General features: G+C 48.1%; 1 protein-coding gene, 1 long non-coding RNA gene and 2 pseudogenes across 13 annotated transcripts, besides 11 other annotated features; 1 reads left to right on the top strand and 3 right to left on the bottom strand.

Moving 5' to 3' along the window:
• Positions 31,598-32,323: an enhancer, noted in NCBI's record as "H3K4me1 hESC enhancer chr5:175156005-175156730 (GRCh37/hg19 assembly coordinates)". NCBI's record gives its function as "activates a minimal SCP1, AML or CMV promoter by ChIP-STARR-seq in primed H9 embryonic stem cells {active_cell/tissue: H9 hESC(primed)}" and the evidence as "EXISTENCE:reporter gene assay evidence [ECO:0000049][PMID:30033119]".
• HRH2 (histamine receptor H2) lies at positions 50,569-103,254 on the bottom strand. Of its 8 annotated transcripts, none has more exons than NM_001393461.1 (5): positions 103,170-103,254; positions 101,183-101,319; positions 100,634-100,725; positions 77,016-78,616; positions 50,569-53,546 (listed from the first exon to the last, which is right to left on the bottom strand). In NM_001393461.1, exons 4-5 carry the CDS (start codon positions 78,089-78,091, stop codon positions 53,354-53,356), a joined length of 1,269 nt encoding a protein of 422 aa, NP_001380390.1. In that variant the 5' UTR covers positions 78,092-78,616; positions 100,634-100,725; positions 101,183-101,319; positions 103,170-103,254; the 3' UTR covers positions 50,569-53,353. The 8 variants fall into 8 exon arrangements, 6 of the variants coding, with proteins under 6 accessions (NP_001380390.1, XP_011532851.1, NP_001380389.1 ...); XM_011534549.4 differs by having other exon boundaries at positions 101,183-101,269; NR_160284.1 differs by lacking the exons at positions 100,634-100,725; positions 101,183-101,319 and adding an exon at positions 69,966-70,101.
• Positions 57,321-57,427, bottom strand: RNU6-226P (RNA, U6 small nuclear 226, pseudogene; annotated as a pseudogene).
• Positions 61,910-62,807: an enhancer, noted in NCBI's record as "H3K27ac-H3K4me1 hESC enhancer chr5:175125521-175126418 (GRCh37/hg19 assembly coordinates)". NCBI's record gives its function as "activates a minimal SCP1, AML or CMV promoter by ChIP-STARR-seq in primed H9 embryonic stem cells {active_cell/tissue: H9 hESC(primed)}" and the evidence as "EXISTENCE:reporter gene assay evidence [ECO:0000049][PMID:30033119]".
• On the top strand, positions 63,436-68,749 carry LOC105377743 (uncharacterized). 5 transcript variants are annotated; one of them, XR_007059064.1, is made up of 4 exons: positions 63,436-66,305; positions 66,703-66,740; positions 67,278-67,421; positions 67,692-67,892. It is a non-coding gene; the product is annotated as an uncharacterized LOC105377743 (long non-coding RNA). The 5 variants fall into 5 exon arrangements; XR_007059062.1 differs by having other exon boundaries at positions 64,772-64,879; positions 65,993-66,140; positions 67,278-68,749; XR_941267.3 differs by having other exon boundaries at positions 63,436-66,140; positions 67,278-68,749.
• Positions 64,445-64,739: an enhancer, noted in NCBI's record as "tiled region #12912; HepG2 Activating non-DNase unmatched - State 13:Ctcf, and K562 Activating DNase matched - State 8:EnhW". NCBI's record gives its function as "activates a minimal TATA promoter and a strong SV40 promoter by Sharpr-MPRA in HepG2 and K562 cells {active_cell/tissue: HepG2 | K562}" and the evidence as "EXISTENCE:reporter gene assay evidence [ECO:0000049][PMID:27701403]".
• Positions 70,160-70,661: an enhancer, noted in NCBI's record as "H3K4me1 hESC enhancer chr5:175117667-175118168 (GRCh37/hg19 assembly coordinates)". NCBI's record gives its function as "activates a minimal SCP1, AML or CMV promoter by ChIP-STARR-seq in naive H9 embryonic stem cells {active_cell/tissue: H9 hESC(naive)}" and the evidence as "EXISTENCE:reporter gene assay evidence [ECO:0000049][PMID:30033119]".
• Positions 71,888-72,607: an enhancer, noted in NCBI's record as "H3K4me1 hESC enhancer chr5:175115721-175116440 (GRCh37/hg19 assembly coordinates)". NCBI's record gives its function as "activates a minimal SCP1, AML or CMV promoter by ChIP-STARR-seq in naive H9 embryonic stem cells {active_cell/tissue: H9 hESC(naive)}" and the evidence as "EXISTENCE:reporter gene assay evidence [ECO:0000049][PMID:30033119]".
• Positions 72,608-73,327: an enhancer, noted in NCBI's record as "H3K4me1 hESC enhancer chr5:175115001-175115720 (GRCh37/hg19 assembly coordinates)". NCBI's record gives its function as "activates a minimal SCP1, AML or CMV promoter by ChIP-STARR-seq in primed H9 embryonic stem cells {active_cell/tissue: H9 hESC(primed)}" and the evidence as "EXISTENCE:reporter gene assay evidence [ECO:0000049][PMID:30033119]".
• Positions 73,328-74,047: an enhancer, noted in NCBI's record as "H3K27ac-H3K4me1 hESC enhancer chr5:175114281-175115000 (GRCh37/hg19 assembly coordinates)". NCBI's record gives its function as "activates a minimal SCP1, AML or CMV promoter by ChIP-STARR-seq in primed H9 embryonic stem cells {active_cell/tissue: H9 hESC(primed)}" and the evidence as "EXISTENCE:reporter gene assay evidence [ECO:0000049][PMID:30033119]".
• Positions 74,048-74,768: an enhancer, noted in NCBI's record as "H3K27ac-H3K4me1 hESC enhancer chr5:175113560-175114280 (GRCh37/hg19 assembly coordinates)". NCBI's record gives its function as "activates a minimal SCP1, AML or CMV promoter by ChIP-STARR-seq in naive H9 embryonic stem cells {active_cell/tissue: H9 hESC(naive)}" and the evidence as "EXISTENCE:reporter gene assay evidence [ECO:0000049][PMID:30033119]".
• Positions 96,798-97,376: an enhancer, noted in NCBI's record as "H3K27ac-H3K4me1 hESC enhancer chr5:175090952-175091530 (GRCh37/hg19 assembly coordinates)". NCBI's record gives its function as "activates a minimal SCP1, AML or CMV promoter by ChIP-STARR-seq in primed H9 embryonic stem cells {active_cell/tissue: H9 hESC(primed)}" and the evidence as "EXISTENCE:reporter gene assay evidence [ECO:0000049][PMID:30033119]".
• Positions 110,808-111,332: an enhancer, noted in NCBI's record as "NANOG hESC enhancer chr5:175076996-175077520 (GRCh37/hg19 assembly coordinates)". NCBI's record gives its function as "activates a minimal SCP1, AML or CMV promoter by ChIP-STARR-seq in primed H9 embryonic stem cells {active_cell/tissue: H9 hESC(primed)}" and the evidence as "EXISTENCE:reporter gene assay evidence [ECO:0000049][PMID:30033119]".
• Positions 122,322-122,515: a silencer, noted in NCBI's record as "fragment chr5:175065813-175066006 (GRCh37/hg19 assembly coordinates)". NCBI's record gives its function as "represses an EF-1alpha promoter that drives an FKBP-Casp9 reporter gene in an ReSE screen in phorbol 12-myristate 13-acetate-treated (for megakaryocytic differentiation) K562 erythroleukemia cells {active_cell/tissue: K562(+PMA)}" and the evidence as "EXISTENCE:reporter gene assay evidence [ECO:0000049][PMID:32094911]".
• On the bottom strand, positions 132,902-133,136 carry RN7SKP148 (RN7SK pseudogene 148; annotated as a pseudogene).

Genomic DNA, 133,468 nt, shown 5'->3' with positions numbered 1-133,468 from the left:
CAAACTTCTGCCTGGACATCCAGCAATTTCCATACATCCTCTGAAATCTAAGTGGAGGTTCCCAAACCTCAGTTCTTGACTGCTGTGCCCTCGCAGGCTCAACACCACGTGGAAGCTGCCAAGACTTGGGGCTTGCACCCTCTGAAGTCATGGCCTGAGCTGTACCTTGGCCCCTTTTAGCCACAGCTGGAGCAGCTGGAATGCAGAGTACCGTGTTCTGAGGCTGCACACAGTAGAGGGGGGGCCTGGCCCTGGCCCATGAAACAATTTTTTCCTCCTATGCCTCCAAGCCTGTGATGGGAGGAGCTGCTGCAAAGGTCTCTGACATGCCCTGGAGACATTTTCCCCATTGTCTTGGTGGTTAACATTGGGCTCCTCATTACTTATGCAAATTTCTGCAGCCAGCTTAAATTTCTCCCCAGAAAATGGGTTTTTCTTTTCTATTGAATCATCAGGCTGCAAAGCTTCTAAACTTTTATGCTCCGATTCCTCTTGAACACTTTGCTACTTAGAAATTTCTTTCACCAGATACCCTAAATCATCGCTCTCAAGTTCAAAGTTCCATAGATCTCTAGGGCAGGAGCAAAATTTTGCCAACCTGTTTGCTAAAGCATAACAAGAGTCACCTTTGCTCTAGTTCCCAACAAGTTTCTCATCTGCATCTAAGACCTCCTCAGCCTGGACTTCATTGTCCATATCACCATCACCATTTTGGTCAAAGCCATTCAACAAGTTCCTAGGAAGTTCCAAACTTTCCCACATTTTCCTGTCTTCTGAGCCCCCTAAGTATCTAAGAAGTTCAAAACTTTCCCACATTTTCTTGTCTTCTGAGCTCTCCAAACTGTTCAACCTCTGCCTGTTACCCAGTTCCAAAGTCACTTCCACATTTTCAGGTACCCTTACAGCACCACCTCACTCTCTGTAGTACCAATTTACTGTATTAGTCTGTTCTCATGCTGCTAATAAAGACGTACCTGAGACTGGGTAATTTTTAAAGAAAAGAGGTTTAATTGACTCAGTTCAGCATGGATGGGATGCCTCAGGAAACTTACAATCATGGCAGAAAAGGAAGCAAAGTTGTCCTTCTTCATTGCATCAGGAAGGAGAAGTGTGAGCAAAGTCAGGGGAAATCCCCTTATAAAACCATCAGATTTCATGAGAACTCACTCACTATCACAAGAACAGCATGAGGGTAACCACCCCCATGATTCAATTACCTCCCAACAGGTCCCTCCCATGACACATGGAGATTATGGGAACTACATTTCAAAATGAGATTTGGGTGGGGACACAGCCAAACCATTTCACACCATTTTAGTTGTGCCCCAAATTTTGATATGCTGTGTTTCCATTTTTATTCAGCTGAGTGTATTTTTAAAAATATCTCATATATCCTTTTATGACAAAGGCTACCTCTTTGATCCATCAATAGAAGTGTGTGATTTAATTTTTAAGTGTTCGAAGATTTTCCTATTATCTTTCTGTTATTGATGTTTCATTTTATTCCATTGTGTTTGAAAAACATACTCTGTGGGATTTTAACTATTTTAAATCTGTTAAGGTTTTTTTTTTTTAATGTTGTTTGTTTAGTTTTGTTTTAAATGGCCCGGGATATGGTCTACCTTACTATATGTTCTGTGGGAAACTGAAAAGAATGTGTATTCTGCTGTTGTTGGGTAGAGCATTCTATAAATGTCAACTGGATCCTGTTTGTTTGTGGTGTTAAGTTCTTCAATATCCATGCTGGTTTTCTGTCTAGTTGTTCTATCTATTTTTCAGAGGGTGTGTTAAAACCTCCAAATATAATTGTGGATTTTTTTTCTTTTTAGTTCTATTAGTTTTTGCCTCATGTATTTTGTAGTTGTATTATGTTTTAGCACATATACATTTAAAATTGCTGTTTTCTTGGGAGATTGAACCTCTTATCACTATATGATGTGCTTCTCTGTCTCTGGTAATTTCCTTTGTTCTGAAGTCAGTTTATCTGATATTAATATCACCACTTCTGCTTTTTATTATTAGTGTTGGCATGATATATTTTTTCTACACTTTTTCTTTCAACGTGCCTATGGCATTATATTTGAAGTGAATTTCTTGTAGACAGAATATAGTTGGGTCATGTTTTGTAGTTTACTCTCCCACTTTCACCATTGTCTTTTAATTGGTGTAGGCAATTTACATTTAATGTAATTATTAATATGATATGGCTTAAATCTGACTTTTTTGTTTTGTTTACTAGATTTTTGGTGTACCTATTTTCTTTTTCCTTCCTTCTTGGGGGTTACTTGAATATTCCTTAAAATTCCATTTTGATTTACCCATTTACTCATGGTATTTTTGAATGTATCTTCTTGTATAGCTCTTCTGGTGGTTGCTCTAGGTCTTACATTATATATACTTGTATATAACTTGTTACAGCCTACTGGTATTATCATTTTACCAGTTCACGAAGGATCTTATGTCCCTTTACCCTCTCCCATTTGTAACATAATTTTCTTAAATGTTTTCTTTGCATACATTTAGAACCACATCAGATAGTGTTATAATTTTTGTTTTGACCAGCAAACATAAGTTAGGAAACTCAAGGGGAGAAGAAAAATGTATTATATTTCCTCATATTTTTGTTTTCCATGTTCTTCCTTTTTGATGTCCCAAGATTTCTTCTTTTATTTCTGTTTAGAGAACTTCCTTTGGTCATTCTTTTAGGGTAGTTGTGTTGGTGGCAATTACCCTTAATTTTCCTTCATCTGAATGTCTTGTTTTTTTTTCTTCATTCCTGGAGAATATTTTCAATGAGTTCTTTTCTTTCAGAGCTTGAAAATTGTTTTGCTACTTTCTTCTGTCACTTGTGGATTCTGATGAAAAATTTGCTGTCATTCAAATGTTCTTCCTCTATAGGTAAAGTACCATTCCTCTCTATCTGCTTTCAAGACTTTTTTTTCTTTGTCTTTAGTTTTTAGAAGTTTGTCTATGACGTACGTTAGTGTGGATTTCTTAGTGTATGTCATGTTTGGAATTTGGTCAGCTTCATGAACCTGTAGGTTTATTTCTCTTGCCAAACTTGGGAAGGTTTCAGCTATTATTTCTTTGAATATTTTTTAAACCACACCCCCTTTCTCCTCTTCTTTGACTCCAGTGACATGGATGTTAGATCTTTGTTACAGCCTCATGAGTTCCTGACGCTCCATTAGTTATTTTTCTGTTTTCTCTCTGTTGTTCAGATTGGGTAATGTCTATTGTTTTATTTTCAAGTTCTCAGATTCTTTCCTCTGTTTTCTCCATTCTACTGCTGAGCCCATCCATTGGGTTTTAATTTCAGTTATTGTTTGTGTTTGTTTGTGTGTTTTTAAGAGACAGAGCCTCGCTCTGTCTCCCAGGCTGGAGTGCAGCGGCGCGATCTCGGCTCACTGCAAGCTCCGCCTCCCAGATTCATACCATTCTCCTGCCTCAGCCTCCCGAGTAGCTGGGACGACGGGCGCCTGCCACCACGCCCGGCTAATTTTTGTATTTTTAGCAGAGACAGGGTTTCACCGTGTTAGCCAGAATGGTCTCAATCTCCTGACCTTGTGAACCACCCGCCTCGGCCTCCCAAAGTGCTGGGATTATAGGCGTGAGCCACCGCGCCCGGCCCAGTTACTGTATTTTTTAATTCTAAAACTTCCATCGGATTCTTCTTTATATTTTTCTATCTCTTTGCTGAGGCTTTCTATTTCTTTACTCAACTTTCTATTTTTCATTTGCTTCAAACATGATTATGACTGCTTGTTGAAGCATTTTTATGACAGTTGCTTTAAAATTCTTTCAGATAATTCTAACAACTGTGTGGTGTTAGTGTTGACAACTGTTGACCCTCTTTTCTCATTCGGTTTCAGATCTTCCTGGTTCATGTTATAACAAGCAATTTGATTGAAAGTGGACATTTTGGGTATTATGTTGCAAGACTCTGCATCTTATTTACTTTATTTATTGATTTATTTATTATTTATTTATTTATTTTTGAGACAGAGTCTCAATCTGTTGCCCAGGCTGGAGTGCGGTGGCACAATCTTGGCTCACTGCAACCTCTGCTTCCTGGGTTCAGGTGATTCTCCTGCCTCAGCCTCCCATGCCCAGCTAATTTTTGTATTTTTAGTAGAGACGGGGTTTCACCACGTTGGCCAGGCTGGTCTCAAACTCCTGACCTCAAGTGATCTGCACACATTGGCCTCCAAAGTGCCGGGATTACAGGCTTGGGCCACCACACCCAGCCTCTGCTTCTTATTTAAACCTTCTGTTTTAGTAGGCTTCTTCTTGTAACTGCTCTGGTAAAGGAAGAAGGGTGCTGCCATGTTAGTGCTAGATGGGGTGAAAATCATAGGTTCCTGACCTGGCCTCCTTGACATCCAAGGTGGGGGATACTCTTCATTGACTGCTGGGTGGGTATGGGAGTTTCAGCTCCTCACTAGGTCCCCATTTATGCCTCCCTGGTTGGGAGGGGTGGGAGTGCCTCGTTAGTGCTTCCCATATGGTCTCCACTGACACCATAGGTGGGGCACTTACTACCTGCTTGGCCTCCTTTGACTCCACCTGGAGGGTGTGGGCACCTTGTTATAGACCTGTGAGAATGGAGATTTAGGCTCCCCACTTGGCCTTTGCTGGTGTGGGTGAGAGTAGAACTGAAGATTTTCTAGAGTGGAGCAGTTATTGTCTAATAGTGTTCTGTCTTTCCAGATTGCACATTTCCTAGTCCTTTGGCCAGAAAGAGCAGGCTTTTGTTGGATCTTTTTCATTTTTTTTTAACTTCACAATGGAATCTTCCTTTTATATACATACATGCTAGAATTGTTTTCTGTAGAGAGGGAGGAAAACAAGTCTTCTTTTCTGAAAATTTTTTTTTGTATTTTGTATCTTTAAAGGAGTTATTCTTTTTAATTATTATGGGTACATAATAGTTGTATGTATTTATGGGATGCATGTGATACTTTGATATAGGCATACAATGTGTAATGATTGGGGTAATTGGGGTATCCATCATCTCAAACATTTATCATTTCTTTGTATTATGTCGGACCTTTTGTTATTTGTACCTGTTGGCTTTTCTTGATTGCTGGTTTATTCAGCTCCAAGTCTGAGATATATGAGGCTAAAAGAAAACCCAGGGAACTGAACACTGTGTTGTTCCTTGGGTCATGAGATCCCTACCCAGTCTGCCTTCTTCTCTCTATTTTTCAGTCTTTTCATGTTTGTTTTGTGTGTAATGCCCAGGGTTTTTTGTTGTTCTTACAGGAAGAGGAGGGGAAAGTACAACTACGCTACCTTCCTGATGGTGCAAGTCATCTTTCATTTACTTGGTTTTGTTGTTGTTGTTGTTGTTTTGTTTTGTTTTGGAGATGGAGTTTCACTCTGTTACCCAGGCTGGAGTGCAGTGGTGCGATCTTGGTTCCCTGCAGCCTCTGCTTCCCAGGTTCAAGCAATTCTTGTGCCTCAGCCTCCCAAGTAGCTGGGGTTACAGGCATGCACCACCACAAATGGCTAATTTTGGTATTTTTAGTAGAGACAGGGTTTCACCATGTTGACCAGGCTGGTCTCGAACTCCAGGTGATTCGCCCACCTCGGCCTCACAGAGTGCTGAGATTACAGGCATGAGCCACCGTGCCCCATTGATTTACTTGTTTTTACACATCCCTCCTTGTGCAAATGTGGGGATGCTACTGTGGCGTAGATATTGAGGAGTAGCATGGCTTGGCCATAGGCTGTGTGTATTTGAAGTTTTGAATTACACTCCTAGTTGCATCAGTTATAACTTCCCCACTAGCAGGATATGAGTGTACTCCTTTTCTTCCCATACTCTTGTAATATGTGTCATTGTCACACTTTTAGAAGTTTACCACTGGATGGAAAATGATATCTCGTTTTACTTTGAGATTTCTTTGATTACTAGTGTGGACAAATATCTTTTTCGTAGACATATTGACTGATTAGATGGATGTTATATTCTAGTGAGGGAGAGAAACGAAAAGCAAGTGAAAAAATTAACTAGATAATTTCAGAGAGTGAAAAGTGTAGGAAGAAAATAAAACAGGGTAATGGATACAGTATAGGGGGTTCAAAGGCTCTGGGGACTGATCAAGGACAAAGACATGATCGCAAGAGGGAGTAACATGCAAGGGTCTTTATTGGGCAATGCTCCGACAGGGTTGCAGGAGAAGGCAAATCCCTGGCAGCATGAGTCTGCCTGGAGGCTTGCACTGAGGGGGCTGCCATTTAGAAGGGGTGGAAGGCAAGGGAACTCCTGGCGGGTGCTGGAGATGGGACTTATATATCTTGGCGATGGCGCTCCACATCATGGTGGGGTCTTTTTGGGTTAGATTGTTCCGATGGGCAGAAATAGCCTGGAGTCTTATAACCACAAGGCTCCACTTTACCAGTGGTCAGCAGACGTGGGGTGTAGTTTTGTGGAGTATGCAAAGCTGGTGCATCCTAAGCTACTAAAAAATCCGCGGGTTTGGGCTATTTTTAAAACAAGAGGATGTGTGAAAATTTGAGTTTGGTGCTCACTGAGCTTTAGAGCTAACTGGTCTCAGCCTCCTGGGAAGAAATAAGCTAGGGACCAATGTATGGGGTGTATTTGGCTCATTTATATAACAGAGAGTAATGGAGAGAGAAAACTACTTTAGATGGAGAGGTCAGGGAGAGCCTCTCTGAAGAGGTGACACCCAAGGAATGAGAAGGAAGCAGCTGTGAGAAGATAGAGGCCTTGGAAGTAGGAAAAGGCCTGGTGTGTGTGTTCAAGAGACAGAAAGGTGACCAGAAGGCTGGAGTGGCCTGAGCAAAGATGGGACAATGATGGATGAGATGAGATTGGAGGACAGGCAGGGAATAGATGGTGCTGCTATGAGGGATAAGGAGTGACTTTCTATTCTAAGCCCAATGCAATGCCTTTGGAGGGGCTCAATTAATATTTTAACCATTCCACTTTATATTTGGAAAAACTCAGGCTGTCAAGTGGAGGGAGGAGGAGGGGTAGAGGCGAAGCGAGGAGCCCAGTGAGAAGCTCCAGGCAAGAGGAGACGGCAGCTTGAATTGGGAGGGGGCGAGGAAAGGAGAGAAGCAGGCAGATGGTGGGGGTGGGATGGAGCCAGCAGCCTTGGTGAGGGATGGGATGGGGAGATGAGGCAAACAGAGATAATGAGGGAGGATTCCAGGGGGATCGTGTTCCATTTCCTGACTTGGAGTAGCCCAGGGAGAAGTAAGTTTGGAGGAAGTCGAGTTGCCTGTGCGAGGTTCATCCTCTCTGCAGGGTGATGAGCAAGAGGATCCTGAGTTGGGCACGCGGCGCTGGAGATGACTTATTCCTGTTTGTAGATTTAACTGGGGCCTCCTGACCGTATGCAGGAGACTCCAGGGGACTCTGTGTATCCAACCAAGAAAATGAGAAACCAGATCTTAAACTGTCATTTAATCAAGAAGCAAAAATAAATTCTTAATTAGCCTCTGTCGACTGCTTATTAATTACAGTTGCATTTAAATGGCTTCTTCCTAAATGCAGGGGGTGAGGTGGTTGGGATTGGGGAGAGAGGAGGAAGTAAAAGTAAGGGCTGCTATGCACCATGCGCCGTGCCGTGAGGGGTGGCCCCTCATCTTCATCCTCCCAACCACCCCCTCGGGAAGGGCCGGTTGTCCTTGTTTCACAGATGAAGAAACAGAGTGTCAGGGAGGTGAAGGGACTCGTCCAGGGTTTCACAGCTCATAAGCGGCAGAACCAGGATTAGAACCCTGCTCTCTGGACCCCAGAGCCTCCTGCTTTGTTTTGCCTCCCTCTCATGTGCCCGCCATTATCTATTTCTTTATTTTCTTTAAATCAGCTTAAAATCCAAACCCCCATCTCGCCTGACAGACCAGAAAGTCAGTGTGAGTCATCATGGGAACAGCCCTCCCCCGGCTTAGGGCAAAGGTTATGCATTCTTAGACCTTGCCGAAGCCTCTGAGAGGCCCCCTCTGGCACTGGGCATAGGTGCCCGTGGGCCACCATGGAGACATTCCCAGTCCCGGCTCCCACAACCTTCTTACACAGTGGAAATGGTGGTTCTATGGCTTTTCTACTGCTCTCGGGACTTGAGGAGCTTTGCCAAAGAGGGACCCATCCAAACCTGGAGAAACCTCTTCCACTCCTCTTTTCAACCTCAGTAATATTCTCCCTTCTTTTCAATGGAGACTCAAGCAGCTTTTACTTTCGGCCCTGCCTCCTCCTCCTCCCTGGAAGTCAGGGAGCAAAAATCAGCCAAGCTGTTTGAGGTGGAGGAAGAGAAAAAACACAGGAAGCACAAACTCAAATTATCATCTCCATCAATTATTCTGGTACACTTGTTTCATCTCCCTCTGGCTGAGCCTGTCTCAGGCTCTAGACGTAGCGTGTTGAAACATGTCAGAGCAGCTTACACTGATAGTAGGCCAGAATTTTCATTTTTATTTTTTAACATTTTCTTGTGGAAATTTTAAACTTTTACAGAAGTAGAGAAATAGGGTAATAAACCCTCATGTGTCCATCACCCAAGTTTCAAAGCTCCTGGCCAATTTTGTTAATTTATACCCCCACCTCCTCTCCCCCTTCCATATTATTTTGAAGCAAATCCCAGACATCATACTGTTTCATCCATACGTATTTCAGTCTGTATCTATAAGAAGTGGAGAAAGATATATTTTTAAAGGAAGAAGATTTTCTCACCTGAAATCCTTGCTTATTGGAAAATGAAAGACAGTGATTCCCTGCAATGAGGGATGAGAGATTCTAAGCTCTCCCTGGCCCCACTGCAGTGCACATCAATCAAATCCTGCCCACTCACTGCTTCCCTTTCCTCACCAGCAAAATACAAATAAGAGTCCCTGCTTCACAGATGAAGAAACTGAGGGCCAGAGAGGGAACAGCGTTTGCTCACGGTCACAAGATGTGATAGTACTCGAGATGGCTGGAAACCAGTGGGTTACTTAAGCAGGCTAATACTTTGGATCTCTTCCAATCAATACTTTCTAAATACTTGGTCAATGTTTCTCTAGAGGTGAGGTCGGGTGCTGCACCAGGAAGGGTGGAGAATGGGTGCACTGATGGTGGACTCAGTCTACCCTCTACTGTAGCAATTCCTTTCTGGTCTCAACTTGCATAACCCACCCAGCAAAACTAAAACCCTACAGTTAACCTTCCCACTCTCCTTTGAAGGCAGTTTAGCAATCATCTGTTGTTATTCAGTTTGCCTTGGGAATCCAATCCTCACCTCCAAGCAGTCTCTTCAGTGATTCCTTCCAAACTCACAGGGTTTCCTCCTTGAAATGAGTTGGGATGAAACCACCAGGACTATTTCAAGTGCAAATGGCAGAAAACCCAGCTCAATTATCTCAGCAAAAAGGGAAAAATATATTGGTTGATATAAGTTCAGTGGCCTCTGCTTCAAGATTAGTTGGACCTAGAGGGAAAAGTCTGTTGTACTCTCCTTCCTGGCCTTGCTTTTCCCCATGGTCGCTCCCATCTCAGGCAGGCTGTACCTCGTGGTGACAAGGGGGTAGCCTAATTCTGGCCTGTGTTCTCTCCTGTTAGTAACCCAGCAGAAGGGAGAGATTCTCTTTCCTGACTCCCATTGGTTTGTTTGGGGTCATGTGCCTATGCCTGAGCCAATCACCATGACCAGGGGTCAAGATATACTAGTTGGATTATATCTGGGTCATCTGGGAATTGGATTAGGTCTGGGTCATCCCTTGATGGGCCAGCCTTGTGCAAACCCCGATGGAGTGAGACGAGAGACGTTTGATTGTCCGGAGGAGAATCAGTAGGCTGCCACCATTGAAGAAGGGACAGATGCTGAACAGGCAGGTGACAGATTTCCACTCTCCCTCTGGTTACATTCCCAGGGATATTTAGGTGTCTTTAAAGATGTGTGCCCTGGGCACTGGCCAGCTGCTCTGTCCCTTACGGCAGCCTTGGTAGTATCAGATCTGTAATGAGAACCTGGAACTCCCTGCGCTCAGTCCTTTCCTTCCCACTTTCTGCCGTTGCGGGCAACAGAAAACTGTCCTGTGCTTACCTGAGCACATTCACTCTGGGGTAGGCCTGCCTCTGATCTTGGCAACAGTGAACCCCACCCCCCCCCACCCCCCCACATCCGCCAGCCTCTTAGCCAGAAGATCAGGGAGTTTTTCCTCCTGGAGTTACCCTCTGGCTTTCCTGTGACCTTGAGCAGGTTCTCCATGTCTCTGAGCATCAGTTTTATATTTTGGAACATCTGTACAATGGAGCGAATGGCAATGCTCACCTCCCAGAGCTGGGAGAAGCAGACATGAGCTTGTGAATTGTAAATGATGGTAAAAATGGAAAGAGTAACTGTTACTATTGCTACCTGCTTCTTCCTCTCAGGAAATGCTCTTTCTCGGCTCTCCCCTTTTTTTCTCTCATCCCCCCAGGGGAGCATGGGCTCACTCAGGGCTTTGATGGAAATGAGTTTTGATGGCTTGGATGCTTTCAGAGCCGCCCACTCTTCCTCCTCCCACCCCGCTGAGCTGACAATTTCACATGACATCAATTCCTCTGACAGCCGTGTAAACAGATGGTGGTCCCTGCCGCCCGGGGTGCTGGGGAGCGGTACCATGGTAACCTGCTAAACGGTGACAGGTGCCAGGACGGTGGGAAATCCGGGACCTTCAGACGCACATGCACCTGGCTCAAGCGGCAGGCCTTGGGCTGTGGGTTCTTCCCAGATACAGTGGGCCAGGGCTGGTGGCATCACAGCAAGGGTGCGGGCTTGTATACAGACCCTGCCCCTTCCTAGCCAAGCGACTGTGGCTGAACCCCTTCCTCTCTCTGGGCTCAGGAAAGTAATCAGCCCCATACCAGAAGGCAAGGATTTTGGACTTGAAAGTACCTGCTTAAGGTTGGGTACATAGCTGGGGTCCAATAAATGTTTGTTGAATGAATAAACAAACACATCAAGGAAACTGAGGACCTACTCCTTGGAATCTGGTTGGCAACTGGGCCCCTTGCAGGTTCTGGTTGGAAGAAGGCAGAGTGTGCAAGTGGGTTCTGAGAGTACAGGAGGCTGAGGCAGCCACCACAGCTCCCTCTTGGAATAATGGGAGCCTAATGTTTTTCAAGCGGCAGAAATCTCCATCCCCAAGTTCCTCTGGACAGGGAGGGTGAATTAATGAACACTCACAGCTAGGAAACTGATGAGTGGGCTTCAGGGGCTCTGCACTTATGGAATCTCAGTTCTTTTCTAACTACTTGCCTCAGTTTCCCAAATTATTCTCTTATCCTTGCTGGGCTTAGAGCTCTGCTTTAAACCATGACCTACCCCAAACTCAAGAGGGCAGTGCCTTGACCAAGGCCACACTGCTGGCCATACACACCACCTGAGTGTGGGCAGCCTCCCCATTCTGCAGCCAGGCCCTGTGGCTTGAAAAGCCTTCCTTTCAGCCCTGTGACCTCTGCTCTTTCACGGGCTGCCCAGTCCACCCCTGCACTCCCTTCTTCTCACTGTCCTCCTCTTGCTGACTCACACACCTTACAGCTGGGCTTGCCCCTGCCTGAATAGGGAATACGGCAAAGACATGGAGCACAGCCAGGCTGGCTCTGCCACTGAACCGCAGTGGCCTCAGGCACGCTTTGGAAGCCATTTCCTTCATAGGTCAAATGGGAAAGAGGATGTGGATGCATTAAATAGATGACATCTGTAAAGTGCACAGAAGAGTGCCTGGCATGTAGCACATTTTTAATAAACAGTAGTGATTTGTGTTATTATGCATAAGACCCCTACGCCCTCACCTCACCCAATGTTGCTTTTTATAAATGGGATTAACTTCAAGTAGTATAGAGAGGTAAATCACAGGTGTGGGGAACAGCTGGACATAGGTCTAGCTGTGTGACCTTGGACAAGCTACTTACCTTCTCTGAGCATCTGTAAAATGGGGCTAATGCTCCCCACCTTGCTGTGGTGAGGATTGAATGGCCCTCTGGAGCAGGTCCTGGCTGAACAGGCGCTCGGTACATGACTTGATGTTGATTGCAAGAAGTTCTCCAGGAACATGGGTGAATTCGATGCTATTGGGTGCCAGAAGTCACCTAAGACCGGGATTTCTCATACTGCATTCCTAGGAGGTGGCAGTTTGCCCTCTGCCTGCAAACCTCTGGTGACAAGAAACTCATTCCTACCTAGTTGGGCAGCTCTGTTTGTAGCTGATCTTCTATGGAGTTAAAACTTACCTCCATGCTGCTTCTTCTCCGGGGTCTCTAGTTCTGTCTTCAAGGCCACCAGGACCAGATTCCCTCTACTTTTTAGGGGCATAGTGGCTTGCTTGAGCCAATGGGAACCAGAGTGGAATAGGTGATAGTCACATCTGCCCCACGACACCCTTTCCTTGCTCCTGAAGAGCTCTTGACCTTGTTGGCCAGGCTGGAAAGTTTGAGAGCTGGCAATCAAGCACAGAAGATTGTCCTTGGGCAGGCTAAGTGGGCCATCTGTCCTGGCCGAGTCCCAGGGCTGGGCCCATGGTGGAGGACCAGGACATGGCTGGACCCAGCATGGAGACAAGAGTGTGAGCTGTACAGTCTCACAGGCCCAGGATTGAGTCCAGCTCCCCATTATGGCTGAAGGTGAGGGCAGGGGCGAGTGTGGAGGACATGACAACAATTCATACCTCAAAGGGTTCTTCTAAGAATTAAATGGTCAGAGATGCTTTAATGTCTAACATGTTCTTGGAATCTGCTAATAATTTTTTTTCCCAAATACATAATCAGTAAATGGGTTAATCTGCTGGCAGAGAGAAGCTTCAAACAAGCCAAGCTTTTAAACATTTATTACTCTTTCAGCTTCAAGGTTTTTCAAAAATTATTTTATGCTTCTTTTAAAATTCATCAGCTTGGGGCAAGCTGGCTGCCTTAATAACAGCACTAAGAAAATGTTGATAAGGTTCTGCCAATAACAGATACTTCTCCAGCAGGGGAACAGCATCAGAATAATCTCTGGAGACTCCCAGTCGGTCTCCTCTTTGGTCTTTGAGCAAGAGCAGACACCTCTAGACCCTCTTCCATGGTTGTATCAGCCACCTTGATGTCACATGGATCCCACCTTCCCTACAGGAGACAGGGGAGTTGAATGAAGTTAAGCAAGGACCCTGAAGACAGAAGGAATAGGCCAGAAACCCACCCTGCTCGTGCTCCAGATTTTGGGTATAGTTTTGGGGATTAGATGATGAACTTTTCTCACTTTTCCCTCATGATCGTCATGCGTTATTCTATTCTCAGGCATCACAGAGACAGAGCCAGGAGAATGCAGAGAGGGGAAGGAGAGGGCAGGACTCCCCTGCCCTTCCCTTTCATTCTGGTCTTGAACAGGTCATGGAATCCTGAACTTGGAAGAGAATGAGAGGTTGTTCAACTGAGCTTGCTGCCCAGGAAGGGGATCCTTGCCTGAGGGGTCTCCTGAAGGAAGTGCCCTCCAGGAGGTCATCCAGGGCCCCTGAACACTTCCTCGGTGGTGGAGCTCATTACCTTGTAAAAGGACTCAAGATAGGGAAAAGACCAGTGAGTGAGCAAAGAGAAGTGTGAGTTCCTGTTTTGCCTTTGTGGCAAAGTGGCTACGTGGCTTTGGACAAGGTGCTTCCCCTCTCTGGGCTTCCATTTCTTCACGTGTCAAAGCAGAGGGTGGGATTAGCCAATGGTGATAATCTAGAAGTCATCATTACTAGGATGCTTTTTTATGCACTAGATTCTGAGTTAAGTGCATCACATAAGTCATCTGTTTAACTCTCCTAACAACTCTAAGTTTCTCTGGAGAACCTGAGTGTCAATAAAGATCACATTAAATCTTAGGTATTTTGTGCATCTCAAAGTTATCCTAGCCACACTTTCACATATTTGCAGACATCAGACTCTTGATAAAGAACAAGGAATTTCCAATTAGATAGAGTATCAGTTAGGATTAGGTTTTGCTGTATGTGACAGAAATCGCAAAGTAGCAGTGGCTTAAACACAAAAGGGGTCACTTTATTGCATAAAAGTAGTCAGGGAGCTGGCAGTCAGCCACAGGCATTCATCAAGGACCCAAGCTCCTTCCTTCTTTATGCTCTGCTGCATAGGACTCACAGTCACCACATGGTCCAGGAAGACTCCTGGGACTTCAACTGTCACAGCTCCACTCCAGGCAGAAGGAAGAGAAAGAGAGGAAGGACAGAAAGCAGTGTACTTCTGGCTGAGTCCAACCCCTTTAAGTTGTCTTCCTGGAATTTCCACAACTCACTTCCATTTGTACATCATTGGCCAGGATACAGTCATGTGGGCACGCCTTGCTGCTAGGGAAGGATGGGAAATGTAGTCTTTTAACTGCGCACACTTCCACCCTCAATAAAATCTGGGCTTTGTTCCTAGGGAACAAGAGAGGAAGGAATACTGGCCAGCAAATGGGAGTCCTCCCTGCTACAGATGTCTACATACAAAGGACTGTCTGTATAACAATAGCCTGACTAAGTAGACAATTTTGTAGAAGGCTTATGTAGCTATATGAACCTAGAACATAAGGGACCAATATCTGTACCAGTTAGAATTCTTTCCATTTCAAGTAACAGAAGCCTCATCTCCAACTGGTTTAAACAGGGACATTTATCAGTCCACACACTTCACTCCCAGAGGTAGAGGTGGCTCCAGGGTTGCTTGATTCAGCAGCCTAGCAACATCATCCAGCCTGGGCTCTGTTTATCTACCTGTTCTCTTGTGCTCGGTGTTGGCTTCTTCCCCAGGCTAGAGGCAAATGGCAAACTTGTTTCTAGGAATCACATCCAAACTCAATCATATCCAGGCCAAGAAAAGAGAATATTATTGCCAGTGGCTCTTAGGAGCTAGACATGTTCTCAAGAGTTTCTTGTGCCTCAGTGGCACTGGATCATACATCTACTCTCAGACAAACTGCTAGCAAGGGCAAGGGCAAGTAGACTACTTCCTGGGCTGGGATCAGCTTTCCTGAAGCTCATGGCTATGTCAGGGAGTAGTGGATACCTGAAAAAAATTGGGGTTCTGTGCGTATGGGACAGAAGAGCAAACATAGCGGCAGGCAACCAGCAGTATACACTACAGCCTGGAAGGCGGGGTTAGCATCTCCATTTTGCAGCAAAGGGATTGAGGTTCAGAGAGGTAAAGTAATTTGTTCAAGGTTACACAGCCAGGAAGTGGCAGAGATAGTGCCAGGATCAGGGAGTGTCATCCCAGATCTAAGAAGCTTAGCATTGCACTCTGCAGCCATAAAAGGGAGAGGGTCTCAGCTGTCATCTCTATCCATGTTTCCCAAACTTCAGCCATTTGTTCACTACCTTTGTGACTTTTTTCTACATTTACTTTCATCTGCACAATGACTTACTCAATATTTTATTGAAGTAATATCACCATTTTATTGTTGCTAAAGTAAATTCACAATTTTTATGTAAAGAATTGCATTTGTAAAGGAAACTAAAATACTGTCATAGACAGAAAACTAGTGATGCTTGCCAGAAATAGAAGGTACATTATAAAAATATATACAATAAAACAAGCACTCATTCTGTTCTAGAGGGATACCATTACCCGATGAGCTCAAGGTCTGCTCTGTTTGTTCTCAAGGAGTGAGGAGAGCATTAAAGACTTGCCAGGACCAAGCTGAGGCTTCCCCTTTGATAAAATGAGAAGGAACTAATGAGAGTGGGAAAGAGCCCTGCTTTCTATGCTTTTCAATGTCATTTGGGGCTTCTCACCTGAACTCATTCCATGTAGCATTCTTTGAGAAACGTTAACTGCACCCTGAACAGTTAGCTACTGCGGCATTACACACACACCACTGACTCGGGAGCATACAACAATAACCCCTCATTCCTAGAGAGCTGCAGGTCAGCTGATGCTCTGCTGATCCAGGCTGGAATTGATTGGGTGACTCTTCTGTCTAGGGTAGAACAGGGTTGGCAAACTTTTTCTGTAAAAGGTCAGAAAGTAAACATTAGGCATTGTAGACCACACAGTCTCTGTCACAATGACTCAACCCTGCTGTTGTAGTGTGAAAGCTGACACAGACAGACCAGACATAAATGAATAATCATGGCTGAATTTTGATAAAACTTTATTTATGAACCCTTAAATTTGAATAAAACATAATTTTTGCATGTCATGAAATAGTATTCTTCCTTAGATTTTCTTCCAACCATTTAAAAATGTAAAAACCATTCTTTGCTTTAGGGCCACACAAAAGCAGGCAGTAGACAAAACTGCACTTGAAGACCATAGTTTGCTGACCCTTGGTCTAAAATAAAAGCTGTCATTTCCTCTACCAGGGCTGGCTTTATGGGTGTGGGACGTGTGTAGTCGCTCAGAGTCTTGCACAAAGAAGGACCCACACTTGGTTGAATGCTGTGCAGTAGCTCTCTTGAAATTTTTAATAATTTTTGAACAGGAGACCCTGCGTTTTCATTTTGCAGTGGGACTTGCAAATTATATAGCCATTCCTGGCCTCTGTTCACAAGATATGTAGAGACAGGAAGAATGATCTCCCAACAGCTGTCTCACTGGTGCATGCTTTCCTCATGGAGAGGGCAGAGGTGCGAGGAGGCCAGTGGAAACACCTCTGCCTCTTAAGGTCTAAGCCTGGAACGGACCCACTATGTCGTCTGACCACATTCTCTTGGCCAAGGCAAGTCAAATGGTCATGGCTAAGGTCAAGGAAGGGGGAAATACACTCTGTTCCTTCAGTGGGAAGGACTCCAAAGGCACATAACAAAGGGCTTGAATATAGGGAGAGGTGAAAAACTGGGGCTGATAACGCAACCTACCACCAACTGTATAAGAGTGTGTTGGCCCAGTGTGGTGTTTCATGCCTGTAATTCCAACACTTTGGGAAGCAGAGGTGGGATGATTGCATGAGGCCATGGGTTCGAGACCAGCCTGGGCAACATAGTGAGACCACATCTTTACAAAAAAAAATTTTTTTAATAGCTTGGTGTAGTGGCACTTGTTTGTAGTCCCAGTGACTTAAAAGGATGAGGTGGAAAGATTGCTTGAGTCCAGGAGTTTGAGGTTGCAGTGAGTTAGAATTGTCCCACTGCACTCCAGCCTATGCGACAGAGTGAGACCTGGCCTCTAAAAATAAATGTGTTAATCATTCTGGCTATTTGGACAAGGGGAAATGTCAAAGAACTAATTTCCTGGTGCTCTTATCCATGAGTTTTATCAGTCCCTTGTTCATCAGACCAGGCAGAGTCAAGACAAAAGACTGTGTGTGTCCTGAGGTTGGTTTCAGGTGGTACCAGTACATGCATTATCTTTCTTTCTATGGGAGCAGGGAGACAGCACAGGACTGATTCCACTTGTGCAGATGCAAGGGAAGGGAACTAGGTGGCATTTCAAATGGAGGAGCCAGCATGCCAGTCTCCTCCCACAGTACTCAGCCTGCTTCCTTTCCTGGAAGAGCCCTCTGGGGGGATCTCAGTACCTTGGATAGCACCTTCAGGCTGCAAAACTGGAAAAGAAAAATGTCTGGCTCACACTCTACTTGGGAATTCTTTCTAGGTTTTAAACACATTTGAATAAACAGAGTGAGTCCATACACATACATCTGAGTATACCACTGCCCTGCTTAGTATCCTTTCCTGACTCCCGAGGCCCATGTTTGGCTTCACATTGTGGCCCTGTATGACCCAACCACAGTCCATTCAGAGTGAGCACCTCACCCTTCCTGGACACACCAGCCGTCTTCCCCATAGAGGTCTTTGTAGCCACCATCACAGCTGTAGAGGCCACACGTGTGATAAGCCAACTCGAATACTTTTAAATAAAAATGGAAAATTACTGGCTTTCGTAACTTATATAGATTGGATATTTTCCCTGCCCAAATCTCATATTGAAATGTAATCCCCAGTGTTGGAGGCGGGGCCTGGTGGGAGGTGACTGGATCATGAGGGTGGAAGTTTCATGAATGCTTTAGCACTGTCCCCTTGATGCCATCCTTGTGACACTGAGTTCTCTCGAGGTTTCATTGTTTAAAAGTGTTAAAAGAGACACTCCCGTGTCTCTTTTTCTCCTGCTTTCCCCAGATCATGCCTGCTTATCCTTTGCCTTCCACCATGATTAGAAGCTTCCTGAGGCCTCCCCAGAAGCAGAAGCCAGCACCATGCTTCCTGTACAGCCTGCAGAACCATGAGCCAATTAAACCTCTTTTCTTTATAAGTTACCCAGCCTCAGATATTTCTTTATAGCAATTTGAAGATGGACTAATATAGTAACTGAACATCTAGTGGAGGGAGCTTCAGACATGCAAAGTGCTTAAAGATTGCCTCTAAGAATATGCTTTCTTCTGTGTTGGCTCCATTCTCAGGCAGGCACACCCTTATGGTGGCCACTAGCCTCTCCTGGAGAAAGAGAAAGCCTCTTTCTTAAGTATTCCGACAAAGGTCCCAAGGCAGACTCTCACTGGCTGATTTGGGTCATGTGTCCATCAGTAAACCAATGGCTGTGGGGCATGGAGTGTACCGATTGGCCAAGCCTGGATTATAAACCCACTCCTGCAGCTTGGAGGATGGGGTAAGCACCACAAAAACCACAGACATCTAGAGTTGGGGGTCCCAGAGGAAAATCACGGTGTGGTTACCAAATACAGCAAGGAACGGAGGCCGAGAAGCCACAACAATAGACATCCCCCACCCTTGGGACTCTCTGTCTGAAAGGCTTCCCTTTCTCCTCCTCCTAGCTTGGTCTCCAGTGTCACCCCCTCTTTAAGACCCCTCACGCCACCCCAGAGCAAGTCACTTCTTTCTCTCCATGTTCACACCATGCTCCACTGCCAGGTGTCTCTTGGGGCCACCTGTCTCCGGAAGATGCGGGTGAACGTGGCTGAATGCCTCAGTGTCAGAGCCTGTGCTTCCCTGGGGGCTGCGTGCTCCTGGCCTGCCTCCCCTGTGGTCCTCAGCTCCCACACCTGTGGGTGTCAGCTCAGGTTGGCCTCTTGACTACTGGTGTGCACACCTTGGTATCCTTCCATCACCACTGAAAAACATCATCATACTTGGGACTTTGTGAGTTTAATAGCTTTACTGAAGACCTGAAGGAACAGAGGGAGCACATGGCTCACAACAGAGCTTTCCGCCATGAAGCTGCCTCCTCACTTTTCCCCCACACCCTTCTTCTTCTTTTTTTTTTTTTTTTTTTTTCTGAGACAGAGTCTTGCTCTGTCATCCAGGCAGTGGCGTGATCTCAGCTCACTGCAACCTCTGCCTCCTGGGTTCAAGCAATTCTCCTGCCTCAGCCTCTTGAGTAGCTGGAATTATAGGTTCATGCCACCACACCCAGCTAAGTTTTGTATTTTTAGTAGAGACAAGGTTTCACCATGTTGGTCAGGCTAGTCTCAAACTCCTGACCTCGTGATCTACCCTCCCTAGCCTCCCAAAGTGCTAGGATTACAGGCATGAGCCACCATGCCTGGCCTCCTCCACCCCCTTCTAAGAACACTTTCTCCTCAGGGCAGCCTCCCGCTGGGCTTAGCCTTGGGGAAGTGGAGTTCTGCTCTCTCCCTCCCTTGTCTCCTCCTGCTCCCCTTGCAAGGCACAGACCCACCAGGCCAGTCTGCACTTCCCCATCACCCTTCCCGCCTTGCCTGCTTCCTTAACTCTGGTGACTCATTTACTTGTGGCAGTCTAAGGGTCTGTTGAGTCTCTCTCTTCCCTAAGTAGGGTCTGAGCTCCTTGAGGGCAGAGCTTCATCCAGGTAATCTCTGTGTCTCCATTGCCTTAGACTAGGAACTGAGCACTGAATTTCAAAACCAGTTTCAACAAAAGGCTGCATTTAAAAAAATCAGCAAGAATTTCTTTGGCTCTGCAGAAAGCACAAAGAGTGTGGGTGAGTGATGATTTCAGCAGAAATGCCATAGGACGCATGGGTTCTCAATTATTTATGGGCCTGAGGAGACTGTTCCCAGAGCATTGCAGTGCATTCTGAGGATGTCAGGGGAGAATGTGAGTGACTTTGTTCCTTGGAGTCCCTGCACCCCTACTCTGCAGATACGAGGGAAGGGGCTTTGAGCTTCTTTTTGCAGCAATGAAGAACTGAAGAACTCAGTTCTGCTCTTTCCTGGTTACTGTTTCTCAGTGTGCTGGCAAGAGTGACAAGAGGAGGTAGGATGGCCTCTGGAGACAGAGGGGTCTGGGTTCAAGTCCTCCTCTGCCCTGGGTCACTCTGTGCTGGCCATTTTCTGAGCTGCCATTTTCTCATCTGTTTGATGGAGATGGGCACCACCCCCTGACGGGGTCCCTGGGCCATTCAGGGAGGCAGAAACCTATGTGGACTCACAGCTCCCCACTGGGTGCACACAATAGGTGCTCACATGGTGGCAGTGGCAGTCCCACTCTCGGGTCTGGCTAAGCTGGGTCCAGCTTGACTCTGTGTGGTTCTGAATTCTTGGAGTCTCTCAAGTGCAGAGTTTCTCAGTGGAATTTTCAAGAAGATTTACAAAGGATTTGCTTTTCACTTGAACCAGAGGATAGAAGTTGTATAATTATCTGCAAGGGATTTCTTCCCGTTTATGTAAGGAAGAGTTGAAAGGTTTTCAGGCAAAACTGTTGATGCTTTTCTCAAGAGCAGAGGCTGCATCAGTGCCAAGGACAGGGATTGTGCTGGTGGCCAGAGACAATGGATGTGCTTTTTTTTCAGGGCCAGAGGTTGTGCTGGTCCTGGGAGGCAGAGAGTGTGCTGGTCCTGGGATAGAGGGTGTGCTGGTTCAGTAAGACATACACGGCTGCCATAGTCAGAGGTCTTGAGCTTTCACCTTGTGCTTGGAGACCCCAGAAGTAGTTGGGGATGGAGGCAGCCTCTGGAGTCTGGTGTCCCAGGTTGCTGGCCTTGATTTTCACCACTGATTTCCTCCTTTGGATTCCTTCTAGGATGTTTGCATGATGACCACAGAGCCATCCCAGTGTCTGGTAGTACATAAGTCCTTAATAAATGATTGTTGAATGAATTATGTGATGAGGAAATAGTCTTGGACTTGGGGCGAGATGAAGCCTGATGCAGATTTTATGTGTGCATGGCTGAGTGTCTATTCCTTCTGAACATCAATTTCCTCACTGGTGACAGTGGGTGTAACACCACCAGCAGTGCTGGGTGTTTGAGGCGTAAACAATCACAGTTGAGCAAGCACCTAGCACGCGCTGGCACTCGATCCATGGTGATGTCTTCTCTGAGTGCCCAGCTGCCTTCTTCAGATTTCTGGAAGTCTTCATTTTCTTTCTTATTTTGTTTTCCCCTAGTTCAGTGGGTTTTTTTCAGGTTTAAAAAAAAATCATGGCAGGAACACTTACCATGAGATCCACCCTCTTAACAGATTTGTACATGTACAATACAGTATTGTTGTCTGCAGGCACGGTGTTGTACGGCAGGTCCCTAGAACCTCTTCATCCTGCACAAGTGAACCTTTCTGCCCATTGAACAGCCCCCTCTTCCCCCCTCCTCAGCTCCTAGCAACCACTATCTACTCTGCTTCTATGCAGCTGACTATTCCTTATTCTTCCCAAAATGAATAATGTTCCCCTTAAGTACTGCCTTCTAGATAAGTAAAATGCTCTTATTTAATTTGATTGTTTTCCTGTTTGTTTAATTACTACGATTAAAATGTTAATGCTTTTTTGTATTTTCTCATGGCAAATGGGATATTTTAGTTCCATTTTGGGTTACTGTATTTGTCAAGTCTCTGATGTTGCAAGTGTCAGAAACCTGATTCAAATTGGCTTAAGAATAAAGGGAAATTTATTGGTTTCTGTAACTAAATATTCCAGGGGGATTGCTTCAGCCAAAGTGGAGGCTGTGTCCAGACAATCCAAGGATGGCGTCAGGACCCCTGTCTACCTCCCGGCTCTCCACCGTGTGGCTCTCGCTCGTGACACAGTGGTCTTTCGCCCCATCATCTCCTCTCTACAGCTCCACTGAAAGAGCCCTTCCCCTTCATTACAGACACTCAGAGTCCCAGGACTTAGATCCAAACCCTGCTGAGGGATGGTAACACGCTGGCTAGCCCTGCTGGGTCCATGCCTGGAGCTGGGGTGGGGCTTATTCCCTTCCGGACCTCATGGGCTCGGAGAGGCAAGTGATGGGTCTCTGAATGAAATCAGTGCTGGGTTCATGGACACGGAAGGGAGGGTTGTTGTTACTTCTGTTTTACTGGTGAAGAAAACACCCGTGTTCACTACTGTCCTATTGGCAGCGAATTTGAACACCTGTGATAAGCTTATTTCCTCTGAAAAATGGGACCTGGGCATTAAACTATCAACTCCTAAAGCCCTTATGGAATCGGGTGCTTGTGTTGACTTCTGGGCCTGTCCAGGGGCCTGTGTGGGGCCGTCTGTGCAGGTGCTTGGGCGGGAGTGGGCAGAGAGCATCAGGGAAGGCTGAAGTTGGCCCTGTCCTGGCTGTGCCCCAGGCGCCCTTGAGGATCTAGTGCTGGTCAAGACCTGCCCTGGATCTTCACTCCCTCATTGTGAAATGGAAGCAAATAACTCCACCCTCCCAGAGATGTGGGGAGGATCAAACGAGGGATGAGCGCTTAGTAAGCGCCCAGTGAATGCAGAGTTGGCTCAGAACCCACGTGAACTCGGGCAGGTCATGTTAGCTCTCTGAGCCCAAGCAGCTTCAGCTGTAAAATGAGATGATGATGCTGCGTCTCAGGTGGGTCGGGTACGAGGTGCTCACTATGCCTTTGGAGACTGAGGGAAGAGGAGACTTCGAGAGCCATGAATCCCCCCAGTGCCGGGCGTCCCCCCTCCCGCAGGTGTGCACTTGCTGAGACTCCCACTATTGAAGTGAGGAAATGGATGCCCAGAGAGGCAAACTTATTCCCTCAAGTTCATGTAATCACACAGCGAAGGGGCAGAACCAGGCTCAGTTCCAGCTGCTTCCCCAGGAACTGGGACAGCACTCCTTGTATAGTCCTAGCTACTCAAGACCTGGCTGAGAGCTGGCCTCTCATGAGGTCTCCCCAGGGCCCGAGGCTGAGTGAGGGGCTCTCCTCTGTTCCCGCCAGCTCCCTGGGCTCTCCAACCAGTTCTCACTACCTGGAATAGCAATTGTCTATCTATGTGTTTGTCTCCCTCGCTGGATGGAGGATCAGGTCTGATGTACCCTAGAGCCCCTGACCCTTGATGTGCTGCTGGGGGTGAAAATGATGCTGGGCAAACAGAAACAATGACATGGTAAAGAGAGCTTCTGGTATCACCCCGAGCTCTCTCCACTGGACCTTGAGCAGGGTCTTGCCCTGCTTTTGCCTCAGTCTTCTCATCTGTGGAATGGGAATAAGAGCACCTCCCTAGCTGTGTTGTTGTCAGGATTAGAAACAGTCTAATAGTAATATAGTCATAACAGCGCTGGCATTAAGTGAGGGCTTACTCATTTATTTCTTCCCACAAACTTTTAAGGCAAACACCAGAGTCTCTCATATTTTACAGATAAGAGACTGAGGCTGAGAAAGAACTGCTTTGCCCAGAGTTGCACAGCTGGAACCTACCGCATACACAGAGGGAAGTTGATAAGTGGTGTCTGGAATAATAAAGAATGTTCCTGGGGTAACTGAATGAACGTGCCCCTGACCGCATGGCCTCCTCTCCCCTGCCGTCACAGGCCCTTGAGCCCTTGTTAAGCAGCAGGCTTGGCCAGGCAGTGCCCAGGTGAGTTACTGAGGGAAGGCCAGCCTGCATAGGGGTGCATGAGCGTGCAGGTCTGAGGTAGCCTCTGGAAGGAGGGGGATTTGGAGTGGAGCAGAAGCCTTGCCAGGGAGTCCTGAGAAGCAACCGGGCTCATAAAGTCTGGCGTTTTGATCTGAAGAAATTGCTGCATCCCCTCCTGGACCCTGGCTTTTCGTTGCATCCCTCTCTCAGCAGCAACCCCTTCGTCCTGTGGGAAAAAGCTGCATAGCCGTCGGGCACCCTTCAGCAGCAGCCTTGGGCTGCAGTGGAGCATTCACAGTGCGCTCCAGTGCAGGAAGGAAAGACGGATGCAGGCATAGTGTGGGGCGGCTTAGCATCAAATAGGCTGGGCTCAAGTCCCTGCTCTGATGTTCACTGGCTGGGATACCCTGTCTGAGCCAGGGTCCCTCTCTGAAAATGGGGACAGCCACCCTGGTCTTGAGGGGCGGAGTGAATTAGTGTCAGTAAAAGGCGCTGGCACTCGTTGGTGCTCAGAAATGCTTTCTCCTCTTCCTCCCACCCCTTCCCTTCCTCAGGCGTTTACTGAGAGCCTTCTGGGTCCAGATGTAGCCCAGGGGTCACAGAGTCTTGGAAGCTCTGAAGAGCTGGGGTGTTTGGGGTTGGATATGAGGGTCATTGCTGATTCCAATATGAGGCCACCTCCGCCAGGCTCAGTGGCATTGTCTGGGCATAAGAGTGAGCTCCCATGCCAGGAAATGCACTGTCCTGGCCTCCCCCAGCCTGGAGGCACCAGGGCGAGTGACCTGTGGGGAGGTATGGGTGCCTGGCCTGACCACAGTGCCCACGTGCGCCTCTCCACCCAGCACCACAGCCTGGGCTGAGCTCAGGGACCCTGGAGGTGGAGGCCTGAGTGTGGGGGTGCTCTGCTCCCCTCCCTCCTGGGGCATGGCTGTGGTCTTGTGCTTAGCCAGGGTGAAACTGAGAACTCTGGGGCACCTAGAATCTTGTTTTCTGCTCTTAGAGCTCTTAGGAATCACTCAGGGTTTCCTCAGGGAGCAGATGGAAATACTTAGAGTATGAGAGAGGGGCCCTGCAGAAATGTAAGCGGGGGCAGCAGGGTGGGGGATGCGACAGACAGTCCCACTGCACAGCCAGGGAATAATATTGGGCTGGGAGCCATGCTGGGGAGTGGGTTATGGAAGGTACCTAGCCAGGCATTCTTGGAGGGACAGAGGAAAGGCAAATTTAGGGGGTAGACCTGGACTCACTGTCCAGCAAGAGAATGATTTGCCAGAGAGGTGATGATCACCCTGTCTCTGGAGGCATTCAAGTTGATGCTCATGAACGTTGGGCAGAGACATGGAAGAGCTAAGGCACCAGGACAGTTCTTCTGTTGAGAGTGACCTTGGCCTTGCAGAGAAGAAGGTGAGAAGCCCCACTCTGGCTTTGGGGGCCCTGTTGAGAACAGGGCACAGCAACTTCTGGGGAGGCCCAATCATGCTTGTCTTCCCTGGATCTCAGATGGCAGCTGTTGACTCTCCCACAGGTCAGCATCTGGTTCTGACAGAGCCATGGAAGGTCTCGTTCCTGGGGCTGCAAGTGACCAGAGAAGACGAGCAGCCCATTACCCAAGAGGTGAAAGACAGGGGGGCTGTGAGGGGCACCCTGGGCCAGGCAGCCACCCTGAGAGGCTGGGACCCTAAGGTAGGGCCAGGCCAACCTGGAAACGGGAGAATCCGAGCCAGCGATGGCTTCCTTAGGAAGGTGGCGTTGAGCACAGCCTTGAAGGATGGGGAGAAGCTGGGTGGGCGGGCGGTGGGGAGAGAAGAGACACAGCAGGCAGCCTCAAAACCTGAGACCAGTGCCGGGGGCTGGATTCGTCAATACTTATGCGGTTGCAACAGCTAGAAATGGGATTAAGCTGATTTCTTCTTCTTTTTTTGGTTCACATAATTGAGAAATCTAGAGTTGGCTTTCTGCATAGCTAGATGCAGTTTTCCAAACGCTGTCATCATCTCTTTTCATCACTCAAGTCCGCTCTCCCCCTGTAGAATCTCAGAGGGGCTCTCTCAAAGCAGCCCCCAGCACCAATGTCTTCCCCAATAGCTCCAGAGTAAGTTCCAAGAAAGGTCTCTCTGCCCTGGCTTGGGCCACGCCCACCCCTGAGGGATGGGGGATGAAAGGCTCTGGTTGGCTTTGATGGGGTCACGGGCTGATCCTTGGGTTAAGAATGTTCAGAAGTATTTCCGTTAGGAAACCTGAGGTGCAGTTACCAGAAGAGAGAGAATGGATTTAGGGCAGGCAAAAACGATGTCCATGGCAGGGCCTGGTCCTGCTGTAATGCTTCCTGCTGCCGGCTGCCACTATCATTCCTTTTTTTTTTGAGACGGAGTCTCGCTCTGTTGCCCAGGCTGGAGTGCAGTGATGTGATCTGGGCTCACTGCAAGCTCCACCTCCCGGGTTCACACCGTTCTCCTGCCTCAGCCTCCCGAGTAGCTGGGACTACAGGCACCGGCCACCTCGCCCGGCTAATTTTTTGTATTTTTAGTAGAGACGGGATTTCACCATGTTAGCCAGGATGGTCTCGATCTCCTGACCTCATGATCTGCCTGCCTCAGCCTCCCAAAGTGCTGGGATTACAGGCATGAGCCATGGCGCCTGGCCATTTTTTTTTTTTTTTTTTTGAGACAGGGTCTCACTCTGTCCTCCAGGCTGCAGTGCAGTGGTGTGGCTACAGATCACTGCAACCTCAACCTTCTGGGCTCGAGCTATCCTTCCACCTCAACCTCCTCCGTAGCTGGAACTGCAGGTGCACACCACCATGTCCAGCTAATTTTTGTATTTTTTATAGAGATGGGGGTCTCACTATGTTACCCAGGCTGTTTTGAGCTCCTGAGCTCAAGCAATCCTGCCACCTCAGCCTCCCAAGGTGCGGTGAAACAGGAAAGGTTCCCTTGCCGCCGTCGCAGGGCGTGCAATGTGGGTGTGGCTCGCTTCTTCAGTGCCCCGATGCTCAAACCTCTAGGGAAGCAAACAGATGGGCAGGCTGTGGGGCTCTGACCCCACGGCAGTGTATAGGGTGAATGTTTACAGCTCCTGAAGCCCCAGTGGGCGTGTGTTACAGGGTGCTCTCTTAGTTTGCCATCTATAGGTGGCTTGTGTTAACCAGTTCCATTAGACCCTCTACCTGTTCCAAGGTCAGAGGTGTTTCTGTATCCCGGGTTCTCGTCTTGCTGTACCGGAAGAATGGGATCACACGTGGGCTTGGAGAATGAGTGCAAGGTTTTATTGAGTGGAAGCAGCTCTCAACAGATGGGGGAGACAGAAGGGAGATGGTTTTCCCCTGAAGTCTGGCTGCTGGGCAGCCTGACTCTTCTCCGATCTCTCTTTCCTAACTCCGTGTTGTGCCGCTGGTCGCTGGCTTGCCGGCCTGCCGTTGCCTGTCGACGTGCTCTCCCGCCAGTGTGCTCTCGATGACCAGCTGCTTCTGTCTTCTTCCACCGATGTGTTCCTCACGATGTCTAGCCACTTGTGTCTCTGCCTTGCTAGGGTCTCAGGTTTTTATAGGCCCAGAATGGGGGCGTGGTGGGCCAGGGTGGTCTTGACAAATGCAACACTTGTGTGCAAAGGCAGAAGTGCCTGTCCTTACCTAGCTCCGTGGGGGTGGAGCCCTACCAGGGACCACACCCTCCTTTCCCAGTACTCCCGGATCACTGGCATTACAGGCCAGAGCCAGCACGCCCAGCCCACCTTTCCTTCAGACGTGAGAGCTCTGGGCTTCCCTGTCCCTGTCCTCTGGCTCTCTGCACAGATGCTCCTCATCTTCTCTGAGCTCTCTCTTGGTGACTGCTGGCATGAACGACCAGCTGTGGCAGGCTGAAGAATGGCCCCGGAAGATGTTCACGTCCTAGTCCTTGGAACCTGTGAATGTGTTTCCTTACGTGACAAAAGTGGCTTTGCGGATGTGATTAAGACTCACAGGCTGGGAAGGTGACCCTGACTTACCTGGTGGCCCTGATGTAATCACGAGGGTCTGTCCTTATAAGCAGAGTCAGAGAAGGGGAAGGCATGACGAGCAGAGGTGGGAGGGATGCAGCTGCTGGCTGGGGCCACGAGCCAAGGAATGCAGGCAGCCTCCAGACACTGGGAAAGGAAGGGCAATGGATTTTCCCTTGGAGCCTGCAGAAGGAACACAGCCCAATTGCACCTCGATTTTACCCTGTGAGACCCATTTTCGACTTCTGGTCTACAGTACTTTCTGTGTCCTACATCTGTGTTGTTTGAAGCAATTAAGTTTGTGATCTGTTATAGCCACAGTAGATCAAAAACTTAATGGCTTTATACCTGACATCTTACTTTCTGGAGATCTTGCTTCACACTGGCCCCTGCTTTGTCACCCACAGATGGAGCCACCTCTCCCGGCTCGCAGCTGTCGGCTGGATTCAGGTCTCCCCTCCAATAACCCCACTCCACCTGCTGGCTGACCTGCCACTGTCTGGGACCTACCCTCCACCTTCCTCCTCCACGGGGACAACTCCCACACCTCTCAGCTCCAATGCCATCTCCCCTGAGAAGTTGGGCACGTGCCCCTTCAACACCTTCTGAGCACCCTTTTCTGTCCAGTCCCGCTGGGGTGGAATCACATGTTTCTCTGGTCTCTCCATTAGGCAGTGAACTCATTGGATACAGATGATGGCTGATTCATCGCTGTTACTGGTTCTCACCCTGGGGCCTGCACATATCAGAAGCTAAGTCAAAAATTGCTGACTTGGATGGGCCACTAGCCATGAGGGGTGGGCCAGCGAGAAACCCCCAAAGAAAAGCGTGGGGCCTCCCTCTTGATGGCTGGCTGCTCACCCTGAATCTGTTTTCTTTTCTTCCTGGTTTGTGCCTCCCTTGGGCTGTGGGCTGAGTTCTGTGTTCTGGCCCATAAACTGTGGGCAGAAGTGATGGGTTCCCTTTTGGAGCTGAAGCTTTTAAGGAGCAAGTGTGTCCCTTATTTTCTTCCCTTCCTGAGTCTGGAAGAGATGCAAACAAGGCCCCTGTGCTCAAGGGGAGGTGGCTCCCAGGGGTGGAAGCCTGGTGTCTGGCTTACTGTGAAGAGAACCCTCCCACCACCCACGGCTGCAACCGCAGGCTCAAGACCATCAAGTGAAGAAGAAACCAAATTCTGATGTGTTGAGTCCTTATTCATTTTGCAGCTTGCATTACTCTAATCAATACAGGAATTGGCACCTTGAAGCAAGGGTGTTGCCATAACAACCTTAAATACGTGGCATGGCCCCAGGGGGTGGACAGTGAGTAGCGAAGACTGGAGATCCCAGGTGGAAACTGGGGGGACTTGTGTGATGCAGCCACAGTGCATCTGATGAGCCATTCATTGCCTAAAATAATTTGGAAGGAAGACAAAGGCCAGGGAACTGGCAGCTCCAGGGGAAGAGGTAAAAATCCTGACAGCTAGTGTGTGTTTCTGCCCATAGAAACACACACTAGCTTTTGCTGCATTTTGCTGCTTATAGCAAGGTCTTACAAGAAAGACATGAACTCAGGTAAGATTTGTGCAGTCTGCAAGCAAAAATGAAAGAAAATAGTCAGAAAGGTGGGGCCTCTCTGGGTTGGTTGGATTTTTCCAGATTTGGACTATTGCATTGCATGAGCAAGTAATAGACTTCTATTGAGTTTGAGTGTGCATATGCCTCTGGGTCTATTTTTCCGGCAGCTAGCATTGCCCTAACATAGGTGGCTTTGGTAAGTGCCACCTTTGGGTACGGCTAGTACTCTTCACATCCACTTTGGCTCAGTCTCCCATGGCAGGGAGGGGCCACACTGAGCCACCACTCCCTGGATGGCCTGCCCTGGAATCTATGTCATCACTTGCAAGCAGAAGGCTGGGGTCAGAGGGCTGCAGGGTTCCAAATAAGCCCAGGGTCACACAGCTGATGAGCTGGGGGAGCCAACCCATGGCAAGCTTCCCTGGCTCTAGAAACGTGCTATTTAGTCACGTGAGATGTGTAGGGGCCTCCTTTTCACTGGGGCCTGGTGAGTGTGAGTGTGTGCCTGTGTGTGTGTATGGTGGTGGGTGGCAATTGAGTCCTCAGTGACCCCAGTGTTGAGATTCTTTGTAAGTAAAGCACTGCTGGACAGAGGGACTGCAGAGAACAGGTATGCTTGCCCAGAAAAGTCTTTACTGATGGTAAAACTGGGGCTCAGAGAAACAAGGACCTGCTGGAGGTTGCACAGCAGGTGGCTGGCAAGCTGTGATGAACAGCCAGGACTTTGCCCATCTGCAAGGAGGGCCTCCCTCCTTTACTCTTGCTCATTCTGCTCTGTCCTCCCTGAGCCTCGCCTCCCCCAGTGGCTTTCACACACTCTGACGGCAGAATCTTGCCTGCTCCTTCTCATGTCTGTACCTTTCTGAGCTCCATGCTGCAGGGCGGGGCCCAGGGACCAGAACAGGAACCAATGTCATGGGAACTGGAGTCCCAGCCTGGATTTGGTGTATTGAACTGTCATGAATTTGGCTGATCTTTGGCCATCCGGCCTCTCTGCCCACTTCACTGGGGGGACTTGCCCTTCTGAGTTGCATGTGACATTGTCCTAGGGTGTCCATCAAGCTGTCCTGTGCTCTCCAGGCCAGGCCAGGGGATGGCCTGATTGCAGGGGCTCTGCATCATAGAGAGACCACCAGAAGTCATTCATCACAGTAGTGGCAACTTGGCAGAGAGGAAAAGCGCTCTCGGTGTCCTGGTCCCCAGAGCTGCTCTGTTGTTCGCTGAGCTCAGACCTCCAGCTTTCCTTCATTTTTTCTGAGCTACCTGACATCTTTCCCATAAAGTTCACACAAGTCAGTGTTCAGAGCTTGCACCCAAAGACCCCAGATGATGCAGACAGAAACCCAAAAGAATAGTGGAAAAGAATTTCCCGAAGCCATCCTCAAGGCAATGCAGTGTGCAGTTTTTGATCACCTACTGTGAGCTAGCCAGTGAGGTTGCAGAGAGGCAGCAGTCTTTACAGCCTGGAAAAGCTCACATATTGAGGGCAGGGAAAAGAGACACTGGACGAATGGGGGACAGTGCCCAGTGGCCAGGAGTCGAGGCTTGGGGCTCTGCTGTGCCCACTGTCTCCCGTATCATAAACTTTTAACTATGAATTTAATTGGCACCCAAAAAGGTTTGCTCCTATTTCCTCTCATTCCCCTTAAAAAATAAAATCAATAAACCATTCAGGATGTCTTTAATAGAGACTAAATCAGAGTTTTTCATAACCTTGTTATGGGGTTGGCATTTGCAACATTTTACCCCTAAAGCTAAAGTTGGGTTAATATAGCATCATTTGGAAATCAGACAGTGGACTGAATTAACCAATAACCAACCTATGTCTGGCAGTTTATCATTTTCAGGGAACCCTCGCAGGCATCATAGAAGCCCTGCAGGTTAGAGAGTTTGGCTCAAAGAGGGGAGGGAACATGCCTACATTCACACAGCCAGGGTGGAAATGGTAGAGCGGGGCTTGATCCTGGATCTGCCTGACTCCTCAGCTCCACTTTTCTTCTGTTTAATTGAAAGGGGTAGTTGAAACTCTGGAAGCCTAGGAATGCTGGCGCTAGGGGGAGACGATTTCTGCAGGGTTTAGGGAGGGCAGTTTACGCGCAGGTGCTGGCTGGATAGGCATTTGTGGTCCTGCACTGCCCCCTGGTGGATTCCCCGTGCCTGGGCTTCCCCTGGTTTGGAGACTAGCTGGGAGTTGAAGGCTGCTGGCTGTGGGCGGGTTGGAGACCTTCCTGGTGCAAGCAGCTCCTGCTTTGGGACAGCTGAATGTTTAAGCCTGCGAGATCACCTAACAGATGTTCATGTGTTTGCTTATTTGTGGGAAAAGTGTTCATTCATTAATTCACTTCCCTGTATTCTGCAGGTCGCAATGCTGATACTCGGCACTGCCCTGGCCCCCAGCCTCACGGGAGGATCAGATCCACAGAGAGACGCCTACTATGCAGGGAGATAGGATATCCTAAGCTAAGCGCAGGGCGTCCTGGGGAAGAACCCAACCCGGGCAGGAGTGGGGAGCGGTGGGCGGGGCTGGGGAAAGGCTGCCCCGGGAAGGTAAGGGAGGGGAGATGGGACCAGATGGGGGAGGGGAGGCAAATCTGCTTTAAGGCCAATGGCCCGAAGCTTCAGGGACCCTCGTTTTCTAGGACTCTGGACTTCATTGTCCCATTTATCCTTTTGTACTCTTTTTCTTCGGGAGATACACTCCAGCTCATGTAAGCTTCAGGGCTCTACCAAGCCTGGCTCTGCCGCCGGACAGACGGGGATGCATGCGGAGGACGCTGGGCAAGTGCTCCACGGAACCTGCAGGGAGCAGCAGGGGATCAAAAGACAGAGGCAGAGGGCGGGCTGGCGCGGAGGAGACCAGTGGCCTCTGTCCTGAGGGCAGTGGGTCCCACTGGAAGGTTTTGAGCAGGGGTGTGGCCAGGCCCTGTGAGTGAGATAGGTCTCTATAGAACAGGAGCTCGCCCACAGGGGCCCTGGCCTTCCTCCGCCGAACAGTCGTAACGTCTAATTCCAGGGTCTGCAGGGAACTTGCCCGGCCCCAGTTTGTAGAGGAGGGACCACGCTGGCGGTGTAGTGCCCGAGGATGGCTGGTTTTGGGGGCTGTGCGGAGGGAGTAGAGGGGCCTAATGGAGGGCATAGGCAGTGTTGTCAGCCGGGGGCCTCCCCCAGTCCACCCTCATCTTTTCCACCATTACTTAGGAGAACCTGAGTTGTGCACTCTGCAGCTCACCCAGGGCCAGACCAGGCTGGGCTTCCTGGGCCAGAGGTGCTGGGGAGGCCCAAGAGGTGGGAGTGGGCGGGTCCTGCGGGCAGGTTGTGGGATCTAGAGGCTGGAAGTGAACATAGGAATGTAGGGGTGCTCTGAGAGGAGGACTGGCCATTAAGGGGGACCCAGCCCTAGGGTGACAGTGCCCAGTGCAGAGACAGTGCCTGGGGCAGGAAAGGGCAGGGAGAGGGCCAGGACCCAGATGCCAGGGCCGAGGAGCCCATGGCTCATAATGTGGTAATTGCTGGCCCTTAGTAGCCCGGGAGTGAGCCAGGTGGCTTACGAATCTACGGCCAGGGCAGAAATCCAATGGGAGGGGCCATTCTCGGGGCTGGGAAGCTTTATCGCCGGGAGGAGGACTGGTCTATCTCTGACAATCTGGTCTCGGGGACATAGGCCAGACCTCTTGTTCTCTCAAGAACAGGATTCCCACCCTGTCTGCAGCCCCCAGGAGGCAGCAGGAGGCCCCGAAAGGCGGGGAGGAAGCGCGTCTCTGGCCCAGCCTGGTGATTAGGTCCCTCAGTTGCAATTACTTTTGCAATTAGCTCAGCTGGTAATTGGAGCGGGAAGTGGTAATTTCTGTCCTTCATGGAAGCTTCCTTTGAATTGGGCTCTGCTCATCTGTCCAGGATGCAGGGTTGTGATCCTGGAGCACTGTCTCTCAGTGGGAGCTCTGAGTTCACAGCCCTGGGCTTGGCAGGTGATGCATCTGGATTCTGCTAGAGCCCCTGGGGTGGGACATTTTATTTATGGCAAGGAGGTGCTTTGTGGGCTTCACAGGAAAAAGCAAGGCTGCTCTTAAGATTTGTGGAGCTTGGGAGGACCGTATCTCACATATCTAAATACTTACAAGTCAAAAATCAAACAAGCTGTGACAGGCAGCCCCTAAGATGGCCCTAGTGATTTCCACCTCCTGATGTTCCTGCCCTTGTATGACCACCTCCCCTTGAGGGTGGGCTGGCTGGAGACTTGCTTCTAACCAGTAGAATATGACAAAGGTGATCGGGTGTCACTTCCATGAGTAGGTTATAAAAAGTAGTAACTTCTGTTACAATCTTATGATGCCTCTTGGCATGCATGCCTTGATGAACCAAGATTCCTTCTGGCAAGGAACTGAGGCCAGACTGGCTGACAGACAGCCACTGACTGAGTTCAGCCACCAACCCTGCCCTAGCTGGGCCTTCAGATGAGATTGTAGACCCTGGGCTAAGACTTGATTATAGTCTCCCAAGACACTGTGAAGCAGAAAACCCAGCTAAGCAGTTTCCAGACTCCTGATCAGACAAATCGTGAGACAATACATATGTGTCATTTTAAGCTACTAAGTTTTGGGGTCGTTTGTTACACAGCAATAGGTAACTGGTACATAGACACATTATTAAATTAAATAGCTTCTATTTTTTGATCTTGAGAAAGTACACTTTTCAAACTACCTAGAAGGTCAGGTTAATCTGGAAGCTTTGGACTCCTTGGAGTTCCACACCAGAACATGGTATGGGGAGGAGAGCTGAACCTTGGCAGAAGGCCACCCTGCTCTGTCTCTTCCCACCTGGGCTCCATCCCATACACCCCACATCTTCTACATGCCCAAGGGTCAAAACTCCATTCATATCCCCCCATAAGTAGCCACCCTTGGGCCTAGCCATGTTCATGTTCCACCCCTGAGAGGTTGGACGTGGGGACAGGCCTGCACAGGCCCAAGAATTGGGTTTTAGCACCATTTGGCCAAGGAAATCTAGGGCCCCAATTCCTGCAAGTGTGATTTAGAAGGGGGCCGGGGTTGGCTCCAGGTGGCCACATCCTTTCAGCCCCATAGACCCTTGACCCCGTGGGGACCACTGGAGAGACAGGGCCAGGTCTTCCAAAGCAGGGTCCTTCTTGCCTGGGTCTGAGGGGGGTCCTGGGAGGGCTCCTTGTTCTAATCTTCTCAGACAGAGATGAGGTGTCCCCAGGGATATACCAGAAAAGAGGGAGATTCAATAATACTCAGCCCAGGGGCAGGGCTGGGGCCCACATCTCCTCCCTCCTCCCTGTCTTCCACCTTCATTGGGGCCTGATCTGTGCTAAGCACTTGCTAGCAAAGCAGCTGATGGACACAGCCTCTGGCTTCCCAGTTAGTAAGGAAGACATACCTTAGAGCAGAGCCAGTCCTTCTCCCCAAGCAGATTCATTTAATTAGAATGCATTGAACACATATTACAGGCCAGGAGCTGGGTATTAAGCAGGGAGAGATTTATTAGCATAGGTTATTAGAAAGCTCACAGATTGACAGCAGAGCTGGCCTGGCTGGGAGCTGGGGCTGCCCTTGGAAGCCTGTGCACCGGGGTGAGCCAGCTACTGCCAGAGCCCACTGCATTCTGTCCTGCTCGGAGGAGCTTCTTCCTCCCTCCCTTTTTAAAATTGATTTATAATAGATGTACACATTTATGGGGTACATGTGATATTTTGATACATAGGTACAATGTGTGATAATCAAATCAGGGTAACTGAGTATCCATCGCCTCAAATATTTATCTTTTCTTTATGTTGGGAACATTCAAATTCTTCTCTTTTAGTTATTTTGAAATATGCAATACCTTATTGTTAACTCTAGCCACCTTACTAAGTTATCAAACACTAGATCTTCTTCCTCCTGTCAGACTGTATTTTTGTACCCATTAATTAACTTATCTTCATCCTCCCTTCCCCTCCCATTCCCAGCCTCCAGTAACCATCGTTCTACTCTCTGTCTCCATGAGATCCACTTTTTAAGCTCCCATATATGAGTGAGAACATGTGATTTTTGTCTTTCTGTGCCTGGCTTGTTTCACTTGACATGATGACCTCTAGTTCCATTCATATTACAGCAATTTCACTCTTTTTTGTGGCTGAATAATATTCCTTCATGTATTGATATGGTTTGGCTGTGTCCCCACCCAAATCTCATCTTGAATTGTAGCTCCCATAATCTCCACCTATCATGGGAGGGACCCAGTGGGAGGTGATTGAATCATGGGGGTGGGTTTTTCCCATGCTGTTCTCATGATAGTGAGTAAGTCTTATGAGATCTGATGGTTTTATAAAGGGCAGCTCCCCTGCACAGACTCTCTTGCCTGTGACTATGTAAGATGTGACTTTGCTCCTCCTTCGCCTTCCACCATGATGGTGAGGCCTTCCCAACCATGTGGAACTGTGAGTCCATTAAACCTCTTTTTCTTTATAAATTATCCAGTCTTTGGTATTTCTTCATCGCAGTATGAAAATGGACATATATATATATATATATATATATATATATATATATATGACATTTTCTTTATCCATTTATCTGTTGATAGACTCAAACAACTCAATAGCAAAAAGCCCAAAGTATTTGTCTAAAAATGGGCAAAATATTTGAATAAGCATTTCTCAAAAGAATACATACAAATAACCAACAGGTATATGAAAAAATGCTCAATGTCTATCATCAGGGAAATCCACATTGGAACTGAGGAGAGTGGAAATCACCTGGTGACCACTGGATGGGTCCCGGAGACAAAAACTCCTTATCTGAGGAGTTTAGAAGCCAGCAGCGACCACCTGGTGACCATCGAACAGGCCCTCCGGAGGCAAAACTCCCTACATCTGGAGAAAATCAAAAGTAATTAGACTTCCCTAGTATCTAAAGTCAGCGTCTGGTTCCAGGCCTCTTTCAACTTTTATAAGTAACTAAAATTTCTATCCATCTCCGGAATGCCACGCCAAAACTCATTTTACAACCCTAAGCTCCTGCCTTAGGTCCATAAATACCCCTAAGGAAAAATCCACTGTGGCATGCTCAGTCCTCTTGCTGAGGGGCCCCGCTGCACGCTTTTGCAGCATTCTTCCTAAGAAACTTTCCTTTTTCAAACTTATACTATTGTTGGTACTTTTTTTTTTTTTTTTTTTTACAAACCCACGAGTCGATCACTTCCCAGTGCTGGGACTCTGACCTTGCCTGGCAGAAACCACAAGGAGATACCATCTCATCCCAGTCTCAACAAAAAGGCAAAAAATAACGGGTGCTGGTGAGGATGCAGAGAAAAGGGAACGCTTGCACGTTGTTGGTAAGAGTGTAGATTAGTACAGCCACAGTGGAAAATGGTATGGAGGTTCCTCAAAGAACTAAAAATAGGACTATCATATGATCCTGCAATCCCACTGCTCGGAGGAGCTTATTTCTAAATCAAAGTTGCTGGAGTCTTTGATCGGGATATTCTGTCATATGTCTGCACCCTAGGGGTAAAGAAGGCTGAGCAAGGCAGAGGTTTGCATTCTACACTGGGCAGGAGGGCTTTTCAGAATAGAGGAACGGATTTAAACGTGAGAGGGTGTTTCCCCACTAGGGCAGCCCTGATTGACAGCTGCTTGCCATGGCAATAAATACAGGGAATAACAAGGTAGCAGGAATCACCCAGCAGCAATGTACAAAAATGAAACATTTACATTTTCTTCTAATAACATGTCACTTTTGTTTCCTGAGACCACTGGTATGGAAGAATAATGATGGATCTGATCTTGCCAAATAAAGGATTTTTAATCCCTTCCATTTTTAAAAGTCATGTTCTATTAAAATTTGGGGTAAATGTTTAAACAATCCCCAGAAAGACCTCCACGGCCCTTGCTGCTGTTTATAATCTCCAGCCCAGGACTTCCTCCCCCTTCTTACTGGTTTGTCACCTTCCAGTCCTCTAGCTTGCTTTTTACCAAAAAAAAAAAAAAAAAAAAAAAAAAAGTTGATTCCAGAATATGAAAAGAAGACTGCAGGATCAAAGCTAATCAATGTTTCTATGTAACCATATTCTGCAGGCAGTAATGTTATGTCAGCTTGTGAATTGCAATTGAATTTAACACTTGGGAGAGTCATTTCAGGTGGTGTCTGGAAACCTTTTAGTGTGTTACTAAGATGTGGAGTAAGCCCCCCCAGATTAGGGTGTCTGTATAAAAAGGACCTTCATCAAACGTTAAACCACAGGATTTTTTTTTTTTTTTAACCTGGAAACCTTTACTGTTTTGGTGACACGTAGGATAAATTAATTTTTATTTACTTCAGAATTATGGGACCTTGAAAACATATATTTACTAAGTACTAAATAGGTGCTAGATGAATTATATGCATGATCTCATTCAATCCTGACTTGATCCTTGATCCCTTTTTACAGATGGGAAAACCAGGGTACAAATAAAGGAGTAACAGGCCCCCTAAGGTTTCCTTAGAACTTGAACTGGAGCCAGAGGTCATATCTCAGGGTTTTGAGGCCCAGTGAGGAGGGCGGTTTCCCCTTAGCAAAGGCCCTGAGGCCTGCAGTTTGCATATCTGTGTTCTTCTCTTATCTGGGGTCAAAATAGAATTTGGTTTTGTAAACACTAATATGCTGGGCCTGATTATGGTTTCAGAACAGGAGTCTTAATCCCGACCCCATGGCTCTAAGAGCAATTTTGGCCTGGTTGAGAATTTCTTGTGCTTGAAATGTTCTCCATCGCTGGCCAAAATGGATACTTCTACATTAGCCAAATCAGTATTAGGATCTTTCAAGAAATAGTTTGTGACCTGTGGATGTGGAGATACGAAAGCCTCATTGAAACCTGTTCCTCGCCCCTTGGAGTGACCCATGATACCAGCTGGTCAAGGAATTGCTCAAGAGACACCTCAAAACCAGAACACAGGAGAGCTATTCTTTAAACCTAGATTCTTTTTTTTTTTTTTTTTTTTTTTTTTTTTGGTGCTAGGTTCTCACAGCCTGCAGCAAGGATTCAACAAAGCCAAGCTGATTGGCTGGCCGTTGTCTCTAGGATAGCAGAAGGGAATTTCTTTTTTTTTTTTTTTTTATTATTATACTTTTAAGTTTTAGGGTACATGTGCACAATGTGCAGGTTAGTTACATATGTATACATGTGCCATGCTGGTGCGCTGCACCCACTAACTCGTCATCTAGCATTAGGTATATCTCCCAATGCTATCCCTCCCCCCTCCCCCCACCCCACCACAGTCCCCAGAGTGTGATGTTCCCCTTCCTGTGTCCATGTGATCTCATTGTTCAATTCCCACCTATGAGTGAGAATATGCGGTGTTTGGTTTTTTGTTCTTGCGATAGTTTACCGAGAATGATGATTTCCAATTTCATCCATGACCCTACAAAGGACATGAACTCATCATTTTTTATGACTGCATAGTATTCCATGGTGTATATGTGCCACATTTTCTTAATCCAGTCTATCATTGTTGGGCATTTGGGTTGGTTCCAAGTCTTTGCTATTGTGAATAGTGCCACAATAAACATACGTGTGCATGTCTTTATAGCAGCATGATTTATAGTCCTTTGGGTATACACCCAGTAATGGGATGGCTGGGTCAAATGGTATTTCTAGTTCTAGATCCCTGAGGAATCGCCACACTGACTTCCACAATGGTTGAACTAGTTCACAGTCCCACCAACGGTGTAAAAGTGTTCCTGTTTCTCCACATCCTCTCCGGCACCTGTTGTTTCCTGACTTTTTAATGATTGCCATTCTAACTGGTGTGAGATGATATCTCATTGTGGTTTTGATTTGCATTTCTCTGATAGCCAGTGATGGTGAGCATTTTTTCATGTGTTTTTTGGCTGCATAAATGTCTTCTTTTGAGAAGTGTCTGTTCATGTCCTTCGCCCACTTTTTGATGGGGTTGTTTTTTTCTTGTAAATTTGTTTGAGTTCATTGTAGATTCTGGATATTAGCCCTTTGTCAGATGAGTAGGTTGCGAAAATTTTCTCCCATTTTGTAGGTTGCCTGTTCACTCTGATGGTAGTTTCTTTTGCTGTGCAGAAGCTCTTTAGTTGAATTAGATCCCATTTGTCAATTTTGGCTTTTGTTGCCATTGCTTTTGGTGTTTTAGACATGAAGTCCTTGCCCATGCCTATGTCCTGAATGGTAAAGCCTAGGTTTTCTTCTAGGGTTTTTATGGTTTTAGGTCCAACGTTTAAGTCTTTAATCCATCTTGAATTGATTTTTGTATAAGGTGTAAGGAAGGGATCCAGTTTCAGCTTTCTACATATGGCTAGCCAGTTTTCCCAGCACCATTTATTAAATAGGGAATCCTTTCCCCATTGCTTGTTTTTTTCAGGTTTGTCAAAGATCAGATAGTTGTAGATATGCGGCGTTATTTCTGAGGGCTCTGTTCTGTTCCATTGATCTATATCTCTGTTTTGGTACCAGTACCATGCTGTTTTGGTTACTGTAGCCTTGTAGTATAGTTTGAAGTCAGGTAGTGTGATGCCTCCAGCTTTGTTCTTTTGGCTTAGGATTGACTTGGTGATGTGGGCTCTTTTTTGGTTCCATATGAACTTTAAAGTAGTTTTTTCCAATTCTGTGAAGAAAGTCATTGGTAGCTTGATGGGGATGGCATTGAATCTGTAAATTACCTTGGGCAGTATGGCCATTTTCATGATATTGATTCTTCCTACCCATGAGCATGGCATATTCTTCCATTTGTTTGTATCCTCTTTTATTTCCTTGAGCAGTGGTTTGTAGTTCTCCTTGAAGAGGTCCTTCACATCCCTTGTAAGTTGGATTCCTAGGTATTTTATTCTCTTTGAAGCAATTGTGAATGGGAGTTCACTCATGATTTGGCTCTCTGTTTGTCTGTTGTTGGTGTATAAGAATGCTTGTGATTTTTGTACATTGATTTTGTATCCTGAGACTTTGCTGAAGTTGCTTATCAGCTTAAGGAGATTTTGGGCTGAGACAATGGGGTTTTCTAGATATACAATCATGTCGTCTGCAAACAAGGACAATTTGACTTCCTCTTTTCCTAATTGAATACCCTTTATTTCCTTCTCCTGCCTAATTGCCCTGGCCAGAACTTCCAACACTATGTTGAAGAGGAGTGGTGAGAGAGGGCATCCCTGTCTTGTGCCAGTTTTCAAAGGGAATGCTTCCAGTTTTTGCCCATTCAGTATGATATTGGCTGTGGGTTTGTCATAGATAGCTCTTATTATTTTGAAATACGTCCCATCAATACCTAATTTATTGAGAGTTTTTAGCATGAAGCGTTGTTGAATTTTGTCAAGGCCTTTTCTGCATCTATTGAGATAATCATGTGGTTTTTGTCTTTGGTTCTGTTTATATGCTGGATTACATTTATTGATTTGTGTATATTGAACCAGCCTTGCATCCCAGGGATGAAGCCCACTTGATCATGGTGGATAAGCTTTTTGATGTGCTGCTGGATTCGGTTTGCCAGTATTTTATTGAGGATTTTTGTGTCAATGTTCATCAAGGATATTGGTCTAAAATTCTCTTTTTTGGTTGTGTCTCTGCCCGGCTTTGGTATCAGGATGATGCTGGCCTCATAAAATGAGTTAGGGAGGATTCCCTCTTTTTCTATTGATTGGAATAGTTTCAGAAGGAATGGTACCAGTTCCTCCTTGTACCTCTGGTAGAATTCGGCTGTGAATCCATCTGGTCCTGCACTCTTTTTGGTTGGTAAGCTATTGATTATTGCCACAATTTCAGAGCCTGTTATTGGTCTATTCAGAGATTCAACTTCTTCCTGGTTTAGTCTTGGGAGAGTGTATGTGTCGAGGAATTTATCCATTTCTTCTAGATTTTCTAGTTTATTTGCATAGAGGTGTTTGTAGTATTCTCTGATGGTAGTTTGTATTTCTGTGGGATCGGTGGTGATATCCCCTTTATCATTTTTTATTGCGTCTATTTGATTCTTCTCTCTTTTTTTCTTTATTAGTCTTGCTAGCGGTTTATCAATTTTGTTGATCCTTTCAAAAAACCAGCTCCTGGATTCATTAATTTTTTGAAGGGTTTTTTGTGTCTCTATTTCCTTCAGTTCTGCTCTGATTTTAGTTATTTCTTGCCTTCTAGGATAGCAGAAGGGAATTTCTTAGAGCACCCATCTCCTGAAGATTGGCGGGTTGTGTAGAGGGGAGGCAGTCTCTTGCTGCCTGGATGGACAGCTGACTAGCATCAAGAGCCCAATGGCCCTGAGTGTGGGCAAGACACCACATAGCTGGCACAGTATCTTGGTGACAGAGGGAGCCAGGAGAGGAGATGAATTATGCCCACACTCTCCCACCAGATCCTGGGGAGGCAAGGTGGCCTTGGCAGGTGGAGTGGGGTGTCTGTAGTCCTAGATCAATCTCGTCTTGGAAACAGGGCAGATGGAGCTGGTTGATGCCCTTGCATCATTTTCATTTCATATTAAGTAAAAATGATGCACAGAACATGCCTTCTGCCTTTGTCCTGAAGAACTCCCATCAGACATTGTAACCACTCAGAATATCCTATATTAAAGATAATTTTTATGTGATTATGAATTGAGCTGAGCTATGGCTGACAAGCTATACTTTGTAGACATCTAAAATATTGCATTTTAGCCCGGGAGTGGTGGCTCAAGCCTGTAATCCTAGCACTCTGGGAGGCTGAGGTGGGCAGATCACTTGAGGTCAGGAGTTAGAGACCAGCCTGGCCAACATGGTGAAAGCCCATCTCTACTAAAAATACAAAAAAGTTAGCCAGGTGTGGTGGTGGGTGCCTGTAATCCCAGCTACTCAGGAGACTGAGGCAGGAGAATTGCTTGAGCCGGGGAGGCGTAGGTTGCGGTGAGCCGAGATCGCGCCATTGCATTCCAGCCTGGGCTAGAGAGCGAGACTTCGTCTCAAAAAAATAAATAAATAAAAATAAAATAATGCATTTTGTAGATTTTAATCAAATGTAGACTCATTTTAAATTTGCATTTTTCTTTTCATACTTTAAAGGCTCTGTTTTCTTTTCTTTTCGGGTCCCAAATATCTTTGGAAGCTTCTGAAAAGCTTGTGCTTATAACGTGTAATGGATAAAATGGCCCTGCCAGCAGGGGGCGTCCCTGCCCACTGGCTGCGGTTAGAACCCAAGATTTCATCAAAGTATAATGTTCAAAAGACACACATGACTCATACAAATGTATAGTCAACACGAGACACAGAATAATTTAACTCATTAATGAAAGACCAAGGAGGATGGTAGTTGGAGCTGGTTCAAATAAGAATCTGAGAAACAGCCATAGACCATCCCTGAAAGAATGTCTTGGGATAGGATTGCTGAGTTAGACACAAACAGGGTAATGTCCTACAGGACAATAAACTATAACCTTTGGTGTAATCTTTCCCACTATACAGAAATCATTTGCATTTCTAATGGGCCAAAAGGAAGCTATTTGCAACTTAATCTTCTACAAGTTAACGTGTAACTTTGCAGAGTCTGGGCCCTAATCAATAGTAAACAGTAAGTCAAACACTGGCACATTCCCCTGGAGAATCAGATAGTCCTGGGCGGGCCTGCTAGATAGGTCCCCCTATGTGACACTCACAGGAGATGCTGTCACCTTTTAGCTTTATTCCCAAGTTTTGGGTAAAAGTTCTTAACAATAGAAACGGGGAGAAAAGGGCTTTTCTGGGGCAAGTCTTTGCTGGGGTCAAGGCTCCCGGGGAAGTAAATGGTTTGGCATTTCTTCAGATCTACATCTTTCAATCTTTGTTCAATATTAATCTAGCTGGGTCAGGGAAAAACTGATTTTTCTGTTAACAAAAGCTATATACAGAAACAAAGTCACTTACCTGTTTATTTCCATGGTCACAGTGGAGTCAGTACTCAGAAAATACTCAGCAAAACATTTCATTTTGTTTTGGTTTTTGTTCCTTCCCTAGTTTCATTTGGGGATTATCCAAAAATCAGTTAGTGGAAACACAGGAAAGAGTTTTAGCTCTAGACAATGCATTATTTTTTACTGGTAAGCAGCCCAATGGCGTGAACTACTGTGTTCCTGCATTTCAGCAGAGGACACTGGGTGCCAAGCTCTCTCTGATAGCCCGTGTGTGGCACAATGTCCAGAGTGGGCAAATTCACAGAGACAGAAAGTAGATTCATGGTTGTCAGGGGCTGAGGAGTCATTGCTAATGGGTGTGGGGTTTCTTTTGGGGATAATAAAAAATTTCGCAAAGTTGCAAAATTTAGCAGTGATGGTTGCACAATTTTGTGAATATACTAAATACACTAAGTTGTACACTTTAAAAGACAAATTTTATGGTATGTGAATTATATCTCAATCAAAAAAACACTCCAGAACAGGATCAACACAACAAGGGATTTTGGAAAATTCCCTAAAGGGCCAAGTGTGGGGATCAATGCACATTTCTCCAGCTATGAGAGAAGAATTATCCTGGAAACTGGAGTTAGCACATTTGTGGTTTATTTCCATGATGTTTCAGGGTTCCCCGCCATCTAGCTGGCTCACACTCTAACTCAGCTTGGGCCGGTCCTGTCTTTAGTGACATGTTCCAGAGGAGACAGTTTCCAAGAACTGAGAGGGTCCTCTCCCCTCTACCTCTCATACACAATACATGTCTAAAAGATTTAAAATCATTTGAACACCTGCTTAGATCCACCCAGTGCTTTAGCATTTTATGCTTCCTGAGACCTAAATCTTCAAATTGGACATTTCTATAGTATTGTTCCTGGCATTGGAAGGAGTCACAGCCACAAGGAAAATCCACCTCAAATAATGTTGTTATTATGTATCAAATGCTTTTATTCATCATCTCTTAATCCTCACCACAACATGTAAGGTAGATTTTATTAAACTTGTGTAAACAAAATGGCATCTGTGGCCTCCTGTTGCCTTGAGATCTGGACAAGGTTGGTTTGATCTCACTCATTCACTACCCTCTAGGAAGACCACAGCCTTCCCAAGATTAGTGACTTCCCAAAGTATCCAGAGTCTCCTGTTTTTTCTCTGGCTCTGGAAGCCTGCCTCCTCTAGGGTCCCTTCTGTTGTGGCCTATGTGGGCCCAGATGCCAAACTCCACCCGCTTCCCAGATTCCACCCCCACTACCAAAGCCAAAATACTCATGAGTGCAATGGTCTCTCCTGGAGATCTTTGTGTAGGAGGAGAGGTGGAGAAGGGTTTACACCATATCAGTGTGTACAACTATAAAATGAACATGAGGCATTCACTTTTCTTCTAAGTGTCATTTTGGGAATGTACATGGTTAACTTCATTCTGTCTCCATCTTAGCGACTTTTATCGCTTTTCTCTTTGCTCATCCCTCCTCCTCACCACCTGCCACCCCAGACTGTACCTCACGAACTCCAAATTCTTCTCCCACTATTATGCAGATAAATGCATTTTCAGATTCATCCAGGTGCTCAACAGAACAAAGGGAACCTAGTTAACAATAAGGGGCTTTCTTTGGAAAAGGTGGTTTGGGTTATAAATAGCACAAAGAAAATGTCCCCAGTACCACCATGTCACAGATGAGAGAATGAGACTCAGGGGCCTGTGTCAGTCACCTAGATTTCCCTCTCTGGCTCAGGCTTTAGATCAGATGACTGCTCGGTCCCTGGGAGAAGATCTTGGAGTCAACTCAGAATGAGCTCTGTCCCTAAGTCTCTAAGAGAGGTTCAATTTCAATGCCCAGAGCAGCCCTGCCTTGGCACTCAAATCCTGGACTGAGCTCCAAGGTTGGTGGAGGACCTCCGTTGCTTTGGGGAGGGGGCCGCCTGCAAGGTCTTGACATTTGGAAGGCTCAGAATTGACAAGTCAAGAATGTACCGTTTAGAGTTGGGTGTGTACATCTCATGGGTGGCAACTGCATCCATGTGGGATCAGGGAAGGCTGCATAGGCTAGATCAGGCAGGGCTGTGAATGTCAAGCCAAGGAGCCAGCTCTGCATTCAAAGGTAATGAAAGCTACAAAGGCATTTAAGCAGAATAACACTCAATGACTTGCACTTTGGCAGTAGCAGCAGCTGATGCTTATTGAGCACATGACATTGTCTAAGCTCTTTGGTTGCATTGTACCAAGCCCTTTGCAGGCATGACATCCTTTGAAACCTTCCAACAACTCTGTAAGATACCACCAATTTTCCCCATTGGTGGATGAGGGAATTGGATTGTGACTTGTTCCCTCAGCTGGAATTCAAAGCCAGTCAGATAGCATGACCTGCTGGCTCTGAGATGCCCTTGGGGACACAGGGAGGTGTCCATACACACTGGACGAGGAGGGAATGAGGACCGGAAGGCTAGTGGGGAGTCCAAGAAAGGTACGGCGAGGCCTGACCTAGGGCAGTGGTGATGAAGATGGGAGGAGCGGGCCCACCGAAGACCCTTTCTGAGGTCCAAAGGCTCTTGGGATCTCTCTCAAGCACTGCAGAGAAACCCTGGTCAAGACAGAGGCAATTCCCAATCTCTCTGTATTTCTTTTCCTTTGAGGTCTCCCTGCTCTCTCCAGTTCCCCTGGAGGAGCGGAGGGAAGTGTGTGTGCAGTGTTGTCATGGCAGAGGGAAATGGAGGAGGCATCCTTGGCGGTGTGTGCTCTGGGCAGGGGCCACACCCCACCCCTACCTTCTCCTCTAGGGGCTCCCCCAGAGTAACAGGGCAGTTCTGTTCCTGAGTCCACAAACTGGTAGTATTCTGGTCAAACATGGCCTGGAAAAAGGCTTGGTTGCTTCAGTATATCATTTTTTTTAAAATTACCAACTTTTCAAAGAGAGATTTATCTAATTTGCCCTCCTCCTCTCCCTTCTTTCCTCTGTCCCTCCCTTCCACCTATCCACTTACTTTAACAGGTATACAGCATTTACGATGCCCCCAGCATCCTTCTTAGAGCTTTACAAATATTAACCCATCTAATATTCCTAATAAATATCCAAATTTATGTCTTCTCCTGAAAAATAGACTCTGGGACCACAGTCCCAGGTGGCAGCGTCATCGTCTAGCAGAGTTGCTGTGGTCCCTTTTGGCCAAGGTCGTATAAACATGCGTGCAATTGGCATGGCTGCGGTGGAGATCAACAGCAGAGACATTGGTTGTAAATTGCCAGGGAGCCTCTTCTATTTGTCTTAAGCCAGTGAGCTTTGGTGGCCCCTGAAGGCATCTGAGTTGGACCCTCTGGGATGTCTGTGATGTGTCTCTTGGACAGAGGGATGTGCCAAGGGAGGAAGTAATGAATTATTCTAGGAACAGGGACAGGGATCACTTTGAAATGGAGGTGCGGCCCAAGCTGGGACTTGAAGGATGCCTGGGAAGGGAATTCTGCTGCGGACATGACCATGGAGTGAGAGCATGCACAAGAGGCTGGGTCCTGGGGCAAGAGGGGAAGGGGAGAGTGCAGCAAAGGGGGAGGGCTGTGAGTGAGCCCGGACCGTTAGGCAGAGCCAGACCATGTGGGGTGAGGCAGTGGTGGTGGGGGTGGAACACTGAGGGGCCCACAGCCAGGCAGTGCCAAGGCCCAGATTTGAGTCTTAGAGATCTCACTGTGGGGCAGGGTAGAAAATCACTGTGGTGTATGTAGGAGACTGAAGGCAGCTTCACTAATGAGGAGCTTTAAAGAACTCATTTCCAGTCAGTTGGGGGACCCTGTCTCCATCCTGAGACCCCTGCTCTGCAGGGCTCTGGCATCAGGCAGATTTCAGGTCATATCTGGCCTGGCTTCTGTGGCGGATTAGATAGTCATTCACCCCTCACCTCAGTTCCACTGGAGAGAGAAGGGGTGGATTTACTTGCTCCATCCATGGCTTGGCCATGGGACTTGCTCTGGCTCATGGTGTGTTTGCAGAAGAGAGGCCCAGAAACTTGAAATGCATATGTGTTGCTGGGCTTGTCTCTTATGTTCCTGCCGTTTCCCAGAGAAGAACATGCCTGGGTGGCCCTGCTGGTCCCAGGAGAGCATGGGAGACACCTGAAGCAATGCTGAACCATCCCAGCAGAGCCCATCCTAGATTAGCTGCCTACAGATGAATGAGCTAAATAAATATTTACTGCCACATGCCGAGAGATATTGTGGATGTTTGTTACACAGCACTCCTGTGGCCACTCTTAGCTGATACAGCCTCTAAGAGCTGGGTGACTCGGGCAGGGCTGGCTTCCTCCACAGAGATCCAAGGAGGAAGGCAGGACTTGGTAGAGCTCATGAAGAGCCTGGGGTGAGCCTCAGGAGAAGTCTGAGTATTTCTTCTACCTACCTTTTCTGTCCTGCACTGGAAGTAGGGCATCTCTAGGAGGACTAGAAGGACTAGAAGGCACAGGTGGGATGTTGAGGCTGTAAAGAGACAATTTCTTCCCAGTGTTGCTGGTGGGAGTGTGAACATGCTTTGCCTCTCTGGAGGGCTGTTAGGCAGCATGTATACTCCACATCCAGAAAAACACTTGCAGGTACACTTATGCTAAACACACACACACACACACACACACACAACCAAAAAAACTGCACTTGCACACGTGCATGAGATGATCAGCATATCACTGTTTAAACAGCCAACAAAAGAGAAATAAATGTCTGTGGCTAGGAAGACAGCTAAACTGTGGGGTACCTACCAATACCAATAGCACGGAACACCTTCCCATGGCTAAAAATAATGAGGAAGATCTTTATGTGCTAGCATGGTTGAAACTTGAAGACATACTGTTGAGTTTGGTTCCTTAGGTGCAGTATAACTTTTCTGTTAAAAAAACAAAATAAATAAAACTGATCCAAATACCATACAGCAGACTAGGATAACAGTGGTTGCATGCAAAGAAATTGCTAGGGAAAAAAGATTGTTGGCAGGGGGTCAAATAAACTCTACTTTTCTCTGTAATGTTTCCATTTTAAAAAGAGATTGTATGTCTATTATCAGTTATGTCCTTAACAATTAATTTCAAGATAAATGTATAAAGAAAAGACTTGGACTTTGGAGACAAGCGAATCTGGCTGGAGCCCCAGCTATGCTGCTTGTTCGGGTTGTTAATTTTGGAGTTGTTAACAGCTCATGGGGATGCTAATCTCTACCTGGGATGGCTGGTCGCAGAAGAGACGAGCTGGTGGCTGCAGAAGGGCTGACATCATGTCTGGGTACAGGAAGGGGCTCGTAAAAGTCAGTGGAAAGTGACAGATGGTTTATCTGGGAGCCACGTGGTCCAGACTGCGTCCCTTTGGGGCCCTATTTCCCCGAGAGTCCTGCCAGGCCCACCAGATGCACGAGAACTCTGGCAATGCCCCAAATGGCCCCGGTGGTGAGGGCCAAGATCAGGCCAGACCAGTGCAGCAGCTTGCCCAGTGGCATCTCAGGACGTGAGAAGCACTTTGTGCTCTGTGACCTTGAATGAGGAGGTCAGGGACACGGCACTGACTTCTGCAAAGACCTCCGAAACATTGAGTTATGAGCCCTGAGGTCTGTTGACAGTTGGGGCAGTGGGGGTGGCGGGGCTCCTTCCATTCACCCTGCAGGCTTGAGGGTCCTGAATTCTCACTGGATGCTTGGAATTCCGGTGGCAAATGTGTGTCCCCAGCGATGCTTTCCTGCTTGTGTGACATGGGGAGAGCCACCTGAACTCTCTGAGCTCCATTCCCTCATCTGGACAATGCGGATGATGAACTCTCCCTCGACAGTAGTCTTGATGGCCACACCAAGCACGGGGAATTTCCGGGTGCTTTGCTGGGGCTCACAGCAAAGTCACTGTGAGTAGAATGGGATTCTCCATCCCACCCAGCTCAGCTGGGATGGGATTCCAAACCATCCCTCAATCTGGCTACCGAGCAACTCACCCACCTTGCATCTAAACTGGGTTTAAACACCACCCGAACCAGGGTACTCAGGAGCCTTTTCCTCTAGAACCTCACGGCTCTTGGGTCCACTTCCTCCCACACTCGAGCACTGCGCCTCCCTCCCAGCCGCAGCCACCCCACTTTCCACACAGCTCATTTCTTCCCTCATTCCCTTGTAACGTTTTGGTGCATGCCCATCTTTCAGGTGGGCACGAGCTTTGATTCCTTTGGGTTCCCAGATGTAGCTTGAGGTCTGCAGTGAGCAGATGCTCATAGAATGTTCCTGTCCACCCCCACCTGCTGCAGGGGACTCACGATCTGCCCCCGATCCTCCCCCTGATCTATTTTCTCCACTGGAGCCTGAATACTCTTTTCATAACACAGACCGCATCATTTTAGCCCCCTCTGCTGAAAACCTTTCAAAGCCTTCCCGTGACTCATGGGAGGAGACACAATTCCTGATGTGGTCGCCAAGCCTCCAGTCTGCCCATGGGGCCTGTTTGGGGCTCACATCCCCTAGTCTTAGTAGTTTCCCAAAGACTCTCTGGTCTCCTTCCCCCTCTGCAACCCCATTCCCCTTTGCCTAGTTAACGATCACAGTTTTTGCTTCTCCGATTCCCACTGGTGGCATCTGAGCCTGCCGGCACAGGATTCTGGACGTTGTAGTTCCCAGGCCCCAGTCCTGGCTGCTTGACTGTAAAGAGCCCCGATATTCATCACCCCCGTGGCTGTCGCTCAGGGGTTAGCAGTTCAGTTCAGGACTGCTTAGCATCATCTGCCAACCCGATTTACTACCTTCACCTTTCCCAAGTCTTCCAGCTTTGTCTTTTCTCCCCTGAAATATATATTAAACTCATTTTCAGCCGAGCAGTTCCTGTAAGCTTTGATTTACACACAATCTCTTCTCTGCTTCTTGTGAAAATTTGTCAAGGTGTGTCTTAGTGGGTTCTTCTGGAGGGTTGGAAGCTCAGAATTTCACAACCTCTAGCTTCCTCCTACCATGCCAGGGAGCACGGCTCACGGCTGACATTGCGGTGATCAAACATCATCCTCAACTCCGGCCTGCCCCCTTCCTTCCTCCTCAAAACCCTTTTGTTGGTAGCTCTGGGATTCATTCCTTGCACAAAATCCATGCATTTTCTCTTGACCTGGTTTTTACTTGTGCCTCATCCACCCACTCTCTATTGTGGGCTTGTTTGATTGGCAAGTTTTCTATTTTAAAGATACCTGTTTCTCCCACGTAAAAAAGGTGTCTTTGCATCTGACAGTTTCAGAATTATTCCACTCCAGGAACACTTACCAAGCTTCTCCCAACTACCTGGGTCTCCAGGTCCTTCTGATCAGCCAGCCCTTCCCTCATTTCTGGTGTGGCTCTTTAAGATGAAACTAGCTTCTGGAAAACGTCTTTACTTTTTGAGGCAATTTTTAATTTGGCCTTTACCCCAGCATTTTATCATGACTCTTTTTCTAAATCAAGACACCGTATGATGAAGTTTGGGAAGCATTTCCTCACCAGGAAGTTAAAAAATAAAACCGTGAGGCAGCATCTGTTTCGATAGTTTTATTGGAACACGATGGTAACACAAACATGGATTTGGGGTCCCACCACAGATGTTCCTCCTCCAGGCAGCATGCACCCCACTTCTGCAGCCAGCAGAGGCTCCAGGAGGCCTGCAGAAGGTGGAGGCAGCCCAGAGACAGACGTGGAGGCGTCTTCTGCAGTGGCGGGTGGTGCGTGGGCCCCTCGGGCCAGAGCTCTGACCAGCTGAGTCTGTGAACAGCCAGACTGGTTTGTTTTCACTTGAGGTCATGTGGCCGTGACTGAGAGACCTGCCTGCCTCAGACTCCTGGGAAAACTTCCAAGGAGGGGGATTCTGGGGATTCCAGAAGGAATTCAGCCAAGAGACTAAGCACCTCTGGGGGGATCACCAGGGCAAATCATGCCTTTAGGTTTATTGGCAGATACACTGCTGAAAGCATCTGTTTTGGCCACTCTCTGCACTCTCTTTTCTCTGATCATTCATCCAACACATATTTATTAAGCTCCTACCATGTGACAAACTCTCCTCTAGGGGTTAGACAGACAACGGTCACCAGAAACAGACAGGACCCACAGCCTGGTGAGGAGGAGAGACAGACAACGTTCAAGGAATCACGCAAACAGCCATGCCAGTGCCTTCCAAGGAGAGCTCTGAGGGGTGTGGCAGGGGGCCTGGTTTGGTGTGGAGGGTCAAGGAAGACTTCCTCAAGGAAGTGACATTTCAGGGCACTAAAATGAGCAGGAGGAGCCTTTCCTCACGGAAACAGCTTTGAGCATGGAATGGGCAGAGTGAGTTAATCAAACTAAAAGGAAAAGAACAGCAGGGCCAGAGTGAAGTGACGGAGGAGGCCTGGCGCAGGGGGAGGCTGGAGAGGGCCCAGCAGGGTCCCAGCACACAGGGCCTGAGGGCTGGGCTGAAGATGGTTTTATCTACCTGTGTGGCATGACCTGGGTTGCATCTGGCATGGCCCACTCTGGCTGTCAGGTAGGGGGTGGACTGGGTGGGGGCGAGAGTGCTGAGAAGAGGTGTTCCAACTGTCCTGATGGAGACAATGGTGGTCGGATGGAGTGACACAGAGTAGATGGGGAGAAGCCAGCAGACAGTGGAGCCAGGGCTCCATGAGGACTGAGGCAAACGGAGGTGGCAAGGTGGACCCTCAGCCTGTGAAGCCCGGGCAGGCTTTGGTCTGAGAAAGGGACCTGGGGAGCAGAGCAGGTGCAGGGAGAAGGCAGGCACGCAGCTGCAGGCACGCAGCTGCAGACACGCTGAGGGAGAGCGCCTCTGAAACTCCCAGGTGGAGGTGTTGCGGAGGCGGCAGTGGGTCTCAAGCTCCCGGAAGGAGCCAAGCCTGCAGTTATAAATCTGTGAGTGATTTCATAACCAAACCTCGTGCCTTGTAACTGGAGTTGTGGGTGCAGACGAGGTCACAGGAGGAGAGATGCTGAGTGAGAAGAGAGGACTCTGGACTGAGACTGAGGAACAGCCACATCTGATGGCAGGTAGAGGACAATGAGTTGCAAAAGGGACAGAAAAGGGAGGTCGGGGATGTCAGGGAGGGGGAAGATCATGAAGCATCTTGGAAACCAAGGAAGATTGAGTGTCAGGGGCCAGCCAGGAGATGCCACTGAGAAGCCCTGGGGGTAGAAGTCCCTCCACAGCCCCCTCTCTCTGGGGCTGGCACTACCCTATCTCTTTGAGTCTCTTTATGGATCCTGTAAATAGGAACAGGGGGCCTACCCTCTTGGACAGGGGAATCAAAAGCTGCTTAGAGTGGTCAGGAGACGTGCCCAAGGTCATACGGCCACCAGAGAGTGCTGGGGGCCAACTCCCCCATTCACAACCATTACAGTCCCTCAAGATCCATCCCTCCCTCCATGATGCCTGGCTGCAGACACTCTCTCCAGCAAGTCCACCGCATACCACTTCTTGATGACAAGCACCAGAGAGGGTCATACTGTAGCAGGAAGGGACCCCCAGAGCCTGGGGGTCTAAGCCTTGCTAGGAGGAAGGTGGCTGAGTCAAGGAAATATTTGCCTTCTCTCCTGAGAGGTGGTGTAGTGCAGTGTCAGTAGTGTGGGCTTGAGGCCTGGCTTTTCACCCGTTCTCTCATTCATTCACCCATTCAACACATATTTTTGTGTGCCTCCTATGTGCTAGGCACACTTTCTAGGTGCTGAGTGGCCTTGGGCAGGTCCCTTACTTCTCTGAGCCTCAGTTTCCATCTCTGTAAAGTCGGGGTGTGATTCTTGCTCTAAACTCATGTTGCTATAAGGGTTACGAGAGCTCATGCCAGGGAAGCACCTGGTACACAGTAGGTGCTCATGAAAAGCTATTTCCTTCCTTTCTCTGTCTTTTCCTTTCCTTTCCTTCATCCTGCAGAACCCATGAGGGAGTGAGAGGCCAATGCTTTCTTCAATACCCTCTGCCTTGCTCAGAGGTCATGCACGTCCCTACACGTATGCACCCATGCACACACATGTGCACGCATCCCCGTCTGTCCCACCGTCTCTGCTCATGACTCCCAGGGCCAGCACCAACGTGAGCTTTGAACCCATGGGATTCAGCCCACTCGGGCCCAGAGGAGTCTTGCGTGCCTGTCTGGGAATGCTGAGCACAGAATAGGCTGTTCCGCCCTAGGCCTGAGGACCCCACACCCAGCTGTGTGTTCTGGGAGCCCCCAGATTCAGTCCAGGGTGAGTCCTTGGTGGCTTTGGAGACTGGGTCCTTAGGAGCTCCAGGAGTCACATCTTGGGGACCGGGAGCGGTATCTTCAGTGTCCTGGGGCTAGGTCTAGACAGCCTCAGAGGGCAGCGTCCTCACCGCTTTCTGGGGAGGTCTCTTCTGTGGCTCCTCAGACAGTGGCTCCCCCGATAGCTCCTCCGAGGGGCCTCCCATGTGTCTCTGAAGGAACCTGAGCCCCCACAGGCTCTTGCAGCAGCTCAGGAGGTTGCTGGAGCACGTAGTGCAGGACAGTGCTGGCTTCCTGAGGAGACACAAGCACATGCCAGGCTGAGGTGGCCACAGAGCAAGGCGGGGGCAGACCAGGTTTAGCCTCTCAATTTTGCTTCTACTAAGCCAGGGCCTGGGGAGGGTGGGATGGGGTGGGGAGGGGAGGGGAACCGCCCTTTGCCACCCAGAGCAGCCTATAGGCAACAAAGACTTCTTCCCTCAACCCACAAGAAGGAGTATTCAGGAGACTTGCTTTGAAATCCTAACTCTGTTTCTAACATGTTGTGTGCCTGTGGTCAATTTACTTACTGTCTCTGGACTTCAAATGAAGATAAAAATATCCAATTCACGATTTTTGTTTTGTTTTTGTGTTTGTGGTTTTTGAGACAGGGTCTTGTTCTGTTGCCCAGGCTGGAGGGCAGTGGCGTGATCATAGCCCACTGCAACCTCTAACTCCTGGGCTCAAGGGATCCTCCCACCTCAGCCTCCCGAGTAGCTGACACTATAGGTGCGTGCCACTATGCCTGGCTAGTTTTTTAAAATTGCCTTTTTTATAGAGGTGGGTTGTCACTCTGTTTCCTGGGCTGGTCTTGAACTCCTGGGCTCAAGTGATCCTCCTGCCTCGGCCTCCCAAAGTGCTGGGATGACAGGCATGAGCCACTGCTTGCAGCCCTCACTTTTCCTACTCCTGAAAGAATTCAGTGTTACAGAATACATATAAAAGTAAGCACACACAGGCTGTCTGGTAGTAGGAGCCCCGTCAAAGTGTGCCATTTCCGAATCTTAGTGAGATGATTCCTGAGCATCTGCAGCATGCCCCGAGTTGGGGAAGAAGTTTGGGAGAAGTCTGAGTTACTCCATCTGGCATTCAAATCAGCTGTGAACACCTCGGCCACCAAGGGAATCAAGCGTACTGCTCCCTCCCCCTTCCACATAGAGAGAGGGAAGGGAACCGTCATGCCTTTAGCGTCCACCTGATGATAGCTGTGGGTTTGGAGGCCTGACTTTGTAAAGCTTTGTGAACAAGGACATAGCTGACATCTGCGCTTCCTTCCATGTGAGGGCATGTGCCGGCCAGGCCATTGCAGAAGGCCTGGGTGTGGCCCTTCCTCCCTGAACACCCCACCTGCACCTGGGCCTCAAGGTCATCCCTCTGGCATTTCAGAGCCTGTGGGCGTCCTTTACCATGTTAGCAGTGTACATATTTGACCAAGCAGGCAGGTATTTGCCCTTGCATTAACATTCCAGATGCAGCCTGTGGCTCTGAGAAGGCAACTCTCATTGCACTCGGTGAAATTATCAAAGAACAGCTAGCTCTAGGCTAGGAAATAACCACCTCCCTTCTTCTAAGGGGCCTAAAAATCCCTAAAAATAATGCTATTTTGGAAATACCGCATGTTCATAGTAACAAATTCAGACCATAGAGATTAACTAAAAAGAAAATAAACATCTCAATTCTTCCTCTATTCAGTCATATCTCTTTGTTACATGTCAATTTACTCATTAAATATTTTTAAATGAAATGCATTAAGCATCCAAAGAGACGCTATATAAAACACATATACATGGCTTAAGGACTATTGAAAAGCATACCAGTGGAACCACCTGTCAGATTAGGAAACTGAACTTTTCCAGCCCCTGATTTCTTTCAGCAAATATTTCTGTATCCCTAAACAATCTATCGTGTTGTTCTACCTGTATTTCACTTGTAGGTATATAAAATCGTGTTTTATGATCTTTTCTCTGTAGCTAACCTTTTGTTATTGTTTAACATTATATTGTTGATAGGTATAGCTGTAGCTCATTTTCACAGTTTTAAAGTACTTCAGGGCCAGGAGCAGTGGTTCATGCCTGTAATCCTAGCACTTCGGGAGGCCAAGGCAGGCCGATCACTTGAGCTCAGGAGTTTGAGACCAGACTGGGCAACATGGCAAAACCTGGGCAACATGGTGAAACCTTGTCTTTACAAAAAAAATACAAAAATTAGCCGGGCCTGGTGGCATGCACCTATAGTCCCAGCTACTTGGGAGGCTGAAGCAGGAGGATCGCTTGAACCTGGGAGGCTGAGGCTGCAGTGAGCTGAGATTGTGCCACTGCACTCCAGCCTGGGGGACAAAGTGAGACCCTGTCTCAAAAAAAAAAAAAAGTCTACTCTGGGCACACTACCTGTAGGGGTAGGTAGTCCTGCTCCATAAGAAGCAGTTAAAAAACAAACACACAAACAAACAAAAGATTGGGCATAAGTTGATAACTATTTACATCTGTGTGAGGGGTTCAGGGAGCCTTACTATGTATATGTTTAAAATGTGCCATAATTTTTTAAAAAAAGGTATTTCATTGTATGAATAGACTTCAATTTATTTATGCATTTATCTGTTGAAGGACATCTGGATTGTTTCGAGTTTTTTACCATTACAAGAAATGCTGCTTAGGACTTCACTGGACCTGTCCCCCGGTGTATAGGTATTTGAGTGCTAGTTGAATTCTCTATCCTTTTCCACTGGTCTATTTGTCTATTCTTGCAGCATTACCACCAAGGACTTAATTGCTATATCTTATTTTTTCCTGTTTGGAAAAGACTTGGCTATTCCTGAGCCTATTCTCAACCATACAGATTTTAGAATCAGCTTGTCCATTTCTATGAGAACACTGTTTGGATTAATGGGAATTGTTCTGAACATACAGATTAATTTGGCAAGGAGAAACATCTTTATAATATTGAGTCTTTTCCTCCAGGATCTATGAGTCATTTGAATTAATGTTAGGGTATAACAAGGGTATTGCACATAAGATCAGTATACAAAATTCAGTTGCACATATGGAGTCCAATTCTCTATGTATCAGAAAGAGGTAGCAAGAAAATGCAATTTATAAAAGGATACCACACTTACAACAACAACCAAAATCACAAGGCACCCAGGTACTCATCTAACAAAAGACATACTAGATTTTTATGAAGAAAAGTATATAATCATTGAAAGATTTATTTAGCTCTTCTTCAATGTCTAATTTTCTGATTGTTCTTATAAGTGGTAGTTTTCAAAAGTTGACAATGTACGTTGATTTTATGTCTGGCAATGCTGCTCAACTTTCTCATTCATGACAACAATTTGTAGATACTTTTTGGTTTCTGTATAGAGGATGGTTATTAGCTGTGAATAGTAATAGTTTTGTTTTCTCCCCCTTATTTTTTTAAATTTATTTTTCTTGTCTTACTGGACTGATCTCCGGTAATATGTTGAATAGAAGTGTGATGGCCAGCTCTGCTCCTTATTTTAGAAGTGGTTTGTTAGTGTTTCCTCAGGTTAAGGAAGTTTCCTTCCATTCAGAATGTGCTCAGAGATTTTGTTTTGTGTTTCAAATCGTGAATAAATGCTTAAACTTACTCAGTGTTTTTTTTTCTGCTTCGATTGATATAATATTCACAGAGTTTTTTCTTCTTTAATTTGTTGATGAGCTGAATTACATTAGTAACATTTCTAATATTAAAGCAACCTTCTATTTCTGTATAAATCTAACTTGGTCATGAGGAATTATATTTTTCTTTTAAAATATTGCATGATTATGTTTTCTAATGCTCTGAAATTTTTGTAAGTATGTTCATGTTTCTGATTAGCTTGTAATTTCCTTTTTGATACTTATTTTTGAATCTGCTCTCATAAAATAAATAGGAGAGTTTCTCTCTTTTTCTCTCCTCTGAGAGAGTTTATATAGGACTGCACAGTGATCTCTTTTCTTTGAGTGTCTGGTAGAACTCATTTGCAAAACCAAATACTATTGGTGTTTTATTCATATTATGTATTTATTTTTAAAATATGGAATTCTCATGAATTTGCATGTCATACTTGCACAGGAGCCATGCTAATCTTTTCTGTATGGCTCCAGTTTTAGTGTATGAGCTGCCAAAGTGAGCCTGCCATTTTATTTATTTTTAATGGTTATATGGCAATTCAGGTTTTCTATTTCTTCCCAAGTCAGTTTTGGCAAGTTCTGTTTACTTATTCACTTCACCTTAGTTTTTTCTTGTTTTGGGCATAAAATTGATCATAATGTTCTTATTATCTTTTTTGATCTCTGCAACATCTGTATTAATATCTCCCCTTTATTATTCATAGTCTTTACTTATGTTTTTTATTCTGTTATCTTAACAAGTTTTGCCAGAACTCTTTAAAGTACTAAAGTTTGGTTTTGTTGCTCTTCTCATTATTAAATCTTTGTCTTCTGTTTCATTAATTTCTTCCTTTGTCTCTACTGTTTCCTTTCTTTAATTATCTTTGAGTTTATTTTGTTGTTCTTTTTAACTTCCTAAATTGGCTGTTTAAATCGTTAAATTTCAAATTTGCTTTTAAAAATATGAGCCATTATGGCTATATATTTCCTTTTGAGTAGCGTTTTAGTGGCATCCTATAAGCTTTGATGTGCAGTATTTTCATTGTCGTTTACTTTAAAATGTTTTCTAATATCCATAATTACTTTTTCTTCATCCCATGATCTATTAAAAAATGTTTACAACTATGTAAGAGTTTTGTTATGATTTAATTTTGTTGTAGTCAGATAATTGTTCTGTATGAAGCATATTCAGTGCCTTGAAATATGCTGATACATACTTCTTAACCTAACACATGGCCAGCTTTTTAAATATTCCATGTGTGCCTGAAAGGAATAGGTACTCTCTAGTTATTAGTGACAGTGTCCTAAGCGCTTTGTGTTTCCCAAATATTAATTACTAATTTTTTACATGCTTAGTCTTTAAATTTTGATAGAGGTATATTATACATTTTCTGCTGTAATGATTATTTGTTAATTTCTCTTTGTAGTTCTGTCAACTTTACATATTTTTGAAGCAGGGTTATTTGGTACATACAAATTTAAAATTTATCTTTCTGGTGAACTGAACTGTTTATCAAAATATGGTGATCATATTTATCTTTAAAGATGGTATATTTGGTTGGGCACAGTGGCTCACGCCTGTAATCCCAGCACTTTGGGAGGCCGAGGTGGGCGGATCTGAGGTCAGGAGATCCAGACCATCCTGGCTAACATGGTGAAACCCCATCTCTACTAAAAATACAAAAAAAAAAAAAAAAGAAAAAATTAGCCAGGCGTGGTGGCGGGTGCCTGCAGTCCTAGCTACTCAGGAGGTTGAGGCAGGAGAATGGCGTGATCTTGGGAGGCGGAGCTTTCAGTGAGCCGAGATCGCGTCACTGCACTCCAGCCTGGGCGGCAGAGTGAGACTCCGTCTCAAAAAAAAAAAAAAAAAAAAAAAAGATGGTATACTTTTTGCTTATAGCTACTCAGATTTCTTTCAGTTAGTATTTGCTGAGTATATCTTTTTTTTCCTTCCTATGCTTTCAAAAATTATGTTCTTTATATTTTAAGTCTCTTGTAAAAACATTTGTTTGGATTTAAAAAACCAAGCCTGACAATCTTTGTATTTTTTTAATTGGCCAATTTATTCCATTTATATTCACTGTAATTACTGATTTATTTTCATTCATTTCTTCCATCTGTTTTTGTGCTTTAAATTTGTCCCATTTTTTTCTAAATTTTCCTCCTCTTTTCTTGTTTTAAGTTGATTTCTTTTTCTCATTCTCTTTCCTCCATACCATATGGAATCTCTACCTTCTGTATTTTAAGTGATTATCCGAGGCATTTTGACATGCATATTTAGCTTTAAAAAGCCCAGTGGCAGGAGCCCCTCTCTCTCTTACTTGCCCCCCATGCCGTGCATAAGCTGGGATGAGACACCAAGCTGGGATTCCCATGCTGTGTAGACTCTAGTACAGATTACCCTTAATGGCAAAAACCGCAATTACTTTTGCACCAACCTACCACTTGCAGAGATTCTAGTAGGTTTAATCTTCTTCAACCCCCTTCACGGTCCCACGGCCCGTCTTTGCCCTGAGCCAGAACACTGGAAGCTATTTTAGCGGATGTTAACGGGGTTCTAGGTGTGTATAACGCGATATCTGCCGAGCAGTAAGTGTTTGTGAGAAACACCTCGTTTTCACATTTCCATCCTCAGTTCCCCTTCTCATGCTAACAGCACCTTGATTCTTCTTCAGAATTCGACCTTCCCCACTTTTTGTCCTTGTAGATTAGGTGGAGTTGACCTATTTCCCTTTGCCCTGGCTTCAGGGTTGGGCACGTGACAGTTGGTTGAGGGATAGACACATGACCCAATCCAATGAAACCAAAGCCTGGAGCTTTTTGTTAGAATAGTAGGAAAGGGACATACTTTTCCCTTGGGTCTGCAAAGATGTTAAGATAGAAGCTTGGACCTGCTGGTGGCTCTATGGGAAGACTCCGGCTGAGGATTACAGCGGCAATCCGAGCGGGAAGCCGAGTTGAAAGTTGGAGAAAGACAAATTCCTGAGGACATTTGAGCCCTTGGGTCCGACCATGCTTGAAGCTACTCTTAGTCTCTTCAGTTCTATGAGTCAGTTACCTATCTCCCAAACCCCATCCTCTTTTAACTGGGTTTCTGCTCCTTGCAGTTAAGAGAGCTCAGACTAATCATATTCCTAAATAAATGTCATTTGAATCTGACTCCCGTGTTTTTACATGGACCGTGTTATAATATGTTCAGCCACCAGGGGACAGGACCCAGTTTCAGAGCTGCTTGGGTAGCTTTGCTCAGCCCCGCTCTGAGCCTCGGTTTCCTCATCTGTGAAATGAGTTAATAATAACGACCTCACAGGGCTAATGTGAGGACAATGGATGATGAATGCCAGTGCCCCTTCCCATTTCCCTCCACTGCTTATCCTACAAGTGATCAGACAGAACCACCATCTGTATGTGTTATCCTGCTATTTCTTGCATCTGTGCTTTTGCACAGATTTTTGTTATTCCCACTGCTTTAAATTCCTGTATTTTCTTCTTTGCTGGTCAATTTATCCTGTTTTTCTTTTCTTTTCTTTTTTTTGAGACAGAGTCTTGCTCTGTCGCCCAGGCTGGAGTGCAGTGGCACGATCTCAGCTCACTGCAACCTTCGCCTCCCGGGTTCAAGCAATTCTCTTCCCTCAGCCTCCTGAGTAGCTGGGATTACAGGTGCATGCCACCATGCCTGGCTAATTTTTTTTATTATTTTTAGTAGAGACGTGGTTTCACCATGTTGGTCAGGCTGGTCTCGAACTGACCTTGTGATCTGTCTGCCTCGGCCTCCCAAGGTGCTGGGATTACAGGCTTGAGCCACTGTGCCAGGCCAATTTCTCCTGTTTCAATATTCTGTTCAGTATCATCTCCTCTGGGCAGCTGTCTCTGAGGTCTCCCAGAATTACTGGTTCCCTCCTGGCTCCTGCAGCCCCTTTGCCGAGGCACTTATGTCCCTGGGTTAGGTGTCAGCTTACTTGTCTGTCTCCTGGACTAAACAGGAGTGTCATAAAGGCAGGCATTGGATCTTTCATCATCTACCTTGTCCAAGTTTATAGTAGGTGTTCATGTGTGTTTTGGATAGTGATTCTCCTGTCTTCTAACTTCCCAAATTCACAGATGGTCAGAGGCAGTCCAGCTTCTCCCCGGCTGTCTCCGGTAGCCGGTACCCACTTTCTGGCTTTATTTCACCATCTACCTTCTCACCGCCAGCCTGTAAGAGCCTTGTGGGCAGGAACCCTTGAGGGAGACAGTGAGGGAGGTTTACCACTTCAACAAATATCTGAGCAGCAACTGCATGCTAGGAGTGAATAGGAGGAGGTGTGAGATTCGGAACCAGGAGTTCCGCGTTCTGTCTGAGCCTTCCTCATCCCCTGCTGCTGGGTCTCACACAACTCCGTCTCTCTCCATTCTTCAGTCCCTCTCCACATCTGTACAACAGGGACAGTCCTGAAGAAGAGGCTGTCAGAGCCATGAGATGAGATGGGAGAAGTGGAATGTTTTGAAATTTCAGGGAATCCTCCTTCTCTTTCTCCTCCTTTGTAAATGCTTTGTCCCTGAGGGTCCCTAAAAGCTGACAGTAGATCACGCCTCTAATCCCAGCACTTTGGGAGGCTGAGGCGGGCGGATCACGAGGTCAGGAGATCAAGACCATTCCGGCTAACACGGTGAAACCCTGTCTCTACTAAACATACAAAAAATTAGCCGGGCGTGGTGGTGGGCGCCTGTAGTCCCAGCTACTCGGGAGGCTGAGGCAGGAGAATGGCGTGAACCCAGGAGGCGGAGCTTGCAGTGAGCCGAGGTCACGCCACTGCACTCCAGCCTGGGCAACAGAGTGAGACTCTGTCTCAAACAAACAAACAAACAAAACAAAAACAACCGACAGCAGAGGGACTGGGTGCTGAGGCTCTGGGCTGATCCTGTACTGAACAACACACAAGAAACCCCAGACTGAGAGCGTCAGTTTCACCTGCATCCTGGGAACTGGCAGGTCTCTCCTTTAAGAGGAAATGGAAGCGGAGGAGGTTGGGGAGGAGAGGGGATGGCTCCTGCCCTTGGGGCCAGCCACAACCCACCTCACAGGGGTCTTTCTCATTGCCTTAGGCTATTGCTAAAATTGGAGGCGACCCTTTTCTCTAGGCCATACTTATTTTTTGGTTGTTTTAAAATACGCCATGGTGGAAATTTCAGGACAGAAAGTCACCTGGAGACCAATCACAGTGTTCTTTTCATTCCCCCTTGTTTTCTGCCACAAACCAACATTACCCAATATGCCCAAATGACCACACTTCAGCCCTCTGCCCATGAAAGGAATTCTTTTCTCACGGCCTTCTCCCCACACTTCAGCCCTCTGCCCATGAAAGGAATTCTTTTCTCACGGCCTTCTCCTGGTTTTCTGGAAGTAAGCACAGAGGGTTTGCCTGGCCCAGGATCTGCTTTGAAAGAGACTGAGGGGCAGTGCGAATGGCAGGGATGTCCCTTCAAGGCAGGGCTCACTTCATCCTGCGCTAACAGGCAGCGTGAGCAGGTTGCTGAGCAGGCCGGGGAGACTCCCAGCAAGGGCTTTGCAAACACTCTGGGTTCGCTTTTGCACCCAATGAGGTGAAATGAACCCCGTGGGACTTACTTGAGATCAACAGTTGTCAGTCACAGGCCTTAACCCCTTTTACATTTTTTCCATGACAAAGGGAAAGTGTGGGTCTGGGAGCTTTAGGCCCATAAAGGGAATTTTGATAAGGGAGCTCCTGGGACACATATCCCTGAACACTCATGAGCTATAGCCTCGGACCTGACCGGGAGGCTGCGAGACGGAGGGGGTTGGCTTTGACTCTAGCAGGATCCCTGGATTTGCTGGTGAATGAATAAGCGACTGGCAAGAAGTAGCATTTACTAAGTGCTCGTGTTCTGGGGCCTGAGCTGGGTGTTTTGCATCTTTTTTTCTGTTTAACTGTCTCAATGGCACGATAAAGCGAGAACAAGTGTGTGCGTTTAACAGACCATGAACGTGAGGCTCCACGCAGGTAAGAGCTGCCCCAGGTCACACAGTAGCAACGCTCAAATCTGAACCCAGGGCTATCCAACTTCAAAGCATGATTCTCTCCCACTGTGACATGCTGCTTCCTGTGGGGCAGACTAAATGGATTAGGCGAAACGGCACAGACGGATAATACGAGGGATACGGAGATGATCTGGGCAGGGCTGCTGGTCTCCAGCAACTTAAGGGTGATAAAATGTTTGGGTTAATTGCTGCAGTGTAAAAACAAAACTGCATGTGTGCATAACGTGAGCCTGTAAGCGAGCGTGTGCAGGTCGGTGTGCCAGTGTATGCACAGGTGTAAACTACACACAGGGGCAGGTCTGCTTGCACGCAAGAGCGTGTGTGCGCTCCAGTGCCTGAGTGTGCATGGGTGTGTTGCCTGTGAGTGTGGGTGGGCATGCACCAGCAAGATTGTATGGCCATTTCTGGCTCTGGAGTTCACAAGAGGCTCCATGGAGCAGGTGGCATTTGAGTTGGGCCTGTTGCCATGAGGGGTGTTTGGGGAGGTGGACAAGGCTCTTCAGGCAGAGAGCAGCCTGAGCTGTGGGATATGCTCTGAGAACAGGGAATGGCCTATCTCAGCTGAAGAGGAAGAAGTATGGGGCTGAAGAGATGAGAAAGGCAGAAAGGGATTCTGTAGTCGGAGTATGAAGGTCTTGATTGAGGAATTTGTATGTGATCTGGCAGGCACCGGGGAGCTACTGAAGGCTGTAGAGCAGGGGAGTGTCAGGAATTGAACAACGACTGGACTAAGTCTGTGACCCGGACAGCTCTTCTTCAAATTCTGTGACTGTGTGGGGTGGTGAATACCCCAGCGGGGGAATGGGGAAGGGAGCTTGCCTCTCTGGCAAGGCATATTCACTCACTGCTGGGAGAGATGAGGCTGCAGGGGGTGGGTCTGGGCAATTTTCATGGGCATCCTCTTTTTTTTTTTTTTTTTTGAGACGGAGTCTCACTCTTTCGCCCAAGCTGGACTGCAGTGGCGCTATCCCGGCTCACTGCAAGCTCCGCCTCTTGGGTTCATGCCATTCTCCTGCCTCAGCCTCCCGAGTAGCTGGGATTACAGGCGCCCACCACCACGCCCGGCTAATTTTTTGTATTTTTAGTAGAGACGGGGTTTCACCGTGTTAGCCAGGATGGTCTCGATCTCCTGACCTCGTGATCCGCCCGCCTCGGCCTGCCAAAGTGCTGGGATTACAGGCGTGAGCCACCGCGCCCGGCCGGGCATCCTCTTTAAAGGTAAAACTTCAGGCGAAATGTGTGACTCAGCACTGTCTTTGAGCATGTAGTGTGTGCTCAGCCTGGGACCCCTCACCCCCACCAGCAGTCATGCCAGCGGGGGACTTAACAGAAGAGGGGACTGGCCTTCCCTGGGGTTGAGCGCCCTGACCGAGGTCACACAGCTGGTGAGCAGGGAGACCGGGATCCTGCCACCTCCGCTAGGTGCAAACCCTGTGCTGAGCCCTAAGAGCTACCACGGGAGGCCACCATCCGCTGAGCTCCTGCTGCACTGCGGCCCGGCTCTAGCATTTTCTATGTCTTAACTCAGTTCCTTCTCACCCCAACCCCATGGGGCGGTGCTGAGATTCTCCCCGTCTTATAGAAGGGGAAGTTAAGGCAAGGAGAGGTTAGAAGAGCCAGCAAGGGGGCCACACGGCCAGTAGGCGGCGCTGAGTGTGTTGCAGCAGGTCCCACGGAAGAAGCAAAGTTGTGGGAGCCCTACTTCCTGCGGAGCCCCTCCCCCACCTCCCTGCCATCCACTTCCTGCTGCTGACCTAGGATTGCTGGCAATAAAACCGCAAGAGTGTGCATGGAGGAGGCCCTTAACATCCACACTGTCACTTAACTTTTACAACCTCCACATGATCGATATGACAGATATTTATCCTGTTCTTCTCTCTAACAGATGTGAGGGAGTCTTGGCCCAAAGAACTTCAGTCACTTGCCCGGGACTCACAGTGAGTTGTGGAGCCTTGAGAAGTCCAGGGTGGCCCCACGGCAAAGTGGGGGGCTCCCTGCCTTATAAGGCACAAGGCGGAGCTCAGAGGGGGCCCAGAGTTGGCCCACACTGCTCCAGAATCGGGGTCACACTCAGGTCTCCCAAGTCCTGGACTGTGTTCACCCTGCCCTGCTGCTCGAACTTTTCAATAACTGCCACTTTGAGATGGGCTGACTTGACGTACCCTCTCCTTAAAACTGTGAAATGTTTTTTTCAAACTGAAGGAAACTCCCAGGCCCCTGCCCACTCATGCCAACGGTGGCTCACACACAGGTGATTCTCAATGTCAGTCACCATCCCTCATTACATCCCAGCCCTGTGAGGCAGGCAAAGTGTCATGCCCATTTCATAGATGGGGAAACTGAGGTTCAAAGAGGCCTGCTGTTTGCCCCTGGGCATTTAGCAGTGCCTGGCAGAGCTGGGAATCACCTGGGCTGTTGAGCGCTGTGTCTTGGGTGTAGCCCCTGAATCGCCGTGCCAGTTTCTTTGGTTTGAGACCTTTACTGGCTCTGTAGCCTCTGACTGGCTCAGGCCTTGGACCTGGGCACCTCTCAGATGGTTCCTCCTCAGCCCCTTCGAAGACTCCTCTCCCCTCTTCCCTGTTCCCTGGCCCATCCTTAAATGCTGGTGGCCCCTTCTCCTTGAGGTCTACACCCTCTGCCTTAGTTTGCTGCCCCCGCAGCACTTCTAGGGCCCTCTTGCTGATGTGGGTTCGAGGAACTAATAACCTTCCGATGTCGCTGGCAGCAGGGAGGCCCCCACAGCCTGTCTAGAAAACAGTGAGGGGAAGTGTAGCACAAGGCTTCATATACCCCTCCCCTTTAGCCAGTAACTGTTTCCAGAAATTCCGTTTCTAGGGAAATAATCTGAAAGAAACAAAGTGTTCCCTGCATGAAGATGTTTATCATAGGGTGAAGAGGAGACAACAGCCAGATGCAACAATAGGGAAGGGTTTTCTCCTACCTACTCCTGCGCGAGCTGGTGACCTCTGGGGCTCACTGGGTGCCGGACACTGTTCTCCAGCCTCTATATTATTCGCTCCTTTAATCCTTGTAACAACTTTTTGAAACAGGTACTAGTAACATCCCCTTTGACAAGTGAAGAAACCGAGGCTTGGCAAGGTTAATCAGCGTGCCCAAGGTCAGCCAGCTCCCTGAAGTCTGACTCTACCAGCCTCAACCGTTACCAGGGCGGCGATGGTCAGCAGTCACAATTACCAGGTAGTTGTTGGGAGAGGGTCAACGTGCTGGGCAGCATGAGATGCCTGTCAGGTGGGGCAGGCTGGGCTGGACTTTGCAATGCAAAGTCCAGAAGACTGCATGGCTCCTGGCCCTGGCTTGTCTGTGTCATCGGCACGGGCCCCGCCACTCAGGCAGCAATGGCAGGTGAGGGCAGAGACAATTTCTGAAGTCCCAAACAGAAACGGTGGAGAGAGTGTCAATGTGCATTAGGTTTGCAAGAGCCCCCGTGAGCCGTTCCCCACCACCCAGGGCGGAGGTGGCACCACCTGAGGAGTGGGGTGGTAGGCTGAGTCAGATGCTAGGCTGGGCCCTGCTTCCTACCCCCAACACTCTCCTGTTGGGTGAAAACCCAGATTGCAGAGGAGCTGGGGTCACTGGAAGGTGAGTTTGGGGGGTCTGAAAGCACAGAGGCTATGCTCCACTTCCCATCCAGAGGCTCAGAACAAGGCTGTCTCAGAGGAAGGGGCCCCTGTAGGGAAACAGAAATAGCAGCTAGGAGGCCTCATGCTGCACCCCAGTTCCTCTTCCCTCTCCTCCACAGGGGCTGCAGGAGATCGTCAAAATCTCGCAGAGCCTACGGTGAGCCTGAGCACATGGCTGAGCCTTGAGGACTGCCTGCTAGGGTGTCCTAGGGGTGGGGGCCCATAGCAGAGGTCAAGGCCTGCAGGGGGATGTAGCTGGCTTTGGATAGGGCCAGGGAGAGCCCAGGAGCCGGCCGACTATGTCCACGCAGGTGCCATGGATAGAGAAGCTGACAAGACAGGTCTGGAGTGGCCCAGAGAATGCCACTGGGGCCAGACAGCCTCCGGGGACTTACACTGGGGGGATGCAGGTGGGGAGGGGAGAGAAGCCTGTGCGGACTGCATGCCGCTTCCAAAGCCACCATGTTTACTACTGGAAGTGGCTGAGCTCCCTGACCTGGAAAATTTAAGTTTTTCCATCATCTGTGAAGTGGTGGCCTATGAGGTCCCGGAGCAGAATAAAACAAAGTATCTTACACCTGGGCACAGCCAGGTGTGTGCGCCAAGCTCCACTCCTGGGGCAAGGGCACTCACTCAATTGGTCCTTCCCCAGCCCTGGGAGGGAGGCCCTGGAATGATCAGCCCCATTTTTCAGATGAAGAAGACACAAGAGTTTGAGAGAGAGGAAGTCACTCGCTCCAGGTCAGCCAGCCAGCAAATTGGGGAGGTCAGCCTTCAGAGCTCTGGCAACAGACCACTGCCATGTCACAAATAGCTTCCCAGCTTGCGAGAGTGTCTGGTAAGGGATGAGTGAATGGGGGAGACGGCAGGAAACTCAGCAGCCACAAAAGGGAGAGATGTGCAGCCTGTTCAGGAACGAACACCAGGTGGAACAAAAGCGGGGCAGAACAAGAGCATGTGCATCCTCTTACCACCATGACATTAAGGCCATGTCTGCACCCGGACCAAGATGGGAAGGGAGCACAGAGCTGTGACTTCAGGGAATAGGAAGGATGGCAACAGACATGGGGTTCTCTATGACTTTCCATTTTATCTTCCATTTTCACAGTAAGTTTTAAAACTCTACGTCTCCAGATTCAGCATGAGAAGGAGAAGTTCCTTGAATCCTCTGGGCACTGGGGACAGCCAGTCCACCCACCCTGGGTAACAAAGGGATGTGGTCAGTCCTCACGTGAGGAGGGACTGAGTGTCCTCCATGGACCTGCGACGTCCCGTCTGTGAGGCCCTCGCTACTTTCTGCAAATTTCTACATGGATCAGAGACAGGAGAAGCAGGCACACTGATGGTTGTCTAGCACCACGTGCCAGTTTTTGGCAGTCGGGACCACCTCGACTTCCTGTCTCCAGGCAGGGTGGGGAGGGAATGGTCCTTATGCCCCAGGAGAGCCTCAAGGGCTGTGCACACCCTGCAATGCAGGCACACCCCCTTCCACCCTCTGAATGCTCTGCCACAAACAGCCACTGCGAGCGTAATGAAGCCCCCAAAACAGGGAGCCCTGTGACTCACCACTGCTGCTTCAGGGACAGGGACAACTGCCAGAATTCTTAGCTCTCTTTTACAGATGGGGAAATTGGGACTCAGAGAGGGATGCGATCTCTCCAAGCTCACACAGCCAATCTGTGGCAGGGGAATGAGAAAGTCTGGTCTGGTCTCCTCTCCCCATGGCTGGGGCTCTCTCTGCAGTCCCGCCCTATGCCCAGCCTGCACCCTCACCTGCCCCTGGCTCCTGGACTGGCAACTCAAGTCGTGACACGGACACGCTTTACCGAATTTGCCTCCACACTTTGAGCGACTCATTAGTATAAAAAACACGTTCCTCACCACCCTTGCCAGAAGATTCTTGACACAACACAGTTGGGGGGTTGGCACGCTCTCTCCGTTGTTAAGTATTTATATATAGTTAGTATTGGAATGGTCCCCGGACACCGATCCAAGTCTCCCGTTTTCAGATGGGGGGCACCAGGCTTAGGGTCAGGACCCCCCTGGAACAATTCAGTAGCACAGCTGAGACATAAATCCACAGAGCCTGCCCTGAACTTTCCAGCTGCTCCTTGGCAAATGGGCCATGGGGAAAAAAAATAAATAAAGGCTGCCACTTACTAAGCATTTGCTCTGTGCCAGGCACTTTGCATAAATCGGTGCTAAATCTTATCCTAATTCTCTCAGGGAGGCATTTTTATCCCCATTTTGCAGATGAGCAAGCTGAGGCTCAGAGAGGGCAAGCCACCTGCCCAAGGTCACAGAGCCAGGGGCTGGAAATGGCACACATTTCTTCCCCCACGCCAGGGTTGGCAAATGATAGCCCATAGGCAAATTGAGCCCACCATCTGTTTTTGTTGAAATGGTTGAAAAATAATAGAATAACATTTCGTGACCCTGTGAAAATGATATGCCGCTCAAATTTTTGTGTTCATAAATATACAGTTTTATGAGAACACAGCCATCTCCATCCATTTATGTACGGGCTGTGGCTGCTTTCACCCTACAAGGGCAGAGTTGCAGCACTGCAACAGGGATTGAATGGGCTGCACAGCCTAAAATATTTACTATCTGGCCCTTTGCAGGAAAAGCTTTCTAACTCCTGCCTTTTGCCGGGCTGTCTCCTGAAGGGTCTCAAAAGTATGCAGCCCCCATACGGTTGTGTAGGCCGTTTTCTGCACAAAAGCATCAGGTGAAGGGGTCAAGGGCCTGCAATCAGCCCTCCATCTGCTTGCCAGGCTGTGCACCCTGGGGCCGGGTCCCCTGGAGGAAGGGCCTTTTCCTCACTTGTTCACCTTTCTGTGCTCCTTTTTTTTTTCTCTTTTTTCTTTTTTTTTTTGAGATGGAGTCTTGCTCTGTCACCTAGGCTGGAGTGCACTGCAACCTCCGCCTCCCAGGTTCAAGTGATTCTCCTGCCTCAGCCTCCTGAGCAGCTGGAATTACAGGCACATGCCACCACGCCCAGCTAATTTTTGTATTTTTAGTAGAGATGGGGTTTCACCATGTTGGCCAGGGTGGTCTCAAACTCCTGACCTTAGGTGGTCCACCTGCTTCAGCCTCCCAAAGCGCCGGTATTACAGGCATGAGCCACCACGCCCAGCCGCTGTGCTCCTTCTTAAGGGTACAAATGTACTAGCAGTGGCCCCAAAGTCATGGTGCCCCTTCCCGCCCCATCACGGTCCCTGGGAAGGCAGCGCCTTCAGACTTGCTCAGAGGGAGTCAGGAGGTGTAGATCAGGGCAAGGGCAGGGCAGGGGAGAGGAAGGAGGGGTTCACAGGTAGAAGCCAGAGCCTCCAGTGGCTTCCAGTCACCATCCCCAGACCCATGCAGGAAGGTTCTCTACCTTTCAATGACTCCTGGGGGGCCACGATTTATTCTCCTTGACTTTTGAGGCTGTAAAGGGCTTCCCACCTCCTCTCTGCTCTCCTTCCCCTGACTTCCTCTCCAGGAGTGGGAGGGGCTCTCACTCCCCAAACTCTCTGAAGAGACAAAGAGGAAGAGGATTAACTGTGAGCTTGCGCCGTTGCTCCGCGTGGCCGCGTGGCCGCTGTGCAGAAGTGCAGGCCCTGAGAAGCTGGGCGGGCAGGGATTTGGGCTCCGGCGGCCCACGATGCAGCCTCAAGCTCTCCACCCAGGGCCTGCAGAGGCCATGGGCTGCCCTAAAGCCCAAACACGTGGGGAAGGAAAAATGGGCCCTTGGATGGAAGAAAGGGAAGGAAAGAGAAACAGACGGGAGGGAAAAATCACAGCAAAAAGGATGGAAGAAAGGGACGAAGGAAGAAAAGACGGAAAATAAAGATAGCACCGTGGCAATGTTATGCTAAGTGAGGGGAGCCAGGCACAGAAGAGCACCTGTTCCATGAAATGTCACACAGGCAGATCCAGAGAGGCCGAAAGCAGATGCGTGGCCACCTCGGTGTGAAGGTGCAGGGAATAGAACGCAGGGAGTGTGGGGGTCAGCTCAGAGGTGCAGGGTTTCTTTTGGGGGGCGATGAAATGCTCTAAAACGGATTGTGATTGTGGATGCACAACTCCATGAATATACTAGAAACCACCCAACTGTCCACTTTAAACGGGTGAATCCTATAATATGTCAAATGTAGCTTGATAAAACTGTTATAATAAAATGGAAAGAAAGAAAAAGGCAGGCAGGCAGGCAGGCAGACAGACAGGAACAAGAAAAAGAGATAGATGGTGAGGAATGAAAATTCTCGTTTGCTGAAGTACCTGTCACATGCCAGGAATGATGCTAAATGTCTGCGCCCCTTACACCTTTTCTGATTTTCCGTGGAAGCCTGATGATTATCAGCATTTTACAGTAAGGAAGCTGCAGCTCAGACTGGAGAGTGACTTGCCTGAGGTTATCAAACCTGTAAATGGTGTGGCCATGGCTCATACTAGGCAGACCCACCCTCCAACACCCCAGGAGAGCACCCCCAGCAGCTGTGAGATGGGGCAGCAGCTTCACAAGGCAGCCAGCAGGTTCCCGAGTGGCGGGGCCAGCTGGGGCCCCTGACTGTGGGGTGAGCTGCCCTGGGTGTAATGCAAAGTGCACTCATAGAGGCCGGGCAGGAACGCTGAAACCATGTGCTAAAGGGAGCATTTCACTAAGCTGGATGTATAAGTTAACAAGCTGGGGCTCTTGAAGGGGTGAACACATTCTGACCCTTAAGGAAACTGATCTTCTGGGCAACAGCTCTTCTTCAGAAGCGTGTGTATCAGACACATGGTTGCAGCCTCATCTTCTGAGATTGGATTTGGAGCAAAAGACAAAGTCAGCCTTGCTCCTCAAGCTGTGCCCCTGACTTCTGGCCAAACCAGGACACGCCGTGGTGATGCTGTGGATGCAGTCCAGGTTGTTGGGAACTCCGGATTCCCATCCTGACTCAGAAGCTTGCTGTCTGTGCTATTGGGCAGAAGTTGCACCACCTTCCCGCATCTGTGCTGGAGTTGGAGAGGGGTTAGTCTGTTCCCACCCCGAGGTTCTATGATTCAGAGCTGGTACTGGATTCTGCCAGGAAGCCTGCCTCTGATGCCAGTATTTGGAGGGAGACTTATTGTGACATCCAAGCTAAAAAGGGGAAGCAGGAATCTCTGAGTTCTTACGAGGTTTCTGGAACTTCCCTCTTACAGATGTGGTTTCCTAATCTCTACAGTGGGGGTGGGTTCACTTCTCAGGGTTCCTGGGGGCCTATAACAAGACATCCACTCATTCATTTATTCAATCAGCAATATTCCTGGGCCTGTTCTGTGCCAGGCACAGTGCCACGTGTTAGGGTCCAGTAGTGAACAACACAGACAGGGACCTGTCCTATGGAGCTTATGATCTAGGGGGAGCAGACGTTAAACCAATAGGATAAGTAAGTCAAGAGGGGGAAGAAGGGGGCCTGGGCTGAGGGGAGCCTGCATGGGGTTAGACACCATGTGGGCTGAGGGGGGCCAGAGGGGCAGGAGAGGAGGTCGTGGCAGGGCAGGGCCTTGGAGACAGGGATAAGAATTTGGTGTTTTACTCTAAGCAATAGGAGAAGTGGAGTATAATCCAATTTATGCCTGAAAACCTCTCAGACGGAAGGAGAGCAAATTCAGAGAGCTAGTCAGGGGCCAGTTGGGATGCTGGGCTGATTGAGGGACAGAAGAAGAGCTGGAAGGAGTGGGGAGGCACCAGCTGTGACTGGAGCCCTCCAGGCATCAGGAGTATTGAAGCCACAGGCAAAGGCCCAGGGACTGTGCAGGCATGAGGAAGGGCCACGCCCGGAGACTGGGATAGCCCAGGTGCTAATGAATATTATCTCCTGCCTTGGGAGATTACCATGAACAAGAGAATGGGTGGGGAAAGGGCTCAAAGAGACCTCGGCAGGGGTCCAGAAACACAGGGTTCTCCTCCCAGCCTCTCCTGAGCTTGCTTCACACCTCAGACGGGTCACTTGCCTCCCTGTGCCTCATTTTCCCTATCTGGTATCTGTAGGGCTAGCACTGGGGTGATAGTCAAAAACAGGACCAAGTTCAAATCCAGACAGCATTTCGTCCTAGAGTCTAGGCTTTGGGATCAGAGAGACTCGGGCTCAAATCCTAGCTCTGCCACTCATTAAGGCTGGCGGCCCAGGCCAGCTCCTCTGTTTCTGGGAGTCCCCTGCTGGCGGGGGCCACGCCGTGACAACGCCTGCTGTAGAGTAACATTCCTATGAGAAGAGGGCCTCAGCCTTTCTCACTGCTCTACTGCAAACAGTGCTGGCAGGTGGCAAGTCCTTGGTAAATGCTTCTCACTGAGCTCTGGGTGGTTTATTCTGGCTGGGGCAGAGGATGGTGGCTGGGCCTGGGGAGGTGGCAGGAAAGGCAGCAGGACAGGGGGCAGGGACCAAATCAGGACGGGCCAGAGGGTTGGGACTTGTGGGAGGCTGAATAATGGCCCCCAAATGTGTCCACATCCTAATCCCTTGAGAACGTTACCTTACGCGGCAAAAGGGACTTTGCAGTTTCGATGACATTATGGAATTTGAGCTGAGGCTCGAGAGTAGCATGGGTTACCCAGGCGGGCCTCCGTGCAATTGCGAGTGTCTTTCTAACAAGGAGGTAGAGGGAGAGAGCTGACTACAGCAGAGCAGAAGGTGACGTGACCTTGGAAGCAAAAGGCTGGAGTGATGTGAGAGGGGCCCTGAGCCAAGGCATGCAGGCTGCCTACAAGTGGGGAAAGGTAAAGGAAAGGGAGGCTCTCTGGAAGCCTTCAGAAGGAACCAGCCCTGCTAACACCTTGATCTCAGACATCTGGCCTCCTGAACTGCAACGGAATAACGTGTGTTGTGTTTGGCCACTAGGCTGGTGGGGATGTGTTATGGCAGCCACAGGAAATGGACACAGGGCTACCTATGTGCAGGCGGCCGTGGGAGGCAGAGGAGGGTCCTGAGCAGGGGCACTACACTGAGATTCATAATTTAGGGAGCTCACTGTGAGTGATGGAGCAGACAGGGAGCGGCTGGGAGCAGGGGTATCTGAGAGGAGGCAGGGGAGAGGTGATGAGGGGTGGACAGTAGGGGTCAGGAAGGGGCGGATGGTGTCTGCCCATAAGGCAGCCAGCAGGTTCTCGAATGGTGGGACCAGCCGGGGCCCCTGACTGTGGGGTGAGCTGCCCTGAGTGTGCTGCAAAGAGCACTCATAGAGGCTGGGCAGGAACATTGTGGGGTGGCTGCTGGTTGGCCACAGGGAAGGGAGGACCAGCCAGCTTGGCCACTCTATCTTCTGGAGTCACCCCTTGGCCGACGGTGCCCCCACCCCACCCAGGGCAGGCTGGCTCCGTTCCCTTCGGAATTCTTGGCTCAGGCAGACAGCCCAATCTTGGCAGTGATAACGGCTCTGGGTCAGTGCGGGTTTGTCCCCAGACGGAGAGCTGGAGGACATGCTATCAGCCAGCAGGGAAACTGGCAGCCGAGCTTATCGAGGGACACACGAGGCCCTGATCGCCCTGGCAGTCTTGGTGGGAATATCAACCTCTGGCTGTTCTTGGCTCCCTCCGCCCTCCATGCCCTCAACCACAGTGTGGGGCCCTCTGACTGGCTCCCCCACCCTTCTCTGCCAAAGCCCTCTGCCCCTGCTCCTGGGGGCTGGAGGACAGACCATAGCCGTGATCTCCAGGAGCATGGGCTCTGGACTCGGATCTGGCCCTGCCTCCACGGCTGCATGCATGACCCTGGGAGGCACCACCTCTCTGCTGGCCCTGGTTTCTTCACAGCCTCCCACCCAGGGTGCCCACGAGGATCAGAGCAGGAGATGGACACTCATACCCTGCAGCATGCCGGGAGCCTGGAGGACAGTCTGCGGCAGGCGCTGCTATTTCTGTTGTTGCTCAGATCGCAACTTTGGGTTGTATCCCTTGGGGCAGTTTACTTGACTTCTGTGTGCCTCAGTTTTCCCACCTATAAAGTGGAGATTAAGCAAGTCCCTGCTTCACAGGGTTGTGTGGAGGATGAAGTGAGGCCCTGAGTCTCAAGGGTCCAGCCCTGCCTTGGATGAAAGGGTCTTTCTCGTTTGCATTTAAAAGCTCAGAGGTCTCCTCTCCGGGATGGGCTCCCGGGCCCATGCGCCAGCCCCATCTGGGCTTCAATCCTTGGCATGTGTGGCTCTGAATCTGACCAGTCAGCTTCTTAACTAGACCATGAGCAATTGCAGGTGGCCGAGGGTGGCACAGGGTGGAAGATGCTCTATCTCACTTTGTGCCCTTAGCACTTGGTGCAGGGGTGGGAGTAGGATGCCCCTGAAGAGCAACTAATGCCTAGAAACAATGTCAGACATCTGAAACGGGCCAGTAGTGGATGCTCAATGAATGTTAGCTATTGTTGTTAAGTGCTTATTGAATGAATAAGTTCCCTTAAGGACTCAACTGAAAAGGCGGCTTATTAACCCAGGGCTCAAACAAGTAACGGCAGCACAAAGTGATATACAAGACTAAACCCAAGAGTGGCAACCACCTTCTAGCTGAACCACATCCCTGTATTTTTTTATACTTTGTGAACTAAGTCAGCTTTGCACTCCAGCTGCCTCCTGAATAAGAGATTGCGCAAGGATATGGTAGGTGGGCGTTTTACCCATCAGGACTGGAAGCGGAAGTTTCCAGGTGTGCACTTGGAGGGTGGATTTGAGGGGCAGGGTCCAGGGCCCGAGGCCACAGTTCAGTGCCGGAGCAACCAGGCTTGCTTCAGATGGACAGTGGTGAAGGAGCAGAGGGCCCAGGATCCAAGTCTATGGAGGGACACTCCACCCCTGGGAATGGGGGTGGCAGCTGCAAGGACCAGAGGGAATATGTAGGGTTCTCACTAGGCAGTTTTGCCTCCACAACTCCAGAACCTGGAGCCCTTGTTGGTGGGTCTGCAATATCCACGCAAGCTTTTCTTGAGTCTGATGCTCAGCGCTCCAGCGTGGACTTATGTCCTATTGGGAGATGGCAGAGCATGTTCATGTCCCTTCGCTCATGTGAGCTTCAGGCAACTCTGGAGGGCAAGTAGGAAGCCCGGTGAGGGAAGACCAACTCTCTATGCGATGAGGAAACTGAGGCCTGAGATGGGGAGGAACTTGCTCAAGATACAAGTTGAGTGACGGCAGAGCTGAGACCAGGGCTGTGCCATTGATTTTCTGTAACTTCATCACCATAAACCCAAAAAATCTCATTTCTACATCCCCAGTATTCATCATAATTCCTGGCATGTGGTGGGAATTGGATGAATGTTTGCAAATGAATGAATGAACAAATGAATGAATGAATGGGTCAGTTCCACAGACCAGCATTCTGGAAGGCAAAGCCATGGTCTGTGGGAAGAGAAAGGAAAGCAACATTTATTGAGCAACTTCTATGTGCCAGGTATCCTCTGAGCATTCTTTCATTTGCTCTTTTCAGCAGCTAAAGCCCAGACCAGTAAGCTGTCTCTCCTCACAGCGAGCTTCCTCGGTGCCACTCAGGTCTTTGGTGTGGTTTCCCTTAAGATCCTGCATTGGCTTTGTCACCAGTGAATTTATCCAAATCTCATTCTGATTCTATACATCTTTTCCGCCTGGTGCCCTCTGGGAGGGGAAATCCTGTTGTCCTCCCTTGCATCTCCCGCACTCTGAACATCCCAGAGTCTGCAAGCTTTTAAGATCTATGGCCTCCTTGATTTTGCTTTCCTCTCTTTCCTCTCTCATGAGTCAGTGCCACAACCCCCTCGTCTACAGTCTCATCCTCTGGTCCACATCTTAGGGGTACCCAGAGCCCTCTTTCCAAGGCATAGATCTGCTTAAGTTACCCTTTCCCTTGCTTCTAACTCTTTCACCTTTCCTAAAATCTACAGTATCATGCCCAAACTCAGCCGCCTTCAAGGCCCCACCTTTCTGACTCCACTGGCCTCTTTCCCCACCAACTTACACCCCCCCCACGGTAAGAGCTGATGCATAGCAGGTGCTCAATAAATGCTGAACTGAGCTGAGTTTCTCATTTAACCCCACAACAGGCCCGTCAAGTGGCAGCATTGGTGACATGGTTACTTGAGTGCTATCCTGGAGGGGTTGGTTGAACACTTACGACTCCTCAGTGGCAGTCAGGCTTCAAACATAAGACTTCTAATTGTAAGGACCACGTAGCTGGGAAAAAGGGCTTGCGAGTTCCGAAGTCAGGTGACCGCTCTTCAGGCCCCAGCTGTGCGGCCCTTGCCAAGTCCTCTGAGAATTTTAATGTGCTCCTTTTAAAAGGGAGCTAAGTTCTACCTTTGGGGGCCGTTGGGAGGATTAAGCAAGAGGGTGTTTACAAAGTGCTCATGAAGAGTTCCTAGAACATAAACCAGCACCACCTAAACAGCAGCTCCCTTAATCATTCCCATCAGTAGCATCCCCTCCCATTGCCCCCATCCTGTGCACCAATGGCTAGGGCTATTACCTGTCTGTGGCTCCCTGGGGGGCCGTGACTTCTGTCCCACTCCACACCTGGAGCTTCAGGGGTTTCTCTTCCTGTTGCCTGGGTTCTCGGCTTTGGGTCCTGGACAGCTGAGAGGCGTTGGACCTCAGAGAAGTTTTGTGGGAGTTGCGGTTGGCCAGCCTGCAGCAGAAGAGCTGTTGGTACCCGGTGCGGAAGTCTCTGTTCAGCGCAGCATACAGGATGGGGTTCAGGGCTGAGTTGGCATAGCCCAGCCACAGAACGATGGCTTCTAACACCTCATTGATGGCATCATCCCCTCTCAGCCCACGGTACACAAACGCGGTGAAGTAGGGAAACCAGCAGATGATGAAGGCCCCCATGACGGCGGCCAGTGTCACTGTGGCTTTGTGCTCCCTGATGGTGGCTGCCTTCCAGGAGCTAATGTGATTGATCCTCTTGGCCTGATCCCGGGCGACCTTGAAGATGCGGTAGTAGGTGATGCACATGATCAGTAGCGGGAGGTAGAAGGTGACCAGCCCATCCACCAGCCCGTACACTTCATTGACCTGGACTTTGCACTTAGAGGTGGTATGATTGCCCTTGCTGGTCTCGTTCCTGCTGTTCCACCCCAGGTGGATAGACAGAAAGGACAGGGTAATGGAGATGACCCAAATTAAGACCAGAGAGATGGCGACCCGAACTGGGGTGACCAGCACAGGGTACCGCAGTGGGTCCATGACAGCGCAGTACCGGTCGAGGCTGATCATGAAGAGGTTAAGAATGGAGGCTGTGCAGAGCATCACATCCAGGCTGGTGTAGATATTGCAGAAGACCTTGCCAAAGCTCCACTTGCAGGACAGCTGGTAGATGGCAGAGAAGGGCAGCACCAGGAGGCCGAGGAGCAGGTCAGTGATAGCCAAGGACACGATGAAACAATTGGTCAGGTTGCGGAGCCGGCGGTTCAAGCCCACGGCCAGACAGACGACCACATTGCCAGCAACGGTGATGAGGATGAGGACCGCAAGGACCACGGTGATGGTGATCTTGCATGCGGTAGAGTCCAGGCAAAAGGAAGAGGCTGTGCCATTGGGTGCCATCCTGGGACTCTACGGCTCAGTCCCCTGATCAGGGCCCCTGGTTGCTTCTTCTCTGCTCCCAATGTGACAACTATGCCAACCACTGGACTCCAAGCTCCCAACAGATCCAAAATGTGTCCAGTTTTTTTTTTTTTTTTTTTTTGGCCAGGGGGTGGGGAAGGCTTCAATGACTGACTCTGGGCTGCTTTTCTAGAAATAAATTAAGCAACACCTTCTAAGGTGTTGGGAATGAATATGAATGAAGAAGAGAGAAAAGCAAGGCCTCGAAGCCAGGTTCATGGATCAAACTCCAGTCCTCAGACGGTCCCCTGAAGAGCTAGCTTCCTCCCGGGGCTGGGGTAGGTCTCCGCTTCCCAGGTTTTGCATAGAATCCGAGGCACTGTCTGGCGGTGGCTTTGGTGTCATGCAGGATGGGTCATGTGGAGACGCAGCTGTATCCCTCTCCATAGCTGGTGCCTGCTCCCATCTGCGTGATGGAGTCAAGTACTGGGGATCTCCCTCTCTGGAGTCAGTGGAGGGCAGGAGCTGAAAAGGCAAAGGTTGGATGTTAAGCACCTTGAAACCAGATAGAAAGCATGACCCAATTCAAGATGTGTCCTTCTACTAGATCTCAACCTCTTGGCAAGACCCCAGGAAGTATGGGACCAGTTTGGATACCTCTTTTTGGGAGGGACTTGGGCAATCAGGATACATACTGGGGAGGCAGAAGGGAGGCAGGATGCAAGGGGCTGGACACTGAGACTCGTGAGAAAGAGTTGGAAAGGCTGGAAGTGCTTGTACTGAGAAAAGAAGGATCTAGACACAGACTTTCAGCTCCACAAGAAGAAGGCCTGCATCTGTTTGTTCTCTGCTGGTTCCTGGTGCCTGGCCCCACAGATAGACAGTAAGCATCTGACGAATAAAGGATAAAATGAATGAACGAATAAACAAATGTAATGAATCTACTCCTCTGAAGTGCTGAGAACCATATCTGGTGCTGCTGTTTGGCAAAATGTCATCATACTCTAAGGCGGTGGCCGACAAACTTTTTCAGAAAAGGGTCAGGTAATAAACACGTTCTGCCTCACAGCCTGTGACGGCTCGGCTCTGCCTTTGCAGTGCGAATGCAGCTATGCAGATGACGTGCCGACAGAAGAGCGTGGCTGCACTCCAACAAAACTTCAGTAATGAACACTGAAATGTAAATTTCATATCATTTTCACGTGTCATAAAAATCTCCTTTTTTTGATTTTTTTCCAAAATTTAAAAATGTAAAAACCATTCTTAGCCACGGGCTGTACAAAGCCAGGCAGAGGGCCAGATTTAATCGGCAGTTCGTCACCTGTCATCCACGCCACCCCTGCTCCGAACGCATCTCTAAATCTTACTGGTCTTACTTGGCAGAACACGTGATCCCACATCCAGGTCAGCAGGGACAGAACTCACTCATTCCTTCTAATGGTTGCATAACAGTCTGTGGGGAGGCTCACCATGAATAGGTTTATCCTATCATCCCCACATCACCCTCTCACGGGCATTAGGGTGGTTTCTCCTTCCTCCCTTCCTCCCTTTGCACTATTGAAGTAGTGCAAACACTACGTCAATAAAGTAACTGCATGTGCAATGCCTCTTGATTAAATAAGAGCCCCTGGTCACTAGGTAATCTCCAAGGCTCCCTCCCAGTGGTGGCTGTATATGATTCCAACTGGCGAGAAACAAGCTGAGGCCCTGTTCCACGCCCCAGTCCTTCCCTACCAGCTCCTCCTGGTTTTTCAGAGAGCAGGCAATCTCCTGAGCTCTGAGTGTGTGCAGAAATCGAGTTGATGGCGGAACCCCCTCTCAGAAGCAAGCTAATCTCCATAAAACATAAATTAAGCCTCTCCCAGGCTCTTGCCTGGAGCGGTTTGCAACCTGAATATGAGAAGCATCATTTAATCACAACGATTGTGTTCGTGCAGGGATCAGGGTTCCCGATCACCTTCTGCCACGCTCCCTGGCTCAGCCACCAGTCCTGGCAGCTGAACCTCCGGGTACTATTTTTAGCAGAGCTTTTCATTACATAAATAGCCCAAACAGCATGGGTCTCACCGCCACACTTAATTAACTTTGGAGGGGGTAGCAATAAGGGTATTTTTTTGGAGAATCCCTATTTCTCATCAAAGTTTTTCTGAGTTACCACAACAGCCGGGTATAGGTATTTTGGCATCAGGCTGACATTTGAGTTCATGTTTGGATGAGGGGTCTTCAAATCTGAGTGGACCAGCCTCTCTTATAATTAGAAAATCCTTTCCTTCTCTCCTCTCCCGCCCCTCCTTCCCTTCCTCAGTCCTTTTCAACACATATTTCTTTGAAAACCCACAATGTGTCAGATGCTACTCCAGGTGCTGGGGGGACAATGATGACCAAAACAGCTGTGAGTCCTTTCTTCGTAGAGTTTTCAAAGAAGCACCACTTCTGCTGTATTCCTATTTAAAGCCCAGCTCCCGTAAGTTCTGGTCACCTTTTTCGAGGGCAGGGGATTTTGTACGGCGCTCTCTCTCCCTCCCATCCTCTCCTGTCCCATGTGGGCAGAAGGATTGCCCTAGAGGGCCACGTCATCCCCTTATGGAGCAACCTTCAATGGGTTCTCTTTGCCTGTGAGGAAGAATCATGTCACCCTTGTCACCGTCATTGTCACCATCATAGCTAACAAAAAATAGTCTCTCAAACTGTCCTTTCAAACTTCCAAAGTGATGACAGGCTTATTCCAGTAAGCCAAATATCCCTGAGGTGTACAGAAAGGGCCAAAAATCAGAGCCACCACACACCTGAGCCCCTCCACCAGGAAGTGACTGCTGCTGACTGTTTGGTATGTGGGGGCCTCCTGGGTTTCTCATGCCTCTGCATGCACAATGGGCACACACTGGGCACTGCCCGCACACAGCATACATGCTACTCAGCAACTGCCTCTCCTTCACTTCTTGTAAAATTCCCAATATGTACTGGATGGCCCTCTAGGTCACTTAGATCGAAGCCATTCTTTCGGGAGCCCAGCCCGTGGCAATGCACCTGCTCTCATGAGGATATGTGCACAAGGATGTCCGTTGGCAGACGTGCAATGGCAAGAATGGAAAACAACCTAAGCTGCCAACTGCAGGGGGAAGAAGGTTTAATGAACCACGGCACAACTGTCCTGCTGGATCCTCCTGGGCAAAGCGATACCATGCATAGTAAACAAAATATCACTGAATCCTCACGACCCCACGAGTGAGGAAAATCATGTCTCCATTTAACGGTTGAGGAGACTGAGGCTCAAAGAGGCCAGGTGATGTCACACCCCTAGAAAGTGGCAGAACCTGGATTCAAATTCAGCTCAAACTCCTTTGGCCTGTACTTAATACCCGTTCTTTGATCAGACTTCAACCTGTCTTTCCAACAGGGTCTCATCCAGCACTCCAGCATCTGCCTGTTAATTTCACAGACACTCAGGCAACCGAGCATGTCCCCAGATGCAGCACACCTTCTCCCTCCTTCCTCTGCCTTTGCATCCCCTATGCCTGGTGTGTCACTCTTTCTTGTATTCACTTCAACCACTCTCCTTTCAAGGCCAGCTCAGGTAACTGTCTCCTTGAGTCCTCCTAGATGCCTAAAAGCAGGAGTAATCTCTCTGCACTTTGTACCGAGTTAGATTGTACAGCACCTGCTGCCTTGGAGTGTTGATCTGGCTCTGCGGCATTTAATTCTGAAAAGTGCCAGGCCCATTCTGATTCTGTGCCTTTGCACATGCTGTTTTCACTGCCTGGAAGGTCTTTCCTTACCTAGAGAGCTCTTACTCTTTTTTCAAACCCTGGCCTCCTCTGTCACCTCCTCCAGGAAGTCTTCCAGAGGTAGGTTCTCCATCCTCTCTCACTTCTACCTCCCTTGTACTCACCTCAGGCAGAGGCTTGTGCTTTCTGAGGTGGACAGAAAGGGGGTGTTTTTTTAATCCCATTGGGCAGAGTTTTGAGTTTTCAAGGCCCTGGGAGCACTCTCTTCTCAGTGGAGTCCTTGGTGATTCACCATGAGAATGTGTCTCCCCGGGAACTGAATTGTGGTGAGACACAAAATACCACTTTTCTCTTCTATCCTTCCATCTGGTGGTGAAGAAGATGAGGGCTTGGAGGGTGAAGATTTCCACAGAAAGAGGTAGAACTTGGCAGACAGCCCCAGGTCTGCCTGATGCCACAGCCTCCCTCTCACTGCCCCCAACTCATGAAACCCCAGAAGAAATGCCACTGGTATGCATGCAGTTAGAAAACCAGAGGGGCGAGACCATCTAGAAAAGCAACCAAGCTGGTGACTGGGATGTGCTCCCCCTCCACGTTTATGAAATCAAGTCCAATACTTTCTTTTCCCTCTTCAGCGGGAAGTGAGACACCTTTTGCTGTTTAAGTACTTAAACCCCAGACACAGCCCTGTGGGAGCCTGGCAATTGCACACAAGCGGCCAACAATTTGGGGGAATCAGTTAAGGCTTGATTGGGCTTCTCACTCGGCCTGAAAGATAAATCTGATTTTCCAGGCAATAATGTACAACAGGAAAAGAAAATCCTGCATCCACGCAGCGACCGCTGTGCCCGACGCCCCTTCTGGGCGAGCGTCACGGCAACCCTGTGAAGTAGGTGGTTTGATCCTTACTCTACAGAACGGACACTGTGAGGAGTCAAGGGGAGCCGCCGGGCTGAAAGCAAGGACTTGGACATTGGACAGATCTGGGTTCTAATTCCAGCGCTGTTGCTGAAATAGCTTTGTGACCTTGGGCACGTGACTTCCAACTCTCTGAGCCTCAGTTTTCTCATGTGTAAAATGGTGATGCTACTACCTTCTCTTTCACTAGACGGCTGTGAAATGAAGGCAGTAAAGGGACGGAAAAGCCTTAGTGCCCGGCACGTGGTAGGTTCTTACCAATAACACTTTTGTCATTGGCTAAAGCTGCATGGTCAGCAAATAGCATTCATGTGCATGACACATACCGAGCAGCTTCCGGGTGAAGACACTGTGCTGGGGACTGGGCTACAGCAGTGGGCACAGCAGACACATCTGGAGCCCCCATCACAGGGGTGGGAGGAGACAACATCCGGGACCTACTGTGGAGCTGCTTATTTATGGCAGCCGTGCTAAGAGTTATATAAAGGGAAATAGCACCGCCAGAATGTATCACGGTGTAGGTACGAAAGGCTTCCCCAAGGAAGCGATATTCGAGTTGAGATCGGTACAGATGGGAACAAGGTAACTGGGTGAACATGGGACCAGCTGATTCCAGAGAGAACAGCCACGGTGAACGTTTGGAGGAGAAAGATGGTGGGTTGTAGCCCAAGAACCCTGAGACGCCTCCGGCAGGTGGAGGGGAAGTTCGAGCAGAGGGTGATGTGATTGGAAGGCGGGAAAAGTGGCGCAGGGTCCCTGACCTCCTGCTGCAGATCAGGATTCGAGGGTGTGGCAGCTGGGGGTGGGCCGGAGCAGGTGGCTGCCCGGCACCGCCCAGTTCCTCATTCTCATGAGCTATTCGTTCTCAGAACTTTTCCCCTGTCATCGACCACTTCAAATGTTCCAGGTGCCTCCTGAGGGTATCAGGAAGTGGCCCCAGCATCAGCACCCAAGGAGCAGCCCAAAATGGGCTGGGAGGGGTTATTTTGGGGTTGCAAGGAAGCAGGGAGTTATTTTAGTGTTGCAAGGAAGACAAGCCTCTCCAAGCCCAGAGTGGCTGCCCCGATACGAGCTGCGGACCAACGTGGCTTCAGCCCAGACAGTCAGAGCTGAAATGATCCCTGGCCTTCCCAGGGAGCCCTTTCTTCCCACTTAACATGGCAGAACAGCTTCATTTAAGAAATGCTGACCGATACATCGAAAAGATACCTGAGCTCATGTTTTTCACAGCACTATTCACAGTAGCTAAGATATGGAATCAACCTACATGTCCATCAGTGAATGACTGCATAAAGAAAAAGTAACAGGGCGCAGTGATTCACACCTGCAGTCCCAGCATTTTGGGAGGCTGAGGTGGGAGAATTGGCCAGGAATTTGAGACCAGCCTGGGCAACGTAGTGAGACCCTATATCTACAAAAAGTTTAAAAATTAGCTGGGCATAGTTGTGCACGCCTGTAGGGCAGGCTACTCGGGAGGCCGAGGTGGGAAGATCGCTTGAGCCCAGGGGTTCAAGGCTGCAGTGAACTGAGATCATGCCACTGCACTCCAGCCTGGGCAACTGAGTGAGAACCTGCCTCAAAAAAGAAAGAGAGAAAGAAAAGAAAAGGAAAAAAGAAACAGAAACAGTGGTATACAGACACACACAAAATGGAATACCATTCAGCCATAAAAAAGAATGAAATCTTGTCTTTTGCAATATTTGACTTTCTGTGTCTGCCTTGTTTTAGTTAAAATAATATCCTCCAGTGCAACTGGAGTCAAATATTGCACGTTCTCACTCAGCAGTGGATGGTAAAAAATGTGTACACATGGACTTAGCACACAGAATGCCAGGCAATGGAGACTCTGAAGGGTGAGGAGGTGGGTGATAAGAAATTACTTAATAAGTACGATATACATTATTTGGGTGATAGATATGATAAGCCTTGACCACTATGCAATCTATGTACGTTACATAATTGCACTTGTACTCTATAAATTTATACAAATTTTAAAAAACCTGGAAAAAACTGCTGACGGCCCATTATGTGCTAGGAGTTTGGGCTCCTTCTTGCCTTTGCCCAGGAGCCGGAGACGAGCCCTGGGGCAGGGGCTGGGGATACACAGGAACAGGGTGTGGTGGTCCCAATCCTCTAGAAGTTCAGACACAGGAAGAGATGGCTAATAAGAGCTGTGGGTGGAGGCCACACAGGTGTGGGAACTGGGACACTGGAGCTTTGGCTCTGAGGGCGGTAGCAAGCAACAGCTCTGTGTGTGTGCACGTGCGGGCGTGGATGTGCGCATACCAGAGTGTGTACTCCGGCACACACATACCTATTTGTGGAAGGAAGCATTTTCTTGGGTCTGGAAAACCCCGTTAATGTTAAAATCACTCAGACTACTGACCCAGCAGTTGCACTTCTAGGAGTCTGTCCTGTGATTCCCCAAAGCACTGCTTGTGTAGGCAAAGTCTGGGAAGTGTAAACGTGCACGTGACAGAACGTGGTGAAGCCGTCCAAAAGACTTAGATTGTCTGGGCTGATGGGGGGGCCTCCAAAAGTGTGCCGATGCTGAGTGTGATATGCACAAGGGAGAACACACGTGTGCGTACCCACGCATCTACACATGTTAACACTGGTCAAGGAGTGGCTCAGGAGGGCGGCAGTGAGAGGGTAGGGATGGCTGCCTCCAGGGAGGAAATGGGAGCTGGGACAGGATGGGAGAAAGGCTTCTTTTTCACCATGTGTCTCTTGGGACCTTTTCAATCTTTCCACCTTGTGTATGTATCACCTACTCAAAACCTAATAGATGTAGAGTTTGACAGGTGGAGAATGGAAGGAGAAGGGTATGCTGAGCAGAGGGAACAACACACAAAGGAATGGAAGCTGGAGGACTAGCTCATGCTTAGGAGTGAGACAGGGCCATATGGCTGAGATGGGCTCCAGGCTAGGGTTGGGTGAGGGTTGATGCTTGGTCCACTCAGTCCAGATGCCCCTTTATAAAAAGTCCTCTACCTCCAAGCTCATAGCCCTCAGGGCCCATCCTCTCCTCTCAATCATTGCACAGGTTTTGCAGTCCAACTGTCCTGGTCTTTGAGCATGCCACGGCCTTCCAATTCCCCTCCTGTTGTTAGGATAAAAATGGCAATGCCTGCTATGCCCTGTGTGATTGGCCCCCGCCAACCTCTTCAGCTAGTTCTCAACAGGAAAATGTAGCTGGGGATGGAGTGCTTGGGAGTTTGGACTTAGTTCTGAAGATAATAAGGAGTCATTGAAGGTTCAATCATCAGCCGTAAGATCACCCAGGGAACTGGTAGCAGATATGGGACCCCATATCTCTTGATTTCAACCCATGAGAATGATACTACTACAAATTGGCATATAAAGAATGCTTACTTCATGACAGGCCTGCCATTATCTCATTTAATCTTTACCACAACAATGTGAGGCAAGAGATTTTTCTTTTCCCCATTTTACAAACACAGACGCTGAGGCTTAGCAAAATTAAGGAAATTGTCCAAAGTTTCAAAAACAGTAAGTGGCAAAGTCAGGATTTGAACCGAGGTCTGTCAGCCTCCAGAGTCCCTGTTCTCGGCCTCCACATATTTGGCTTTGCAGGTGGAGAAAGGACTTTGGGCTTTTAAAAGAGATGGCATGATTGCAGTTGTATCAACAGCACAAGACACTTCCGCCCTTGTGATAACATACAAACATCTTGCATCTTTGTGGTTGCAGGTGTCTAACTCCTTCCTGGCAGGACATTTGGTCAAAGCCCATAGGCAGGAAAAGACTTCTGGCTGTGGCTGTTCCTTGGAGAGAAAGCCCCCAGCTTCCCAGGAGCTTGAGTCCTGCCCCTTTATTTCTTCTCAGTCAGGAGGGGTGCAAAGGCATGACTTGTTCTTGCTTCTGTCTTCAAGCATGTCTTGTCCCAAGCTCTGCAGCCCCCAGCGGGACCCCTCTGCACAGGCTGAAAAGTGAATGGATCTGAATGTTGTCTGGAATTTGGAATTGGGGGCAGGTTCTGTAACTGGTGTTGTTGGCACAGACTGGGAAGAGTCTCACTACCCCCGAGACGTGTGTCCTCCAGCTCAGCGCTAGATGGTGGGGTCAGAGTGGACACTTTATGATGATGAGTGTCATCCCCTAGGCATCATAGTGAGGGAGAGGGGGACCTGGACTTGAAGCAAGGACCCTGGCCACTTCCATTTCCCGAGCACCTACCACGTGCCGGGCACCTGACAGATGATAATAATAGTATCTGCATAGCGAGATTGTCATGTTCCCATTTGATAGATGGTGAAACTGAGGTTTGGAAAGCTCACTTGTCTGGGGCCACACAGCCAGTAAAGAGGCAGGCAGGGCTTTGAACGTCCATATCCCCAGACCCCCCCTGCCGCAGAAGGCATGAAACCAGCCTCGGCACTGATTTGTGTGACCAGTTCTTGTGTGATGTTTCCTTATCAGTGAGAGACTCACACCATTTGCTTGGCCTCTGCCAACAGCGGATGTGGGAACCTGAAGCTGCCATCTGATGACAAAATTCCTTAGTTTTTGTTTGTATGGGAAAAGCTTTATTTATCTTTCACATTGAAAAAGAAAATTGAGGTGGCTGGGTGTGGTGGCTCACGTCTGTAATCCTAGCACTTTAGGAGGCAGAGGCGGGTGGATCACCTGAGGTCAGGAGTTCGAGACCAGCCTGGCCAACATGGCAAAACTCTGTCTGTACTAAAAATATAAAAATTAGCAGGGCGTGGTGGCGGGCATCTGTAATCCAAGCTACTCGGGACGCTGAGGCAAGAGAATGGCTTAAACCCAGGGGGGCGGAGGTTGCATTGAGCGGAGATTGCGCCACTGCACTCCAGCCTGGGTGATACAGCGAGACTCCGTCAAAAAAAAAAAAAACAAAAAAAAAAAACTGAGGTGAAATTCACATAACATACAATGCACCGTGTTACAGTGTACAGTGTTGGGGAGCATTCAGTACCTTCACCATGTTGTGCAACCACCACCTCTCTCTGGTTCCAAAACATTTTCATCACCCCAGAAGCAGTCCTTGTTCCCATTGTCAGTCGCTCCTGCTTCCTCCCTTTCCCTAGCCCCTGGCAGCCGCCGACCTGCTTTCTGTCTCTGTAGACTTGTCTTTTCTGCATATTGTGGGCACAAAGTGGATATAAATCATGAAGTGAGGGGCTAGAAAAGGACCCCTGATTCTTTTTTCTAACCTGCTCCTCCCCAGCCTCCAAACACCTGGTTGCTCAGGCTAAACACTTAGGCATTCTTCTTGATTCCCATCTTTCCTTCATCTCTGACATCCAACCCATCAGCAAACCCTGTCTGCCTGTGAAACGCGCACATGCATACACACACGCACACACACACATCTACTCTCCTTTGCAGCTGCCCCCGTCCTAGTCCTAGTTCGAGCCATCACCCTCTCTTGCCTGAAGTTTTGAGACAGGTCCTGACCAGCCTCCCTGCTGCTGGCGCTTGAATCACTAGCACCTGCCTGCTTCTACCTCACCAGTTTTGTCCTGTTACACGCTCTTACCACTGGCTCAGAAGGCCCCTTATGATCGGCATCCCCTGCAACCTGCTCCATCTCCTCTTTTACCACCCGAGGCCTCAGTGGGTGCACACTGGCCCCCCTAACCTTGCTCTTATTCCTCGGATACTACACACCTGCTCCTCCCCAGAGCTTGGTCTGTGACCTGCTGATGACCTGGACATTCCCGTCTCAGTACACACATCAGCTCTGCCGAGGGGCCTCCTGGACCCCTCCAAGGCAGCTCAATTCACCCTCTTTAACATCCCCCACCCCACATGGCCCTCCTAGCATTTCGTGTGTTTCTCTATTGGTTCACTATTTGTGTCTCCCCACTGGAATGAGAGCTTGGCGAGGGTCAGGATCCAGGGTCCAGGATCCACTCCACCTTGCTCCCCAACAGGCACATAATGGGGGATCTGTTAACACTCAGTTGGCTAAACGCACTTGAAAATAACCATCGTAACAATATCATATCCCATTTATTGGGTACTTTGAAAGTGTCAGGTAATCTTTGAAATATTTTACGTACATTATCCCATTTAATCTCTTCAACAACCCTATTATGTGGGTACCACTATTCATCTCTATCTTATAGATAAGAAAATTAAGGTTTATGATGTTTTGTGACTTGGCCAAAGTCCTCCATCCGCAGTGGGCTGGCGAGCGTGGCAGAGGCCTGGGGAGGGAGTTTTCAGGGCAGGGGTGAGATGGGATGGCTGAAGAGTCTGCCTTGGTTCTTGGGGAGGTGAGATGTGGATCGCCAATGTTTTCAGAGAAGCCCACATCCCTGCCACCCAGGGGCAAAACTGCTCAGGGGCAGGAGCTGGGGTGGGAAGAACACTGGGCTGGGAATCCGGATCCTGAGTTTGTGTCTCTGGTGTGAATCTGACTTGCTGTGTTACCTCAAGCAAGTTTCATATCCTCAGTTTCCTCAGCAGAAAATTGTGGAGATGGGCTTAGAATATTTCAAAGGTCTCTTCCAGCAACTGTGTGTGTGTGTGGAGGGGTGAAGGGAAGGAATCATGAGCCCTCCATAGTAAAATAGGAGAGCTCTGGGTGGAAACAAAACACAGTGCTCCTCATGTTCAGGAACCCCTTCTGTAGCACCCCAGAGAGGCAGTCATCCCGGCTCTCCTTGCCCACCTCCATCGATGCGGGGCTTACTATCTTACAAAGTGTTTGCCAATGAGTCACAGCCATTTAAGGACATTTACAGAGCTCTACACCCTCTTTCTTTTGGAGGTCATACCTCACTGCATAATAAATACATTGCAATTTATGCACTTTCCAAAGAAAATATAATTTGTATATGGCTATTTGACTTAGGCAGCTGACTTTGACCAGCTGGCATAATGTTACATTTGCGGATGTTCAATTGAACATTTAATACTTGCAATTTTGTGGGTTTCTTTTTGTATTTTATACCTGGCACTTTGTATGTATGTATGTGTGTTTGCAAAGTTTTTTGTGTGTCTCTGAAAAGCTCTGAGGTTCAGAGAAGAAGTCCAAATTCCTTTTTCTAGGCTGGCTGTGACCACCATCATCACCATCACCTCCACCATCAGTAGCAGCTGTGGCCACATGAACTGGATACCAGCACTGCCACTGACAACACTGTCTCTTCCTCCCTCTCTATTCTCTCCCCCAGCCTCATTCCTTGGAGGTTTTGCCCTTCTGCCAAGGTACAACTTTCTCTTACAGGCAGAAGTCCTGCAACCAGCTGGGTCACCTTAAAGATATCAGCAGCAAACAGATAACACTTGCCAGGAACATTTATACCCGTTGATTATCTTATGCAACCTCTGCTCTTCTGAGAAAAACCAAGCCCATGCGGTGCCCCACAAACCCTTGGGCAATCCACCTGGCTCCTGGGAACTTTCTAATATGAGTTCCCAACTTCTCTTTTCCTCACTCAGAGGCTTCTGTGCACAGAACTGTCCTCCAGTTCCCCAAAGCACTGCCCCATCCCCACGCAGCACTCTCAACAGACATTAGACGTCTGGTTATACATTCTTGGCATCCTGTACTTCCAACATGGCACTTAGCATACCTTGTTATTAACCCCATGTGCGCCATTCTTTCTTTCTCTGTTGGCCCCTGCCGGGTGAGTATAAGCGCCACAGGGCAGGGCCCATGTCTGTGTGCCCACTACTGCATTCAGATGAGGCTTGTTAAGCATTGTTACAGGCCCAAATCTGGATATGGCCTGGCAAAGCAAATCAAGAACCAGCCCAGGCAGCTGTCTGCCTGGAAGGGATTTTCATCATCCTGATGTGGCCAGTCTTTGGCCAGCAATGAGGGTAGGGATTAGGATTAATCATGTAGACTCTCCAAGGGTCTCTGGTGGGCTCAAGAGTCTTGAGGGTTCTGCCCCAGGCAGGTGGTTGCATTTGCAGCCTGGCTGTGGCGGTGCTCTCAGGCACACTGCTGGTCCGAGGGGAGGCTGTGGGATTTCTGAATCATCTATTAGTAGGACCGAGGACAGGAAATAGCCTAGTGGTCACTGTGAGTGGAAGAGTCCCTGTCCAGCATTTCAGATGGATGGCCAGGCTACCTCTCCTTGATTACCTCCAAAGATGGGGAGGTCATTTCCTTCAAACAACATGTGTCTCCCCTAGTTTCAAAATTTTTGGACAGCAAAGATGGAATCAATGGCCACAGGCTGAATTCAGTCTACTGAGGAGTGCTGTTGGGTTCAAACAATGTTTATCAATTTTTTTTAAGAAGCAACATTTAACAATCAGGAGATTTCATGTAAAAAGTCTAGATTTCCAGTTACTTTAAAAAAAAAATTTTCTTTGAGGCAGGGTCTCACTATGTTGCCCAGGCTGGTCTTGGACTGCTGGGCTCAAGAGATCCTTCTGCTTTGGCTCCCTGAGTAGCTGGGATTACAGGCCTGGCTCCAATTACTCTTGAAAAACAGCCCTGGCCCTCGTTCCCACCTGTCCCCTTTGGATTGGAGCCTGGTGCTAGAAGCCTGACCAGACACAGGCCCACCAGGGAGTGACACCGAGCAGTGATGCCCCCTGCCTGGCCTCAGAAGCATCAGAGTTTGTCACCCCGAGGGGGCTGCTCCTGGGTTAGTAAAATTTGGGCTCCTTGGAAAAGCAGCATCAAGTCACAGAAGTGTCCAGTCTTCCTGTTCTCTTCAGTCCATGAACGGTAAAGGCAGGATTCCTTTAGTGGAGCTCTAGTGCTCTTTGAAAGCATTAAAAGGGACCTTGCTTGGATCCTGATGTGAACATAATCGTGGGACAAAGGCATCTTGAAGCAATCAGGGAAACTTGAATGCGAATCGGGTGTTAGGTTATGTTAAGGAATTGTGTTCCTTCTGTCATTCTGTTAGCTGCAGCAATGGGAGGGTGCCATGTGCTCGTCAGTTAGAAATAAACACAAACACTGAAGCTAGGCACCGTGGCCCACGTCTGTAATCCCAGCACTTCGGGAGGCCGAGGTGGGTGGATCGCTTGAGGTCAGGAGTTTGAAACCAGCCTGGCCAACATAGTGAAACCCCATCTCTACTAAAAATACAAGAACTAGCCGGGTGTGCTGGTGTGTGCCTGTAATGCCAGCTACTCAGGAGGCTGAGGCAGGAGAATCACTTGAACCTGGCAGGCGGAGGTTGCAGTGAGCCGAGATTGCACCACTGCACTCCAGCCTGGGCGACAGAGTGAGGCTCTGTCTCAAAAAAAAAAAAAAAAAGAAAGAAAGAAATTCTTACAAGCACAGTTCCAGGATGCCTTGGATTTTCTTTAAAATATTCACATGAACGAACAAAAAATATTATACGGTGGCAGGGATGAAAGACGATTGGCAAAATGCTGAAAATAGTGAGGCTGGGAAAAGGGGATGTGGGGTTCATCATTCTCTCCTCTCTGTGTCTCTTTGGAACCTCAAAAACAAATGCATTTAACAAAGCAGGGGCCAGGTGCTGTGGCTCAGGCCTGTAATCCCAGCACTTTGGAAGGCCGAGGCAGGAGGATCGCTTGGGCCCAGGAGGTGGAGGCTACACTCAGTCATGACTGTGCCACTGCACTCCAGCCTGAGCTGGAGGAGACCCCATCTCACAAAACAAAACAAAAACCAAAGCAGGGACCTCCTGAGGAACTGCACGATTGATTCTTTGTGGACATTGTCACACTTTGTTCCGTGATTCTGCACTGAGTGAGTCCTGCCCTCAACATCCCTTCCATGCTGGGGAGCTCCCCTCTCCCCTGCTTCTCCCACCCTCTTTCTGGATTTGGACAACTCTGCCATGACCTTGCTGCCCTTCCCTAAGAGTCTTTGAGTGCCTGTCACCCTCGCTCTGCTTCTGGGAGCACGCGATTGTTCCTGGACAGCCTGCAGAATGGCTGGACTCCTCCTCACTGACCAGCCTGGGCCCTTCCTCCTAGCCGGCCCCTCACCGCGACTCTCATCTCAGTCTCCAGGACCTGATGAAGAAAGGCATCCTTCACAGCAGCTGCAGTGAGTTCTAGTTCAGCTCTGCTGCTACCAGTTAGTCAATTTTGGCCAGATGACTTTGCTTTGAGCCTCAATTTCCCTTACTTGTAAAATGGGGCTAATAACCCAGCCTCACAATGGAGTTGACACGTGTATGGGGTCAAGATCAAGACCCTTCTAGAGCCAACTTCCTGAGTAATATTCCCCTGCACCCCCACCCTGCGAGCAACAGCTGGGGGGGTCTCTGCCTCAGAATTCTCAACTGGAGGAAGGAAATCCCTGCAGTCCCCCGCTGTCTGACTGCTGTGCGGAGTCAGTGGGTAAATGTGTGCCAAGCCCCAGCACTCACTACTTTGTTCACACACCGTGAGCATAAATAGCGCACATGTGTGATGCACAAGCCCACACCACAGTGCTTGGCCCACACTGGCACCTGCCTTCCTCCAGCTCCCCAGGTGCCTGTGCCCTGCCCTGGTCCTTCCCCTTCCAGAACCTCATCCCCACACAGTCCCAGCCCTGGAGCACCAAACCATGGCTTTTCAGCACCTGGCCCCTGCTTTGTTAAATGCATTTGTTTTTGAGGTTTCAAAGAGACACAGCAGTAGAGAGGAGAGAATGATGAACCCCACATCCCCTTTTTCCAGCCTATTTTCAGCATTGTGCCAATCGTCTTGCATCCCCGCCACCACTTAATATTTTTTGTTTGTTCATGTGAATATTTTAAAGAAAATCCAAGTAGGTGGCCCACTTTCTAGGGATGCTCACTCTGCCCAATTAGAAATATACAGAACAACTGTAGGTATAACTGTATTCTCGACAATAGGCAATATTGGGAATGACCTATATGTTCAAAACTAGAAGAATGGTTAAATTATGTCACAACAAAATTACTACAGCTGTTACTATCACTTCTTGGAAACTATGAAATAATGAGGGGAAATGCTTATATTTAAGTCAAAAAATAGCAGGATTCAAATTGTAAGGAGACAATGATTATAACTATGAACTCCTAATCTGTTAACTTACAGGGGATGTGGGGGGACAGCCAAAACCAAATGTATGCCTGGTAGGACAGACTGGATGGTATTAGTGGTTTTCTTTGGGTGGTCGTACTGGTTATTTTGTCTTCTTTGCACATTTCTTTGGCTTTTCCTTTTCTTTTTTTGGGGGGTGGGGGGAGGGACGGAGTTTTGCTCTTGTCACCCAGGCTGGAGTGCAATGGTGCAATCTTGGCTCACTGCAACCTTCACCTCCCAGGTTCAAGCGATTCTCCTGGCTTAGCCTCCTGAGTAGCTGCGATTACAGGCACCTGCCACCACGCCCAGCTAATTTTTGTATTTTTAGTAGAGATGAGTTTTCACCACGTTGGCCAGACTGGTCGCGAACTCCTGACCTCAGGTGATCTGCCTGCCTCAGCCTCCCAAAATGCTGGAATTACAGACATGAGCCACCGCACCCAGCCAGCACATTTCTTTATTCAAAGTTTTCTACATTGAGAGTTAAGTCTACAGTGACTAAAAAACAACACGTAAGGTACAAAATAGTATGTATAATATATTCCCCTTTGGGCCAAAAATAAGACTATACATTACATATATATATATATGCCTTTATTTGCAAAAAGAAAACCTGGGAGAATAAACCACAACAAATGAACAAAAGAAACCCCTTCTATTTTTTGAGCAGGGATTGGACAGACGGTGGCCAGGGTGCAGTGAGGCCTTTCATTGTGTACCCTGTAGATTGTACTTTTGAACCACATGAAGGTCTTATCTACTCAAAAAGGGAAAAGAAAAAACAACCATTTAATCAGTCTTTAGAAGAAGGCAGTATGGTCCCAAATGAGCTCTGTGGATATTTGTTAAAGGTGCTACTTCAAAAAAAGGAATCTGGAGGCCGGGCGCAGTGGCTCATGTCTGTAATCCCAGTGCTTTGGGAGGCAAGGCGGGTGGATCGCTTGAGCCCAGGAGTTCAAGCCCAGCCTGGGCAATATGGTGAAACCTTGTCTCTACAAAAAAAATACAAAAACTTAGCAGGGTGTGGTGCTGCATGTATGTAGTCCCAGCTACTTGGGAGGCTGAGGTGAGGAGGATCCCCTGAGCTGGGGAGGTCGAGGCTGCTGTGAGCTGAGATTGCACCACTGCACTCCAGCCTCAGTGACGGAGTGAGACTCTATCTCAAAAACCAAAAAAGGAATCTGCGCCTGAGTTCAAGGGTGAGTCACATCAACTGGGGTCTCTGTTGCAGACTTAACTGAACTCGTCATCCTGTGCTGTGACTGAGAGGGGCTGGGGGTGGCAGGGCTTCCAGAGAGCCCAATGACGCCCCAGATCCCACCTCCACAGAGCCTTCTCTGAGACTGTCGCTTCCAGGAACACAGTCTGGGGACTGCAGGGCAAGAAACTCCCACACTGGCTCAGCCTCTAGGTAGCAGGGCAGAGACAGGGATGAGGCTGGTCCTGGGGTCTCAGATCCCAGGGCCTCAGGGCTCAGGCAGGCAGGTGAAATGTGGCAGGCTGCACCCACAGTGGGGGTGCAGTGCCCAGCTGGATGGGGAGCCACTACACAGCTGTGGCCACTATGGGCTCAGTGCCATCAGAGCTCCACATTCTCCAGAAGCTGGAAATCTGGATGTTCAGTAAAATCTTCTGGGTTTGAAATAAAATGTCCTAACTTTTCAATGAAATCTCATTTAAAACTGTTGGCTCTTTTTTTTTTCCCAAAAATATCTTGTGGTCTCTGCAAAAGTCCTCTGCCAGCTGCCATCTATGATCTTGGCATGTTCCTGGTGTTCTTGGAGAGCCAGGTCGGTTTCCAGGATTTCCTTCTTCCTTTTCTAACCACTCTTGCCCATTTTATAATCGCTTTGAGAGCTTGGCCTCAGTTGACATCACATTCACTGGTCAATTGTTTGGGGGAATCTGCCTTCTGCCTGTTTGACAATCAGACTGACAGGCACCCATCTCTGGCCCTGGGAGTGTGGTAAGGTGTTGAGAACTTTCTAGCTCTAGCAATGGGCTTTCTCAGGGCAGCGAGTGCTCTGTGCCTGGAAGCAACAGTCAGTGGTCTTGTAGCCAGGACCCCTGCTCTGGGTTCTAACAGCCCTCTGATGCCAAGCAGGGATGCCCCTCCTGCCCACTCCAGCCTCAGTTTCCCCTCCCATCTTGCCATTCACACCCTCTGTGCTCCAGGCATCCAGGGCCTCTCACTGTTTCTTTAACTCTCTTTAATTCTCACACTTCTGTGCTTGTGCATATCCAGATCCTGGGTCCGGACCTCCCTCTCCCGCTGCCTCTACTCCCCCTCTCCAGCCACCTGGAAAATGCCATGCTCAAATGCCAGCTCCTGCAGCTCCTGTACCTCCTCGGTCGTAGCAGGAACCCCGGGAGGCTGGCATCAGCTGTTCCTGTGTCATTCATTACTTAGATTCCTTCCTTTCCTTCAACCCATACCCCCTTCAGATGATTCTACCTCTCAGCTTTGAAGCTGTCCCTTCCTCTCCAGCTGCAGAGTACTGGCCTTCATCCCTGCACAAGACGAAGAAAAAGAGCCAGGCCATCCTGATTAAGTTCCTGGCCTCCTGCTCTCTCCTCAGCCCCACCCTCCTCCGCACTGTCTGGAGAAAAGGCATTTTAGAAAATGCAAACCGGATCGCCTCTATCCTCAGCTGAAAATCCTTTTGTGCGGGCCGTGTGCGGTGGCTCACGCCTGTAATCCCAGCACGTTGAGAGGCCACGGCAAGAAGATCTCTTGAGCCCAGGAGTTTGAGACCAGCCTGGGCAACATAGCGAGCCCCTGCCTCTACAAAGAAAAAAATAAAGCAGCATGCATGGTGGTGGGGCTCTCCTGTAGCCTCAGCTACTTGGGAGGCTGAGGTGGGAGGACTGCTTGAGCCCAGCAGGTCGAGGCTGCAGTGAGCCGTGAATTCGCCACTGCACTCCGGTTTGGGTGACAGAAAAAAAAAATCCTGCCGTGGCTCCCACTGCCTACAGGACAAAATCCAAACACCTCAGCTTGATGCTGAAGACTTTTCAAGGTCTGCGCCGCTGATTCCTCTACTGCCTGCCCCCACTGCCCTGGGGTCTCAGGTCAAGCCTAATCATCCTGAATGCCCTGAACACCCCTGGACATTTTGCAGCTCTGTTTCCTTGTGCACGCCCTTTCTACATCTGGAATACCCAGACGCTCTGTGTCTATCTGCTGCATTCCCATGCACCTGTCTGCTTTCCACACTATGCTGGAATCTTATCAGGTGTATCCATTGCTGTATCTTCAGTGCACTGCCCAGGACTGAGCACAAGCAGGGCCCCAGGAAGCATTTGGTGAGTGACTGAATGTGTGAATGAATGGCCCTCATGTTAACAGAGGCTTTGGCTGTTAGATCATTCTCCCAGGAAAAATGGGCAATTCTAGAGCCCAAGGTGGCCAAAGTGTCCAGTCCTTGCTGGAGCTGGAGGTGTTTGCAATCCTCCCTCCTGTTCTTGGAGGTTGGGTGGCAGGTCAAAGCTGCCACACGCTCCTGCAGACTGTCCCCATGGGGCTGGCAATAATCAGCCACACTGCCTGCTCTAGTCCGTGACCAACTTGGCTCCAGCCACACTTCTCTCACAGCAATGGCGCCAGGCCCGCACCCTCCTGGCATTGCTGTCACACGGCATCAGATAGGGGCAGAGCTGGAAAGGCCCTTTGCAATCAGCCAGTCCCACTTCTTCTGGTTTTCAGATGGGGCAGCTGAGGCTCAGAGAGGGGAGGTGGCTTGCCCAGGGTCACACAGTAGTCAAAGGTGTAGTCACACCTGGAGTTCTTCAAGATCTTATCAAACAGGAAAATACGATCAAAGAAAACTTGAAGTGTGCTAGAGGGGGGCTGGAGAAGTGTCCTTGAGACTGGGAGGACAGGGAGGGCCTCTCTGGGGCTGATCCTTGAACTGCTGTGCAAAGGGCAAGCTGGGCAGAGGAACTGGCAACTACAAAGGGCCGGTGGGGAACGAGCTGGCCCTTTTGAGGCTTTGGCTAGAGCCGAGTGAGGAGAAATGCAGACAGTGCACGGGCAGGGCCTGATGGAGGGCGCCTGATAGATTTCTATGGAGTTAGCATTTCAGTCCAAGTAAGGGAGTGACGCATTGAAGTTTAAAAGGTGACTCTGATCTGAATAGACAGTTCTCCAAAGAAGATACACAAATGGCCAACAAGCACACTGAAGGATGCTCAAAGTCATTAGCCCTCAGGGAAATGTAAACCGAAACCACAATGACACGACTTCACACCCACAAGGATGGCTAGAATCCAAAAGACCTAAGAAGCTTTGGAAAGGACTGGGACCTCCGTGCACTGCTGGTGGGAATGTAAGACAGTGCAACCTCTTTGGAAACAGTTTGGCAATTCCTCAAACAGGCGCCAAGTCAAAGCTGCATCACCATGTGATCCAGCCATTCTACTCCGAGGCATATATTCAAGAGAAATGAAAATATATGTCTCCCCAAAAGCCTACATGCAAACGTTCACAGCAACATTATTCATTATAGCCCCAAAGCAGAAACAACCCAAATGCCCATCAACTGATGAATGAAGAAAATGTGGTCTATCCATATAATGGAATATTATTTAGCCATAACAAGGCATGAAGCGCTGATACATGCAACAACATGGATGAACCTTAAAAACATGCTAGGTGTAAGAAATCAGTCACAAAACCTATTGTATGATTCAGTTTTTGTGAAATGTCCAGAATAGGCAAACCTATAGCGAGGGAAAGTAGACCTGTGGTTGCTGAGCCTTGAGTGGGAGTGGGGAGTGGATAGAGGGTGAGTGCTAATGTGGACAGGTTTCTTTTGGGGATAGTGAAAATGGTCTGAAATCACATAGTGGTGATGGCTGCACAACTCTGTGTGAATATCCTAAAAATTATGGACTTGTCATTTGAATTGGTGACTTTTATAGTATATGAATTATGTCTCTATAACGCTCTGCTCTTACGTTAAAAAAGAAGACCACCTTTGTTGCTTGAGGGGTGGGGGCAGAGGGGAAGCAGGGAGGCCAGGTGGCCAATAGAGCAACCTCAGGCTCAAAGGACCAGTGCTTTGAAGGCCCTTGGTAAACACCTGTGGCTACCTGAACCAGCTGATCCCTGGTCAGGAATGCTCTTCTCTTCCAGCCCAGGGTTTCTTAACCTCGGCACTATTGACATTTGGGACAGGATAATTTTTTGTTATGAGGGCTGTCCCGTGTATTGTGGGAAGTTTAGTAGCATCTCTGACGTCTACCCACTAGACGCCAGCACTCCCCCTCCCCAAGTTGTGAAAATCAAAAATAGCTCCAGATGTTGACAAATGTCTTCCAAGGGGCAAAAATGTCTCCAGTTGAGAACCATCTTTCCAACCTCCCTGGCTCACCTGGTGAATTCCTGCTTATCCTTCCTGATCTATTTCAAATATTATCCCCTCTGGGCAGTCTTCACCCTGCATCCTCTGAGGCCCCACAGTTTCCTAAACACCCCCTATCAAAGCCCTGAGGACCCTGCTTACACACCACTCTCGCCACACCCCACTGTCTGTAAGCTCCCTGTAGCAATGGCTTTTATTTATTTATTTATTTATTTATTTTTTGAGACAGAGTCTCACTGTCACCCAGGCTGGAGTGCAGTGGCACAATCTTGGCTCACTGCAACCTCCGCCTCCTGAGTTCAAGAGATTCTCCTGCCTCAGCCTCCCGAGTAGCTGGGACTACAGGCGCCTGCCATCACGCCTGGCTAATTTTTGTGTATTTTTAGTAGAGACAGGGTTTCACCATATTAGCCAGGCTGGTCTCGAACTCCTCACCTTGTGATCCTCCCGCCTCGGCCTCCTAAAGTGCTGGGATTACAGGCGTGAGCCACTGTGTCCAGCCTGAGATGGCATCTTTTATATGCCTAGGTCCCCAGTATCTGGCACAAACCCTTGCACTTTGGAGGTCATTGTGCCATTTCTTCACCTCTATAGTGCAGAGATGCATTGCTTTTTACAGCATCTCTGTGATCCCTGATTAAATGTTGGTTGATTGAATCTGTCAGCCCTTCCTGACCCTGATTAGGAGTGTAGGCCGTGGATTTAGATGGCCAGTGTTCGAATTCTGTTAGATACTGGGCAAGTGGCTGAACGCATGTTACTCTTAGTTTCCAATCTGAAAGTGAGACCCATAGGGTTATCATGGGAACATAGTAAGAATACAACAAACAACAGATATTATTGATATTAATAATTTCGTATTTCTTCTAAGGGGCCTGCCAGGCCTTGACATAGAGGTGCCCCTATTACTGACAAGCCTTCATGTGCCAGCCCCATCCTGGGTGCTGGCAAGGAGGAGACATCCTGTGTGCTGGCAACATCATCCCCATCTTTAAGGAGCCCTGGGGGAGGAGCATACCTGTAAACTGTGGGGTCCTAGAAGATCTGGTTTGAATGGAATCTTGAAGGATGAGTAGGATGGGGTTGCTAAGCAAAGGAGGGCATTGCAGGCAAGAGAAATTCCAAGTGGGAAGTTTGGAGGTGGGCAAGAACATAGTTAATTCAGCCAGCTGGATGTGGATTGTTGTAGGTGGACCAGCAGAGGGTGGGTGGGTGGGGTAGCTGGAGGCGATAAGGCTGGCCAGAGACTAAACCATCATGAGCCATGTATGCCAGTCTAAGGACTTTGGTCTTGATCCATTTGGTAATGAGGAGTCTTGGAATATTTTTGAGCAGGGGAGGAGTAGTCTCAGATCTGTATTACCAAATTGACAATAGGATAAAGGATGTATCAGAATTGGAGGGGACAAGATAAGAGACAAGAAGATGGTGAAAACTTCAATCTGGAAAACACTACTTGAACCCTTTTAGAGGCAATTCAGTCTATATTGTAGGCCTGAGACAGGGCACACTCAGATACGTGGCACCCATTTTACTGAACCGTAAGTTACCTTTTTTTCAATCAGGCACCCTCCTCCCTGCTCTCAGAACTCGAAGCCAGGTAGTCCACTAATTATTAAAGAACATGCTCATTGCATAAAATCTGGAAAGTCAAGAAAAAGTAGTCAGGGAACAAATCTCCCACAACCCCACCATCCATGGGCAAACACTGTTAACCCTCTTTAGCCTATTTCCTTCCAGTCTTTTTTCTAAGCTCTTGCCACATATTTGGGACCCTGCCATCTGTATGCCAATGCAAAACATGTTTCCATTCATTAAAAACTCTCAACTTTTGGTGGTCACATGGGCGTTCCATAATTTTGATTCCCTACTGTTGGACATTTAGGCACTTTCTGACTGTTGATGAATATCTCTGCACGTGAAAGAGGCTTTGTGCATATCTCCATCCTTTCATTTGGATGATCTCCTCTTCTTTAAAACATTTTTTGGCAAAGGAACCTCTCTAGCCTGCTGGGACACCCTTTTCCCCATCATCAGGGATTTCTTCCTCTAGTCTGAATTAAACCCTTGGGATTGGAACTTAATCCTGTTTCCCTTACTTTGGGGTGTTGGCAGAGATGGACCACAGCTGGTCTTGTTTTTCCCACGGACGCATCGCCTGGGAGGGTCAGTAGTTAATCATCAGCCTAGGATGGAGAGTGGAATGTGCCTGTGAGCTCAGGAGAATCGGCCTAGGCTGAGATGAATAAAGACAAGGTTAACCGGGACAAGGTGATGGAGGAAGCAAAGAAATTGGTGGGCTGGGGTGAGTCAGTCTGATATCGGCTTCCTATGTAGTACTGAGTAGTGACCTTCCTTCCTTCCAGACCCTTAGAGAAATCCCTTGGCAAGAGTACCCCAACCCTGCTGCCAGGCTTCAGGCTCACTTTCTCCAGTGCTTTGTAGCAGTCCTTCCTATGACACATGGAACAAGAAGCCAGTGCTGATCGCGCACGTGCCAGGTGCCAGGCCCTGTGCTATGCCGCAACTTATACAGTCATATTTTGGGGCCAGCACGATACAACCAGAAGCACCCTGGAGGCGGGCAGACCTGGTTCCAGTCTCTGAACAGGCACTTCCTACCGGTGTGACCACATGGCAATCATTTACCTCTGGGAACCTCAGTTTCCTCATCTGTAAATTGGAATTTGATGGCACCAGTTTCCCAGGAGTGCTGTGGTGACTGTAACCAACGCCGTACTTGTAATGCACCGAGTACCAGGCCTGCAAGGAGCAGGTTCTCGAGATAAGTTATTTTCTCATGATATTGAATTCTCCTTATATCCTAGCTCAGATATAAGGAGAAAATGCCACCATCCAGACCCAGAGATGTCAAAAAACGTAATCTATCCAATTGCCTTGGATAACCTCCAGGGACAGGAAACTCATTAGTAGGTAGGAATTTATTAACTTCCTTTTATAAATAAGGAAACTGAGGTGCTGAGAGATTATGCCAGGAGTCTTCACAGGACAAAAACTGCCATCTGAGAGACGTCATGTCTTACAGGAGCATCAGCCTCAGGACAGGTGTGCAGTGGAGGCTGAAGCTTCTGGGCCCCCCACATTCCCTAGGCCCTGCCCTGCTTCATGCCCAGCCCGGCCACCACCCAGCTTCACCGATTGACCCTCTCTGGCAAAGGGCACAGAGGGGACCTGAGGCATACAAATGACTTCCCAAGAGGCAACCGCCTCCAGGACTGGGCCTATCTGATCTAGGGCATGACAGCTGCCACTGGGGGACACCACAGCACTTTCCTGCCCCACCTCTTTCGCCTCACAACACCTCATGGACGGGGTGGGGGATTAGCATGGCCCTGTTCATGGAGGAGGAAACTGAGGCTCTCAAGCTCAAGGTCACTGCCCAGATTGGGATTCCTATCAGAGGCCACTTGCTCTGCTCATCCCACAGGCAAATCCACGTCCAGATGTCCCCAGCAAGGACTCCCACCCGCTGAGCGCTGCCTGTTGTGGCTCCGGTCATCGGTCATCCGGCAGCGGGCGGCAGCCCAGCGGGATGAAGGCAGGTCGTTCTGGTTTCCTGAGACATAGAAGCCTCCTCCCCAGCAGCCCCCGCTCTCCGCTGGCTTCCCTTTAGCAGAAAGTTGCTCCATGCTCCGACAGACACATCGCCGCGAGAAAATGCCACCACCCAGACCCGGAGACAAAACGGGGACTGTTTCGGCGCAAGTGCACTTTCCAAATCCACCCTTCGCGGGCAAAGGGGATATAAAGCCGACCCGCGTCCCGAGCACTGCTGTGCACCGGGGCTGCATCCCGAGCTCTCAACGCCCCCTTGGGGAAGGCACGACCCCCGCGGTCACAGACAAGGAAACTGAGGCTCGCAGGCCAGGCGGAGGCACCTGCCCAAGGTCAGGCACAGCCAGGGAGCGGTGGGGCCGAGGCTCGAACCCGGGTTCGGGGCCACGACGGCCGCCGGGGATCCCGAGCAGCCCCTCGGGCGGCTCCGCCAGCCCACGCCGGGTCCCCAAGCCCGCCTGGGACCCCACCCCGAGCCGAGGCCCCGCGGGGAGGCGGCGGCCGCGTTACCTGGTGCTGCTGCCGCGGGTATTGGCTCCGCACCCGGTTCGCCTCGGTCCCGCGCCCGCGCCGGCTGCGCTCCGGGCAGGGATGCAGCGGGCGGCGCGCGCACGGCCTGCGCCCCGCGCCTCGCACCCACTTCCTCGTCTCCGCCCCCAACTCGCTCCTCCTTGCTCTCAACGCTCCTTCCCTTCCTTCCCTCTCCAAGTCTCTCTCTCTCTCTCTCTCTCTCAGCGCGCACACGCCCACATTTTCTCCCCCAGTCTCCCTCTCCCACGGTCTCACCCACTTTCTATTTTCCTTTCTCCTACACCCTCCCTCCTCATCTCGCCGACTCTGACACTTGCCCCTTCCTCTTCCTTTCTGCCACACTGCCCCCTCTTTCTCTCCCTTTTCTCCCTGGCTCCTTCCCTCTCCCCGCCCCGCAGATTGTGAGCCCGCCCTTGACCGGGCAACCGCCACCTGTGCAGATATTGGCTGAGTGGCCACAGCTGGAGGACCTGCCCCGGGTGGGCGCTAGACCCAGGAGGTCAGGTGACATCCCTCACATTGGGCGCCCAGGACCCAGCTAGAGTCAGGCTAGAAGGGGGAAATAGCTAGTTTTGAGGGAAAAGCTTGAATAATTCTGGAATCTGAAATCTAGAAACACAAATGCAGAAATTAATTAGTCCAGGGGTTATTAATCACAAAAAAAAAAAAAAAATCAGGAAACTTCAAAAACCCTACAGTGGCTTTGTTTTGGTTGAAGGAACGGATGAAGAGAGAGAAAAGTAAGGAAGTGGGCTTTGGGAAAAGGGGTTTTGGGGGTAGGGAGAATAACACCCACCTTCCAGATGAGAAAATGGAGGCTCAGATGGGAAAAGCCGTCTCCTAAATATCAAGATATCAAGGCCACTGTGCTAACCACACAGATCTCCGTGGAGGGAGCCTGGGTGGGCAGGATGGTGAGAGATTTTCGCCAGGCCTGGACAGCAGCCCAGTGCAGGGGAGGCAGGCGGTCAGCTGGGCTGCCCCGGTTTGCTTGGGGAGCCTGGTGTGTGGAGGGGGATTTCTGTGGAAGCTTGGCAAAGGATGGTGAAAGCGAGGAGGGTTCAGCTAGCATGCGTTTCAGACACATGCCACTGCTGATTGATGCACCACCTCAAGCCATTCTGTCACCATGGACCAGCCCTGTGCCAGGGGCTGCGATGCAGAGGATGAGGGGCCATGGTCCCCTAGGTCTCAGTTCACACCTTCTGGGGAGGCTATTATTGCACGTGCATCCAAGTCATTGTCATCTTGGAATGACAAGAGCCTCCGAACTGGTCTTCTGGATGCCTCTCTTGCTCACCTGCAATTCACAAAGCAGCTCAGAGAATCTCTGAAAAGTGTAAATTGGATCGTGCCTTTCTACTTCCCTGCTTCCAGACCTCCTGTGACTTCTTGCTGTAGTTCAGGTAAAATCCAAGTTCCTTGTCACTGCTAAGAGGCCCCACCCCACGTGGTTTGCAAGAGCCACCTGTCTGATCTCATCACTCACCACTCTTTACCTCTCTCTCTGCACCTCAACCACAGTGGCTTCCTCCCCGTTCCTGGAATAGGCCAAGCACACCATACCACAGGCCATTTGCACAGGTTGTTTCTTCTGCCAGGAAAGCTCTCCTCTGTTCCCATAGCTGCTTGAGCATCACCTCTCCAGTGAACCCACCCCTAACCAACTTATCTAAAGGAATCACCTTCTTGCCTATAGTGTTTTTCACAGAAGCCCCTTTTATTGTAATTAACACATTTATCACTGTCTAAAATTATTTTGTTTTCATTTTTCCTTTATTTTATTTATTTATTTATTTATTTATTTATTTATTTATTTATTTATTTATTTTTTGAGATGGAGTCTTGCTCTGTCGCCAGGCTGGAGTGCAGCAGTGTGATCTCAGCTCACTGCAACCTCTGCTTCCCAGGTTCAAGCAAATCTCCTGCCTCAGCCTCCCGAGTAGCTGGGACTACAGGCGCCCACCACCACGCCCAGCTAATTTTTGTATTTTTAGTACAGATGGGGTTTCAGCATATTGGCCAGGCTGATCTCAAACTCCTAACCTTGTGATCCACCTGCCTCAGCCTCCCAAAGTGCTGGGATTACAGGTGTGAGCCACCACGCCTGGCCTATTTTGTTTTTCATTTGCTTATATGCTTATTGCCTACTTTATCTCACCAGCATACAACTGAGGAAGGATTGAGACCTTACCTGTATTGTTCCTTGTGTCTTTGCAGAGCCTAGAATGGTACCTGGTACATAGTAGATACTCAATAAATGTTCACTGAATGAGTGAATGAAAAAAATGCTATAACAAAGAGGTTTAGAAAATGAAAAAGTTGATTGAACCTGACAAAGGAAAAACAGGATTATCTTCAAAGAGATTACTTTACAGCCCAATCCTAAAAGGAAAGCAACATTTCACAAGCTAGAGAAGAGGGGAAGGGCTGTGCAGGTTGAGGTCACAGCACAGAGAAAGGAACTGAGGCGTGAGGTTCAGCAGGGCTGCAAGCCAAGGTGTGGGGAGCACAGACAGAGCCAGGAGACAAGGCTGGAGAGGCCAGTGGGAACCTGATCGGGGGAGGCCTGAAGGACTCAGATGACAGTTTGGACTTGATCCTGTTATCAATAGGGGGATTATGGCAGGTCTTTAAGCAGGGGAGGGCTGGAAAGTCTGGGATGTATATCCTGGAGTAGAGAAGGCTCCAGTGACCTTCATCTCTATGAAGGACCTCTGTGCAGAGGGAACAGATGAGAGAGCAGCACTGAGGCTAATGGTAGAAATAGAATGAGATGCATTTCCACTCAGTAAAGAATGTGTTTTTAAAGGAGCTGAAGAGGAAAACGGGCTCCGGGGTGATGGAATCACCATCCATGCATCTTCAGTGACCCTCCCGGAAAGAGGATGATGTGTCTGGGACTTGTGTGGCTACTGATGTGCTGATAGAAATGATGTGTATTTCTTCTGAGGAGAGGCTTTAGGGCCAGCGAGTGCCTGCCACGTTCCTTTCCTGTCTGCCACAAGACTGGAACCATTCAGGCGTTGTGCCAGGGGAGAGGCTGCTCCATCACCTGGGTCCCAGAGTGAAACTGCAGAGGCCCAGCCGGCCGCCAGTGGACATGTGTAAGTGAGAGATACTTACATTACACGTTGTAGGCCATTGCGGTTTCTAGAGTCATCTGATATTGCTGGATAGTCACGGTCCCTTGGTCTGCCTTAGTGAGTCACAAGCTCAGCCAGGCTGGTTCCAATACTCACTAGCTGTGATGGATTTTCAAAGACAAACCTGGCAATTCAGCCCAGGCTTCTTTACAATGGAACAGCACCTCCTATCAAGAGGTGGAGTATATTTCATTGCTCCTTGAACTTTGGACTGGCCTTGAGACTTGCTCTGGCCCATAGAACCCAGTAGAAGTGATGCAGTGTGGCTTCCAAGGTTATGCCTTAAGAGACCTGGCAGCCTTAGCTTTCCCCTTCTCCGAAAAATACCCAAGACCACCATGCTGTGAAGCTATCTAGGATGAAAGGCCGCACGGAGAGAGATGCCCAGCAGTTGCAGCCCTCACAGCAGACCACTAGCTGAATGCAGCCACGTGAATAAGCTCAGGTGGGGCCAGCACAAGAAGCACTGTTTAAAGCTAGTGGAGTGGTTTCAAGTGGTTTAAAGCTAGCTCGAGTGGTTTGTTATGCTGCAGTGAATGACTAGGTAAGTGGCGTTGGGAGAATCAGCACCCATCTTGAAGTCCATTTCCTTGACCATAAAATACGCATAACAGTAACATTAACCTTGTAAAGAGACAATGTCTGTTGTAAAGTGTGTGGATGAGGCTCAGGTTTTTTTAAAGAAAGGATATAAAATTCATTTATTCATTCAACAAACATGTATTGAGTACCTACTGCGTATGTGTCAGGCACTGGGTCTACTCTGGGATGCAGCAATGAGCAAAATAAGCAAGGACCTGCCACGCTAGAGGTAGATGAAATGAGCCCAATAATTCCAGCTACAGATAATTGCTTTGGGGAAAGCCAACAGGGTAATGTCATGGAGGGTGACTGGGCTAGCACTTTGTTTAAGATACTTGGGGAAGGATTTTCTGAGCCTGTGACATTTGCACTGAGCCAGGCATTTGTTGAGAAGGGGGAGCAGCCTCCTTTTGAAGGACCAATAAGTGCAAATGCTCTAGCGTAGGGCAAGCTTGGCCTTGACAAGGAACAGGGACAAAGTCGGTGTGGCCGGGTGTATGAAGAAGAGGGACAATGGCCAGAGATGGGGTTGGTGCAGGGTCTTGTAGGCCGTGGTAAGGTGGTGGATTTCATCCTAAATGCAATGGAGCTGTAGAGGTTCTAATAGGGTAGTGATATCCTTCACACACTGTAAAGTGATTTACTGCTGGAAGCAGTTCATGGTTGGCCACCCATCTGATCAGGACAGCACTGTTGACCCTGTCCAGCTCTCAAAATTTCCAATTCTGTACTAGATCTGAAAACCTTTGGAAGCTCCTAAGCATCTTCATCATAAAAGGAGTCTTTGTTGTTACGAATAACCAGAATTGAGGCTCCCTGCCTTGCCGGAGGGCTTTGGGATCTGATGGCCCGAAATCCCTTCTGGCTCTCTGTATGTAACAAGAACCATCTTTCAAAGGAAGCCGGAAGAGGCCTCTCATTCTGAGGAAATCCAAACCACTATTGGACCAAAATAGAAAAACGTACTTTCTTTGGAATGAGTAATCCCTGCTGAGTCTGACTGCTTGAAATCGGAAAACAAAACAAAATAACAACCACCAAAAAAACCCATAAACCCAACAATTAAGATACTGAATGACATGGTATGGTAATAACTTTTACCTAAGTGGTCTGTGGAAAATTCTGATAAAAACCTACTGGTTTTTGTCATTGGTTATTTCTTGTCTGCATCCTGTGCTGTGTGGTAGCTCTGGGTTTGTGGTAGGGCACCTGAACTGTGGTTGGGCTGTGTGGGTGCGGATTTCCTGGCTGTCGTGTACTGAGAACCTTGAGAGAGGCATTGGAAAGGTCTCGGGGCTGGGAGTCCCTAGATGGATACAGCTAATTCCTGCCCCACCAGTGCTACTCCGGAGACCCCAGGCTTGGCTGCTTCCCCCAGCATCTCTGAAATTGCACAGTGACCCAGTTTTGGCTTGCAAGGGGAGGAGGGAACATCATTTTTTGACTATCTGCTGTTTTCTGTATACTGTGCTAAGTTATTTGGGTACATCATCTCTTGTAATTCTCACCACAGCTCTGTGAGGCAGATACTCTCATTTCCTCCAAGTTACAGATAAGGAAACTGAGGCTCAGAAAGTCAGATATGTCTCCCAGGTCCCACAGCTAGCTGGGGGATTCACTTCACCAGGTTTCTGCTTTTAACCACTCTGCTCTCCCGGTCCACTCCAACAGCAAAATAGACGGTTCTATGGGAACCTAGAGTAGAGAATGATTCAGCCGGGGGTGGAGAGGGATCCAGGAGGCAACTTTCATAGCGGATCTGGAAGCATAAATAGGACTTCGTTCATGGGAAGGGCTGGGAGGGATGTTTCAAGCAGAGACAAAGCATAGAAAGAAGTAAGTATGAGGTGTTAATAGGGAAAAAGGGACAGAGGTATTGCTGAGTTATGGGATAGAGAGGTGGGTTGGGGTAGAGCATAGAAGCCCTTGAACATTCTGCTAAGAAGCCTGGGCTGCATCCTGGTGGCAATAGAAGGTGGTCAGTGCAAGATAGAATGTTCATCTGAGAGATGGTGAGCGGGAGAGCATTCTCCCTGGTGTTTGATAGAAGAAAGAACAAACTCAGGCATCTTCTGATTTCAAGGAACAGAGATGCCTGGAACTGGCTCAAGCATGCAGGACTTTATGGAAATGAAATTCAGGACGTCATGAGAAAAGGCTAGGACACGCAGCTTGGTCTCACAGAACCTGGACAATCTTCAGGCAACATCTATTCCTTTTTTTCTGCCTCTCCTGGCCAATCATCTTCTTTGTCTCCTTGAGCAGACGCATGTCCCCAATTCCAAATCCCCTGTAATTTTCACTTCCGTGGTACTGCTACTGGGGCCCTGCTTGGGCCTCAAAGCTATGTGACTCACAGATCCATGGCCCAGCACAAGTCGACTATAGCTCTTGAGTCTCTTAATTCAGATCATAAGAAAGACAAGATCTGAGGGAAGTGATTTGTAAAGTACCTAAGAGACAGGGGAGGGAAGTAACATTTTCTTGAATGCTTACTGTGTGCCAAGTGGGCACATGGAATATCTCAGTTAACCTCACAATAGCCTCACTGAGCAAAGGGTACAATCTCCATTTTTACAGGAAGGGGAGTGATATGGTTTAGATAGCTTCCCCTCCAAATCTCAGGTTGAAATATAATCCCCAATGTTAGAGGCCTGGTGGGAGGTGTTTGGTTCATGCGGGCAGACCTCTCATGAATGGCTTAGCGCTCTCCTCTTGGTGATGAGTGAGTTCACATGAGATCTGGTTTTTTAAAACTCTGTGGACCTCCCCTGACTTGTTCTCTTGTTCCTGCTTTTGCCATGTAATGTGCCTGCTCCTGCTTTGCATTTCACCATGATTGTAAGCTTCCTGAGGCCCTCACCAGAAGCTGAGCAGATGTTGGTGTCATGACTATACAGCCTGTAGAAGCATGAGCCAATTAAACTTCTATTCTTTATCAATTACCCAGCCTCAGGTATTTCTTTATATCAATGCAAGAATGACCTAATACAAAAAATTGGAACTAAGGAGTAGAGGTTTGCTGTAAAGATAGCTGATGGGGAAGTAACTTCAGAACTGGGTAATGGGCAGAGGCTGGAAGAGTTTTGAGGGCTCAGAAGAAGACAGGATGATAAGGGAATGTTTGGAACTTAAACTGGCTAAATAGTTGTGACTAAAATGCTGATAGTGATGTGGATGGTGAAATCCAGGCTGATGAAGCCTCAGTTAGAAATGAGGAACCTGGCCAGGCACAGTGGCTCACACCTGTAATCCCAGCACTTTGGGGGGCTGAGGTGGGTGAATCACTTGAGGTCAGGAGTTGAGACAAGCCTGGGCAACATGGTGAAACTCTGTCTCTACTAAAAATAAAAAAAATTAGCTTCACTAAAAATAAAAAAAATTAGAGTGTGGTAGCATGCACCTGCAGTCCCAGCTACTCAGGAAGCTGAGGCAGGAGAATCTCTTGAAACAAAGAGGAGGAGGTTGCAGTGAGCTGAGATCATGCCACTGCAGTCTGGCCTGGGCAACAGAGCAAGACTCTGTTGAAAGAAAGAAAGATAAAAAGAAAGAAAGAAAGAGAGAGAGAGAAAGAAAGAGAGAGAGAAAGAGAGAAAGAAAGAGAGAAAGAGAGAGAGAAAGAGAGAAAGAAAGAGAGAAAGAAAGAAAGGGAGAAAGAAAGAGAAAGAAAGAAAGAGAAAGAAAGGAAAGAAAGAAAGAAAGAAAGGGAGAGGAGAGGAAAGGAGAGGAAAGAAAGGGAAAGGAAAGGAAAGGAAAGGAAAGGAAAAGAAAGGAAAGGAGAAAGAAATGAGGAAACTATTGGGAACCAGAGCAAAGGTCACCCTTTATATGCCTTAGCACATAACTTGGCTATATTGTGTTAATGCCCTAGGGAACTGTGAAAGTTTGAACTTAAGAGTGATTACCTAGAGTATCTAATAGAAGAAATTTCTGAACAGCAAACCCTTCAAGATGTGACCTGACTGCTTCTAACAGCCTATGCTCATCTGTGGAAGCAAAGAAATGAGTTAAGTTGGAACTTATATATAAAGGGAGCATGAAAGTTTGGAAAATTTGTAGCCTAGCCATGCGGTAGAAAAGAAAAGCCCATTTTCAGGAGAGGAATCCAAGCAGGCTGTGGAGCAACCACTTACTAGAGAGATTTGCATGACTAAAAGGGAGTCAGGTGCTGATATCCAAAACAATGGGGAAAAGTCCCTGAAGGCATTTCAGAGCTCTTCTAGGAAGCCCCTCCCATCACAGACCCAGAGGCCTAGGAGGAAAGAATGGTTTCCCAGGCCAGGCCTGGAACTTCCATGCACAGCAGCAGGACACTGCTCCCTGCATCCTGGTAGCTCTAGCTCCAGCCTCAGCTCAAAGGGGTCCAGGTACAACTTGGGCAACAGCACCACAGGGTGCAAGCCATAAGCCTGGGCAGTTTCCATGTAGTGTTAAGCCTACAAATACTCAGAATGGAGGCATGAAGGAGGCTTTGTGGCTTCCATCTACATTTCAGAGGATGTATGGAAAAGGCTGGGTGCCCAGGCAGAAGTCTGCTGCAGGGGTGGAGTCCCCACAGAGAGACACTATTAGGGCAATTCTAAGGGGGAAATGTGGGGTTGGAGCCCCCACACAGAGTTCCCACCATGACACTGCCTAGTGGAGCTGTGGGAAGGGGATCACTGGCCTCCAGCCCCCAGAGTGGTAGATCCATTGGCAGCTTGCACCTTGACCCTGGAAAAGCTTCAAGCATCAACTCCAATCTTTGAGAGCAGCCATGTAGGTTTACACACAACAAAGCCAGAGGGGCAGAGCTACCCAAGGCCTTGGGAGCCCACCCCTTCACCAGCGTGCTCTGGATATGGGACATGGAGTCAAAGGAGATTATTTTGGAGCTTTAAGATTTAACAAATGCACTGCTGGATTTCAGATTTGTGTGGGACCTGTTGCCCCTTTCTTTTGACCAATTTCTCCCTTTGTGAATGTTTATCCAATGCCTGTACCACCATTGTATCTTGGAAGTAAATAACTTGTTTTGATCTTACAGTCTTGTAGGTGGAAGGAAGATGAGTCTCAGATGAGACTTAGGACTTTGAACTTGATATTGGAATGAGTTACAACTTTAGGGGACTGTTGGGAAGAGATTATTGTATTTGGCAGTGTGAGAGGGACATAGGAATTGGGGATCCAGGGGTGGATAAGATGGTTTGGATATTTGTCCCCTCCAAGCCTCATGTTGAAATGTAATCTCCAGTATTGGAGGTAGGGCCTAGTGGGAGGTGTATGGATCATGGAGGCAGATCCCTCATGAATGGCTTAGCACCATCCTTTTGGTGATGAGTGAGTTCACACGAGATCTGTTTTTTTAAAAGTCTGGGACCTTCTCCTCTTGCTTTCTTGCTCCTGCTCCTGATGCACCTGCTCCACCTTCATCTTCCACCATGATTGTAGGCTCCTGAGGCCCTAACCAGAAGCCAAGCAGATGCTGGTGCCAGGCCTGTACAGCCAGCAGAACTGTGAGCCAATTAAATCTCTTCCTTATCAATGACACTGTCTCATTTATTTTTTTATAGCAACACAAGAATGGTCTAATATAAGAAATGACTTGTCTAGGGCCTAACAGCAAGGAATTAGCAGAGCATGAGAGTTAATTTTATTTGTCACCTTGGATGGGGCCATGATGCCCAGATATTTGGTCAAACATTATTCTGGATGTTTCTGTGAGGATGCTTCTGGGTAAGCTTTCCATTTATGTTGGTGGATTTTGAGTAAAGCATATTGCCCTCCATATTGTGGATAGACTTTATTCAATCAGTGGAAGAGCTAAACAGACCAAAAAGACTGATCTCCCTCAAGCAAGAGGGATTTCTTCTTACAGAATTTGGACTTAAACTGCAGCATTAGTTCTCTCCTGGGTCCCATATATATCCTATTTATTTTAATTCTCTGGAGCACCCAGACAAATAACCAGAATAGGAACTCTTAGTCACCTACTAGAGCGAGAATGGGAGAGAACATTTTGGGCAGCTGGGGGACATGTTGACTGACACAGGCATCCCAGGACTGGGGACTTAAGTAAGAAACTAATAGCCCAGAATACAGGGAAAGCCAGGTCCAGGGATCAGCCTAGGATGAGCCCCTGGGAGCCTGGCTCGGTCATTAATTAGAGTCCTATGAGATAAGGGGCTCAGAGGTGAGGCTAAGGAGGTGAGCCTAAGGCCCAGCCAAAGAAGTCTTGGGCAGCTTGTTCCCGGTCTAGGCAGAGGCAGAGAGCACTGATGTTCACTACAATGATTCCCAACTCCCTTTACCCCTGCTCTGTACCCACTTCAACTGCTGGAAATTTAGAGAACAGTTTTCCTAGACTCTGTTGCCACTACGGGTTGTCATGTGACCCAGTTTGGCCAATGTGATGGAGGGACGAGGAAATTTCCTCTTATAATAAGAAAGACAGACACCAGGCACACCTTCTCCTGCTGCCCCGATGGCTTATCCCATGACCTCCTTCCTTTGATCCTGCAGGTGAGGCAGCCATATTGTGACCATGAGGGAAAGACCATGAGAACTGAAGGGAAATGGACTCAGAACCCAGATATTGTAAGGCTCCTGGAGAAACCCTGGAAACATCTACTTCTCAACGTTTTCGCTTGTGAGCTAATGAAACACCCTATGGTTAAGCTACTGTGAGTCAGAGTGTCTGTTATTTACAGCTGAACACATCCTGATTCAAGGAGGAAATATATAAATGTGCAGCAGATATGACTTCATCTCCAATTTGCTGCCCCTTGAGAGTATGGCGACCCAATTTTCCTCTGTTAGGATATTCTTTCTCTGCATCCTCCACATGCTCCCCTCTGAAGCTTAGATATTGTCTTCTCTGGATAGCCAACTTCCAAGTCCCAGGCTGGATCTCACACCCCTCCACTGAACTGTCTTAGTCCTGCATACACCTGCTTTCATAGCATATGTCACATGGTCTTGTAATGGCAACTTTTCCACAAGATGTGTGCTCTGTGAGGGCAGGAAAGAAGAAGAGAAAAGGGAGTCAGTGATATCAACCTCCTCAGCAGACTTTCACTTTTATCTCATTGCCCAGACCTACCACATGGTAGGCACCCTAGCTGCAAGGAAGGCTTGCAAAGTGACGATTTCACCCTTCCAACTTCTATAGTGGAAGACACGCAAAGGAGAAGAGTACTGGGAATGGAAGCATGGGTTGGCCACCAAGCAGCATTTGCCACAAATGACAAAATATTTTAAGTTCTTTGATGTTTTAGCCATAACATTATTTTTATTTTTTTCTAAATGGGAATATTTTATTATTTTTTCCTAACTCTAAAAGCAACGAAGCTTGTTTTAAAAATTGAAACCTTATGGGTTATGGAGTGAGGTTCCTAAAATCTTTTTCCTTTAGATATAATCTTATGAACAATTAAATCTATGTATTATTTTGGCATAAAATATTTTTTGTCCAAGCATAAAAATATTTTAGACACTTATTTGTAAAAGTGGGTTATATAACATATACTGTTTTGTTATCTACTTGTTTTTTTTTTAACTTAAGACTAGCATGGCCATTGTACATAGTTATACAAATAGAGATGACTTAACCTTTTTTAACAGTGGGATAATTTCAGTATTAGTTATCTATTGCTATATCATAAATTACCACAAACTTAGTGGCTTATAACAACACATATTTATTATCTCACAATTGCTGTGGGCCAGGAATCTGGGCTTTGCTTAGCTGCATTCTCTGTTTTAGGGTCTCTCATTAGACTGAAAAGTGTCTTCCAGGATTGAGTTATCTTCTGAAGGCTTGACTGGGGAAGAAAGAATCTTGCTATGGTTTGAATGTCCCCTCCAAAACTCATGTTGACATTTAATTGCCATTGTGATGGTATTAAGAGGTGAGACCGTTAAGAGGTAACTAGGCCATAAGGACTCTGCCCTCATAAATGAATTAATGTTATCATGAGAGTGTGTTTGTTATTGCGAAAGTAGGTTATTGTAAAAGCAAGTTTGGCTCTCTCTTCCTTGCTTGCTCTCCCTCATGTGTGCCCTCTCACCCTTCTACCTTTTGCCATGGGGTGATGTGGGAAGAAGGCCCTTGCGAGTTGCTGGAAATTTGATATTGGATTTCTCAGCCTCCAGAACTGTGAGAAATAAATTTCTTTTCTTTGTAAAATATTCAATCTATGGTATTTTGTTATAGCAACACAAAACAGACTAAGACATATCTGCTTCCAAGCTCACTTAGATAGTCAATAGAATTAGTTCCTTCTGTGTTGTTAGACAGAGAGGATGAATTCTTCCATGGCTGTTGGCCAGAGGCTACCCTCAGCTCCTTTCCATGTGGTCCTCCCCTACTTCATCAGATCAGCAAGGGAGAGAATCTGCCAGCAGGGTGGAAGTCCGAACCTTTTGTAATTGAATCACAGAAGCGATACCCACTCAATGCTATAGTATTCTATTGGCTGGAAGCAAGTACTAGGTCGTACCCACACTTAAGGGGATGGCATTACACAAAGGCCTGGACACCACGAGCCAGGGGTGGTGGGGGCTGCTGTCTGCTGTGGTGTCCCACTTGTTCAACTATTTTGCTGAGGCATGCTAAGGTTGTTTCCAGTTTTTTCACCAGTATAAACAATGCCATCATCCTTGAACTTGTATCTTCATGAACTGGTTCAAGATTTTCTTTTTTCTTTTTTTTGAGATGGAGTTTCACTCTTATTGCCCAAGCTGGAGTGCAATGGCGTGATCTCGGCTCACTGCAACCTCCGCCTCCCAGGTTCAAGCAATTCTCCTGCCTCAGCCTCCTGAGCAGCTGGGATTACAGGCACGTGCCACCACACCTGGCTAATTTTTTGTATTTTTAGTAAAAATGGGGTTTTACCATGTTAGCCAGGCTGACCTAAAACCCCTGATCTCAGGTGATCTGCCCACCTCAGCCCCACAAAGTGCTGGGATTAGAGGCGTGAGACACCGTGCCCAGCCTGGTTCAAGATTTTCTTTGGAAAATTCTTCATGGTGGAATTTCTTGTTCTAAAGGCAAATATATTCTTGGGTAAGTGGCCTCCCAAAGGCTGACCAAATGTGTATGCCCGACATGTGTGTGTGAATGTGGACTATTTCTTGTCACGCTCACTAATACAGCATTTAACAATCTGTTAAACCGGCCGGCCATGGTGGCTCACGCCTGTAATCCCAGCACTTTGGGAGGCCGAGGTGGGCAGATCAAAAGGTCAGGAGTTCGAGACCAGCCTGGCCAATATGGTGAAACCCTGTATCTACTAAAAATACAAAAATTAGCCGGGGGTGATGGTGGGTGCCTGTAGTCCCAGCTACTCAGGAGGCTGAGGCAGGAGAATCGCTTGAACCTGGGAGGCAAAGGTTGCAGTGAGATGAGATCGCACCACTGCACTCCAGCCTGGGTGACAGAGTGAGACTCTGTCTCAAAAAAACAAAAACAAACAAACAAAAAATCTTAAATATTCTTCAATATGATAGATAGAAACTGGTATCTTTCTGTTTTAGTTTGCAATTCTTTGTTTCTCAATAAGGTTGAAAATATTTTCTTGTTACCAGCTACTTGTTTTGGTCAGGATTGTTTGGTTATCACGTACAAAAATAGCCTTTTTTTATTTTTTAAAAAAATTTTTATTTGTATTTTTTTGAGACAGGTTCTTGCTCTGTCACCCAGGCTGAAGCACAGTGGCATGATTACAGCTTGACCTTGCAGGCTCAAGCAATCCTCCTGCCTCAGCCTCCTGAGTAGCTGCGACTACAGGCAGACAGCACTATGCCCAGCTAATTTTTAAATTTTTCTTTTGTACAGGTGTGGTCTCACTATATTGACCAGGCTGGGTTCAAACCCCTGGCCTCAAGTGATCTTTCTGCCTTGGCCTCTGAAAGCCCTGGGATTATAGGTGTGAGCCATTGCACCGTGCCAAAAAGCCATTTGAACTAGCTTAAGTATAACATAATGGAAGAGAGTGTATTTTGTAAGGACACAGAAAAACTTTATAAGCAAATTACTGCCTTGCCTTTATTGGATGCAGAATAACTTCCATCCCAAGTTCTTGAAGTCACTCCCTTCATTGCTCGCTCTCTGGGGACCCAGGGGATGTCATCTCTTTTCTCTCAGCCCATCTGCTCTCCTTTCTTCTCCTTCTTTGCTGGTCAGCTCTTCTGCTTAGAGGGGTAAGCTCCTCATGGCTTTCTTTTAGTGTCCAATACAAAACACATCCATTATATAAAATTTGGTTAATGTAGATGTGCATAGAGCCAAATGTAACAATGTAATCCTCACCCTAATCTCTTCTCTCAGTGATATTGACAATGAACTATGTAAAGAGTACCTTTTTCTCCACCCTCTAGAGGACGATGATGATGGTGATGGTGGTGGCTACCAGTTACACAGCATTTAGTATGTTCCTAGCATTGTTCTAGGAGTATTGCATGCTTTAATGCTCCTTAAAACAACCATTTGAAGAAGACACAATTCTTTTTTTTTTTTTTTTTTGAGACGGAGTCTCGCTCTGTTGCCCAGGCTGGAGTGAAGTGGTGTGATCTCGGCTCACTGCAACATCTGCCTTCTGGGTTCAAGTGATTCTCCTGCCTCAGCTTCCCAAGTAGCTGGGATTACAGGTGCGCGTCACCACGCCTGGCCAATTTTTGTATTTAAAGTAGAGATGGGGTTTCGCCATGTTGGCCAGGCTGGTCTCGAACTCCTGACCTCAGGTGATCCACCTGCCTCGGCCTCCCAAAGTGCTGGGATTACTGGCGTGAGCCACCGTGCCTGGCCTATTTCTCATTTTATAGATGAGAAAACTGAGGGATAGAGAGTTTAAGTAATTTGCTAATAATGCCAGGTCCAGGATTCAAACCCAGGCAATTTGAATCTTCAACACAGAAACACACACACACACACATGCACACACACACTTTAAAAAATACATTAAAAAATAAAAAAAAAATCACACTGTGCAGTTTCTGCATTTTTTTCTGTATAAAATGTTTACCTCATTGTTTTTAATCACTGAATGGTATTCCCTTGTAGTGATGAACTGTAATTTTTAGCCAGTCCCCTATTGAGGGACATTTTAGTTGTTCCCAATCCAGCACTTCACAGGCACCCTCAACAGTAAGCCTGACTTGATGGCAGTGACTCTGGCCTTTTCCTAAAATGACCTTTCAGGTTGACTCCGCGCCAGCTGACAGCTCTGTGACTCATCTTTTCATTCAGGTCTTCTTGAGAGAGGATCTGATGGGTCCTGGACCAGCAAATGAACACATATGACTGCCCCTTCCAGAGGCAGGTAGCTCTGAGAGGCAGGTCCTTCGGAAAGAACACTTTTCTTTCTTTCTTCCTTTTTTAAGTACAGGGTCTCGGTGGTGCCCAGGCTGGAGTGCAGTGGCACCATCATGCCTTACCACAGGCTCAACCTCCCCAGGCTCAGGTGATTCTCCCATCTCAGCCTCCCAGGTAACTGGGACTACAGGCACTCACCACCACACCCAGCTCATTTTTAAAAATTTTGGTAGAGACAGGGTTTTGCCACATTGCTCAGACTGGCCTCGAACTTCTGAGCTCAAGTAATCTGCCCGCCTCAGCCTCTCGAAGTGCTGGGACTACAGGTGTAAGCCATCACACCCAGCCTGCAATTTTTCTATAGGACATTCCTCTTTTCCCCACTGACTTCTCACATATTTTGCAAATTATATCTTTCCATTTGTCTTTATGCCTTTTACAATACAAAAGTTTTACATTTCAACATGGTTAGACCTATTGGCCTTATTTCTCACTTCTGACCCTCATGGCATTCTGAGAAAGGCCTTTCTCAACTCAGGCTCATAAAACCTTTCTTTCTTTTATTTTCCCTATGACTTTAACAATTTTTGTCTTATGTTATTTGAATATCAAATCCATTTCAAATTCATTTTTACAATCAAATTAATCATCTCTCGAAGAATCATCTCCACACCATCGCTTGGTGAGGCCCTCCTTTCCCCACTGACTTGCCTTGACGTCCCACCTGCCACTGTCTGTGGTGGTTACTGGCAGGGACATTTGAATGGGACACACTTGGGTTCTGGGTCCCGCTCTGCCACTTACTGGCTGTGTGACCCTGAGTAGGTTACTTAAGGTCTCTGGGCCTGTGCCTCCTCCTTGTAAAGTGGGGATCACCAGGGTTCCAGACTCAGGTGATTGCTGTGGAATGAATTGATGCAGTCCCTCCCAATCACCAGTAACTGTCCTCATGATTACTGTTTCCTAATTCCCCCCAACCCCATTTCAAGAACCTATGCCTGGGCTGTCACTGGTTCTCTCTGTCTGCTCCACCCCAGGACCACACCATTTACACCCTCCGGTTCTGTAGCACGTGTTAGTATCCTCCAGTCTGTAAGCTTCTTGAGGACAACTATGGTGCCTCAGAACCTGGTATATAGTAGGTGCTCAATGAATATCCACAGAAAGAATGACTGAGTAATGTGAGCTCCCCTCCTTGTTATATTTCTTAGACATTTTCTTGGCTATTCTTGAGCATTTTTTTCTCCCTAATTAATTTTAATTAATTTGTCAAGATCTTCTCCCGGGTACTAATGGGATTTTTATTGGCATTACAGCAAATTAATGAAGTGATTTGAGGCGAATTGGCCTTACAGCCCCAGGAACATGAGCTGCAGTGCATTTACCCAGCCCTTCTTTCATGAGCTTAGCTGCATCGTTTCCTTGTTATTGGCCTGGCCTGTTTGCCTGCATGTTTATTCCTAGATGTTTTGCTGTTTCTCTTGCTTTTTTGAAAGATGTCTCTTCTCCATTGTAGTGGCTGAGCAGTTAGCATCTTGGGTGGAATCAATATCCTACCTCTTTCTGGCATCAGTGGTTATGAGCACACAGCTTCAGAGTCCAGCAGATCTGGGTGTGAATCCACTTAATAAGTGCATGACCTTGAGAAATGACCTTCCACCTCGAGTCTCAGTTTCCTGGCCTGTGACAGAGAAGAAGTAACATATGTGCCACAGTCTTGCTGTGAATATTAAATTAGATACTTTGAGTAAAGCTTTTAGCGTGGTACCAGTACAAATACGCAAGAAATGTCTTCTATTATGGTTATTTAGTAATATCACTGGCATAAATATTTTATAACTCTAAACAATGTACTATCATGCTGGGCGTTTTGTTATTACTATACACAAAAAACATTTCTGATGCCACACCCCCGACCCCATCTCTTTGGTAGCTAGGGGACGGCACTATTTTCTTAGTGCTCTGCCTAACGATCTTTCAGATTCTTGAAAGCAATGTGGATGTTGAGTGTGGAGATGCAGACAGAGAAAGAGAAATTGCTCCAAGACCAGGTGGAGACTGAGGATGGGGACAGGAAACATTGAAAGGCATGAGTGAAAGTAACAGGAAAGGGTTCTTGGGGGGAAAGAGAGAGAGAGAGAGAGAGAATGAGAGAGAGCAGGATGGGAGGAGACAGTAGAGAAGTGTCAAATGTGATGAGGGCTTGGGAGGGAAATCCTCAGGCCTCTCCACTGTCTTTGCTCCTCTGACTTTCTGGCCAAGCAAGGAAGTTCTGAGCACCGCCCTCCCAACCCAAGACCTCTGCCTGGGTATCTCCAGGAGGCCCTTGATCCTCAAGACAGAGCAGCTGGACCAACAATCTCAGCACAGCAGCTGCCCCCAGTGCATCTACGGAGGCTGCAGGTCCCCTGCAGGGCCCCAGATTCCCAGGCCCCACAGAGGCCTGAGCCCACTAGAAAGTGATGTGCCTCCCAGTTCCTCCGGGAGGAGGCTGGCAGAAGGATTGGGAAACCAGCCGTGGGGACCTATATCTGCTGCAGGGCGTGGGCGTGGAGAGAAAGGCCAGCAGGCTCCCTGCCCCCCAGCCCTTCCCAGCTGAGGCTTCTCTAGCAGTCTCAGCATGTTTCCCTACCTCCAGGTGGGATTCTGCAGGGCTGGAAGGGTTCAAGCATCCTTCTTTGAAATCCAGCGCTAAGGTCTTATGACACCATTTATTACCTATGAACACTGTGCAGGAATGAGTGTATTCTCTCATTCTGGGCCACCAAGTAAATTTCCTGACACAGCCCCTAACACAGCATGTTAGAAACCGTCAAGGCAGGAAACAGTGCACTGCAAGTGGGTAATTGGAGCAGTACATGAGAGAGACTTTTTACAAAGGTGCAGGCAGGCTGAAGAGGAGCCACAAAAGTCAGTGCCGCACCCTTGGTGGTCACAGCCAGGCATCTGTACCCCTAGGGCTGAAGCGGGAAGGGGAGAGTGCAGAGTCCAGCACCTGGACACAGAGAGGGCTAGGGAGGAGCAGCCATCATCAGTCAGAGAGGCGGCCAACCCAGCCCCCAACCTCACTCCCTGCTTCCCTCCTGGCAGCAATGCCTGTTGGCTGAACACAACAGGAAGCCAGGGGACGAGGGAGCTCTTTGATGTAGCAGGCTTTTGCAGTGGAGAGAGGGTCTGGAGGGACAGATGGACATTACCCATCATGGCAGGGAAGCCCTACATCGCTCTCCAGGAGAGTGATGGCAGACGTGTGTGGCAGGTGCCTGGCTCTGTAACAAGCCCTTTATCTGTATGAATTTATTTAATCCCCACCACAGCCCTTTGAGATAGGTGTGATTACTAGCAGCATCTTTACTTTGCTCACAGGGAAACTGAGGCCCAGAGAGGTTAACAACTTGCCCAAGTTGCCCTGCTACCGAGAGGCAGAGCTGGGACCTGGATCCAGGTCGCGTAGCCTGGGGTCTGAGGTCTGAGGCACTCCCCTGCACTGCTCCCTGCCCCTTGTTGGGGACCCCCAGAGGAGCGCCTCCTGCACGTCACGTGTTAACCACCTTCCCATGAGGCTCTGCCCTGTAGAATGTGCTAGGTTGGCACGCATCCTATGTTAAGGCAGAGCCTCAACTAGGACAGAATCCTACTCAAGCACCTTACTCAGGGGGATCCACTGGAGCTGTATTGAGCTGGCAGCAAGTGACAAGAACAATCAGGTCGCCTGTGACAACCGATGGCTGGAGGTCCTGTGTGTGTTTAAACCAGCATCTCTGCTCTCAATCCTAGTGACAGCCTTGGGTTTCAGCCTCGTCCTGTGTCCCAGAGTCAGACAGGTAGCCAGGCCCTTGGCTATACGTCCCAGCTCCATCACTTTCTAGCCGGGTGGCCTTGAACTCACCTCACTCTTCTCACCTGCAAATCGGGGAGATAACAGTCTTATCTCAGGGGATTGTTGTGAGGCTGAAAAGAGTAAATGTGAGTAATGATAGCGGTTCTTGGCACATTGTGTACACTATGTGTTAGCTATTTTTGCTGGTGTTCATCATCATTATGATTAGACAGAGATCAGCCCTCTCATCATAGGCCTCCAGTGCAGAGCTTCTCAACCCTGGCTGTGCATTAGGAGCTGCTGGGATGTTTCAAGGATGTGTGTGCCTGGGCTGCCCAGCAGACAACTCAATCAGAATATCTGCTAACGGCCGGGGGCGGTGGCTCATGCCTGTAATCCCAGCACTTTGGGAGGCCAAGGCGGGCGGATCACGAGGTCAAAAGATCGAGACCATCCTGGCAGACATGGTAAAACCCTGTCTCTACTAAAAATACAAAAGTTAGCTGGGTGGCGCGTGCCTGTAGTCTCAGCTACTCGGGAGCCTGAGGCAGGAGAATTGCTTGAACCCAGGAGGCGGGGGTTGCAGTGAGCCGAGATTGTGCCACTGCACTCCAACCCGGGCAACAGAGCAAGACTCCCTCTCAAAAAAAAAAAAAAAAAAAAAAAGACTATCTGCTAGCAGGTGAGGGGGGACCCAGGCAAGGGTAAGAGATGGTTCCAGGAGCTGAAATCTAGCAGGGAGCACAAGAGGAACTGCATGGCTGGGTTGGTTTCTTCATTTGAATGTGAATGGTAAGGAATGTCGAAATCAAGGGCATATTTCACAAGGGAAAGGGAGTGAATTTGAACAGCTCTGAGGACACATTTTGCAGGAGAGAAAAGAGGTGGGCAAACAGTTGACAGGACAACAGCAAGAAAGTGGAAGGTGCGTGCCAAGGGCCACGACCACTACCTTGGCCCTTTGCTAGGGCTGGGCATAGGGATGGCGCATGGTAAGCATTTGTTTAATGAAGGAATGAATGAAGGAGCCCACAAGTCCTTTAAAACATTGCGTTCACAACCCTAGATTTCTGTGTATTCTGTTTCCTAGGGCTGTGTAAGGCTGTGTAACAAAATACCACAAGCCAGATAGCTTAAACAACAGAAGTGTATTGTCTCACACTTCTGGAGGCTGGAAGTCCAAGATCAAGATGACAGCAGGGTTGGTTTCTTCTCAGAGTCATGAGGGAGAATCTGTTCTGTGCCATTCCTCTAGCCGCTGGTGGCCCCCTTGGATTGTAGATGACATTCCCCCTGTGTCTTCACATCTCTTCCCTCTATACATGTGTCTCTGTGTCCAAATATCCCCTTTTTATAAGGACACAGTCATACTGGATTAGAGCTCTCCCTAATGACCACATCTTGATCATCTTCAAAGACCCTATTTCCAAATAAGGTCACATTCACAAGTATTGGGGGTAAGGACTTCAACATCTTTTGGGGGGTACACAGTTCAACCCAGAGCATTGCTATTTCAGCCACCTTAAGAGCTTAGACATTTATTCATTCCCTTTATACCTCTAGTGAACATTTAAATGTGTACCGTGCCCTGGATGTTGGAAAAGAAAAGGCTGGGAGCACTGGTTCCCTGGCATCAAGCAGCTCACAGCCTAGAGGGTCAAACTGAAAATAGGTAGAAGGGAAAGGATCCAAAAGGGGGAGGACAGGGGAGAGAGTAGGGCAGGGTGCAGGGGGTAGGGGTTGCTGAGAATAGTCAGGCTGTTCTCAGGGCTCGGTTCTAAATCCTGTATAAACAAGCCCTCAATAAATCTATTTGCATTTATTATCCAGGTTCACTGGCCTCAAGTTCCCCAGGCATTTGAGGAGGTTCTTCCTTTTGCCTTAGTGAACAGGAGGCTTTTAAAAAAAATAACAGACTTCTGGCTGGGTGCAGTGGCTCACACCTGTAATCTCAGCACTTTGGGAGGCTGAGGCGGGTGCATCACCTGCAGTCGGGAGTTCGAGACCAGCCTGACCAACATGGAGAAACCCCATCTCTACTAAAAATACAAAATCAGCCGGGTGTGGTGGTGCATGCCTGTAATCCCAGCTACTTGGGAGGCTGAGGCAGGAGAACCACTTGAACCTGGGGGCGTGGAGGTTGTGGTGAGCTGAGATTGTGCCATTGCACTCCAGCCTGGGCAACAAGAGCAAAACTCCATCTCAAAAAAAAAAAAAAAAAAAAGAAGCAGCAGCAGCTCTGGTGGATGATGAAATCCTCCCATTTCTTTCTCCCCATGGTGTTTTTCAAAATTATAAAATCTTTTTATTTTTATAGATTTAGAGGGTACAAAGGCAGTTTTGTTACAGGGATATATCGCCAGTGGTGAAATTGGGGCTTTTAGTGTATGTTTCACCTGAAAAGTGTACATCATACCCACTAAGTAATCTCTCATCCCTCACCACCCTCCCACCTTCCACCCTTCCAAGTCTCCAGTGTCTGTTATTCCATTCTATGTCCTTGTGGACACATTATTTAGCTCCCACTAATAAAAAACCTGTGGTATTTGACTTTCTCTTTCTGAGCTATTTCACTTAAGATAATGGCCTCCAGTTCCATCCATGTTGCTGCAAAAGACATGATTTCATTCTTTTTTATGGCTGAGTAGTACTATGTTGTGTATATATACCATGTTTTCCTTATCCAATCTTCCACTGACAGACACTTAGGTTGATTCCACGTCTTTGCTATTGTGAACAGTGCTGCAATAAACATATAAGCACAGATATCTTTTTTATGTAATGATTTCTTTTCCTTTGGGTAGATTCCCAGTGGGATTGTTGAATCAAATGGTAGTTTTCTATTTTTAGTTCTTTGAGAAATCTTCATACTGTTTCCCGTAGAGGTTGTACTAATTTACATTCCCACCAACAGTGTATAAGCATTCCCTTTTCTCCATATTCTTACTAACATCTGGTTTTTTTTTTTGACATTTTAATAGTAGTCTGACAGGTATAAGTTGGTGTCCCATTGTGGTTTTAATTTGCATTTCTCTAATGATTAATGATATCGAGATTTTTTTCAAATGCTTCTTGGCCACTTGTATATCTTCCTTTGAAAAAATGTCTGTTCATGTCATTTGCTCACTTTTTAATGGGGTTATTTATGGGTTTTTTTGTTGAGTTGTTTGAGTTCCTTGTTTATTCTGTTTATTTGTTAGAAGCATAGTTTGCAAATATTTTCTCCCATTCCGCAGGTTGCCTGTTCACTCTGTTGATTATTTCTTTTTGCTGTGCAGCAGCTTTTTAGTTTAATTAAGTTCTATTCGTCTATTTTTTTTTTTTTTTTTTTTTGAGATGGAGTTTTGCTCTTGTCACCCAGGCTGGAGTGCAGTGGTGCGATCTGGGCTCACTGCGACCTCTGCCTCCCAGGTTGAAGCAATTCTTCTGCCTCAGCCTCTTGAGTAGCTGGGATTACAGGCACCTGTCACCATGCCTGGCTAATTTTTGTATTTTTAGTAGAGACAGGGTTTTGCCATGTTGCCCAGGCTGGTCTTGAACTCCTGACCTCCGATGATCCATCCACTTCGGCCTCCCAAAGTGCTGGGATTATAGGTGTGAACCACCACCCCTGGCCTCCATTCCTCTATTTTTGTTTCTGTTGCATTTGCTTTTGAGATCTTAGTCATGAATTCTTTGCCTATGCCAATGTCCAGAAGAGTTTTTTTCTGGGGTTTTCTTCTAGTATTTTTATAGTTACAGGTCTTATATTCAAGTCTTTAATCCATCTTCAGTTAATTTTTGTATGTGATGAGAAATAGGGGTCCAGTTTCATTCTTCTGTATATGGAAGTCCAATTTCCTCAGCACTATTTAGTAAATAGGGGGTCCTTTTCCAGTGTGTGTTTTGGTCACAACTTTGTCAAAGATCAATTGCTTGTAGGTATGTGACTTTATTTCTGGGTTCGCTATTCTGTTCCATTGATCTATGTGTCTATTTTGTGTGTGTACCATGTTGTTTTGGTTACTAAACCCTTGTAGTATAATTGAAAGTCAGCTTTGTTCTTTTTGCCTAGGATTGCTTTCGTTATTAAAATCTGTTTTTTGGTTCCATGTGAATTTTAGGATTGTTTTTCTAATTCCACAAAAAACGACATTGGTTGTGTGATAGGAATTGCATTGAATCTGTAAGTTATTTTGGGCAGGATAGTCATTTTACTGATACTGATTCTTCCAACCCACGTGCATAGCATTTTTAAAATTTGTATCATCTATAGTTTCTTTCACCAGTGCTTTGAAGTTTTCCTTGTAGAGATTTTTCACCTCCTTGGGTAAATATATTTCTAGGTAATTTTTTGTAGCTGTTATAAATGGAATTGACTTCTTGATTTGGTTCTCAGATTGATTGTTATAGGTGTATAGAAATGCTATTGATTTTTGTACATTGATTTTGTATCCTGAAAATTTACTAAATTCGTTGATCAAATCCTGGAGTCTCTTGGTGGAGTGTTTAGGGTTTTCTAGGTATAGGATCATATTGTCATCAAATAGAGATCATTTGACTCCTCTTTTCAAATTTGGATGCCATTTACCTCTTTCTCTTGCCTGATTACTCTGGCTAGGACTTCCAGTACCATGTTGAATAGGAGTTGTGAAAGTGGGCATCCTTGCCTTGTTCCAGTTCTTAGGGGAAATGATTTCAACTTTTCTCCATTCCATATAATGTTGGCTGTGGGTTTGTCATATATGGCTTTTATTATTTTGAGGTATGTTCCTTCTGTGCTTAGTTTGTTGAGAGCTAAGAAAGACTTTGGGGGTGCTTGGGCAACTCAAGGAATGTGGAAAAACCTCTATGGGCAAGTTGGTGTTCACATGCCTAGAAAAATAAAAGAGAGATGTTTTAAGCTGGTGAGATACGTAGTACCAGGTATAGTAGTAGAAATGAATGGATCTACCAGGCGCGGTGGCTTACACCTGTAACCCCAGCACTTTGGGAGACTGAGGCGGGCAGATTACTTGAGGTCAGGAGTTTGAGACCAGCCTGACCAACATGGTGAAACCCCGTCTCTACTAAAAATACAAAAATTAACCAGGTGTGGTGGTGGGCACCCGTAATCCCAGCTACTCAGGTGGCTGAGGCAGGAGATTCACTTGAACCCGGGAGGCGGAGGTTGCAGTGAGCCAAGATCGTGCTACTGCACTCCAGCTTGGGCAACAGAGTGAGACTCTGTCTCAAAAACAAAAAGAAAAGAAAAGAATGGATCAGAAGGCCAGATAGCCTCCAGCAAGCAGACTCCATGGAGCCACTAAGCAGATAACCAAGGCCTCAGGCCTTGTAGCCTTCTCTGCCGCCCCAGTAAGTGAGTGACCATCCAGGTCCTGTGACAAGTACCCAGCCAATTTTTCTCTAGTGTGGTCAGCCCTGGCCTCTTTCCCAAATGAACAAGACCCCCTCATGAGCTGGCTCCCCCACCTCTCTGACCTCATCTCATAATGCTCGCTTCTTCCTTACTCTGCAGCAGCCACACTGGCCGTCTTGCTGCTTTATGAACATGCAAATTTCATTCCCACCTTGGAGCCCTTGCATTTGCTGCTCTCTGGGCCTGAAACACTTCCCAGAGCTCTTTGTGTGGCAGGATCCTTGTTGTTGTTTTGGCCTTCCCTGACCACCCTGTCTAAATGAGCAGCCCCTCTCACCTCTAGTTGCCCTCCATCCCGTTTCGCTGTTTCATTGTCTTCCTTGCGTATATGACTCTTGGAAATGTCATTGTTTGTTCATTTATTTGCCCGTTGATTGTGTATCTCTTTTCACTAGAATCCAAGCTCCATGTTTGTCTGTCTTGTTGTTTGCCAAATCTCCAGCATGTAGAATAGTGCCAGCCGCAGGGTAGGAGCTCAGCGATTCTTTGTTAAAATGAATGTTGATTCCTTTAACCCTTTCAGCGAAGGCCAGTTCACAGAGGCCCATGACCTTGATTGGCCTAGGGGACCCATAGGTCAGCTGTGTTGTGCCTGGTGGAGATCTGAACTTGGAGCTGACCCCGTCTCTGTCTTTTTTTTTTTTCCCTGACTGTTTTGAGCCTGTTTCCTCTTCTCTGAAAATGAGCTTACCTTATGGGATGTTGACCCACTCTAAGCGGGCGGGAGGTCAATGTTTTTGTGTTTGTGAAATCTGAAGTGGGTGGGACGCATGAGTTAGCAGCTTCCAAGAAGCAGAGGGAGAGAAAGCCAAAAAAGCACATTTCCTGGTCTCACCTTCTGGGAAGACTTGGGTGGGCTCAGTACCAGTGGACACCTCAGGGGACAGTGGGGGCCCAGCATGGGAGGTCCTCAAGGAGCAGAGTGGGCAAGGCTCTGGTGCTGAGTAGGATGAGCTGGGGTGTGGGCATGGGCCCAGGAAGGCCGGAGCCTGGCAACAGGAACAGCTTGGGCTGAAGGCCTGGGTCGGGAACCGCAAGGGCAGGAGGGAGGCCACGGACATTCATGGTCACTGATGATCTTCCAGATTTCAGGTCCTCTTCTTTTGTTCTAGGACACCTGGCTTAACTCCACTGGGGAGAACTTACTGCTCCTTCTTCAGTGCTCCTACTAAATGTTGCTCATACATCTTTGACCAGTATCTGGTTGTACAGTTGACCCTCAAACAACCTGGGTTCGAACTGCGCAGGTCCACTTCTACGTGGATTTTCTTCCTCCTCTGCCACTTGTGGACAAGGCAAACTCATCCTCTTCCTCCTTCTCCTCAATGTGAAGATAACAAGATAAAGACCTTTATGATGATCCACTTCCACTTAGCGAAGAGAAAACATATTTTCTTTTCCCAATGATTTTCTTAATAACATTTTATTTTCTCTAGCTTACTTCATTGTAAAAATACAGTATATAATACACATGACATACAAAATATGTATTCCATGGACTGTTTATGTTATCGGTAAGGCTTCTAGTCAACAGTGGGTTATTAGCAGTTAAGTCTTGGAGGAGACAAAAGTTATAGGCAGATTTTTTTACTGTGTAGGGTCTTGATGCCCTTAGCCTTCACATTGTTCAAGAGTCAATTGTATTTTCACATGTTTTTCCTTCCTTCTAGACTCTGGACTCTTGGAGCATAGCAATGATGACTTTTTGATTTATGTCCCCAGGCAGAATTAGGCAGTACTCCTTCTCTAGTGCTCCCACCGAACATAGCCTACGTGTTCGTGACAACAATGATCTGGTCAATTGGAATTGTTTATTCACATAGGTGGCTCTTTGTTGACCCGCAGGGTAGGGGTCAGATATTTTCATCTTTATGTCCCTAGCTCTTAGCACACCGAATAAACACTCAATAATAAGTTATTGAATGATAAAAGAAGAATAAATATTGTCCGGTGGAATTCGCATTCTCACATGCACCCTATGGATGTTCTCCATAGAGTTCATTATTGCTCAGCCCGTGAACTCTCCCTCTGTAACATTAGATTAAAGTGATTTGCCACTGGTATTTCAATGAACTTTTTTCCTTTCCTGCAGGCTGTAGGAGTCATCATCTATTGGGCTCTTATATTGATATACATTAGCTCATTTAATCTGCACAACACTTCCTCTGATGGCTAGAGAGTGCAAATGAAGCACAAAGAGGTGGGGAGCCAGGATTTGAACCCACATCCAGGAGAGGCCAGAGCCAGGCACTTTTGCCTGTGTTAGGACACCCAGAGGCAATAATAAACCTTTACCCAGGGCTGTAGCAGGATCAGATTTAGTGACAGCTGCTCGAATGATCTTCTGCCCTACCCCAAGGTGGGTGGGAGAAAGCCATTCCAAACCCTCAGCTGGGAGCCCGAGCAGATCCAAGATTCCCGAGGATGAGGTGGGGTGGCGTTTGGGCAGACTTGTGCGATGACAGCCAGTATGGGAAACCACTGGACACAGGTTCCAGAGGCCCTTCATTGCCAGCTAATGGTTGGTGTAGCTGCCAGGGTCCCAGGCTAGCAGGCAGCAGGCACCCCCTATGACCTTGTCTGCCAGAAGGAGACATCAGCTACACAGTTGTACTGCCTTTGGGATACATGCAAGATGGAGTCTTAGGGGCCCCAGGACAGTCAGAAGAAAACCCCATAATCTAGTTCCTGTCTGCCTTGACCTTGAGCAAGCCCCCCATCACCTCCAGCAGTGGGTGCCCCACACCCAAGTGTCTGTGGTCCTCCAGCTCCCTGACTGCAGTGTCTCCTCTTGTCCTGGAGATTGTCCTATAGTCCAAATTGCATCTGGTCTCGCCCCTGTTAGACCTGCTCTAAGGTCTTTCCGGCTTTTGCTAGAACCTTTTCCCAAGACTAGCCTCCTTCTTCTCTTCCCTAAACCTGCCAGGTGGAAACTTTTGGCAATGGCATGGGCTGAGTGCCTCATCACTGTGAATATTCAAGCAGAGGCTAGTGAGGGCCTCCCTTTGTGACTCCAAGGCCTGCAGTTCTAGGGTCTTCCTTATGGCTGGTATCAGTAAGCCCTGCAGAGGGAACTGTGTGAGCCCCAGAGCTGGCCCATCTTTCCTTGGAAGCTGTCCATTGCTCTCCCTGGCCTCCGTCTCCTCATGTGTCCATGGGGATGTTGACATCACCTCATAGGATTATTGTAGGGATAAAATGAGAGGAGGTTTGTAAAACCCCTAGTGCAGTGCAGGCACAGACACAGCACATGTTCCTCTGCCATTTGGGCTGCCACAGCAGCTGGTCTGCTGCTTTGTGCCAGACCCCTGGCCATGGCCTGAGCTGAATTTTGTGAGGATGGAGAGGAGGCTGGTGCCCACTGGGAAGGTGACTCCTTACTTTCCACATTGCTTTGGTTTGCATTTGTTCTCTAACACTCCCTCCCTCCTAGCCTTTGCTTATGTGGTTCCTCCTCTCCATATTTACTCACATGCCCATTCAACAATTATATACAGAATTTCTGACCCTAGTTTTATGTTAGGCACTCTTCAAGGTGCTGGGAACGATACAACTGTGAATAAGACAGCTCTCACGCAGCTTATATTCAAATCGGGAGAGAAATAAAGACAGTAACAGAAGGTATCTGCAATGGTGTGAAGTGCCCTGAAGAGTGTCAGGCATGGTGACTGGACAGTGTGACAGGGTGGGGATGGAGATGGTGAGGAATGGCAGGCCATAGAAACCAGCCCTGGCCATTGGATGCTGAACTGAACAGGAACAGGCTGGAGGGATCCCCAGGAATGAAGAGTGAGACTCAGAAAGGAGGCAGGTCCCAGGGAGACCTCAGCCAGACCAGCCATAGGACAGGCTATCACCCTTCCTCTCTGCATGGGCTAGTTGAGCCTCCTTACAACATGGCTGCACAAGGCTCTAGCACATGTGTTCTAGTGAACCAGATGGGAACTCCATCTCCTTTTACAACCGAGCCTTGGAAGTCACAGGGTGTCACTTCTGACACATTCTGTTGGTCAAGTTCCTAAGGTTGGCCCAAATTCAAGGGCACTCTACTTGTTAATGACTGACAAGAATATGTAGATATGCTTGAAAACTACCACATCATGCCAGTCTTACTCTTTTGCCACTGATGGGTCAACAGGTCAACACTGATTTTGCAACCTATTTCTGGCCAATGAGACATAAAGGCAAATCTCTTGCAGGTTTTCAAGCATAATTTTTCCTGCATAATAAGAGAGGATACTCCTTTTATGCCATCTTCTGTCCTTCTCTCTTGGGATACATTCATGCTGCTTGCAGCTGCGGCAGCCAAATTGCAAGCTGCCAGAATAAGAGGGACAGAGTGGGAAATTGGGAAGAGCGTGAGTCCTTGATGACATGGTTGAGCTATTGCCTCTACCCTGGAATCATTTAAGACCAGACATCTTGATATGTGAGAATAATAAACCCCTGCTGTATAAGCGCCTTTGCCTGCTGTTCCTTGCAGTTGACCATATGCTAATGCTGACTGGTGTAGGAATTCAAAGCACAGGCTTTGGAACAAGACCTTTCTTCCTTTTTTTTTTTTTGCGATGTAGTCTCGCTCTGTCACCCAGGCTGCAGTGGCATGATCTCGGCTCACTGCAAGCTCCACCTGCTGGGTTCACGCCATTCTCCTGCCTCAGCCTCCTGAGTAGCTGGGACTACAGGCGCCTGCCACCATGCCCGGCTAATTTTTTTTTGTATTTTTAGTAGAAACGGGGTTGCACTGTGTTAGCCGGGATGGTCTCTCCTGACCTCGTGATCTGCCTGGCTTGGCCTCCTAATGTGCTGAGGATTACAGGCGTGAGCCACTGCGCCCGGCCGGAACAAGACCTTTCTGTGTTTAAATTCTAGTCCTACATTTAGTCACTATGTGATCTTGGGCAAATCACTTCACTCTCTGAGTCTCACTGAATAATGAATGGAATAACTCTGCCCTACCTCACTGGGATGTTGGGAGGATTAATGAGATCTTGTACAGAACACATGGCATAGCATTTGGCATGTAGTACATGCTCAGCAAATTCCAGCTAATGATATGCAGTGATTTAAACCCACGTGGCAGGAGCTATCGCTTTCATGATCTCAACAATTTCGTGAGATGTGGGTGTTTATATCCTTGTTTTGGAGACAGGGAAAGCGAGGGTTAGGAAGGTGAAGTGACTTGCTGGAAGTCACATGGCTGGTGGGGATGGAGCCAGGGTTTCCGGGTCTGGCTGGGTCCACCTGTTCCTTCTCCACTTTGGTTTTGTTCTGACTCTTACTTTGTTTCCTGCAAAGCTGTCTCTGAGATCCATGTTTTGTGCCATGTACCAAGCTTCCCACAGTCACCCTCCTTACCCATGCACTGCTGTCAACTCTATTCTGCTGTGTCCTGCCCAAAGCTGCCTTCTTCTTCCCAGCCCCGTGGGCACCACCTTGTTTCTCTCACTGGGCTCACTGCAGTGCCTCTCAAGAGCTGGTTTGGAGGTTCTAGCAGGGGAGCACAGCTACTTTTATACCCTTAACAGAAGAATGGCCCTCCTCTCTCAGGGAAGGTCGCCCCCTTTGACTGAGCATACAGCTTTGGGAGGGACACATGTGGAGGGTTGAGGGAGGAAGGGGACACCCGCCTAGCCAGCCAGATCAGCTGAATCGGCTTTGGCAATCCAGTGGGGTGATAGATGTCACAACCAGATCGCCCTCCATCGTGCCGTGTCTCTTGAATGGTCTCCTTGTGTCCACTTGTGGTCCTCTGGGTCCAGAGGATTCTTCCTAGAACCTAAATCAGCTCGCATCTCTCCAGTGGCTTCTCAATACTCTTGGAGTAAAGAGCAAACTCCCTGTAGAGGCCTCCCAGGCCTGCAGCCTCTGAGCCCCGCTGTGTCCTGACCCTCCCACCACAGCCTACCATGCCCCACACACTGGGCGTCTCCCTCTTCCCTCTGCCAGCTGCCACTCCCTCTTCTGGGCTCCCTAGAGGGCCACTTCTGCCCACTCCTCCCATCTCTGATCCCTTGTAACTTTATGCCACACAACTTT

This window comes from Homo sapiens, chromosome 5, assembly GCF_000001405.40.
Source record: "Homo sapiens chromosome 5, GRCh38.p14 Primary Assembly".
Taxonomy (NCBI): domain Eukaryota; kingdom Metazoa; phylum Chordata; class Mammalia; order Primates; family Hominidae; genus Homo; species Homo sapiens.
Note: the sequence above shows the minus strand (reverse complement) of the source record. Positions and strands in the feature narration are given on the sequence as shown.

Bases quoted from the DNA above. Each gene is read 5' to 3' on its own strand.
- HRH2 (NM_001393461.1), bottom strand. From the start codon at position 78,091: ATGGCACCCAATGGCACAGCCTCTTCCTTTTGCCTGGACTCTACCGCA. The intron at 53,547-77,015 runs GTAATAGCCCTA...GTGTCTCCTCAG, and splicing joins CCCCAGGGAGCCACAGACAG to GAAGCCAGCACTGTCCTGCA.